Here is a 133,087-nt window from a genome sequence, read left to right as displayed (position 1 = left end):
CATTTTGTGTAGTAGTTAAAAAAAGGAAAGAACCTCATTTTTTGCATATAATAGAAAGATCCATGTCATTCTATTGTGACTGACTAATGAAGGTGGTAAAACATCTATAACTTAAAAACGACACAACTTGAGCAAATCTCTATGTATTTGGATGAATTGACAAAATGTGAATAAAATTTTGATTATAAATCAACGGATAAGAAATTTTAGTTTGTTTAATGCACAAGCATAACAAACCAATGATTCTGAATTTTAATGTTTAAATATAATAAAATATAACTTTTTTAAAAAACAAAAAGTATACAATACTTGGAGTCATTGCACTCTTATGACTGCTCTTACTGAACAAAAGAATAAGATAATGGAGGGAAGGTAAAGGATCTTTACGAAGAACCTAGAATTGAATAAAGAGATATCTCATATTTAAGCTAACAAGAAGAACATAAACTCATTCTTTTCTATCAGTTTCTAGAACCTTGAGCCATTATTAGAACAAGCTACTCAGAAGTCCTGGTAATAATCTAATTTTTGTCATAAACTTCTTAATTCCATGAAGTATAATCTCTCCTTGGTATGTAGCATGCACCTCATCCCATAATGCTTGAATATGTGCATTATTATTAACTTGAAAATTAGTATAAGATGCCTAAATCTTATGGGTAGTAAAATTATAGTAAACAAAAGAGTAGAGGAAGTCTACTTAAATTGAACTCAAGAAGAAAATGAATGGAAAGTCCTAGGAGAGAATGTCATTAGTCTATCGGATGAGAATTTGAGTTGCATCCTAGATTGGTAATACAATAGAGTCTTTAGTTCAAAGAAGAAAATCAGAGTCAATTAACAACCACCTCAGGATGTAGCTCCTTTACAATGTTGGATTAGAGATTATGGATGGAGAGATTGAATGAAGAATTTCTGTATATATTGCTATACCGATTTACATAAATTATACAAGATTTTCATAACGGAAAACTATATGAGATAAAAAAGTAATAAGCTGTTCTTAGAAGTTAGGAACTATATGTTCCTTGGATATATATCAAATATGAAATAAAATCTGGAATATTCTTGGCAATCAAAAACCTTCCAAATTCAGCTTGATGTTCAAGATATCAATTGGAATGTATAGAATTACAAAACAGAAAACACAAGTAAAGGTTATGGCAGAAACAAAATGAGTAAAAAAAGCTTTATAATATTAACAAAACTCTCCTCATCTTTAGAAAACTCCTCTAATTTAAAGTTCGTATATGACCACATTTGTCTATAAATAACATAGATCAGGACCTCGGGTCCATTAAAAGTCCACTTATTTCTCTCATTTTACGTCGTTGAAATTTGTTCAAAAAGTTGATATAGCATAAAACAATCAAAAGGTAGAAAACAAGAGAAACATGCAATCCACAATCATGGAAGTATTTCACTCAAAAATCACAATGTTGGCGCGTACTTAGGTGAGGAAAATATTTTGGAAGATGAAGTAAGTTGATCGTGTATTTAATATATATATATGTATAGATATATCAGTATGCATGTACGTATTGAAGATTAAAAACCTTTTTATGTTTTTAATCTCTAAAAATGTTAAATGATTCATTCTACATCTATTAAACAAATTAATATATATATATATATGTAGAGGTTGGCGTCATATAGATATGAGTTTGAATTAATGGGGTAACTGTTTTGGGTTGACTCGGTCAAAAACTGAGAACCAATAAATTAGGTTGACCTAAGCTGGTTTGGTCAACTCATTTCAGAAAAAAGAAAAAAAGTAGTTTGGTGAACTTCAATTATTAAAGGTAAATTAATAAATAAATTTTCAAAAATTATTTTTTAATTTAAGTTAATATATAAAATAATATTTTTTACTTCAAATACACAATTTTTTTAATCTTGTTTTTACCGGAAAAAACATAAAATAATTAAACTATATTTAAAGTAGTCATAATCACATCTCATGAAATAATTTGTTTGATACACAACCACTGCATAAGTGAGATACAAACTAAGTGAAAAATATTAATTTGAGGAGAAAATTGCATGTGTTTCTCATTCAGATTATTTTATATATATATATATACACACATATATATACACACAAGAATCACAGGGTCTATTACAATCAACTCTTCTAATTGAGGATATTTTTAATTGGGTACAATTAGATCTCCTTGATTCAAGCCATTAAGACCTCCTTGAATATGTGCAATGATATTTTCCTAATTTTATAGAATCATATCTCCTTAATTTGGCCATAATACTCTTCCTCAAATTGGTGCGTAGAGATTATGAATGCTCAACTTGCGTAAAAAATGTTCAAACTGATGTCTACTAAGTTGTTTTTGTCAACATATCTACCAACTGCTCGTAAGTATACACATGAGATGTAGCAATATTCCCTTGTTGCATCTCATCCCAAACAAAATGACAGTTGATCTTAATGTACTTTATTCTTTCATGGTAAACTAGATTACCAGTAATATGTATGTTGTTTGGTTATCACAATATAGACATACAAGACTCTTGTTTGTCACTCCCAAAAATACTAAAAGTCAATTTAACCACTTCAAGTCAGCTTATGCAGATGAACAAGAAACCATAAGTTGCTTCTTGGTCTTCCAAGAGATAAGGGACTGTCCCAACATTGCTACATAACTAGTCAATGAACGTCGGGTTAAGGGGCAGCTTGCCCAATCTAAATCACAATAAGCAAACAATCGTAAATCACTATTAGATCATAGAAAAATTTCTTATCCTAGATTTTCCTTCAAGTAGTGCACTATACGCAATGTTGTTTCCTAGTGGTCTCATTGTGGGTTCTGCATAAATTGAGATAGGACATGAACATAGTAGCAAAGTTCAGGTCTACTAATAGTCAAATATATTAACCCCCCCACCAATCGTCGATATTGTTTTGGGTTGTCCATGAGTTTCCTGTCTATTAGAGCATACTGATGATTCCGTTCAATCGAGATTGATGCTAGTTTTGCTCCCAATAACTCGGTTTCTGTAACAATATCTAATTCATACTTCCGCTGAAATAACAAAAATTTCTTTAGGTCCAAGTACTACCTAAATACCAAGGAAATATTTAAGTATCTTAAGATCCTTCATATGAAACACACATAGTAAGATATTCTCTTACCTTTGCAATAGTAATAAAGTCATTTCCATTAATAATTAAATCATCAACATATACTAACACATTCAGTCGAATTGAATTTTTGCAATAAGTGAATAAAGAATAGTTAGAATATGCTTGAATGAAACCATAATTTTTTAATGTTGCCACCAGCTTAGAGAACCAACACTGTGGAGCCTCTCTATACTCATATAGAGATTTTTTCAACTTGGATACCTTTGTTTAATATGTTGAAGAAAACCCCGAAGGTAGCTTCATGTAGACTTCCTCATCCAAATCAGCATGCAGGAGTGCATTATTCACGTCCATCTGACGGAGCTCCCAGTTTTTCACTACAACTACAACCAATATTGTTCTTATTTCACCATCTTTGCCACTAGAGAAAGTTTTGTTATAATCGATTCCTTCAACTTGATTATTTCTTAGTATTTCTAATTGTGCTTTGTGTCTTTCTATTCCCACATGATTTGTACTTTATATAATATACTCACTTATGTCCAATTGCCTTCTTTCCTGCAGGTAAAGATTTTAGAGTTCATGTCTCATTGTTTTCTAAGGCATGAATTTCTTTTCTAATGGCCTCTTACCATTTCTCATCTCTCTTTGCCCCACAAAAGCATTTAGGCTCAATGTCGATGTTGATTGCAGTTATAAAACATCAATGTCTAGCAGAAAAATTATCAGATATCACATAATTTGATATGGGATAAGGAGTCATACCTGAGGGCCCTTACTTGGAGTTAGGTTCAGAACGAGTGGGGTCTTTCAAGCATCGAGTACTGTAGGTTACAACGTCCTTAAGCTAAATAGATGGTTTGTGCTACCTTTATCCCCTTCCCATGTTCTTTCTTCATCGTCCCTTATTTCATCCACACTCTCATTACCACTATTTGTACCACAATTCATCTTCTCTATTGCCTTTTTGTTATCCTCACTCCCCCTTTCTTCTTTAATTTTGATCATCTGTTTCAGGTTTTAGTCATAACAATCTAATGTATTTTCCAATGTATCCAGCTCGTCATTAATCACCACATCTATTACTAGTTTAGGAATATTCTCTAAAGCATTCTTCTTATCCTTGGCATATGGAAACACATTTGCATGAAAGATTACATCATATGAAATAAAACATTCCCCACTTTTAAGATCATATAGATATCATCCCTCTTCCCATATAGATATCCCACAAAAATGCATTTTCTACTTCTTTCACCAAAATTTATTCTTATCACGTATTGTTCGAAGTGCATAATAAAGACACCTAATGACGTTCAAATACTCATACTAGGGAACTTTTTCAAACAATATCTCATATGGAGTTTTTCCATCAAGAAGTGAAGATAAAGTTCTATTTGTCAAAAATCCTGCAGTCAGCACACACTCGCCCCAAAACTGAATGGTTAATTAAGCCTTAAACCTTAACACCCTCGCCATATTCAGTATATGTCTATACCTTCTCTCTACCCACCCATTTTGTTAAAGTGTTCCAACACAAGAAATTTGATGCAAAATTACTTGTTCCTCAAATAGAATTTCGGGCATGTAAATTTAGTTCCATTATCACTGTGTACAACTCTAATTTGTTTCTTAAATTGTCGCTCAATCATAATATAAAAAATTATAATTATCTGCCCTATTTGTTTCTTTTCAAGCAATAGATAAATTTAAATAACACGTGAGAAATCATCTATAATCGTCAGAAAATAAACTATACAACAAGATACAGGTTCTTTATAAGGACCCCACAAATCACAACGAATCAAAGAAAATAATTATCAGCTTTATTATCACTTCAAAAAAAAATCTCTCCAGTTTGTTTAGCCCAATAACAAATATCATAAAATTCATGTTTACTTCTACTACTAGTAATTTTACCTCAAATTTTATGAAATGAAAATAATATCTGCTTAGAAGGATATCCTAACAGGTAATGCCACAATTCATTTTTATTTGTTCAACTAACTTTATTTGCCTATGTTGGTGTTATTGATATAAAATGATAAACCCCACCACATTGCTCACCCACTCCAATCAAAGTCCTTGAACTTTCATCCTGTATCACACATAATTTTTTAAGAAAAGTGATAATACAACATAATTCTTGCAACAATTTTGCTACATATACAAAAGTGTAATTTATATTTGGAACAAACATAACATTATTCACATATATATCATTTCCAAACACAATTTTCCTTCTTTTAAAGCCATTTATATTTTTTCTATTGGGAAGTCTCACCGGGCATGGTGCAATCTCCCAAACATTCGACAATAAGTTCATATCTCCTATTATATGATGTGAGGCTTCTGAGTCAATAATCCATTCATTTAAATTAGTCTTACTAAAAATTCGTTCAACTTCGCTTATGTTACTTACATTCAACATATTAAGTAACTTTGCCCATTGATCTCCGCTCAATCCTGAAAAACAGTTACGATTAGCTTCACTTGCACTACTCACTTGTCCACTGGTTTTATTTGCTGCAACTCGAGCAACATTGGCCTTTGTACTACCTCCTCATCCGTAACTCATAAAAGTTACACCAATTCTTTCACGACCACGACCAATTTCTTTTTATGGTTTTTGAGGTCTATCTCCCCACCATTTTGGATACCCAATAATTTGAAAACATTCCTTAATATTATGTTCGACTCGTCCACAATGAGCACAAGTCTCATTTTTTTCTTTTATACGCACAAGAACAATTTAACACCAAATCCTGTTTGTGCTGTAAAACCCACTACATCACCTTGTTCTTCCTTGCTTCGTGCAATGTTTTGACGTCTCTATTCTTGAATTGCCATAAGATACAATATATTCAAGGTTGGCAATGGCTCCATACTCAATATGTTAGAATGTAGAGTCCCACAAATCACATCATTGAGACCCATCAAAAATTGATATAACCCTCTCATCTTTTGTTTTCTTTCACACTCAGCATTGACAAATGGGTTGTGGCTAATAATTTACTAATTCATCCCACATCATCTTCAAAAGTTCGTAATATTCTACCACTGCTTGTGCTTGTTGCTTACATGCAACAGTATCAACTTTTAATTGATGGACACGAGGCCCATTCCTAATGGAGAATCATTGTTAAAGATCCTCCCAACAAGTCCTTTAGGTTCTCCATGTAAGTTATGGTAGAACGTAAAAAAGCTTCACTTGTATAAAAAATTCATGATACTAAAATCGAATTCACCATCCACCAATCTTCTATTTCAAATGAATCATCAACCAGTCTGGCCAAGCTCCCATTAATAAATCCAAGGTTCTTCTTTGCTCGAAGAGCGTTGCACATCAATCTCGCCCATTCTTTGTAATCTTCCCATCTTCTTAACTGGGTACAATTATATCTCCTCGATTCATTTGAATAAAGTTTACCTGAAATTCATTCGAAACTGAATTTTCATATTTTGGATAAATGAAATTCAAATTGAATTATCATTATTGGAAGTTTCTATTTTTACATAAATACTGTTTAATTTTTTTTTACAAAATTCATTATTCTTTATTGATCTTAATCACACGTAAGTACAGGTAGCTTACCAACCAAACTATTTGTCAACAGTTTGAATTTTATAAGGCAAAAACATCTTCAAATTGAGCAAATCTTGCCTTAAAAAAAAGCTTGTTTAATAAACAAGTTCATTTACAATCTATAGTCAATCAATTCCATTTTTTTGTAAAAATTATATTGCTTTATTTTATATTTAATTATTTTTTAGATAAAATATTTACGAATCACCGACATCAAAACATAATTATTGTGTTGAAACAGAGTACTCAAGAAAACATGGGTGAATTCCATTACAATCCTAACAAACAGTTATAAACTTGTCTATCTCTCTTTACTCATTGAAGCATCACAATTAAGTCTAAAGAAGATAGTTGGTGGGGGTGACCAGAATCAAGATGCCTAGTTAGTGATTCTCCTTGTCCAAAAACTAATCCTCCCATACTTGATATCCTTGTACCTTTTGATTAAGTCCATGAAGATTCAACTTTTGGTTTTAATGAATTGTTTATGTCTTTTTTTTTTTTTTTTTTTTTAAAAAAAATAAGTTTAGTTTTAGAAAAAGATAGAAGCTATTGCGGGTGGGCTCTTAATTATTTAACATAATTAATACTCGCAGTTTAATTTTAAATGAAAAATGATGGTACACATTAATGGTCTCGTTTCATCTTCTGTTGCCATAATTGGTGGAAGGACACAAGAGTACTTGAAAAATTATTAAAAGCAAGTAGTTGGTTGGTTCTATTACATTTAATTTTCTTTTAATAATGTTGTTGGAGAATGGACGGCCAAGATTTCTCTACCACTACCATGTTGTCATTCATATTGCAAAATGTGCCAAGGAAATGATTCTTTTAAAGTGTATTTAAGAATATATCAATTTACTGGAAATGTATAATTCTATAATTAGTATTTTTGGTATTAATGATTTAAGAATATAATCAAGGAAAAATTACAGTTTAATTTACTGCATGGAGTTTTGTCCTTTTGAAAATCTAAATCCTGTTATTTTTCTTGATAATTCAATTTTTTTTTTGTTTTTACTTTTATTTGACATAAAATAAAAGTTATTGTTTGATAATATTGTGTGTATATATATATATTTATACACTTTTTCTTCTACATATCTAACAAGCTAATTTAGTAAGAATGTATTTATTAGACTCCAAATGAAAAAAAAAAAAATTGGACTCCAAAACAATAAGCACTACTTTATTGATTACTCAAAACAATCTAGGGGCTACAAGTTTTATTATCTCATAACAAAAATAACTTTTAAAGCGAGAACTACAATATTTTTTAAGAATGTTAAGTATGGTAGAGAAATAAGGTTAAAGATATTGTCTTTAAGGAGAAATTGGTTTTGATCCCTATTATTGCTTCTAATAGTATACAACTTCCAATACTCGTCAATGCTCAAGAAGCAGATATAGAACTAATGCAAGTTAATATTGAACAACTCCCTACTCAAGTTGAAGTGATTGTTCCTAGAGAACAAACTCAACAACCTCAAAAGCCAATGCCAGTAAGAAGATCTACAAGAGAGAGAGGAGAAATATTATTCCGGATGATCATGAGGGATAATTAAAACAAAGAGAGATTCAAAAAGTAATGTGGAAAGATATATGATTTGTCTTGTAGCTAAAAGCTTTACTCAAAAGGAAGGTATTGACTATAAAGAAACTTTCTTTCTAGTCTTATCAAAAGACTCTTTTAAGACAATCATAGCTCTTATTGCACATTTTAATCTTGAGTTACATCAGGTAAATGTTAAAATATTATTTCTCAATAGTGACATTAATGAAACAATCTAAATGATATAACCAGAAAATTTTGTGCCTAGTGACGCAAAGAAAATGGTTAGCAAATTAAGAAAATTCATCTATGAACTCAAATAGACTTTTCGCCACTGATATTATAAATTTCATTAAGTAGTTATTTCATTTGGTTTTGAAATAAATATTATTGAAACTTGTGTGTATCACAAGTTCATTTGGAGCAGGTATATATTCATGATTTTTTATATTGACGACATACTTATTGCTACCAATGATAAGGAAATACTACATGAGACCAAGAAATTTCTATCAAAAAATTTTAAGATGAAAGATCTTAATGATGCTTCTTTTGTTTTAGGAATTTAGATACATTAGGCTTGCTTTTGGGGTATTTTTAGATTATCTCAAACGAGCTATATAGAAAAAATACTTAAAAGATATGGTATGTAAGATTGTAAACTAGGAGATACTCTTGTCATTAAGGGAGATAAATTCCATCTCAATCAGTACCCTAAAAATGACCTTTAAATTAAAGAAATGCAAAAGATTCCCTATTCTTTAGCAATTAGGAGTCTAATATATATTCAGGTTCGCACATGGATATAGCATTCATTATTGGAATGCTAAACAAATATTTAAATAACCTTAGGATAGATTACTAGAAAGTAGTCAAAAGGGTTATGAGATACTTACAGAGAACTAAAAGTTACATGCTCATATACAAGAGGTCAGATTATTTGGAGATCGTTGGGCATTCAGATTCTGACTATACTGGATGTTAAGATAGTAGGAGATCCACTTTAGGTTCATTTATATGTTGGTTGGAGGAGCTATTTCCTAGAAAAGTGCTAAACAAATACTTATACCTTCTTCTACTATGGTAGCTGAATTTGTAGCATGTTATGTGAGGCATTCAACCATGGATTATGTTTCCAAAATTTTATCACTAGGTTGCATATCTTAAGTGCTATTGAAAAACTACTAAAGTTATATTGTGACAATAACTCAGTAATTCTATATTTCAATAACAATAAGAGCTCGACTCAGTCAAAATATATTAATATAAAGTTTTTAGTTGTTAAAGAAAGGGTATAGAGTGGATATATTTCTATAGAGTACATTAAAACAAACTTTATGATTGTGGATCCGCTTATTAAAGGATTAACACTGAGAGTCTTTTATGAGCACACTATTCATATGGATGTTGTATCATTTGAGGATATTATGGTCTAGTGGGAGTTTGTTTGTATGTGTTTTATTGCTCTATTCTATATTATTGATATATTTTAGGTATTTGGATATTTTCTGCAGAAATAAAGTATTTAGTTTGTTTATTCTCTATTTTATTGTGTTAATATTTGATCTCGATAAAGTTTAAAATAGAGCCAATTGGAAATAGCATGCTTGGATAATGTTACATGTAATTTCCATACTACACATCTATGATTGATCTATGTCATTTGATAATATTGATATGTGTGATTACCGGTGAAGTTAGTTATGTTAAATGTGATGAAATTTTTTTTAATCTTATATCAATATGGTCAATGGATGAGATTGTTCGTAATATCTTATATGATAGCAAAATTTTGAGCTCATAAGGTTGTATACATTTGTAAGGCAACATATGTGGCCGAAGTGGAAGATTGTTCGAAAAAATTTCAATATGTGGGCACACTTATGTGATTTAATGTATATTACTATCTTAAAGTATAATTAATTTAATTGGTAGTTTAATAAAGTTGATAATTAATTTTAAGGTATCAAATTATCATGGATTTAATGTGTAAAGACCAAATTATTATTTTTAATTTAATGAAGGGACAAATTAAAAATAACGAAAGCATGTATCTTTTCATGTGTTTTTTTAAGGAGTTATAGTCCCAAATTTAAACAATCAAGAGGTTTTTCTTTCTCCCTTTAACAGAAAAACTTATAGATTCTAAGATTGTTTTAAATTAGAAGAAACAAACCCTAACCATCAAGAACAGTCAATTCCACAATGGATCAAGATATATTTCAGCTAATTTTTTTTTTCTTTTGTTCTTATTGAATTGATATGGAGGGTGATTTGATGTTCTAAGAATTTATTTAAATCCAATAGTTAGTGTTTCCAACAAGCACTACCTGTATTCATGTAGGAGAGGAAAAATAAAGAGGAGAGTGACTAAAGGTAAAGTGATTGAGAGAAAAATAAGTTAAATCTATCTATTGTTTTAAAGTGGAGCTCTGAAAGAAACTCTGTTTGTAGTTTCTTTTTTATGTTATATATATTTTTAAATTTAATAAATTATTAATATATAATACATAATATATATTAATTAAAAGACATTAACAACTATTAAGTTGGGTTCAGTTCTCATAGAAACTGGGATCAAACCAGTTTAGGGAATCAATCTTTTAATTTTTAACTAGTGACCAGGTTAACTAAAAAATTAGTTAAATGAATCACTTTTTCTAACCAATTAAATTTTTAACTAGCTTTTTTTTTGGGATTACTTTGCTCACCCCTAATATTATCACAAACAAAATCGTAGTTGAGGAAGAACATATACATACAACATAAAATATCCAACCTATCTTGGTTCTCCTATCCATGGCCTAGTTTGTTATTTTCACATATTTCCAAAATCTAAGTCATCATGGTCCAATCCTTAAAAGATTTGAGAAGATGAAGATATGTGAATGTGTAGGCTCAGAGCTCGTAGGAAAGAACAACTCTGGTAAGTTCCAACATCAATGGTAGAGGCATAAGACTCGCAACACCATATATATATATGGGATCATACTTGGGAAAGTGTACTTGGTATGTTGTTGAAGATCTGGTGGAAGGGTACTTATAAGTGGCTGGTCCTCCTTAATATGAAAAGACTAATATTAGATCTGTACATCACTCATCTTGTCTCTACACATGCCACCATCCAGTTCCCATCTTCACCAAATTAGTGCCAGGATCTATTGAAAATGGGTCAGCGAAAAATCAAAAGATGAAAATTACGTAAAGATTGTGATTGATTTAAATTAGGGCTAATAATGTATGTTGAAATTAGAAGTTGAAAAAAGACACTATCAAAAGGTGATGATAAGATTTTGGTGAAGAGGAGAGAGTGTGTGCGCCATGAGAGAAGTTGAGGGTAATTAACTAATTAAAGTGTTTAATTAATTATTCTGGATTTGATATTAAATAATTAAGGTAATTATCTTATAATGGGATGAATGATTAGAGTGATCTTAAGTGTATCAAGGGATTATAATTAAAGCCCAAATACTAATTAAAAATGTACTTTAATTAGGGGAAAAAATGATCTAGACTGGACCTAAGTTATAGAGTATAGTTGATTTAGTATTTTGATTAATTTAATCACTATAATTAATAAATATAATGGAAATTAGATTCAAATCATTATAGAATAAATTAAAGGCAGGATTGAAGAAGTGAATTTGAGGTCCTCCTAATTCCAGTCAAAAGTCCAGGTCCCAATTCTATTAAAATAGTTGAGGCCCTCCTAATTAAGATTGCTTTATGTACATAAGATTATATAGATAAACAATGATTATATTTTAATAAGAACGTATTAGTAAAAATATAAATACTATGTCAAATATATACATATATATATATATAGCTATCGTAAAAAAAAATCTTATTGAGATTATAGAAATAGAAATAGAAACATCACACAATTCAAAAGATAATTATGTTTTTTTTTTTAAAAATAAGTTTCGTTATTAAAGCAAAGCCTGTGATTTTGGAACTAATATTAAATTTAAAAGTAAAAATGTAGAAGGCAGTATGGTAGTATATAAATGGCCTTGTACGTGCTCTTTTTCCCCATCATCTCTCTTCTCATCTTCTAACCAAACTTCTTTCAGTTTGCGCCCAATCTTTCCAAGTTCATCACTCTCTTCATAACTACATATATATATATATAATATTGGTGAAGAGTAATGTGGAGGTTGAAGATTGCAGAGGGTGAAAATGAGCCCTACTTGTACAGCACCAACAACTTCGTGGGAAGGCAGACATGGGAGTTTGATCCTAATGCAGGCACCCCTGAAGAGCGACAAGAGGTCGACCAGGCTCGTCAAAATTTTTACAACAATCGATTTTACCGCAAGACCAGTGCTGATCTCCTTTGGTGCACGCAGGTCTACATATATATATAATATTTATTTAAAATCTTAAAAAATTTAATAAATGAATTCATATTCCATTAAAATAAAATAATAAGATAAACCTGCAGGCTTTGAGAGAGAAAAATTTCAAACAAAGAATTCCTCAGGTGAAAGTTGAGAATGGAGAAGAAATCACAGAGGAAACAGTGACAACAACTTTGAGGAGGGCGGTTCATTTTTTCTCAGCCTTGCAAGCAAGCGATGGTCATTGGCCCGCCGAGTGTGCTGGCGGATTGTTTTTTCTCCCACCTTTGGTCACACCTTTTTTTTTAAATTTCTTAATTTGAATAATTAATTACAAAATTATTCTATTTAGTTAAATAATGCATCCAATCAAATTAAACTATAGGAATTAATGGAGAACTTTTTTATTGATATTTTTAAAAAAATTACAGGTAATATGTTTATACATTACTGGGCATCTTGATGTTGTATTTTCTTTTGAACATCGTAAAGAGATTCTTCGTTATATATACAATCATCAGGTATATATATATATATATATTATATCAATATCTTTTAGTATAAATATTATTCTAAATATATATGTACAACAGAACGATGATGGTGGATGGGGATTACACATAGAAGGGCATAGCATCATGTTCAGCACAGTTCTCAACTACGTATGCATGCGTATTCTTGGAGAAGGAAGAAATGGTGGAGAAGACAATGCATGTAGCAAAGCTCGTACTTGGATTCTTGATCATGGCACTGCAACTCATATACCATCTTGGGGAAAGATTTGGCTTTCGGTAGTAAAATTAATTATAAATAAATTTGTATATATATATATATATATATATATCCATTTTTAATAATTATTATTTATTTGTTGTAGATACTTGGTGTATTTGATTGGAGTGGGTGCAACCCAATGCCACCAGAGTTTTGGCTCTTTCCATCTTTTCTTCCTTTTCATCCAGGTTATATATATATATATATATATTTATTTCTTAAATATACATACTTAGTCTATCAAATATAAATGTAATATGTAAATAATAATTTCCAGCCAAGATGTGGTGTTGTTGTCGTTTAGTATATATGCCCATGTCGTATCTATACGGAAGAAGATTCGTTGGTCTCATAACACCTCTCACTCTAGAGTTGAGACAGGAGCTCTACTTACAGCCTTACCATCAAATTAATTGGAAGAAAGTACGTCATTCATGTGCCAAGGTAAAACTTCTATTAGTATTTTAGATCAATTTTTGTAGATTGAGACTATTTTTTTTTTTCCTATTCGGTAAAAGACAAGCAAGATATGTTATAAATAGAAAACTTATTTATTATGTTTTATTTAGTAACCACATTATTTTTAGGTCAGTTTTTGTATTTTGAGACTAAATTACTGTTTAATTTGATGAAAGTAAATTAAATTAAACATTATTTTTTATTTGGTTTAGTGAAAGCAAAGTATTTTCTGGTCAATTTTTGTATTCTCTTATTAAGTTTCACCTTAATTTAGTTAAGAGTAAGATCGTACTCTTATTAGATATTATTATTCGTATAATTACGAATGCAGGAAGATGTATATTATTCTCGTCCTTTATTACAAAACTTGATTTGGGACACACTATACCTTTTTGGCGAGCCTTTTCTTACTAGTTGGCCTCTAAACAAGCTAGTGAGAGAGAAAGCTCTTCAAGTCACCATGAAACATATTCACTATGAAGACGAAAATAGTCGATACATCACTATCGCCTGCGTTGAAAAGGTTTTATGCATGCTTGCTTGTTGGATTGAAGATCCACTTGGAGATTATTTTAAGAAGCATCTTGCAAGAATCCCTGATTATTTATGGGTAGCTGAGGATGGAATGAAGTTGCAGGTATGTATATATTAAATTTTTAATTTGTGCTACACGGATGATATAATTTAAAAAGTATAAATTTTATTTTATATAAATAAAAATTTTATAAAAATAAATTTTTAATAAAAATATAAATTAAATATAAGAACATTATTTAAAAGAAATTTAAATAGATAACTATTACAAATAATATCACTTTAATTTTATTTTATCTATTATGTATATTATCTGTTTAACTATAAACACATATTAGTACTAGTAATTAGTTAAAATATAATAAAAATATTTCGTTAAATTAGGATTAAATTATATAATAAGTTAAAGATTTGTTATAATCAACTAAAAATAGAATTTTTTTAAAAAAATATATATATTATCACATCAATTTTATTTTAAAAAATATTTCAAAAAAATAAAGAAATACTATGAGAGTCTTTTATATATATATAATAGATAATAAATATGCATGTACTTTCAATAATATTTTTGTTAAATATTCATTCACCTTAACAACATAAATATGTATATATGTATGCAGGGCAGTGGGAGCCAAACATGGGATGCTGCTTTCGCTATTCAAGCCTTGCTTGCAAGTAATTTGGCACATGAAATTCCGGATGTAATCAAGAGAGGATATGATTTTATAAAATACTCTCAGGTCTAACATTGACTCAAACAACTATATATATATATATTTATATTTGTAGTGAATGTTTCAGGTTGTTATCAAAATACTTACTTAGAATTAAAATTTTGAAGGTGAAAGAAAATCCTTCGAGCGATTTTAAAAGTATGCATCGTCATATTTCTAAAGGATCCTGGACATTTTCTGATCAAGATCATGGTTGGCAAGTTTCTGATTGCACTTCAGAGGCTTTAACGGTGAGCTACTAATTTCTCATCATCACCATTTCAGCACTTCAAATATTTTAATATCCAGTAAAATAATTGAATATTGAATAGGAATAACATACAAAATCTTGACTTTAGATATACAAATTTTGAACTCATTGGATCCGGGATAATTCATTAAATTTACTTAATTTTTGGCTCGATTGAGTTTCTAGTAAAAACAATCCAAATTATACATGTATACTATACATATATACATCAAAATGTGTATTATATATACTTAAAAGCAAACTTAACAATATATTATCTTGTACACATACATTTAAGTTGAAATATGTATATTCTATATATAACTGAATTTGTTTTGGACGAGTTTTTTATTCTTAATTCAAAACCGACGTTATTCAAATTTAGTTTAAAATTAACTCAATCAGACTTATTTTTAGAAAAAAAAAAAAAAAAAATTATTTAACCAAGTTATTAAGTAACTAAAATTTCAAAAGTTATGTAAAATTAAGGTAGCCATTTATTCCAAGTGTTGAACATAATAATTTGTTTCTTGATTGGATTAAAAAGAGTCTCTAAATACAACCACTTTAACTTTTAGCTTTATATATCATACAAAATAATTATAATGTACAGAATTTACACAGAGCTTTGCTATCAAACATAAACAATATGTATCTCACCTAATCACTTATAATATATAGTGTTGCCTACATCTATCGATGTTGCCACCAGAACTCGTTGGTGAGAAAATAGAAGCTGAGAAATTATATGATTCTGTCAACATTATACTTTCCTTTCAGGTAATATTAATTAATTTTAAATATTAATTTAATCGTTCATGGGTAAAATTTAATCCAAGTATCATCTACCCCCTTAACTACCTTTGTTTTTCTAGAGTAAAAATGGCGGTGTACCTGCATGGGAGCCGGCTGGGGCACAAAAATGGTTGGAAGTAAGAAATCATACATCGCAGAGACCTCTATAAGTTTGAATTAGCTATTTATATATCATCTAAAATAAAGTATAATTTGAGATTGAATGAAAGATAAGGTTCCAATTCCAGTTGTCTGAGTCTAAAATAAAATAAAAAAGTTATGCAATTTGAATAAAATATTCTTATCAAAATATAGTTTGTATTCACAACATATGATGAGTATTTTAATTTACTTTTGTTTCCAGCTACTGAATCCTACCGAAGTTTTTGCCGACATTATAATTGAGCACGAATATGTTGAGTGCACTTCATCAGCAATTAATGCGCTTGTTTTGTTTAAGAAATTATATTCCATACATAGAAAGAAAGAGATCGACGATTTCATCAAGAATGCTGCAAAATACATTCAAGATATACAGATGACTGATGGTTCATGGTATAATTTTATATTTTTAAACTTAATGTAAAATATTCCTATACATTTTTGAGTATTTTTAAATAATTTATTAATTGTTAATTAGTAGATAACTATAGTTATAAGAAAATTTTGAAACAGGTACGGAAATTGGGGAGTGTGTTTCACTTATGGGTCATGGTTTGCACTTGGAGGATTAGCAGCCGCAGGCAAGACTTACGACAATTGTGCTGCTGTGCGCAAGGGAGTTGAATTTCTTCTTAGAATACAAAGACCGAATGGTGGGTGGGGAGAAAGTTATCGTTCTTGCCCTGATAAGGTATGTATATATATATATATATATATACACACATATACATATACATATACATATTAATAGCTGATTAATTAATAATATATACATATGGTGGATGGTGTAGAAATACGTACCTCTTGAAGGAGGCAAATCAAACCTAGTGCAGACCAGTTGGGCTCTAATGGGTCTAATTCATTCTGGCCAGGTTAGTTTGCTTAAGCTTATGTTTTGTTTATTTATTTATAATCTTTGTTATTATTTACAAATTTCAATATATCTAAACTTTTAATTTTACTGGGGAGTTAAATTAAATGTGCATCTGAACATGATAATTAATATATATTTTTTGAGTTTTTCTAGATAATTTATATATTAAACTTAATTATAATTCATGTACTTAGAATTTTAAAAGCTCTGTTAGTGCCTATATATATCTATGTACTTAAAGATTTATAATATAAAAATCATAATTAAGAAATTATCTTTCTATTGATCTCTCATTTTCTTCCTCCAATTCCCAATGAAGTATTATCTTAAACTTATCTTTTAAAAATATTCCCACCAAAGTGATATCAGAACTTGATTCATCGGTTCCTTGATTCTTTAAAATTTTGGAGAGATTACTAATAATCTGTAATGACTCCAGAAATCCAAAAGGAAATATATAATAATTTAAGTGCGGAAACGAAATAAAATGTTAAGTTTTATAATCCTCCTTACACCATAATTTAAAAGTAATGAACAACATTACGGAATTAATTCTTTGAAAGAAACATGAGAAATAAGGAAACAAATAAAAAATAAAAAATATCTAGCATCTACTCACAATCTTTTTGCGGATCGGGCTCTGGAACCTGGTACTCTTGATCTGAAATGGTTAAATAAAAGATGAGCTACACTAATCCAGTAAAGATATCACACTATATCACCGGTACAGAAATAAAGGTTGGTATAAAATCGAAAACCACTAATGAGCATTAAATTTAGTAAATTCATTTATCAATTATAAAATCATTTCTCGTTCACTTACCATAGTGGAATTTATGAAAACAACTTATAAAAATAATAATACCATATAGATCATAACTTCATGAACAATCAGTAACATAGAACATATTATAAATCCATATCCATTAACAATAAACCAAACCATAACTGTTTCTCTTTTCACCAGTCTACTGGTATCCATGGGAGTTCATAAGGATGTTCCTGCTATACGTGAACCCTTTTCTTTAACAATCTCAATTACAGGGTCGTTCCCATAACCCGTCCGGTATGAGCACCAAATCATTAAACCTCAATACCCTGTCCGGTATGAGGGTGAAGCGGGCCGTCTCCATACCCCGTCCGGTATGAGACAACGTTCACGATAGGGTTCCTATGTACCCAGTCCGTCCACCATCTCTTAGGATATCTGGTAAAACTGTCGTTCCATCTGTTTATTTAATCACACCACTTTTCCATTTTTCTTTAATCTCCATTTTCAAATCAAACATAATCACATAAGCAAATAAACATGCATAAGATAATGCAATCATGTCTCAAATACCAAATCAAAACAGTAGTCATGTAAGGCAGCAATTCATGCATTCAAACCATAAAATAAATTGATAAGACACTATCATGCTTTTAGACTGTAAAATACATCAATAGAGATTAATAGAGAATAATTTTCGGTTCAGCCTCCATTAGCAATCAGTAATTAATTATGCATGTTTACTAAAATCGCACATACCATATTATTATTTATTTAGACTTCAATTCTATGATAGGGAATAGGGTGAGAGATCCTTATTCGATTTGACGTCGAAAAACTAAACGGTTCACTGCAACTACGTGCGGTCCCTGGGTTTCCTGAATTTTTCTTCAGGAACTGAAACGCGCTTATAATATCTACAAATGTTTCAAATAAACCCAAAATCAGTCCTAGGACCCACTCGGCCAATTTTGAAAATCTGGTACGACAACTCTGTCGTGTTCCAGCGGTGGCATCGCCGTGGGCGGCGATGGTCTGCCTCAAATTGGCTATTTTCGGGGAAAATCAGCCAATTTTGCATCAATCCCTATGAGAAAACACACTTAGGGGCATCGGTTGGCAAAAAAAAATATAAAAACCCGAAACTCACCGGCGGTGGGGTGCTCCGGTACGGTGGCTCCTTTGGCTCACGTTGCGGTCGGGTGTTTTGCTCCAGTCAACCTGTAGAGAAAAGAACGAGATCACAACGGTGGAAAAATTATGTCGAACAAGAATCGGGAAGGACCTCATCGGAGGCGTTTTGTGAAATTTTCCGCGACCGTGCCGTCGGGCTTCGCCGGTGTTTTTCAGCCAATTGGCCGGTCTTTCCACTCCGATTTGGCCATGGGTGAGCTTAAAATTGAATTTCATGCAAAAAGAAAAGTTTTTACCTTTTTTGCAGTCGGAAAGGATTCCGGTGCGGTGGCGAGTGACAGTGGTCGGCTCCCCGGCAGCTGGGTTGTCTTCTCCGATGAGGAGTTCTGGCAGCTAGGGTTAGAGTTTGGTGTGGATAGTAATTATTTATATCCATCCGCTTTTGATTTGGGCCGTCCATCGCGTTTGATCTGGACTGTCCGATCGCGATTAAATAGGAAGTGAATCTAGACTGTTCATCGCGATCCAATATGGACTGTCTATCGCGATTCACTCTAGACCGTCCGATTACATTTAAATCTGACCGTTCGATCGCGTTGGGGAGGGAGCACATCTAGGCCGTCCGTGCGCGCGGGAACGGACCTTAACCATTTGATCGCAGGCACGCGGATTGCCCATGTGGCCCCCCCGCGTGGCCCCCCGCGTCAGCGTCCCTGCCACTTGGCGCATCCTGGTTGGTCCGGGCTGCTGACTGACGTCTGACATGGTAAAACTTTCGAAAATTATGTTTTGGCCCCTGTTTTTTAATTTTCCTTTCAAAAATATTCTCAGAACCCAAATTTTCACATTTTTTTCCCAAAATTATTTTCAATTTAATTTTCCATCAATTTTACTCCATTTTTTCATTAAATTAAAAAAAAACTACAATATCTACAATTTAATTCTAATTATATTGAAATAAATTTGGGTGTTACATAATCATCCTTCAAATTCAAATTTCCTCGTCTTATAAAAGAAAACTATGATAGTTGATGTCTTCACATGCAAATCGTACTTGGCTCACAAAGTGGATGGAATATTATAGATAGAGACTTTATTCCACTAAAAAATAAAGCACAATTAACTCAAAATGAGAATGATTCTCAAGCAAAAACAAGGAAGAAGGATCAACAAGCTCTTTCACTCATTCATCAAGACTTAGGTGAATCTACGTTCTTGAATATAGCCGATACTACTAATGCAAGGTAAGCTTGGGAGATTTTGAAGAATTCCTTCCAAAGAGTTGGCGAGTGATGTGAAATTCAGGATCAACCAACATGATCAAAAATCTACATATATAATTTAGTACGCAAAACTTAATCACTAAATAAACATTTTCTACTTAACCCATAATTAATCTGCGATTGCTGACTAACACAATTAAAAAAAAGATAGAATTGATAAAATACCACAAGAGTTATCTTGATAATTATAATCGATTCCTCACTCAACAAGAATTTTAAAGAACCTCTCAAAGAGCACTTGTAATAGTCGAAAGTTAAACTAAAAGGAAATTTGTATTTTATTAATTTGAATGGATTTGAATTGATGTGTTTACAACCTAAGTAATGAAACTTTTATATAGCCATAAGCCTTACTAATGTTTGTAAAAATAGAAAACTAAATCCTAAAAAAACTTTAAATACAATCTTATCTAGAATTTCAATTAAAAATTAAATTAAAGACTATTATGCATAAAGGAAATAAACTCTTCTCTCTTGAATGGTGCCTTGATTGTGACTAAATGAATCCTTGACTTTATTGTGGATTTTAGGTATGATTTTAGACTCTATTAATTATGAATATTTGATGTAGAATTTGTATTGAAGATGAAATAAATTCTAGTTATTTTTTATTAGGAAACAAGTCATTTTTCTAGTACGAATTGACTAGGAAGGGGAATCTTACTTTGAGCTTTCATACTTCAAACGTGTTTTCAACTCTTTTAAAATATTAATTTGTGAAGAGAAAACTGATTAAGATTCATAGAAAGATAAATTCAGACTCCTTGAGAGAAACTTAAGACAAATCCTACTTGAAGTAAGACTCGCCTGTCGAATTAAAGATTAGAAGAGTGGAGAACAAAAATTCTAGTAGGCAAGAATTTCCCTCTCAATTGGGACCCTCATCCATGTATGTTTCTCAGCCATGTATCTTAAATTGTAGAAAGATATATGACTGAGTTTCCTCTTGGTTGAATAGACTAAAAGTTTTTTCTTTATGGGCTTCTTTCTTGGGCTTGCACTTGTTTTCTTCATGAATCCACTCTTGGACAAATAATTAGAATGTTTGTTAGAGTTTCTTGCCTCTAAATCTTGTGATTGACCCACTAGGCATCATTATACTTTTCTCAATTCATCATTCAACATGTCCATGCCTTGTTTATTTTAGTTGACTTCATGTGAGTGCAGTTTAGGGTCCAAACCTTCTTGATCATGTGTTGGATTAGTCTTTTCCAATATTTAGACTAACAGAGTGGTCCCTTGAATGTTTCATGTCATCCAGGATCACATTATCCCCTCTTCTTCAAAACGATTCGTCCTCGAATTGAAAACTTTCTTATGTAATGACTTTATCAACTCTACTTTATTTGGAAAATATCCCTAAAGTCCTGCAAAGCAACACAACTAGATAAAGAAGGATTAAAATTAGTTAATAAACATTTTTTCTCCTTATCATCTATCACATTCTCTTCTCTTGACTTTATCTCACTTGAATTATTTACCTTATTTTGATATTTGAATACCTCCTTAAGTGAGAGTGGTGTGAGAATAAAATTTTAATTATTCATGCTAAAGGAATAACGATTCTTATAGCCATCATAAACTAAACATTTATCATATTGCTGAGGTCTTTCAGTAGGATGTGACTAACATGCATGGGCACAACGTCACAACAAATTTCATCAGTGCATCATATAATAGAAAAAAAATACCAACACCTACTTAGTCACCTTCATTTTCCCATAGTTATTGAACTAATGTAATTTGGAGGGATTAAGATGTTTCGTGCATGTCAGCTTAAGTTTATCAACTAGTGTAAGTATCTCCATCTATGATTAAACTGCACACTTTCTCATTCAGAAGGAAAATGGTGTAAAATATATTCTCTATTTAGTTATTATCTTCTTGCTTGACTAAAACATTCAATATTCTCTTACTAACCAAAACTTTCCTCTGAACTTAGTATTCTATGCCCTCTTCAACATCCTTTAACAACACCATACTATTATTACTATTACCTTCTCTTGCACTATTAATGTCACCACTATCTTTAAGTAATATGATTTTCTAATTAGAAGATTGTGATGCAATGTGTCTAATGCTCAAACACCTAAAGCATTTGATATGACTAATACTTTTGAATGTGTATAAATGGTTTTGGATTACCTCTAATGTCGACTTACCTAAATTCTATCCCCTTACTGTTGGAATATGAAAATTCTTTTGTTGCCTTTTTATGTTTTAGTTGTTTTTCAATCTTTGCAGTCATAAGCACCATGTCTTTTAACTCAATATAATGTTGTAACTCACTACGTTGACAATATAAAAATTCAGGTCCTCTTTTATATTAGCTCAAATGATTGTTATCTTTATCTCATTATGATAATCTTTCAGGGCATGGACCCCTACGTCAAATGATTATAACTTTTGGTGTATTTTACGGCAGTAGTAAAAATGAGCAAACCTCTTTCTCATTATGGTTTTCATGTATCTCCAGGTTGAGATAGGTTATTCCCCATTATGTCTTCTACTGAGTAACAGTTGATCCCATCAAACCAGTGCATAATCGATAAATTCAATTGCAACAAGCTTGACTTTCTTTTTTTCATTGTAATTATAGCAATCAAATACAAGTTCTACCTCTCACTCCACTCCAAGTAGGCTTCAGCATCATTCCTTCCCATAAGAGGTGGAATCTTCATCTTTATTAAACTTAAGCTGTTATTTTTTCGCTCTTTTCTTTTACTACCTTGGACCTCCTCCATGTTAACATCATTATAGAACTCGATCTCCTCCTCCTCTTACATTCGGTTTTTAGGCATTAGTGCATCTAGAGTTTCGTGTCTTACTTCGTCCATCTCAATTCTCATATCTCCCACTGTTTTACTAAGCTTAGAGTCTTTATGCATGGCCTCCAAGAAGAACCACATATCGGTTAGAATGTTGTTTTCACTACTCTAAAACATTATAGGAAAATAACATGTTGGAAAATGTTAGCAAGACAATAACACTTCTTCACATATTCTTTTGTGTTTCACTCACCTCTCAATCTTCTTCCCTCAAGTTCAGCATCTGAATTGACTCTTCTTGAATCAAGGTACTCGAATTTATCTTAAGATACTTTCAAAGAACCTTAGGGAAAGAGATTCGTAATACAATTTTAGAAGCACGAGTTTAACCACATGGATAAAGGTGGTGTGTGTTGATGTATGAGGCTAAGTAACTGTAATGCAATTGGTTACTTAGTGATATAATGGAACAAGTGCGTAATGAAAAAAAAAAAAGAAAACTTAGAGTGTAATTAGAGACATTATGAATATGATATATATATTGTTTTTATTTTTCTTTGTATGATAGGCAGAAATGAAGGCAAAGATATGAAAAGAATAACCAATGAGACAAATATGCAAAGGTAGATTATACAAGGTAGTAAGATTTATCTAGTGTCTAATCTTTATACCAAATGATGGAGAACTTGAGATCGGCACATGTAATTCAAAACCCTAAAGATTATGTACTAGTGTGTTCAAGTAAAAAAAAAAAATTACAAATTAAGAAGGAACGTTGAAAATAATAATACACAAATTTCAATATATCTAGACTCTTCAGTTTATTAGGGAGATAAGTTAAATATATATTATGATTTTGATAATTAATATGTCTTTTTGAGTTTTCTTAAAGGTTCATATGTTAAATTTAATTATGGTTCATGAATTACATTTAATTATGATTTATGTATTGGAATCTTAATAGTTCTACTTATTTACTTGAAAATTTATAGTGAAAAACTACAAATTAAAAATTTGAATCTTTTTATTAGTATCTCATTCTTCTTCATCCCATTTCCAATTATGTATTACATAAAGTTAGCATATCTCTTAAAATTTTTCCTAACATCTCATTCATAATTAAACAGGACATATATATATATATATATATATATACCCATATAAAATTAAATTCTCGTATTACATACAGGCCAATAGAGATCCAACACCTCTTCATTGTGCAGCAAAATTGATAATTAATTCTCAACTAGAAAATGGTGACTTCCCCCAAGAGGTAGGATTCTGTGTCAATCAGATACTTAGAGTTAAATATATCTACTTACATTATATATATAATTATTTTTTATAGTGAATCACTTAATTAGTGATCTCTCATGTTAAGGAAATAACTGCGGTGTTCCTGAGGAACTGCATGTACCACTATGCAACATACAGAAACATCTTTCCGTTGTGGGCTCTTGCAGAGTATCGCAAACATGTTCCTTTGCCGACCAAAGGTCTCTAAATTCAAGCTGTTATTTCAAATAGCTCCGGTTATATATATATATATTCATAGAGAGAGAGAGAGAGAGAGGAAGGAAATAAATCGAAAAGATATCTTAGTTCGCTATTCCCCAAGGTCCCAGATAGGAAAATATTCCTCTGAGCAGCATATATTATCATACAGTTTTTGTTGAAGACTCTCATTATCTCCAGTGAAATGTGTGCACAAATAAGGATAAATATGAATGACCATGTTACGTTAACTCTGTTATGAAAAATATATAACCTCAATTTCCTGTCCTACATGTAATGTTTCCTAAATAAATGATTTACTGCAGCATAGTCTAACATGAAACAGATACAAGAGGCTTATTGTAGGAGTAATCTACTGAATGAAATTACCCTTTTTCCTAACCATTTGCCTGAGGTCCTTAGGAGATTTTTTGAACAACTAAAGATGCTAATAGATAATCTGATTAGCAAGACAGAAATCAAACTAACTAGATAAAAATTTTGATTTGATTCCATGGTTCAAAGAAGACAATATATTCTCCATGAAAAAAGTAGAACAAGGCTGACCAGACTTACCTCTTGAGGAAAATCTCCATTCTCTAATTGAGAATTTATTTGAATCTTTGCTGCTCAGTGACCAGTGGCCTTGGATCTCCACTAGCCTTTTCAAAGAGGAAAACATTGAAAGTGAAGTTGCTGAAAGTTAGTACATGCACTGAATAGATGTAAGATAACACAAGTTTATGCACAAACCTGTTTCTCATGCCTAACGACTAGGTGCAGTGAAAAAAATCCATTGACATTAAACTGCATTAGATTAGCAAACTTAAAATATAAGATAAAATTGCTACCAGTATAAGAGATTTAAGGATGTATAAAATAATAATGCAGATCAGCTTTGATATTAGATGATAGAATCAGGAAATGAGTTTAGGCTTTCTTCCTAATCTCTTTTGTTGCATATATGAATGGAAAGAAGGTGATAAACATGATTCTCCATGAGAAACTGAAGAACATACAACTTTTAAGAAAATATAATTTCACTTCAAGAGAAGAGGAATGAAGTAAATTCAACTTGTTAATAACATCAGCAAAATCAAATATTTCCAGTTTTTCAATTGCATGAAGTGTTCAAAACATAACTGACCACAAATGTATCTACTTAGATTCAAAAAGGGCTACCATTGCTGGGAAAATGAAGGACCTGGAGTACGAATGACAAAGTAGTGGATCATGTTTATCTACTTTATATAAATATCCTTTCAAAATTTCATTTAATCTTTTTTCCTGTCTACTATTTGCCTGTCTATTCCCAAGTTGAGGTTTACTTCAGCTTATTTTCTATAATTTACTTTGAAATAGCTTTAAGTTTTTACAGGTCCTTATTCTGTCCTAATGTACTTTTGTGGACTTAATTTAATTAATTACTAATTATGAGGTTCATGTCATTTACATTTTCTGGTCTAATTGCAACAGTTACAATTTACTAGTCGATTCAGGTTTGATATTTACACAATTAAGTGTTTTCTATTTCTTACGCTTCTCGTTGAGTTGGTATTAATTAAATTTTATGTCATTCTGCTGGTTCGGTACTTAATACACCCTTAATTTAAATTTCTTAACTCTCACAAAGTCCTCATTTACTTATATATATATACATATAAAAGTAACATATATATAAACCTAAATAAGACCATCAAATAAAATTTGAGATTCATGTCTCATAAAGTAACGAATACAAAATTATATTTATTCATGTTTCTATATTTTTTAGCCTTAGAAATAGTTAATTAAAAATTAAAAATTAAGGTATAACATGAAAAATAAATAAGATAAATAATTTAAGACCTTTGTGAAATAAAATTCCAAAGTTATGCCAATTTTATAATTAAAATGGACCTAATTGAATTAATTTTAAGTGACCAGAGGTCACTCTGCTATTTTAAAAAAATAGGTCACGTAGATTGCGGACTTAGTAGTGCAACCAACTAGATTGCACCGCATGACAACTGTGTTAGGCAAATCTAGCACGAATTCAAACAAGTGGGAGACGTGTGTGTATGATGATTCGACGGCCTATGTTTAAGATGTCGATCCAACGGTGGAAGTGTAAATGTCGTTCCAATAGCTCCAAGGCCCAGAAGGGGAAATTATGGTGATCGTGCGACTGGCAGGTGAGATGCCGATCGAACAGCTAATGGGCGTGATGTTGGTCACACGGTCTGTATGCAATCCAAGGATCAACGACCATGATCTATTAGAAAATAATCCAACAGTCAGGGTAACCAACGATACAAATGAATAGAAAATTTGAAATCAACGGTGGATATTCACTCAACGGGAAAAGAGACTGCATTGCCCATGATGAAGGGCAATCAGACAGTTCTCATCGTGCCATCCAGATCAGGATCAGACAGTTGAGATTCGCTCATCTAGTAAAAAGACTGCATTGCCCTTGATAAAGGGCAATCAAACAATTCTCATCGCCCCATCGAGATCAAGATCGAATGCTTGAGATTCTTTTAAAAGTGAGTATTTAAGGGTAATCTTCTGTCGACCCAAACCCTAAACGAAAGAAGAGAAAAGAGAGTGTGAGAGTGAGACACCAGAAAGGAAGGGAAGTATGGGGGAGCCACCATTCTAGAAGGAGAAAACCGACACAGTTAAGCTATTTTCTTCCCTTTGATCTATTTTGGGCAAGGATACTCTTAACCTCAATTTGAAATTGTTTAGTTGAAGCTCTAACATTAAAAAACTAACTTGTAAGCTGACTTTTCTTTTGAAATAACCCCATACAAGTGTCGATGGAGCTATATAATCTGTTTCCCCTTAATTTTTAATTGTATATTTATTCTACATTATTTTACTTGTATTATGTTACTTTTTTAGTTTAAACTTGTCTTATTTAGTCTCCTAACCCCATATATGTGATTTAGTATATTTAAATCTATTTTAAAATTACTTGTTCAGTATTTAAATTAGAAATTTGTAGATTCGTTAATTGTGAACATGAATATGGTATGTAAATTTATACATCTACGTAGATATGTAATGCCAAATATGGTCTAGGCTTATGTGTGAAAGATGATCGACAAACAAACTAGGGTTAGGAAATCATTTGGAGTTGGGGGTTTAATTCTTTAAATGGGCAAAAAATAAAAATTTTCATGGGCTTTATGAGAGTATTAAGAGACCCAAGAGAGAAATAGGGGAAAATGTTATAAACACTAATAATTCAATTAAAAGTACTTTATAAATATGAAGAATTTAATTAAAAAGTATTCTATAAATTTAATAAATTAAAGTACATGATAAATAATGCAAAAACTATTTGATTAATATGTGGGTAAAATTTTAATGGAATGGAAATGCAGGCAAAGGATTTTGCTATAGTAAAAAATTACAAAGTGAAATATGGTAATGGAAATAAAATAAATAGAAAATGAGTAAATATAAGAGGAAAATTTAAAAGTCACAAGTCAGTGTCAAGCCTTTAAACTGGTTTATTTTATATCAAGGAAGGACTTGTGCGTGTGTGACAAAAATTCGGTTAAAGTGGTAGTGAACTTTATCACGTGGACTAACAATCATATCATATCATATCGTCATTATGTTCATGTGATACACATTGTGTTGGATCCGCATTGATAATGGAGATCTCTATTGCTCTCATTAATAGAGATTAAAACAGTATCATACAATGAAATATCAAAGTCTAATGTATTAATCGTATTGTAAGTTGTGATTGTGATAATTCAGTTGTATCGTACAGTACCCTACTGTAAATATGATTGTATTATAATTGTGATTGCAATAAGTGAACTGTATCATATTGTACCATGTCGTAAATAATGATTATTTAACTTTTTGATTTCATAATGATCTTTAAAAAATATTTCTGATAAATTTTGCTCCGTATTGATCCTTTGTTTTAATTTTTTTCTTAGCCTCAGTGAAAAATGATTTTTGCAGATTTCATTTTTCTCCTTAGCCAGTGAAAAACATGATCATTTATAATTTTAACCATCTATTAGGAATCACATGGTCACTTAAGGAAATAGTCAGTAGAATATTTCTAGAAGGAAGACAGATCATCATTATGGTACAGAATGCAAAGAATATACACAGTCAATGATTAGCAAACTGTTGTAACAAATTTTATTATGTATTAGCTGTATTTGTATATACATGTAATATACCTATTGATCATTATTGTTTATATAATAAAATAACTCTTACCTCACAAATTATGAGTTGAGATTTGTCCAGTACAAATTCGTTAAAATATTAAAAATCTTGTTTTCGTATCAAAGCCAAGTATCAATGGCTGGAGGTAGCAGTAATTCAACAACCTCTAGCAGCAAAACAAATGAAGGAAAGACTCAAGCAAACAACACAACAACAACGATCAAAACTTTGAATTCGACAAGAAATCAAATAGGTTCATACTCAATGGTTAAGCCGAACCATGAGAACTATTTATTATGGAAGAGTATGGTATTACCCATTGTTAGGGGAAATAAATTAGAAGGATTCATAACTGGAGCAAAGATCTAGCCACTAGAGTTCACTGAAGAAATAGTGAATGAGCAAGTTCAAATCCTGTTAAACCCAGAGTTCGAAGAATGGTTTGCCCAAGATTAGATGTTACTATGATGGATCTACAATACTATTGAACCAGTTGTGGTCTCTGAATTAAGGGGGAATGAAACATCAACAAACATTTGAAATGCAAACGAAGAGTTATTTGACTTGAAAACTAGATCAATATAGTTTTTTTATAAAAAAGAGCTTGCTGAGATTCAGAAAAGAGGAATGAAGATAAAGGAGTACCTTAAAGCAATGAAAGCTCTAGTTGATAATTTACCACTAACAGGTCACATTATTTCCCTAGAAGACATGGTCACTCAAATTTTAGCAGGCCTAAATTCACAAGACTACAATCTATTGGTGTGTTAAATAGTTGAGAACGAAACAATCAGCAGGGTTGAGCTTCAGTCCAATATGAAAGAAGGCTAAAATAACTAAACACTACGATGGCAACCATCAAACCCCGCAAATAGGAATCAAAATTATCATTATAATGGTGCCAGATCTGGAAATTTCAATAGAGGAGGAATAAGCTATCGAGGACATGGCAGAACTGGAAGAAATAGACAATTGTGTTAAGTGTGTGGAAAGATTGGGCATACTGCAACAGTATCCTATTATAGGTTTGATAAGAGTTATATGGGCTCTTTACCAGATTCAAATAAGAACCAACAATTACACTCAGTATACTTGGCTACAACAGACAATTTTGCTGACAATGCTTTGTACTTTGATAATGGTGCAAGCAGTCATATCACCAATGATGATGGAAATCTGAGCAGAAAAATGAGTACAGTAGTAAAGAAACTTTGATTGTGGGAAATGGTAAGAAATTAAATATATCTCATGTTGGTTCACTTAAGTTGCCTACTAATGATAATAGATACTTGTTGAAAAATGCTTTACATGTTCCCGCAATTTGAAAGAATTTGATCAGTATTTCTAAACTAACAGTTATAAATAATGTTGATGTTGTTTTTTTATTCTTTTAGCTATTTTGTGAAGGACAAAGCTCTGGGGAAAGTGTTATTGCAAGGGAAGCACAAGGAAAGACTTTATCAAGTTGAGTCAGTTTACAAAACTAAACTAAACACCAACCAATCTCTACACTAAGCTTTTGTTTCTCGTTTAAGTACTGATTCTGTGAACTCTGAAAAGTTAGAATTGTGGCACAAACATGTAGGCCACCCAACTCCTAAAATTGTTGCTAAAGTTCTTGAAACATATAATGAAAAAAAAAATTCTAATGAAAAATATCAATTTTCTCAATTTCTTTTATGTGAAGTCTATCAATTAGGAAAGTCCCATATGTTAGCTTTCACTCCATCAACTATTATTGCATTAAGCCTTTTAGAACTAACACACTCTGACCAGTGGGGACCTGCACCTGTCACTTCTATGGCTAGATATAAGTATTATGCATTATTTCTTGATGATTACAGTCAATTCACTTAGATTTTCCCTCTAAAAGATATATCTGAATTAATTCACACCTTCATACAATTTAAAAACTTAATTAAAAACTAGTTTGATAGAAAAATCAAATGTATCCAATTTGATATGGGGGGAGAATACATACGACTCACTGATTATTTACAACAACATATCATTAAAATTTAGTATTCTTGCCCTTATACCTCTGCTCAAAATGGCAAATGAGAGGAAATATAAACACCTTACTAAAATGGGTCTTATCTTATTAGCTTAGTTAAAAGTCCCATTGAAATTATGGTAAAAGCCTTTCAAACAACTGTTTTTTAATAAACATTCAACCTACACCGGTTCTAAACAAGCTTTGTCCCTATGAAAAATTTTACTATGAGATACCAAATTATAAACCTCTCAAAGTTTTTGGATGTGTCTATTATCCATGTCTAAGGTCCTATCAAAATAAAAAATTTTAATTCCATTTTGTAAAGTGCGTGTTTCATAGCTATAGAAGTTCACACAAATGCTATAAATGGCTAAGCTCGAGTGGAAGGGTGTACATATCTTGACATATAGTCTTTAACGAGAGGGAATTTCCATTTCACACTACTTTTCTGAATACTAGAGCCCCATAAGCACAAATAATTGTCAATGTACCTAATTGGTTTAATGTTTCTTTGTCAAACACTAGCCAAACCAAAACTTTTAGCTCAACTGATAAAAACCAACCAAGTGTTTCTAGTGCAGTAGCACATTTGTGCATATCTGAGTTTAAAGTTACACAACTAGAAGACGATGAAGAGAGACTCTCTGTTAAAGAGGGATTTAATTCTCAACTTCTAATTTTTAGAGGCAATAACTATGGAGGTTTTGATACTATTGAAACACAAGTAAAGCAAGAACAACATTCACAAGGTCGTAAAGATAATGAAATCGAATATGATGTTGGAGAAAATGAAGTTGAGCATATAGAAACATAGAGGAATTATGAGAATGCTGAAACTCTTGATTTTCATTTATATTTTACAGAATGTAGTCAAGTTTTTGAAACAATTTCAGTAGATACAGCCTTGAAATATGAAATATAGAGGAAAGAAATGAGAGAGGAGCTTGATGCTTTAAAAAGGAACAACACTTGGACCTTAGTGCCCAAAACAACAACAATGAACATAGTTGGCAACAAGTTGGTCTTTAAGGTGAAAAAAATATTGATGGAAGTTTTTAAAGATGCAAAGCTAGGTTGGTAGCTAAGGATTTCCATCAGAATGCTAGTATAGGCTATGGTGAGACCTTAAGTCCAGTAGTTAAAGCCTCAATAGTGAGAGTGAGTCTTATAATTGCAATAACAAAGAATTGGTGCATTCAAAAATTGGATGTAAAGAATGCATTCTTAAATGGCGATTTGCAAGAAGCAGATTTTATCCAACAACTTGATGGATTTAAAGAGAGGAGCAAAGAAAGTTATGTTAACAAGCTAAACAAGCCGTTATATGGGTTAAAATAGGCTCCCAGGACCTGGTTTGAAAAATTAAGAAGCACTATGGTAAAATGGGGTTTTATAAACTCAAAGTGTGATTCTTCTCTTTTCATTTTTTAGAATAAAGATGAGATAATGTTTGTTCTACTCTATACAGGTGATATGATTGTTACAAATAACAATTCGACATCCCTCATAAGATTCCTACAGGAACTTGATAAGCTTTTTACTCTAAAGGATTTAGGTCTTCTACATTTATTCTTAGGAATTGAGGTCGTGAAAATAAAATAGGTATCTTTATGACTCAAATAAAATATGTTGAAGAACTACTCAAGAGGACAAACATGGAGAATTGTAAAACTTGTTCCACACTAGCAACTCTTGACGCACTGTCAATCAATGAAGGTGAACCTCTCAAGAATGCAACGTTATATAGGAATATCATAGACACTCTTCAATATATTACCTATACAAGACCATATCTTGCTTTTATCATAAATAGGCTGAGTTAATTCTTGCAACAACCTACCACAAAACATATTTAAGTAGAAAAAAGGGTACTGAGGTATGATAACGGAACAAAGAATTTTGGCCTTCATTTAAACTATGTGATTAGTACACACTCATAGGTTATTCTAATGCTGATTGGGTCTGTAGTAGAGATTATAAAAGGTTAATTATAGGACATTGTGTCTATTATGGCTCAACATTGGTTTCTTGGAGCTCGAAGAAATAATTGGCGGTTGTAAGGCCAAGGGCTGAATCTGAGTATCATTCACTAGTTCATGTTTCATGTGAAATTTCTTGGTTCGAATTGCCGCTGAAGGAGCTTTCGTTTCCTATCTCTTAAATTCATATCACATGCTGCGATAATATGAGTACTAGTCAATTAGTTAGCAATCCTGTATATCATGCCAGAACAAAGCGCATTGAGATTGATGTTCACTTCATAAGGGATAAAATTCTTGAGAAAAAATTGGAGGTTTGATATGTCCCTTCACAGGATTAGGTTACAGATGGATTAACAAAGGCACTAGCAGGAATCACATGGTCACTCAAGAGAATAGTCATCAAAATATTTCTAGAAGGAAGACATCTCATTATTATGGTACAGAATGCAAGGAATATACACAACTAATGATTAGCAAACTATTGTAACAAATTTTGTTATGTATTAGTTCTATTTATTGTTAGAATATTATATAATATCCCCTATACAAAATAATATGATTATCTTTCTAAATATGTAGGTGTAATTAGGAAAAAAATAATTAGGATAATTTATGTTGGTTACCATATATGAATTCGTCTACTTGTATATATATCACAACTTCCATTTCAATAAACATCTAAGAATTATTCAGTATTTTTTACTTCCTAACCTTTTACATGGTATCAGAGCTAAGGTTAAGGTTAGTATTTTAGGAGTCAGATTACTTCAGACTAAATTAAGGGTTGAACAACCTACTTTTAGTGCCGGAGGAAGTCAACCAGCAATGTCCGGCCAACTCAAAGTGTGGCTAGCACGATGGTGTACACGGGAGAAGCCGAGATGGCGATTTACGCGGCAGATTGAGATTACGTGCGTCGATTTTACGGAGGAGGGTATTTCAGTGCATTTTGCTTTCTTGTTCGAGGACAGAAGCTATGAAGGAGTTTGACCGGCCGGTTCTGTGCATGAAACTAGAAGTCTGGAGAATAGAAAACCATCGCGAAGTAAATCGCGCAACAATAAGTTTTTTTTTTTTAGTTTTCCGATGCGATTTGAGGTGTTCTCGCGAGCCCTTTCTGCACTTCGGTTTTTCAGTGGGGTCTATGGTGATTTTCGACTAAAAAGAGGCATTTTAATGATTTTTGGTGGTGGCGTATGGCATTCAGGCAATGACGCGTGAACTCCAACAGTGGTGCATCCGATGGCGCATGAGCTCCAGAGGTTGGCAGTGAGGGTTTGGTAGGATTGTTGACAGTCGTGCGTAAAGAGGTACTCTATTTTTTTATATTTTTTTGGTATATTTGCAGTGTTTTTCGGGAATCTCTGACTAGTGAAGTTTAGGTATTCTAAGTGACATATTTTTTAGTTCCTAAATTAAAATTGATGATAATATAGTTTATTATTACTGTCGTGAACAAAGGTATATAAAACGATATTGTAAAAATTGCAGAACCTTAATCGAAGGACACAGATCACTAATATTGTTGCTGCTACTGCTAACTCATCCTCTAAGAGAACTGTTATGATTTCAACTGATGAGTATGCTAAATTCATTAAGTATTGGGAATCTTTAAATAAATTTTTTACTTTTGCTGAATCAGAGAAAAATGTCTTCTCTCATCATCAAATAGATGGATAATTGATTCTGGTGCTATAGATCACATGACAGGTAATTCTAATATTTTTTCTAGTTTTCGACAACACAAAGTGCCTTTTCTTGTAACTATTGTTGACAAGTCAACATATAATATTATGGGTTCGGAGACCACAAAACCAACATCATCTATCACTCTGTCATCTGTATTAAGTCTATCTAGACTCGCCTTCAATTTGATCTCTGTAAGTAAGCTTACTAAAGATTTAAATTGTTGTATTATATTTTTTTCTTGATCACTATGTTCTTCAAGATCTTATGACGAAGCAGATTATTAGTAAAGAAAATATATCAGAAGATCTTTATATTCTTGATACTTGGGTACCTCGATCAGTTGTCTGCTCTAGTATTATCTCTTTATTTGAAGCACATTGTTAATTAGGACATCCATCTCTACTTGTGTTGAAGAAATTATGTCCTCAGTTTCATGATATACCCTTTTTGGATTGTGAGTCTTGTCGGTTTGTAAAGCACCATCGTAGTCCATCAAGTTCAATGGTCAATAGACAAGTAGAGTCTGCCTTTGAGTTAATTCATTATGATGTTTAGGGCCTCTGTCCTGTTTCGTCTAAAACTGGGTTCAAGTATTTCGTTACTTTTGTGAATATTTTTTCTTGAATGACTTTGATATATTTTATGAAGAATCATTCGAAAGTATTTTCTCACTTTTTTATTTTATGTACTGAAGTTAAGACACAATTCAATATTTTGGTAATGTATTGAGGAGTGATAATGTCAAGGAATATATGTGAGATTCATTTTAGAACTATATGACACAAAACAGGATCCTTCACTAATCCTCGTGTATTTATACACCATCTCAAAATGGGATCGTTGAGAGAAAAAACAGACATTTACTTGAGACATCTCGAGCTCTCTTGTTCAAAACACAAGTGCCTAAACAATTCTGGGTTGATGTCATTTTTACAGTTTGTTTCTTGATTAATCATATGACATATACAGTGTTTGATGGGGATGTTCTTTATAGCTTTCTTTTTTCAAATAAGTGTTTATTTTTTATGCAACATAAGATATTTAGTAGCACTTGTTATGTTCGAGATGTGCGACCTATTATGACAAAATTAGATCCAAAGGCCTTGAAGTGCATATTTTTTAGATATTCTCGCGTTCAAAAAGGATATATGTGTTATTCTCCATATCTTAATAAGTATTTAGTATCAACTGATGTACCATTCTTCTCTTCATCATTCAATTCTACAAGTCAGGAGGTGGACGACAAATAGCTCATCTATAGTTTCACACCTGGTGGCTTTAGTGAAGATAAAAGTGTTCCTCCATATGATATGCCTCCAGTTCCACTTGAACAAGTTGATGATAGTGTTTGTGTACCTTTGACCCAAGTAGCATCACTCATTGTCCATGTTTATTTCAGAAGACAGTAAACTAATTATACATCTCCTACACCAAATCTATCATCATCAAATTCTGCCTCATAGGACCTTGATCTTCATTTTAGTCTTTGTAAAGATAAACGTCAGTGCACCATCCCTACCCCAACTAATCCCATTACTAATTTTATATCATATGACCATTTGTCTCTATTGTCCAGTGCTTTAATTACTTCTATAAATTCAATCTCTATACTCAATACAGTTAAGGAGGCTTTGAATCACCCTGGTTGGCGTAATGCTATACTTGAGGAGATAAATACTCTTGATGATAATTATACCTGGAATCTTGTAGATTTACCCAAATGGAAAAAAGTTATAAGGTGCAAATGGGTATTTGCAATCAAAGTGAATCCAGATGGTTCTATGGTAAGACTTAAATCTCGACTAGTAGCGAAAGGTTATGCTTAGACTTATAGGGTAGACTATTATGATATATTCTCTTCAGTGGCCAAGCTTACCTCTATCCGTTTATTCATATCTATTGCAACCTCCCGAGATTAGTCTTTACACCAGTTGGATATTAAAAAAGCATTTCTTCATGGTGATCTCTTAGAAAAAGTGTATATGGAGCAAAACCTGGGTTTGTTGCTTAGGGAGAGTACGGAAAAGTTTGTCATTTAAAGAAATCTTTGTATGGTCTGAAGTAGAGTCCCCGTACATGGTTTAACAAGTTTAGTAAGGTAGTAGGTGAGTTCAAATTGAAGAAGAGAACATGTGATCATTCAGTCTTTTATAGACAATCAAAAGCTGGTATTATGCTTATTGTTGTTTATGTTGATGATATTGTGATTATAGAATATCATGCAGGAATATCCTCTCTCAAGTTATTCTTGCATACAAGTTCAATACCAAAATTTTGGGACAATTAAAATACTTTTTGGAAGTTGAAGTAACAAAAGTAAGGAATATATTTTGTTATCTCAGAGAAGTATGTACTTGATCTACTTGCAGAAATAAGAAAACTGGGAGCTAAGTCATGCCATACACCAATGGTACCAAATGTACATCTTACAAAAGATGATGGTGATCTCCTTGATGACCCAAAGCAAATGTGATCATTCAGTCTTTTATAAACAATCAACAGCTGATATTATACTTCTTGTTGTTTATGTTGATGATATTGTGATTACAGGTGATGACCATGCAGTAATATCCTCTCTCAAGTCATTCTTACATACAAGTTCAATATCAAAAATTTGGGACAATTAAAATACTTTTTGGAAATTGAAGTAACAAAAGTAAGGAAGAGATTCTATTATCTTATAGAAAGTATGTACTTGATCTCCTTGCAGAAACAGGAAAGCTAGGAGCTAAGTCATGTAAGACACTAATAGTACCAAATATACATCTTATAAAAGATGATGGTGATCTCCTAGATGACCCAAAGAAATACAGGTGACTAATTGAAAAATTAAATTACCTCACTATGACTCGTCCAGATATAACATACCCTATTAATGTTATTACCTAGTTTATGTCAACACCTACAGCTAAACATCGAGAGGCTTTGGAACAAATTTTGTATTACTTAAAATGTGCCTCGGGACTCGACATAGTGTTTAAAAATTATGGGCATACTCACATTGAATGTTTTATAGATGATGATTGGGCTGGATCTAAGATTGATAGGAGGTCTAGTATGGGCTATTGTGTTTTTATTGGTGGGAATCTCATATCATGGAAAAGTAAGAAGCAAACAGTTGTATTTTGCTCAAGCGCAGAGTCTGAATATAGAGGTATGTTACAGTCCACATGAGAAATCTTGTGGATACATCATCAGTTAGATGAAGTGGGCTTGAAGCCCACATCTCCTGCAAAACTCTGGTGCAATAATTAGGATGTTCTTCATATTGTCTCAAATCTTGTGTATCATGAGAGAAACAAAAATATCGAGGTTGATTGTAACTTCATCCGAGAGAAGATTTAGGAAAACTTTATATCTACTAGTTATGTAAAGACAGGAGAACAACTTGATAATATATTCACAAAACTTCTAAATGGAACATGGATTGAATACCTTCGGAATAAGTTGGGTATGATTAATATCTATGCTCCAATTTGAGAGAGAGTGTTAGTGTAACACCCCGTTTTTTTTTTTTCGTTTTCACGTTGGACGTAATTAACAAAGCAACCAATTGCATAATCAATCAGTCATGCACAAGAAAACACTATCACAATTCCTTATTCAATGATCAAGATAAACCTATAATCATGTACAAGTCATCACACACAATACAACCATACTCAATATCTATGCTACCATCAATTTTACACATTCCATTCGGTCAAAAGAAACTAAAATCTTTATCATGTTACTCTACACACTAGGTTCGGAAGCCAACAATTTCGATTCGGACTCCGTCTCTACATCATCTGTAAAGAGAAAAGAGTGAGTTCATTTAACCCAGTACAGTAAAACTCAAAATACAGGTGTGAAATGCAACAATATAAACCCCATGCCTCTACCAACAGTTCACTACTGAACCCCAGTTTCCCCCCCTGTACCTACAATCCCACCTACCCAAGGTTTCCGTTCCCCGACGGCACCTCAGGCGTGCCAGTGATACCACCCACCGCTAATGTCGGCGGCCATTAACCACCTATCGACCCCTATTGGGCCACGCATGCACATTATTTTTTATTTATTTTCCCTACTCACACCGTCTTTCCCCTGCTGCCTCGAACTCTACTCATGTGGCCCATACTTTCTCTCTCTTTTTCCCCCCCGATCCTGCTCTCTCCCAAAGCTCCAGCTACCCCACTCCACTTCCTTAAGCACCTCACTCACCCCGCGGATCCTTCCCTTCCCCAACATTCACTCACTACCTCTCCCTATCTCTCTCTCGGACCACGTCCTCCCGCCACAACATCTTTCTATCTCCTCCCGCATTACTCACTCCACCCGTTCCCTCTCCCACAGCTCACTAACCTCACACCTCTTCCTCTCTCCTCCCACGTTGCTCACATAACCCGCTCACTCTCACACAGTTCACACATATCTTTCTCTCCTCCCCTGCGTTGCTCACACAACTCGTTCCCTCTCACACCACTCATTAATCTCACACATATTCCTCTCTCCTCCCGTGTTGCTCACACAACCCGCTCACTCTCACACAGTTCACACACATCTTCCTCTCCTCCCCCGCGTTGCACACACAACTCGTTCCCTCTCACACCGCTCATTAACCTCACACATCTTCCTCTCTCCTCCCGCGTTGTTCACACAACCTGCTCCCTCTCACACAGTTCACACACATTTTCCTCTCTTCCGATCTCCACTCACTCCACACTCCTATCTCTCTCTCGGCCTTCGCCTGTACCATCACCTTCTCCCTCTCTCCTCCCGCGATTCTCACGCGGCTAACTTCCTTCCACCCGCCTTATTGCACACACTCACCCTACATGGCCTCCTCCGTACACCACTACTTCTGTAAGCCGTCACCACGCATGCCACACATCCAAACATTTCAAACTCAAATCAACACACGTATTTGAAGTTTGTTACTGTACCTCCCATTTTCATCTTCCTTCTTTCAGCCGATCGCGCTATCACCGTCCGCGGTATCCTCTTCTCTCCGCTTCGCTTCCTTTCTCTCCTTCTGGAACCTTCCGTCCTCTCATCTTTCTCTTTCCCGCTCCCTTTCTTCCTCTGCTCTCTTTTTTCCTTTTTTTTTTCTTTTTTTTCTTTCTCTTTCCTTCCGTCCCCTGCCCCCTATTTATATCACCCCTGTTTTTCCTCAAAACGGCGTCGTTTTCCCCCTTGCAGAACGACGTCATTTTTTCCTTTTCAAAATGACGTTGTTTTCTCCCCTCTACAAAACGACGTCATTTTCCGTTCTTTAAAACGACATCGTTTCCCTCCCTTCTCTCTTTTTTTTTTTTACTTTCCTTTTTCCTTAGTTATTACATATACTTCCCCTAAAAAAAATTTGGTCCCTCAAATTTTGTTATCTTACCTTCAAACAATCTTAGATAATTTCGTCTCATCTCGTCCTCCCGTTCCCAGGTTACCTCCTCCGCTGCATGATTCATCGATTGTACCTTCACCTTAGGTATCACTCTGCTTCTCAACCTTCTTTCTTGTCGTTCAAGCACCTGAATTGGCTCCTCTTCATAAGACCAGTCACTTTCCAACTGTAATGATTCCCACCTTAAAATATGATTCGGGTTCTGGTGATATTTCCGTAGTAGGGATATGTGAAACACATTGTGAACCCCACTATACTGAGGAGGGAGCACTACCCTGTACGCAACCACCCCCACCTTCTCCAAGATCTCAAACGGCCCTATGAAGCGGGGACTTAACTTCTATTTCTTCTCAAATCTCAATAAACCCTTCATGGGAGATACCTTCAGGAACACATGATCCTCTACTTCAAAGCTCAAATCTCTCCTGCGATTGTCGGCGTACCCCTTCTGGCTACTCTGAGTCACATGTAAATTCTGCCGTATCACCAGAACCTTAGCCGTAGTTTCCTCTACCATTTTCGGTCCTAACAACTGTATCTCCCCCACTTCACTCCAACACGTTGGTGACCTACAGGGTCGACCATACAGAGCTTCATAAGGAGTCATTCCGATACTGGCATGATAACTATTATTGTATGTAAACTCTATTAAGGGTAACATGTCCTCCCAATCTCCCCTCACATCAATAACACAGGCCTCAACATATCTTCCAATACTTGTATCGCTCTCTCTGTTTGCCCATCCGTTTGTGGGTGAAAAGTTGTACTAAAATTCAATTTGGTACCCAAATCCTGTTGCAACTCTCTCCAAAATCTGGAGGTAAATCGGGGATCCCGATCGAAAACAATTGATACGGGAACGCCGTGTAACCTCATCACCTCCTTGACATACAATCTGGCCAACTGTTCCACTGAATCCGTCACCTTCATCGCTAAGAAATGAGAAGATTTAGTTAGACGATCAACCACCACCCAAATACTATCATGTTTCTTATGATTACCTGGTAATCCGGTCACAAAATCCATAGATACATGCTCCCACTTCCACTCGGGTATGGGCAATGGCTGTAACAAACCCCCAGGCCTCTGATGCTCTGCCTTCACTTGTTGGTATATCAAGCACTTAGACACATACTCAGCCACATCCCTCTTCATACCTCTCCACCAGAAACTTTTCTGTAGGTTTCTATACATCTTAGTACTTCCCGGGTGTATGGCAAACTTAGTATCATGTGCTTCACTGAGTACTTCTTCCCGTATTGCCCAATCCCTGGGCACGCACATTCTAATTTGAAACCTGAGTATTCCATCATCTCTCACACCAAAATTTCCTATTGTCCCCTGTTCTATCCCCTTCCGAATCCTCTGTATCTCGGTGTCCACCAATTGTCCTTCCCTTATTTTCTGCACCAAGGTCGGTTGTGCCCTCAAACTAGCCACATACCTTCCATTGTTCCCATCTTGAATACACAGGTGTTGCATGCCCCACTCAGACACCATCAAATGGGCTAGTACCCCTGTACTCTTACAACTGAGAGCATCTACCACCACATTTCTCCGTCCAGGGTGATACCGAATCCTACAGTCGAAATCTTTCAACAGATCCATCCATCTCCTCTGTCTCATATTCAATTCCCGCTGTGTGAACAAATACTGTAGACTTTTATGATCTGTATAAATTTCAAAAGTTTCTCCATATAAATAGTGTCTCCATAACTTTAGCGCATAGACTACCGCAGCCAACTCTAAATCATGTGTTGGATAATTCCGTTCGTGTGTCCTTAACTGTCGGGACCCATATGCTATAACCTTCCCCCGTTGCATTAATACACACCCCAACCCCACATGAGATGCGTCACTATACACTGCAAAATACCTTCCCCCAACGGAATGGCCAATATTGGGGTAGTAGTCAATCTGCGTTTCAACTTTTAAAAATTGCTCTCACACTTCTCATCCCACTCAAACTTCATATTCTTTTTTGTTAACTTGGTAAGAGGTGCCGCAATACTCAAGAATCCTCGCACAAACCGACACTAGTATCCCGCCAACCCCAAGAAACTTCTGATCTCTGTCACAGTCTTAGGCCTTTCCCACTTCACCACTGCTTCTATCTTTGCTGGGTCCACCGATATCCCATCTCTCGACACAATGTGGCCCAAAAATGTTATCTGGTCCAACCAGAACTCACATTTACTGAACTTGGCATATAATTTGGCTTTCTGGAGCATCCCTAGCACAGTTGTTAGATGTTCTACATGTTCCCCCGAATCCTTCGAATAAATCAACATGTCATCTATAAAGACAATGACATAGCGATCCAGTAGGGGTCGGAACACCCGGTTCATCAGATCCATAAACACCGCAGGCGCATTCGTTAGCCCAAAAGGCATCACCAGGAATTCATAATGTCCATACCTAATATGAAACGTCGTCTTAGCAATGTCTTCGGCTCTTACCCGTAGCTGATGATACCCCGAACGCAGATCTATTTTTGAAAATAATTGTGCCCCTTGTAACTGATCAAATAAATCGTCGATCCTGGGTAATGGATACTTATTCTTTATTGTCACTTGGTTCAGTTCTCTATAATCAATGCACATTCTCATAGTCCCTTCTTTTTTCTTAACAAACAATACCGTGGCCCCCCACGGTGACACACTAGGCCGAATAAATTTCTTATCCAGCAACTCTTGTAACTGTGTACTTAACTCTAATAGTTGTGACTTCGCCATCCTGTAGGGAACCTTGGAAATGGGCTGGATGCCGGGCTGAAGTTCTATTGTGAACTTGACCTCTCTATTGGGTGGCAGTCCCGAAAGGTCGTCCGAAAATACGTATGGAAAATCCCTGACCACTAGTATCTCCTGGGGTGCAAGTCTCCTACCCTCGTTCCCTGTCAAGGACATAGATAAACGGTAATTCGTGCATATATTCATACTAACATATTTTTCAACGTAACACTCATTTATTCATTGATTTTTCCCATACAGAAACAGATTCTTCGTTTGGCAATTTAAATACTACCCTCTTGCGAAAACAGTCTACATGGGCGTGGTGGGCAGCAAGCTAATCCATTCCCAGTATTACATCGAAATCTTATATGTCGACCAAAATTAAGTATACCTGTAACTTCCTCCCCTCTATCTCTACCCTACAAGAGTCAAACATTACATCAGTACATAAAGCGCCATTAGTTGGCGTAGATATTACCAATACCCGGTCCAACCCCGAGGTTTTATCCCTAGTCTAGATGCGAACCTAGGCGATACAAATGAATGTGTGGCACCAGTGTCAATTAGTACTCTAGTAGGAATATTCGAAATATAAAGTATACCTTGTATGACTCTTGAAGTAGCAACCGCCTCCGGAACAATCATGGCAAACACCCGCCCTTGAACCAACGGCCGACCAGACTCTCTCGGTAGGGGGCAATCTCGTACGAAGTGTTGTGTACTCCCACACTGATAGCAGCTTCGACCGCCACTCATACATGGCCGATCTCCATGGTTTTTACCACACCGTGGGCACATCACGCTGCATGGGGCCATCTGATGACCCGGGATTGCCTCTTGAACCACTCTCTGCCTCTTCTCTTTTGACCAAAAGATGGTGGCGGTCGTCTATAACTGAAGGGTCCTTTATTATTGTCAGTCTGTTCCTTATACAGTGCCTCTATCAACTGTGCCTTCTCCAATACCATCTGATATATAGGCAATGCAAACATAGCCACTTGGTGATACAATTCTGACCGTAACCCCTTCTCAAACCTTCTGGCCTTCTTGGTTTCATTCATCATGACCACGGGCGCAAACCGACCCAAATCTATATATTTTTCGGCGTATTCCACCACAGACAACCTCTCTTGTCTAAGTTCAGTAAACTCCACTTCCTTTCGCTGTCTCAAAAAATCTGAGAAATACTCTGCATTGAAAGCTTCTAGGAACACTTCCTAGGTGATTGGTGGGACCAAAGCTCCTCTTTTCAATTTCAATCAGCGTTCAGCAGACCCTCTTAACATAAATGTAGCCAGCTGTACCCTCTGTTCTGTAGTCACAGTCATCACTTCGAATAATTTTTCTGTCTCCTTTATCCAATCATCCGCCACTAGTGGATCAAAACCCCCATTGAAGATGGGAGGGTTCAGCCTTCGGTATTTCTCAATATTGCTCGTATCCACTACCCCTATGGGAATCCCTAGTTGTGGCACCGATATTGCCTCTGACCGCAACCCTCTATCTCTAATCATGGTAGCTAAGCTCTCAACCACTCTGCACAGCCAGTTAAAGTCCTCCTACTGCACGCCGGACTGCTCTGCCTGGGTTGCCGATGGACCAACAGCATGTCTCGGCTGTACGGGAGGGAGCACAGTGTGACACGGGGGTGTGTAAAATACCTATTGATCATTGTTGTCTATATAATAAAATAGTCTCACCTCACAAATTATGAGCTAAGATTTGTTTAGTTCAAATTCGTTAAAATATTAAAAATCTTTTCTCCATCAAGATTTAAAAACAAAATTCAAAACAGAAAATTGCTTAATAATTTTTTTAAAGTTTTTTCTTTAGTGGAATAATTGTAGGTGAGTAAAATATTTTGGAAGATAAAGCAAGTTGAACGTGCATTTAATATATATAGATATATATAGATATATCAGTATGCATGTACGTATTGAAGATTAAAAACATTTTTATCTTTTTAATCTCTAAAAATGTTAAATGATTTATTCTATATTTATTAAGCAAATTAATATATATATAGAGGTTGGCGTCATATAGATATGAGTTTGAATTAATGGGGTAACTGTTTTGGGTTGACTCGGTCAAAAACTGAGAACTAATAAATTAGGTTGACCTAAGCTAGTTTTTGTAACAATATCTAATTCATACTTCCGCGGACATAACAAAACATACTTGCTTGAATTCAATAAGGGCTACCATTGCTCATCCAGTGTTTACAATGTGTGGTCTGTTGGCCTTGAGATTTATATAGTCTTGCCCAATAGAATGAATATGTGTAAAAGAGGAAGTAATCCCGTGTGTGAAAGAGAAAATAAATAAGGTTAAATGATGTAATTGTTAAAGAAGTAAATGAGACTAAAAAGTATAAAGATAAATTACACTATTTATAATTAATTCTAATTAATTGTTTACTTCTTTTTTTGTTCTTAAAAATCCATATAAATAGAACTATAATATTCAAAAAAATACATGTCAAATAACTCTTACATGGTATAGAGTTATGGTTTGAAAAAAACCTACACTCTTTGACATCCTAATTTATTTCTTCTTTAACAATATGGATGATATATCATCGCTAATCAATAAAAAATTAAGAACAATAGTTGTAATTTATTCTCACAGAAGTGGCAAACAGATTACCATAGTAAAAACAGAAATTTAACACTCAAAATAATATATCACGTAAGCATTTTCTTATTAATAACATAATATTTTTGTAATCTCCTTTAGTGAATATTTTTTAGTTAAAGCCTCACAAATTTTCAACAGGCTATTTTGAGAGGCATTATGTTGATGACATAAGCAACAGATAGTACTGCATCTTCCATTTAGGTTTTTAGAATATTAATGGAAATTATGAGGGCACATATCAATTTTAGTATGTCATAAAAAAATATAATTCTTCATTTAACAACATCATTTTAATCATTAATATCATATAACTAGTCTGATGCACTATCCATGTGAGTCAAGGTACCCATGAAATGCACCATCTATGTCTATAGGTTCGAAGAATTTGGAGCTTATCATCAAAGTTAGAACTAATCATTTTGCGTAGTAGTTAAAAAAAGGAAAGAACCTCATTTTTTGCATATAATAGAAAGATCCATGTCATTCTATTGTGACTGACTAATGAAGGTGGTAAAACATCTATAACTTAAAAATGACACAACTTGAGCAAATCTCTATGTATTTGGATGAATTGACAAAATGTGAATAAAATTTTGATTATAAATCAACGGATAAGAAATTTTAGTTTGTTTAATGCACAAGCATAACAAACCAATGATTCTGAATTTTAATGTTTCAATATAAAAAAATATTAACTTTTTTAAAAAACAAAAATTATACAATACTTGGAGTCATTGCACTCTTATGACTGCTCTTACTGAACAAAAGAATAAGATAATGGAGGGAAGGTAAAGGATCTTTACGAAGAACCTAGAATTGAATAAAGAGATATCTCATATTTAAGTTAACAAGAAGAACATAAACTCATTCTTTTCTATCAGTTTCTAGAACCTTGAGCCATTATTAGAACAAGCTACTCAGAAGTCTAGGTAATAATCTAATTTTTGTCATAAACCTCTTAATTCCATGAAGTATAATCTCTCCTTGGTATGTAGCATGCACCTCACCCCATAATGCTTGAATATGTGCATTATTATTAACTTGAAAATTAGTATAAGATGCCTAAATCTTATGGGTAGTAAAATTATAGTAAACAAAAGAGTAGAGGAAGTCTACTTTAATTGAACTCAAGAAGACAGTGAATAGAAAGTCCTAGTAGAGAATGTCGTTACTCTACCGGATGAGAATTTGAGTTTGCATCCTAGATTAGTAATACACTAGAGTCTTTAGTTCAAAGAGGAAAATCAGAGTCAATTAACAACCACCTTAGGATGTAGCTCCTTTACAATGTTGGATTAGAGATTATGTATGGAGAGATTGAATGAAGAATTTCTGTATATATTGCTATACCGATTTACATAAATTATACAATATTTTCATAACGGAAAATTATATGAGATAAAAACGTAATAAGATGTTCTTAGAAGTTAGGAACTATATGTTCCTTGGATATATATCAAATATGAAATAAAATCTGGAATATTCTTGGCAATCAAAAACCTTCCAAATTCAGCTTGATGTTCAAGATATCAATTGGAATATATAGAATTACAAAACAGAAAACACAAGTAAAGGTTATGGCAGAAACAAAATGAGTAAAAGAAGCTTTATAATATTAACAAAACTCTCCTCATCTTTAGAAAACTCCTTTAATTTAAAGTTCGTATATGACTACATTTGTCTATAAATAACATAGATCAGGACCTCGGCTCCATTAAAAGTCCACTTATTTCTCTCATTTTACGTCGTTGAAATTTGTTCAAAAAGTTGATATAGCATAAAACAATCAAAAGGTAGAAAACAAGAGAAACATGCAATCCACAATCATGGAAGTATTTCACTCAAAAATCACAATGTTGGCGCGTACTTAGGGGAGGAAAATATTTTGGAAGACGAAGCAAGTTGAACGTGTATTTAATATATATATATATATATATGTATAGATATATCAGTATGCATGTACGTATTGAAGATTAAAAACCTTTTTATGTTTTTAATCTCTAAAAATGTTAAATGATTCATTCTACATCTATTAAACAAATTAATATATATATATATATATAGAGGTTGGCGTCATATAGATATGAGTTTGAATTAATGGGGTAACTGTTTTGGGTTGACTCGGTCAAAAACTGAGAACCAATAAATTAGGTTGACCTAAGCTGGTTTGATCAACTCATTTCAGAAAAAAGAAAAAAAGTAGTTTGGTGAACTTCAATTATTAAAGGTAAATTAATAAATAAATTTTCAAAAATTATTTTTTAATTTAAGTTAATATATAAAATAATATTTTTTACTTCAAATACACAATTTTTTTAATCTTGTTTTTACCGGAAAAAACATAAAATAATTAAACTATATTTAAAGTAGTCATAATCACATCTCATGAAATAATTTGTTTGATACACAACCACTGCATAAGTGAGATACAAACTAAGTGAAAAATATTAATTTGAGGAGAAAATTGCATGTGTTTCTCATTCAGATTATTTTATATATATATATATACACATATATATACACATATATATACACACAAGAATCACAGGGTCTATTACAATCAACTCTCCTAATTGAGGATATTTTTAATTGGGTACAATTAGATCTCCTTGATTCAAGCCATTAAGACCTCCTTGAATATGTGCAATGATATTTTCCTAATTTTATAGAATCATATCTCCTTAATTTGGCCATAATACTCCTCCTCAAATTCGTGCGTAGAGATTATGAATGCCCAACTTGCGTAAAAAATGTTCAAACTGATGTCTATTAAGTTTTTTTGTCAACATATCTGCCAACTGCTCGTAAGTATACTCATGAGATGTAGCAATATTTCCTTGTTGCATTTCATCCCAAACAAAATGACAGTTGATCTTAATGTACTTTTTTCTTTCATGAAAAACTAGATTAGTAGTAATATGTATGTCGTTTAGTTATCACAATATAGACATACAAGACTCTTGTTTGTCACTCTCAAAAACACTAAAAGTCAATTTAACCACTTCGATTCAGCTTACAAAGATGAACAAGATACCATAAGTTGCTTCTTGGTCTTCCAAGAGATAAGGGACTGTCCCAACATTGCGACATATCCAGTCAATGAACGTCGGGTTAAGGGGCATCTTGCCCAATCTAAATCACAATAAGCAAACAATCATAAATCACTATTAGATCATAGAAAAATTTCTTGTCTTGGATTTTCCTTCAATCACTATTGCACCATATGCAATGTTGTTTCCTGGTGGTCTCGTTGTGGGTTGACTCCGTCAAATCTATGTTGGAGCAAATCCATATATATTGAGTTTGATATCTTAACTGAACTAATAAATTAGGTTGACCTATTATTGGTCAACGCCTTCTCACGAGGTAAATTTGGTAGTTTGGTTAATTAATAAATAAATTTTCAAAAATCTATTAATATTTTTTATTAAAGTTTAGTTAATTAAAAAACATTTTTACTTCAAACACACAATTTTATGTCTTTTTTTAGTTGAAAAAAAACTTAAAATAGCATAAAATAGTTATGTCATATTTATATATTTTTTAAAAAATAAGTCAAAATTTAACTAATTAATTAAATTAATAAATTAATAGTAACAAAAAATAAATGTTAAATATTAAAGATTAATTTAATAATTTATTCAAAAATTAAGAATAAATATAAGAGATTTAGAAATATAAAAATTTTAAGACTCTTTAGTTATAATTAGTTTACTTTAAATATTTATCTAAAACAAATTATCAAACCCTAGCCGAAGCCCCCTGCCGCCATGTCGGAGCCACCTCTAACTGCCAAAAAAGGTAAAAAATTTCTATCTGCTTGGAATTTGATTTCGAACACCCCCATGGCCAAATCGGAGCAAAATGAACGGTGGATGAGCCAAAAACTGCGAGTAAAGCCCAACATCGCTACCGCGGGCAAAACTCAAAATCACCTCCGATTAGCCCATTTCCGTTTTCCATTTTGTGTTATTTTTCCACCATTATGTTCACCATTCTATTTTCTACAGGTTAACTGAAGAAAAATGTCCAGCCGCGAAGGTGAACCGGCGGTGCCGCCATATTGAAAAATTCTGCTGCTGGTAAATTTTTATTTTTTGACTTTTTTCGGTCAACTAAGACCTTCTAATGTGTTTTCTCGCAAGGATGGGTATAAAAACGGTCGAAACTGGCCAAAACGGGTCGAAAACGGGCAGTCTGAGAAAAATTGCCGTCGTGGGCAGCGGTGCCGCCGTGCTGGAATTTTGAAATTGGCTGAAAAAAGTTTTTAACACCAATTTTAGATTTTTTGGGATATTTTTAGGTACGTAAAGTGTGTTTTAACCTTCGTAGAAAAATTCAAAAAACTCCGGGACCGTTAGTAGGCGCAGATGAAAGCTTAGTATTTCAAACACCAATTCGAGTAAGAATCCCTCATCTTATTCTCTGTTATAGAATTGACGTTTAATTATCAATAATATGTTATTTTGTGTAATTTAAAAAGCTTTGAGAATTAATTACAGGTTACTGATGGAGCATGAACTGGTAATTTATTATTGTTGTTCTGTTAAACCAATTGTTTGATTTTACAACTTTAAATGCATGATAATATACTGGAATTGGTAAAATGATTCAATTGTGTTTCTTTAATACATATATTGTTTATCTTGCGTTGATTTACGATTAAATTGTGAAACTGAAAATTAAATGTAAACAAAAAATTGATTGCTTAAGTGAATGAATGAATGATAGCCTTACTAGATATTCTGAAACATGGTGGACGGACCGAATACATAGGGAACCCTACCGTGAACATCGCATCATATTGGATGGGGTATCAAGAATTAATATTTTTGGCGCTCATACAGGACAGGGTATAGAGACAGCCTGTTTTACCCTCAAACCGGATAGGGTGTAAAGACGACCGATTAGTTGACGAGGTTGGATGTTGGTTAACACGTAGTGGGACATCCCTATGGACCCCCATGGATACTAGTAGTCAAATAAAAAGGGAAAGTTGTTATTTTTGCTTGTTTGAATATTAGATTATGATGTTGTTGAGTTATTGTAACTATAGGTCAGTTTTAGAAATCTCACAATAGTAAGTATGCAATAAATGATTTTATTTATGATAAATAAATTTACTTAAAATAAGAGCTATATTGGTTGTTTTTATGAATTTTACCAACCTTCATTTTCTGTATCAGTGAGTAATGTGATATTCTTACTGGGCTAGTGTATCTCACCCCTTCATTAACTATTTCAGATCAAGAGGATCAAGACCCAGATCCCGATCAACAAGAGGGTTGTGAATAATTCACCACCCGAGCTCCTTCAAAAGCTAATGAAGGTCATCCTAAGATGTTCAGTTGTTTACTTTTCATTTATTTCTTTAATTTTCGTTTGTTCTTTTAGAAGGGACATTCTCGTAACTCTATTAAGTATTTTAAACTATTTTATAAGGAATGTAAATCCTAACTTTATTATTCTGCTTCCGCATTCAATTCATGTCGTTATCTCCTTTTAGGTTTCGGGTTGTTACAGTTGGTATTAGAGCTGCGTTTCTCAGAACCATTCCTTATAAAAAAATCTTATGAAATACCAAAAATAATGAATTATCACTCAACCATTTATTGTGAAATATAGATACAAATAGATGAGGAGAGGAAGACACCATAAACCGAGCAGTCCAAGATGGTTCACTTCGAGAGGATGTTGACCAACTATTTAAAATACTGGAGAGACTCATCTCTGCCCAGTAGGCCCGGAAGGAAATGAGGGAGCTACCTGACCCTCCCCCGCTACCATAGTTTGAGCCACCCCTGCAGCGGGAGGATCTTGAGCTACCCCAGTACGTCTTGCTCCTCTACAGTACCATTCGACACCACCACAATATGGTTTGGTGCCCCAACTGCATCACCAACACCACCACAGTATACCCTGGTGCCCCAACTGCATCACTCGGTACCACCACAGTACAATTCGATGCCTCCACTGTATCATCCAGTACCATCACAGGGCCATCTGGTCCATCTCTAGCACAATCTAGTCCCTCTTCCACAGGACCCAATTCCTCCCATGATGGACCCATACTACATTGAGAGGTATAAAAGACTAAATTTATCTACTTTTGTAAGGGCATCCTCTTTTGAAGAGGCCGAGTACTGGTTACCTGAGACAGAGAAGGCCTTTACGACTCTTGGGGTGATTCTCGAACAAAGAGTCATACTTGCCACCTACATGCTGGTGGAAGAGGCAGGCCACTAGTAGCAACTCAAGCAGGCCATCCTGCCTGTTCCAGTCATTTGGGAACAGTTATTGATGGCCTTCAATGAAGAGTACCTCTCAGAGCATCTCTGACATCTAAAGAAAATAAAGTTTGCACACCTGGTCTAGGGTGATACGACTATATCAGAATATGTCCGAACGATCCTAGAGTTGGACTGGTATTCTCCTGAGAGCATGATGGATGAAGGCAGAAAGACAAAAAAGTTCGAGTGGGGTCTTTGTCCTGAGATTAGACAACAGCTTTATGTGTTCGAGCTCAGTACTTACTCAGTCGTTCTGACCAAGACACAGTTAGTGGAGAGAAACCTTTGCATTTCGAACTAGGTACGGACACTATAAATTTCTGGTCATGCCATTTGGAATAATCAATGCATCAGCCATCTTCATGAATTTGATAAATAGGATTTTCAGAAAATTTTTGAATATGTTCATCATTGTATTTAAGATGATATCATGCTCTATTAAAAAAAAAGAGGAACACGCTTACTATCTGATTCAGGTTTTGCAGGTTCTCAGAGAAAATAAGTTGTATGCAAAGTTGAGTAAGTGTGGGTTCTGTCTCGAGCAGACTACCTTCCTAGGGCACATCATATCAAGGGATGGAGTGTTAGTGAACCCTGAAAAAGTTGAGGCAGTGCTCGCTTGGAAAAAATTAACCTCGGTCGAGGAGATTCGTAGCTTTTTAAGGATGACAAGTTATTACTACAGGTTTGTGGAAGAAGTTTCTAGCCTACCTACTCATTTGACTCGGCTCACAAAGAATAACGTCAAGTTTAAGTAGAATGAGAACTGTGAAAAGAGTTTTTTAGAAATAAAAAAACAGTTGATTATTGTACCTGGTTGGCCTTGTTGAGCGAGACAGGTAGATATACAGTTTATAGTGATGCATCCTACCTAGGGTTGAGTTGTGTTCTGATGCAACATGGGAAGGTCATAGCCTATGAGTCTAAGCAGTTGAAGAGTCATGAGAAAAACTACCCCACCCATGACTTATAACTTACCGCGATTATCCACGCCTTGAAAACTTGGTGTCATTACTTGTATGAGGAGATTTTTCAGATCTATACCGACCATAAGAGTTTGAAACACATATTCACTCAAAAGGATCTCAATATGCATCAGAGAATATGGATAGAACTCCTCAAGGACTACGATTGCAATATCTTGTATCACCGGGGCAAGGGGCAATGTGATAGCTGATGCACTCAGTAGAAAAAATATAGGTATATTAGCTCAACTAATGGTTTTAGAATGCAGGATAATAGGGGTTGCACAACATGTATGACTTCAGGACTTGAAAAGAGTTACATGCTTGGTCCACCTGACTATTCAACCTGAGTTGATCCAGATAATAAAAGAAGCCTAATCTACCGATTACACCCTAACAACCCTAAAAAAAGATGCAGAACAGGGAGTAAATTCAAAATTTTGAGTCTCTGCTGATAGGTTGCTTAGATTTCAGAGCAAAATGTGTGTTCCATGTGATAGTGAGCTGAAAAGGGACATCATGACAAAGGCTCATAGCTCAAAGTTTGTCATGTATCCTGAAAGCACTAAAATGTATCAAAGTATGCGATCCCAATTTTGGTGGAACAGGGTGAAAAGAGAGGTGGCCGATTTTGTTTCCAAGTATTTGGTATGTTAGTAAGTCAAGACAGAACATTAATGCCCAGGCGGGCTACTTCAATCATTACCATTCCAGAGTGTAAGTGAGAACACATTACAATGGATTTCGTAATAGGATTGCCTAGAGAACGCTCGAAACATTATGCTATTTGGATAATTATTGACCGGCTCACCAAGTCTTTCCACTTCTTGGCCATCAAGATGACTAACCCCTTGGACAAGCTAACAAGAATATATATCCGGGAGATAGTCATGTTACATGGAGTGCTAATGACAGTAGTATCCGATAAGGACCCCAGGTTCACTTCTCGGTTCTGGTCTAGTTTTCAACAAGTCATGAGAACAAAACTATCCCTTAGTACCGCATTTAACCATCGGACCGATGGACAATCAGAAAAGAAGATCCGCACATTTGAGAATATGCTCGAGCTTATGTTTTTTACTTCGGGGGCCATTGGGATGATCATTTTCCTTAATAGAGTTCGCCTATAATAACAGCTACCAAGTAAGTATCGACATTGCTGCATACGAGACGTTATATAGCCACCCATGTAGATCACCGATTTGTTGGGAAGGAATGTGATAAAAAATTGTTCGGTCCAGATCTTGTGGAGGAGACTACAGCCAAAATAGTTAAGATTAAGAAAAACATCCAAATGGCTCAGAGCAGGCAGAAGAGTTATGCGGATACCTAGAGGAGGGATTTAGAATTTGAGAAAGGTAATCGAGTGTTCCTTAAGGTCACTTCTTTCAAGGGAATCAGTAGGTTTGACAAGAGAGAGAAACTAAATCCCCTTATTTATTGGACCATTTGAAATCTTAAACAAAATTAGAACCGTCGGTTACAGATTGACACTACCTCCAGAACTATTCAGAGTTCATAATGTATTTCATGTGTCCATGCTACGGAAGTACAACCTGAACCCCTCTCACATCTTGGCCTATAAGTCCCTTTTACACTAGGAGGATTTGTCCTATGAGGAGGTACCGGTGGGTATTATGGACCAAAAGAGCAGAGTACTCCGCAATAAGAAAATCTCATTCGTTAAGATCCTATGGTAGAATAACATACAAAGAGAGGCTACATGTGAGCTAAAATTAGACTTCAGAGCCCAGTATCCTCAACTGTTTGATTGAGTGAGAGAGAGACAATTTGAGGGACCAAATTTCTTTTAAAGGGGGGAGAGTTGTGATATCAGGGCTTGAAATTTGGCTTGACATTAATTTTAAAATTAAAAAAAATAATAATAAATAAAAATATAATTTTTAAATTTATAAATTTTTAGTTAATGTAAAATTAGAAAAAAAATAGGTGGATGATGAAATTGAAAATCATTTTGGAAAAAATGAATGAAAATTTGGGTTCGGGAAGGTATTTTTGAAAAAAAAATAAGAAATTGGGGGTCAAAATGTAATTAAAAAAAATTACTATGTAGGACTGCCCAGTCAGCATCCCTAACAAACTGGAGCGCGCCGTGTGGTAAGGCACGCTGACTCGGTGCCACGCAAGAGGCCACGCTGGCAATTTGTGTGCTCGTGATCAGACGGCTTAGATGGATTCCTGCATGCGTGTACGGTCTAGATCCATTCCCTCCTCAGGCACGATCAGACGATCACGATTAAACGCAATGAACAGTCCAGATTTAAGAGAGACGGGTATAAATATCTCACATCACACTGAACCCAAACCCTAGTCGTCAGCCCTCAGCAGGAGAAGAAGAACCAGTCACTAGAGAAAGGAAGCCGACCGCCATCCGCCGTCGCGCTGGAGCCACCTCTGACCGCCAAAAAAGGTAAAAATTCTTCCATCCACTCGAAATTTAATTTTGTACACCCCTATGGCCAAATCAGAGTAAAATGAATGATGGGTGAGTCAGAAACTGCAGGTAAAACCCGACACTGCCGCCACGGGCAAAACCCAAAATTACATTTGATGAGCTCTTTCACATATCCCGTTTCGTGCAATTTTTCTACTATTCTGTTTTCTACATGTTGATCGAAGAAAAACGTCCAGCCACGAATATGAACCGGCGAGCCGTCACACCAAAAAATTTAGCCACCAGTAAGTTTTTATTTTTTGACTTTTTTGGTCAACCGATGCCCCCTAACGTGTTTTTTTTTAGAGATGAGTATAAAACCGACCGAAACCGGCCAAAACTGACCAAAAATGGCCAGTCCGAGGCAAACCGCCGTTGGGGGCAACAGTTCCATTACTGGAGCACGGCGGTGCTGCTGTGCTAGAATTTCGAAATTGGTCGAAAAAGATTTTTAACACCGATTTTGGATTTTTTAGATTTTTTTAAGGTACGTGAAGCATGTTTTAACATCCGTAGAAAAATTCAGGAAACTTGGGGACTGCCAGTAAGCACAGCTGAAAACTCGGTGTTTCAGATACCGATTCAAGTAAGAATCCCTCACATTATTCCCTGTTATGAAATTGAAGTCTAATTATCAATAATACGGTATTTTGCATAATTTAGAAAGCTTCGAGAATTAATTATAGGTTATTAATGGAGGTAGAACTAGTTATTTATTATTATTGTCCTATTTAACCGATTGTCTGATTTTATAGTTTTAAATATATAATAATATACTGAAAGTGGCAAAATAATTCAGTTGGGTTTCCTTGATACATGTATTGTTTGTCTTGCATTGATTCACGGTTAAATTGTGAAAATAAAAATTAAATGTAAATAGAAAATTTGATTGGTTAAGTGAATGAATGAATGGTAGCCTTATTGGATATTCTGGAAGATGGTATACGGACTGGGTACATAGAGAAGCCTACCGTGAACGTCACCTCATACTGGAAGCGGTATCGAGGATTGGTATTTTTGGCACTCATACTAGACGAGGTATAAGGACGGTCTGTTTTACCCTTATACAGGACGGGGTATTGAGGGATAGTATTTTTGACGCTCATATCGGACGGGGTATGAGGACCGCCGGTTAGTTGATAAGGTTGGATGTTGCTTCACGCGTAGTGGGATATCCCTATATACCCCCATGGATACCAGTAGACAAATAAAAAGGAAAAGTTGTTATTCTTACTTACTTGAATATGAGATTATGATGTTGTTGAGCTATTGTCTTTATAGGTCGATTTTAAAAATCTCGTAACGGTAAGTATGCAATAAATAGTTTTACTTATGATAAATGAATTTACTTAAATTAAGAACTCCATTAGTTGTTTTTATGATTTTTACCAACTTTCATTTTTGTATCAGTGAGTAGTGTGATATTCTTAATAGGTTAATGTAGCTCATCCCTTCATTAACTATTTCATATCAAGAAGACTAAGACTCAGATCTTGATCAACAAGAGAGTTATAAATAGTTCACCACCTGAACTCCTTCAAAAGTTAGTGAAGGTCGTCCCAAGATACTCAGTTGTTTACTTTTCGTTTATTTTTTTTATTTTCATTTGTTCTTTTAGAAGTGACATTCTTGTAGCCCTATTGGTTATTTTAAACTATTATGTAAAGAATATAAACCCTAACTCTATTATTCCACTTCCGCATTCAATTTATGTTTTTATCTCATTTTAAGTTACGGGTCGTTACAGTCACATACACAATTATATATTTCTTATTAATCATCACAAATAATTTTTAATTATGAAAAAAAATTTGTTATCGTTTTTACCAGATAAGGATCTCCTCTACACGTGGATACTCAAACCATTTAGTACAGATAAGGATCTCCTCTACACGTGAATACTCAAACCATATTAAATCATTAAACAATCAGATAAGATAACATTCAAACCAATGGACATCTCCATGTCTTTATTTGGTACGAGTACCACTTGACATCCTCATACCCTGTCCAGTATGGATACCGTTAAACAATTTTTCATCTCCACATGCTACCATCCAATTCCCATCTCCACCAAACTAGTGTCACGATCTATTAAGAATGGACGAATAATTTAGAAAATGAAGATTGTTTAAAGATTGTGATTGATTTAAATTAGGGCTAATAATGTATGTTGAAATTAGAAGTTGAAAAAAGACACTATCAAAAGGTGATGATAAGATTTTGGTGAAGAGGAGAGAGTGTGTGTGCCATGAGAGAAGTTGAGGGTAATTAACTAATTAAAGTGTTTAATTAATTATTCTGGATTTGATATTAAATAATTAAGGTAATTATCTTATAATGGGATGAATGATTAGAGTGATCTTAAGTGTATCAAGGGATTATAATTAAAGCCCAAATACTAATTAAAAATGTACTTTAATTAGGGGAAAAAATGATCTAGACTGGACCTAATTTATAGAGTATAGTTGATTTAGTATTTTGATTAATTTAATCACTATAATTAATAAATATAATGGAAATTAGATTCAAATCATTATAGAATAAATTAAAGGCAGGATTGAAGAAGTGAATTTGAGGTCCTCCTAATTCCAGTCAAAGGTTGAGGTCCCCCTAATTAAGATTGCTTTACGTATATAGAAATAGATGCACTAGTTTTTTGACACATGTTACATGTGCTTTTCTTTATTTAATGAAATATATAATTAGTGCAATCATATTAAATATATCTGTTTTATTTGTTTTTAAATTTTTAGAATAAATTGTACAAAAGAAATCTCAAGTGAAAATCGTAAAAAATTATGCATGTTAAATATGAATAGTGTAATTTAATTACTAATATCTATGTTGTTGTAATCTATTCATATTTTTTTGATTCTGTATAAAATTAAGATAGTACTAATTATAATATTATATAATAGAAAATAACCATACGTAATACATGATTAATAATTATAAATGTAAATATAAAAAATAAAAATATGATGTAAATAAAAATTTATTGATTAAAATATTTAATTCTAATAATAATTAAATATGTGATAATTAAAGAATAATATAAAATGTATATATTAATGATTTTAAACTTGGTACATACAAATAATTAAAATAATTATATATCATGAATATATTTATATTTATTGAATTATATTAATTATATACATAATTGAAATATAAAAACTAAAAAATAATTAGTTTAATTTTATGTTATAGGAAGTTAGAGACATTACAACAAAATAATTGAGTTCTAGTTTCATGATATTCATTAGTTTAATTGTTTACTTTTTTTAGAATTTAAGTCATGGTATCATGTCAATATTATGATTTAGTTATTTTTTTAAAGAAAATATGTAAATATATATTAAATAATAATTTTCTTTGAAAAGGTTTCCTTATTAATGAAATAAAGAAATATGTAAAATTAAAATAAAATTGGAATTAGAAACCAAATAGGTAAGTGTTATGCAGGGCACAAAGTTTATTGGGCACAATATTAAATATTATTTTTGGATTGATGGTATATATTTCAAGAATATATATATATATAAGTTGACATACACTCTAAGTTCACTTTAAATTTATATTAAATCACTTTATAATTACTTTTTGTATAAGTTAGGTGTTGAATATGAATAAAATATACCACATAGTTTTAATATATTAAATGTGATTTTGGAACTAATTATTAATTGAATTATATATTAAATTTAAAAGTAAAAATGTAGAATTAGGTAATAGACGGCAGTATGGTAGTATATATATGGCATTGTACGTGCTCTTTTTCCCTATCATCCCTCTTCTTATCTTCTAACCAAACTTCTCTCTGTTTGTGCCCAAACTTTCCAAGTTCATCACTCTTTTCATAACTATATATATAATTATAACCAAGTACCAGCTATATACATATAATATATATCTACATATCTTTTCTTGTATCCTACAAATTAATTGTTGGTCTTCAAATTAGTACAGAAAATATATAGTCTAAACGAATCTCCTTTTTGGACGTTATATATATATATATATATATATACATATTTATATATCTACACATAGCTGCAAACCCAGATATATATACATACATTTAATATTGGTGAGGAGTGATGTGGAGGTTGAAGATTGCAGAGGGTGAAAATGAACCCTACTTGTACAGCACCAACAACTTCGTAGGGAGACAGACATGGGAGTTTGATCCAAACGCTGGCACCCCTCAAGAGCGACAAGAGGTCGACCAGGCTCGTCAAAATTTTTACAACAATCGATTTTACTGCAAGCCCAGTGATGATCTTCTTTGGCGCATGCAGGTAATCGTGTATATATATATATGTATTATATATATATATGACAATATTCTGGGCACATATTATAACACTCCTAGTAGATATTTATTACAGTTGTAATCTGGGATGCTAGTTGTACAATTACTTTTTAACTATAACATAATATGCGTGTTCTGAACTATATACGTTATATAAAAAGTATATGCATAGGTGTATGGACACACATGCTTTTATCATGAAAGCTGCATGCTTTCAAATTATGTGTTTTTTGTGTGTTGAAATTGAGAAAATTGTATAATATTATATGTTGTTGAATTTGATGAAGGGTTGACTTCATTAGTTGGCTAATAATTAATGCAAGACTTTATGTGGAAAGTAACCAAATTACCTAAAAAGATATATTCAAGTTACCGTGTAATTAATCACAAATTAATATATTTATGTATATTATTATAATTGGTATACGTGTGTTATTTTAATTGATAAATATGTTCGTTTTTTATATAAAATGAAACTGCAGTTCTTGAGGGAGAAAAATTTCGAGCAAAGAATTCCTCAGGTGAAAGTTGAGAATGGAGAAGAAATTACAGAGGAAACAGTGACAACAACTTTGAGGAGGGCTGTTCATTTCTTCTCAGCCTTGCAAGCAAGCGATGGCCATTGGCCTGCGGAAAATGCTGGCCCATTGTTTTTTCTCCCACCTCTGGTCACACTTCCTCTAAAATTTCTTGTTTTATACAATTAATTATTCTATTTAATTAATTTATAAGAATTAATAAAAGACTGTTTTGATTGATATTTGTATTTAAAAATTACAGGTTATATGTTTATACATTACTGGACACCTTGATGTTATCTTTTCTTCTCAACATCGTAAAGAGATTCTTCGTTATACATACAATCATCAGGTATATATATATATATATATTATATAAATATCTTTTAGCATAAATATTATTCTTAATATATATATATATACAACAGAACGAAGATGGTGGATGGGGATTACATATAGAAGGAAATAGCATCATGTTTAGCACAGTGCTAAACTACGTATGCATGCGGATTCTTGGAGAAGGAAGAGATGGTGGAGAAGACAATGCTTGTAGAAGAGCTCGTAGTTGGATTCTTGATCATGGTAGTGCAACTCATATACCATCTTGGGGAAAGACTTGGCTTTCGGTAATAACATTAATTATAAATAAATTTGTATGTATATATATATATATCCATTTTTAATAACTATTATTAGTTTGTTGTAGATACTTGGTGTATTTGATTGGAGTGGGTGCAATCCAATGCCGCCCGAATTTTGGCTCCTTCCATCTTTTCTTCCTTTCCATCCAGGTTATATAGACACATATACATACATATATATGTATATATGTTTTTAAAATAAAATACATGTATATATACTTGGTGAATCAAATATTAACTTAATATCTAATTTATAATTTTCAGCTAAAATGTGGTGCTACTGTCGGATGGTATATATGCCCATGTCGTATCTATATGGAAAAAAGTTTGTCGGTCCTACAACACCTCTCATTTTAGAGTTGAGAAAGGAGCTCTATTCCCAGCCTTACCATCAAATTAATTGGAGGAGAGCGCGTCATTCCTGTGCTAAGGTAAAACTTCTATTATTATTTTTGAGAATTTGAGACTAAATTCTTCTTTGATTAAGTGAAAAACAAGCCACATATGTTATGAATGAAGAACTTTTTTATGTTTTGTTTGGCACATATGTTACTAGTAGTTATAGTATTTTAGGTCAACTTTTTAATTATAAAAACCAAAGAACTACTTGATTTTGTTAAAGATAGACTAATTATGCTATAACAGAAAGATTTATAAAAAAAATCATTGCAGTCTTACTATAGAATTAAAATCAAACCATAAATTTTAGTTTCTAAGTCAATACTTAAATTTAATGGAGAACTAACCTGTTAGAATAATATTTTATAAAATTTACTTTATTATTTATTACTTCTTATATATATTAATTAAATAATATAATGTGTATAATTATGAATATAGGAAGATATATATTATCCTCATCCTTTACTACAAGACTTGATCTGGGACACCCTCTACCTCTTTGGTGAGCCTTTTCTTACTCGTTGGCCTCTAAACAAACTAGTAAGAGAGAAAGCTCTTCAAGTCACCATGAAACACATTCACTATGAAGACGAAAACAGTCGATATATCACCATCGGCTGTGTTGAAAAGGTTTTATGCATGCTTGCTTGTTGGGTTGAAAATCCACTTGGAGATTATTTTAAGAAGCATCTTGCAAGAATTCCAGATTATTTATGGGTAGCTGAAGATGGAATGAAAATGCAGGTATGAATTTATATTAAATTTTTGGTCCTTCTTGTATATATATATAGTAGATAATAAATATACATGTATTGTCAATAATAGTATTCTCAAATATTAATTCACCTTAACTCTCTATGTGTATAAATATTATATTTCCTATATGTATATATGTATGCAGAGCTTTGGGAGCCAAGCATGGGATACAGCTTTTGCTATTCAAGCCTTGCTTGCAAGTAATTTGGCACATGAAATTCCGAATGTAATCAAGAGAGGACATGATTTTTTGAAAAAATCTCAGGTCTAATATCGATTTAAAGAAGTATATATATCTCTCTTTATAATATATATATATATATATATTATTAGTAGTGAGTATTTCATGTTATTATTAAAATATTTATCTAGAATTAAAATTTTTAAGGTGAAAGAAAATCCTTCGGACGATTTTAAGAGTATGTATCGTCACATTTCTAAAGGATCATGGACATTTTCTGATCAAGATCATGGTTGGCAAGTTTCTGACTGCACTGCAGAGGGCTTAAAGGTGAGCTACTAACTTCCTATCATCACCATTTCATTCAAATATTTTAAATAAAATTTATATATAACATAGTTTTAAATATGTAAAATCTGAATTCACACTGGATATGGGATAAATTCACCACATTAATTTAGTTTTTGACCCGAATTTCTTATGAAACCAATCCAAATTATATATGCATGTTATACGTATATATATCAAAACATATATTACATATACTTTAAGCAAAGTTGACAATATATATCTTATATATATATATAAAGTTGAAATATGTATAATCTATATATAACTTAGTCTTGTTCGAATAAGTTCTTTACTCTTAATCCAAAATCAACATGATTTAGATTTAATTTTAAGTTAACTCGATCTGACTGAATTTTTTTTTCAATTTAAATAAAAAAATATTACTTCTGATATTGAATAACTAAATTTTGAAAAGTTACGTAAAATCATTAATTTGCAAGTATAGATGAAGTAGCCATTTATTTGGAAGTGTTGAAATTAATAGTTTGTTTTTTAATCGGATTGGAAAGGGTCTGTAAAATACAACCTCTTTACCTTTTAGTTCTAAATATCATATAAAATAATTATAAGGTACAAAATTTAAATTGAGCGTTACTATTTATGTTCAAACATAAAGAATCTCACCAAGTGTCTTTATAATGTACAGTGTTGTCTACATTTGTCAATAATGCCACCAGAACTTATTGGTAAAAAAATAGAAGTTGAGAGATTATACGATTCTGTCAACATTTTACTTTCTTTACAGGTAAAATTAATTAATTTTGAATATTAATTTAGTTATTCAGATAAAGTTTAACCTAATTATAATCTGCCCCTAATTATTTTTCTATTTCTAGAGTAAAAATGGTGGTTTAGCTGCATGGGAACCGGCTGGTGCACAAGAATGGTTGGAAGTAAGGAATCATATACTAACAGCACAAAGACTTTCATAAGTTTGAATTAGCTATATATATATATATATATATACTCTAAACTGAAAGTACAATTTGAGATAGAATGGAAGATAACATTCCAACTTTAAAATAAAATAAAATAGTTAATGCAATCTAAATTAGATAGTCTTATCAAAATATAGTTTATATTTTTAATATACGATGAGTATTTCGTTTTACTTATGTTTTCAGCTTCTGAATCCTACCGAATTTTTTGCCGACATTGTGATTGAGCATGAATACGTTGAGTGCACTGCATCAGCAATTAACGCTCTCGTTTTGTTCAAAAAATTATATCCTGGACATAGGAAAAAAGAGATCAACAATTTCATCAAAAATATCATAAAATATCTTGAAGATATACAGATGAGCGATGGATCATGGTATAATTTTATAATTTTTTTTACTTATTTTCTTATTATTAGATAATTGATAATTAGTATCTAATTATAATCACAAGAAAATTTTGAAACAGGTACGGAAATTGGGGAGTGTGTTTCACTTATGGGTCATGGTTTGCACTTGGAGGATTAGCAGCCGCAGGCAAGACTTACAACAATTGTGCTGCTGTGCGCAAGGGAGTTGAATTTCTTCTTAGAATACAAAGACCGAATGGTGGGTGGGGAGAAAGTTATCGTTCTTGCCCTGATAAGGTATGTATATATATATATATTCACACACAAATATATAAATACATACATATTAACAGTTGATTAACTAGTAAATATGGTGGACGGTGCAGAAATATGTACCTCTGGAAGGAGGCAGATCAAACTTGGTGCATACCAGTTGGGCTTTGATGGGTTTAATTCATTCTGGCCAGGTTAGTTTGCTTAAGCTTATGTATATATATATATATAGATACACATATAAAACTACATTCCCGTATTATACAGGCCAATAGAGATCCAACACCTCTTCATCGTGCAGCAAAATTGATAATTAATTCTCAACTGGAAAATGGTGACTTCCCCCAAGAAGTAGGATCCCCCTTCAATCAGATACCTATAGTTAGATATATCTATGTATATTACATATATATAATTATTTTTTACAATGAATCACCTAACTAATGATCTCTTATGTCAGGAAATAACTGGTGTGTTCATGAAGAACTGCATGTTACACTATGCAGCATATAGAAACATCTTCCCATTATGGGCTCTTGCAGAGTACCGCAAACATGTTCCTTTGCCAACCAAAGGTCCCTAAATTCAAGATGTTATTTCTGTATAACTCCAATTATATATATATATATAGCTAGCTGCAAACACAGAGAAAGAGAGAGAAAGAGATATATATAATGGATTTAATTGTGATTAAAAATAGAAGACATATTCTAGCAAATTTTGTTGCTTACATATGAATTTGTTGTAATTGTTATTAGAGAGTCGAGAATTGTGGGCCTCTAGTTTTGTGGTCAGTGCTCATATAGAAAGCAATTGTAATTGTTATCATAGCATAATGAAGGACTCAAGAATTTCAATCCATAGTTTCATGTGTCTATCCTTCTTCTCTTCCTTTAATCTTCTGTTTCTTAAATAATTGACTAAAACAACACAAGCGCTCTATTCTAAATTAACAAAAATGATATGTTTTAACCAACTGGCACTGTGTTAAGATATGTCTTTCATCATGAAAGATTAAAATACCATTAAACTTCGTCATATATCTGTATTTTGCTCTCAAAACTATATTATTAAGAACTTGGGGAGATCTGAGTGAACTGGAGACTTGAGTCTGTCCTAAACTAAATTCAAGATTCGTACCTCCTGTCTTAGTAAGCATAATTGACCAAATCACATATATTTTTATAACACTTTTAGTCATTAAATGTTCAATTAATTTACCTATTTACATAACACACTGAGTTCATTTTGAAGGGCCATGAGAAGAAGGAACATTTACCATAAAATACCACATGTTTTCTCACTGAGTTTATTGGTTTTCTAACTTCAAATAATTAAAGCGTAATTGTCTAAAATAGCCTTCGAGTGTTACGGAATCGATGATTATTTTTAGAGGTTGTTAGGAATTCTTTTAATAGCATATTCAATCATTAGTTTTGCTGCAAATAGTTACGTTTAGTTCTAATTCTCGCAAGTACATTTAAAGTTCCCAAGAATTATGTGACTACTCTTAAGTATGATCTTAAGATACGAGTCACCTTTTTGTCATAGCATCAATTTACTCTTTTTGGTTTAAAGAGAAAAAATCATCATGGTGTGGTGATTGTGATTCATCACGCTTCCACTGTGCTACTTTGATGAGTAAAATATTGAGAATTTGTTAATAGTTGGGTGTGAGAACAACTCCTACGGCCATACCTTTCACCTACGGAAATTTTTTCCTGAGAGTACTATAACTTATAGATAGGAGGATTCTAGTTAGGTGTTGTTTGATTTTAATTCCTTTAATGACAGTTTTATTTCCTAAGGATTTGATTATTTGTTTCCCTAAGATTCGGAACCACTACTGGAGTCTCTAAATGAAGTTGAAAAAAGAATTTCATAACAGTGAGAGTATTTGTTTTTCTAGAAAGAAGCAAGGTGAATTCTTAAAAATTAAATCATCATTTGGTTCCTATCAGCCTAGGGTTTGTTATATGGAGTGTATTTATTTGGAGTTCCTCTCATTTTGGGAATTTCTTCATATTGGAAAATTTTTCTACTCGAGTAATTTCTCTTATTTAAGGAATGTTGCTCTCATTTAGGAAATCTCTCTACTAGGATTTTTTTTAACTAAGGAATCTTCTTGCTGCGTAGGAAAATTTCTCACACTAGGGAATTTCCTTCCTTCTAAGGAATTCTTATTGTTTGGGAAACTCCCATTTAAGGGATTTTTGGTGCCACTTTGGAGACTTCCACTTAGATGGCATTTTTTCTCCCAGTCATGGCATTGGCTCCCAATGGGAAAATGTTTCTCGCTCCTAAGAAATTTTCTTTCAATTGGGAGATTTCTCCCCCCCTTAGGAACTACTTTCTTATCTTAAAAAAAATTAGATGTTTTTTTTTTTTTCTAAGAGCTTTGTTGCAGTCATTTAACTCTACGAGTTCAATAGGTCAATAAAAGGTTAAGACTCTGATGGTTTTCTTAATACTTATGAAGTTCAACAATGGTGGTTGGTCATTATCGCCGTCTGTTAACTTCACGGTGACTCCCTAATTGGTGGAATCCTAAGTTTGCAATAAAGTAACCTATGCGGTTCCTATCGTTAGATTTGTTGAATATCATTCTCTTATTTTCCATGTTGACTAATGTTTCAGAAAATGTCCAAAACATCTCTTAAAGGTCATTCTCCTAAATTCTGTAGGTTTTAAACCTCCTAAAGTTCCTATGCCTCGTGTTACAAGGGATGGTTCCAAGGAACATATACTCTAATATCACCTATAAAAGCTCGAACTCTAATATCAGTGGATACGGACGTTATCATAATATTTCTAACTAATAGAATAAATAAATATTAAATATGCAACAGAACTATACTTTAATACACATTCTTTGTAACTGTATAATTATTTGTTTATAAATAATTAAGGCATCTAAATTAATTTACAAATATAAAATAGAAACAAATAAGTTTTCCTTCTCCATCTTCTATTGATTTTGGACTTTTTCTGACCTTGATGGGGGGTGAATTGGGGTGAGCTTCACGAGCTCAGTAAGAAAAATAATTTTATAATAAAGACTTATGTATATACATTTACGCAATATATAAAATATAATAATATTTATTATTAAGAAGATATCAAACAAAGTATCACAATCAAAATACACAACAAACATTAACGAAAACTTATCTTAATCTTTTTTCATTATGTTCTATTCTTATTTCTATATATTATTTTTGAAATCTTATACTTAATTCAAATCATTCTTTCCTTATTATTCATATTCTTCTTTGTAATATTTCTCTACTCGAATATCACACATTTACTCGGATATCACATCTATACTTGAAATATCATAATACACTTGGGATATCACATCTAAGGTTTCATCACGCGATATATTTATATCGTCATTAAAGAGAGGCAAAAAGGACCCCCCTATCGTATGGATAGGACACATAATCTCACATTGGCCACAACAGTTACGTTTGCTAGATAATCTACTCACAAATACATATCCACGTTTGGACTAGGTTTCATATCCATGTGCAAGTTCACTATTCCCACTGAACTTCAGCCACACACGCACCATCCCCTTCTCGATTCAGACGAAATAAGTAGGTATCTAGGGTCTTTACACTCCACATTCTTTCCAAATCTCTCTTTTTCCTAATTCACTTATTCCATACCTAAGAGCTCAATTTCTACACATAATAAAATACAAACACACACATAAAATACAAGATATCATTACGCACATTAAAGCCATACATTTTAAACCATTTCCTGAATCATCCTATACCAGATTATACGGCAAGCATAAGATACTTAGATTTCTCGCTCAACTGTACTAGATCACACAGTAAGCACTGTGCGTCGTACATCTACACCAGATCACACAGTAAGTGTAGTGTACCCAAATTCCACACGTACACACACTAGTTATACATCTCACACGTATAACATATGTACACATATATTAATACACACACATATATTATAATACAGGCATGTAACGTCATTACATGTCTCAAACCGAATATATATTTATATTCACACACATACACAATCTCTATCGATATGTACACACACGTTCATACTTAAACATGTATATATAATCACACACAACATACCATATACATATTTATTCACGCATTTGCTCTTATCAGTTCTGTTTTTATCAATTCTGTTCTTATCAAGTAATATCTCATTTATCATATAATTTTATATATATACACACACATGCTTAACAACGTATATATATACACTACATGAGCACAAACAAATACAAATTAGACGTACTAATTATATTTATATTACATTATGTATATTTTTAAACGTTCACACATAATACACTATATATATATACATTTACTTAAATATATAATTTATGTCTCTGTACGGAATACACATAATTCATACCTACGGTATGATCGAAAAAGCTTTAAAAATCCTTTCTGACTCGATTTATAATCCTCTAGAAAATTCGGATATCGTTTGGATAATTTTTTTTGTTTATAACAGAAAATATACATTAATTTACAAATAATTTCAGAAATTATACAACGCAAAATGAAGAACGGATTTTATCTTGGGACACACGATCCTGCTCGCCAACGTCACCATGCACCATCACACGCGTGTCACTGAAAATGCCACGCACTGATGATCGAATAACCACGCATTGTCACATGCGGCGCACCAACATCATATTTGATCGTCATGCTTCAATTTTTTCTTCATTCTTTTTTTTTTCCCTTTTTTTCCTTTTTTTTTCTTTTTTTTTCTTTCGTTTTTTTCTTTTATTCCTTTTTTTTCTCTCTTTTCTTTCTCTTCTTTTTTTTCTTCCTTTCTCGCAGATTCTCTTTTTTTTTTTTTTTCTTTCTTTTTTTTCTTCATTTTTCCTTTTTCCTTCTTATTCCTCGTCTCTCGCAGCTTCTCTTCTCTTTTTTCTTCTTTTTTTTCTTCTTTCTTTTTCCTTTCTTCTTCTCCTTGTTCTTCTTCTTCTTCTTCTTTCTTCTATCTTTGTCTCTCTACCTAACCATGAATTTTCTCTCTCTTTTCTCCTTTTACTTTTAGTTATACTTCCAGTCATGCGTCACTGTGTCGAACAACCCATACGACCCTCTTCTTTTTTCTTTCTCTTTTGGATACAGTGTCGCGCAACACCACACGACCCTTGTTTCTCGATCGTCGATGTTGCTCGACCCTCTCTCCTCTCATAGTCACATCTCTCTCTCCTTGATTTCTCATCTCTTTCTTTTTCTTTTTCTTTTCCTTCTTTCTTTTTTTGTTATTTAATTACATATATATATATACATATATATATTTGCCGCTTGGATTTTTTCTTGCTCTCTGCATTTTTTTTAAATTTTTAATTATATATATTCACACACACATATATATATATATATATGCATATATATATATATATATATGCCACATGGTTTCGTTATGCTCCTAGAGGTGTACACGCCTCTAGGTCTTTTTCTTTTTTTTTGTCTTCTTTTTTATTTCTTTTGTACCCAGCTCTTTTTTTACATCCATAGCTTCCCATAGAACTAAAGCTTCCAAGGACGTCTCCATGTGTACTGCCTAAATTTGATAGTTTTCTCCATCGCACACTAGCAAAGTAATTGATAAGAGACTAGTTTCAGCTTTTATGATGTGTCAAAACTCACACATAGGTCCCTTAAGAAGAGGGCTCTGATAACAACTGAAGGTTTTAGAGTTGAAGAAAATAGAAGAATCTAAATTTCATAGAATGATGTTACTGGAGTACAACAGTACAGGAAAAAACTTACATTAAATAGACTTAAAATTTAACTATCCACTAAGTTCATGATTCTTAATTAACTAACCACTAAGTCATGATTATAAATATAAAATTCAGAAAATATTAAACTCCTAAAAACTAGAAAACACTACATCATGTGCAATATTAAAGCAATATTTAACATATATGTTACTCCTCTTGTAAAAAGTTCAAACCAATTTAATGCAGACTTGTAAAAAAAAACTCCAAGACATTTTCAAATAACTTAGAATTACTCAGGAGACCTTCATACCTTTGTACGATATTCTCCAAGGGCCATATAGGAAAAATATTCCCGTAAACAGTATAGCTTATCATATAGTTTTTGTTGAAGACTCCCATTATCTCCTGTGATAATGTGTACACAAATCAGGATAAATATGGATGACCATGTTAATTAACTCTATTTTATTCTCTGTTATGTGAACTATATATAAACCTCAAGTTTCTGCTCCTATGTGTAATGTTTCCTATAATAGCTAGATAAGATATTTTGTTTGATTCTATGGTTAAAAAAAGAAAATATATTCTCCATGAAAAAAGAAATAGGACAAGGTTGACTAGATTTACCTATTGAGGAAAATCTCCATTCTCTAGTTGAGAATTTATTAGTATCTTTGCTGCTCGGTGCAGTGGCCTTGGATCTTTATCAATCTTTTCAAAGAGGAAAATAAATAAGAACATGGAAAGTGAACTTGCAGGAAGTTATTACAAGCACTGAACCTATACAAGGTAGCATAAGTTTACCCACAAGACTCCGTCTCATGCCTAATGACTTTGTGCAGTGAAAAAAATCCATCAGTAATTTTTTAGTCGTATTGATGTGAGGTGCTAAGGGAGCACCGTCCATGCACAAAATTTACATTAGATTAGCATTGAACTGCATTAAATTAGCAAACTTGAAATATAAGATAATATTGCTACCAAATATAAGAGATTTAAGGATGTATCAAATAATAACGCAAATCAGCCTTCATATTATAAGATAGAATTAAGAAATGTGCGTAGGCTTTCTTCCTAATCTCTCCTTTTTGGCAAATCTGAACATGAAGAAGGTGATCAGCATGATTCTTTTGCATATAAGAAATTGAAGAACATATAATTTCACTTTAAGGGAAAGGGGAAAGAAGTAAATTCGACTTGTTCACCACATCAGCAAAATCAAATATTCCTAGTTTTTCAATCACATGAAATGTTCAAGACATAATTAACTACAAATTTACCTGCCCAGATTTAGTAAGGGCTAACATTGTCCATCTGGTGTTTAAGATGTGTGGTTTCTTGTCCTTCAGGTTTGTATAGTCCTAGACAATAGATATTAACTTGTGTCAAAGAAAAAGTAAATCTGGGTGTCGGAAAGGAAGTAAATTATTATATTTTTAAATATATTAGAATAAAACTAATATGATAACATAGATAATTACTATGCCAGTTTAACATTACAATATATAAAAGTTATATGTTTAAATATTTAAATATAAAAAATAATGTAAATCTGACAATATCACACTGTGTAATTAATTTTAAATTTATATCTAATATGATAATATGTGTAACAATGATCTACTTATATAATATTAAAATAATTTTAATATATCGAAATATAAAAAATGCAACAATATTCTTTTGTAAGGTATAAGAATTTACTTGCATTTTCATTACAAATTTTTTTATTCTTACATAAATTGTTCTTCACCTGATTAAAAAATGGAAGCAAGAGGAAAAGAAGGGGCTGAAGAAATTAAAGCCCAAAAAGAATGGGGCCTGTGAACTTAAATTCTTAGAATTCTAAACCCCAATAATTTAAAACCCAATTTCAAAAATTGTAGTATTTTTCGATCCCAAAACAACGTCGTTCCGATGAAATATAAAATATTTCTTTAGAGTTTGGAATCAAAAGGACCTCAAACAAAAATTTGAACTTTCCGTTGAATTCCTCATGAGAATATATCTCATTTTACACTTTCATTTTCTTTGTCATCCAAAGAAAAAAAAGATCAAGAAAGTAGGAGACTATGCTGTCAATAAGGTCAGAATTGGATCCAAATTTTACATCATTACTTGAAAGGAATGGAGTTAGAGATTCAAAGCCAAATGCACACACTTTACTCTTTATTCACCCATAACTTGACAAGTGCATCTACTAACATATTTCCTTTCTTTGTTAGTATTCACAAAAGTCACATTTGCTTACTATTTTTTAAAATTTTTTATTTCACTTTCAATCTCATTCAACTTCTAAAAAAAATTTTTTCTTAATACGTGCAATAACTACCAAAGAATCTCCACCAAGTTAAAATTCATACTTTTCATTATACAATTTACAAATAGATGAATAGCCTTTCTAATTGCTACTAGTTCTGCTTCATTACAGTCCAACGCACTAAAATTAAAGCAATGTATGTTGTCTTGTCAATCTCTCAACACACCACCTATACTGACGGGACTCGGCTTTCCTAAAAAGTAATCATCCACGTTAAATTTTCAAGTTGATGATACTATACATTACATCTAAATTTTAAATTCTATTTTTGTGTTTACTATCAAATACGAAATGAACATAAAAATATTGTTTAATACAGTTACTCCGACGTAAGAATAAATAACTTAATTCACTATACCGACCTAATCCTAATTAAGCCAACAAACTCTCCAAATTCTTTTTCTTTCTCTTAAAGATTCTCTCATTTCTCTCCAGCCACACGTACCATATAACTACAAAAAATAAAAATTCTCCAATTCTCTCTTTCGCTTTATCTACCAAAGATACCCAACCACCAAAATGATCCTCAATTTTTCTAGGTGTTACCCCCATTCTATACTCTACCATCCTAAACATGACATCCACAATTTCAAACTCCACTTGTAAGGCATAAAACATAATCTATTGAATACGGATTACTTTAACATAAAGCACAATCATTGAGAATTTTTAACAGAACTCCACCATTCTAATCGGATTTTCACTAAAAGTGAATTTAACCTTAATTAGATCTACAAAATTCTCAAATCTTTACTCTTTTCCTTAAAGGTTATCTCATTTCTCTTTATACACACACTTCATACAACTACAAGAAATAAAAACTCTTTAACTCTCTCTTTTGCTTCATTTACCCACAAAGAAATTCAATTGCCAAAAATGATCCCTAATTATTCTATGTGCTACCCATTCTATACTCTGCCATCCTAAACATGACATCCACATTATCCAAAACCATTTATGAGGCAAAAACATAATCTATTCAATCTGACCTACTTCTACATAAAGCATAAATATTGCAAATATGACATTTATGGAAATACTCTAAAACTGGAACTTGATTTCAAATCAACTGTTATGTAAAAATCTTCACTTTATGAGGCACTTTTGACCTCTAAGTTCCAAATCTTCCCACCCTTTGGTAACTCCTTTATATGCCAAGCGTTAACTGTAAAAATCTCATCCATGCTATATTTTCCATTAACCAATCATTTGAATATTTTCCACTAGTAATTGTTAATTATAACATTTTTTAGCAAAACTATATCACCTATATTTTTTTTTTCTTTTATTATCGACTAGATCAAAAATCATTTGACTATTTAGTGTGTTGATTGATTATGTTTTAGTGCTAATTAACTCTCTATAAACTAATAATATATACTTGTTTTATCAATTGCTTCTTTGTGATAGTAGATTAATTTTTCACTTCTATAATCGACGTGCAATTGCAATTCTAGAAATCGAAAAGAGAAAATGTCAAATTGGTGCCAATAATACATTAATTATCATTTATTTTGACATTTTACTTTTATAATTATATCTAAAAATAATTTCTTATAAATTCCGCTTCATATTGATTCTCTCTTTGACAAACGTGACTATTATCAAGATTTAAGAACAAAATTCAAAACAGAAAATGGCTTAATAATTTTTTATAGGTTTTTTTTCTTTAGTGGAATAATTATAGGTGAGAAAAATAATCTAGAAGATGAAGCTAGTTCAACACTTATTAATATATATATATATATATATATCATTAATATGTATGTATGTGCTTGAGGATTAAAAACGTGTTTTTAATCTCTAAAATGTTAGTTAGTTCATTCTCACGGTCTAAGGTCGTTTGGTCAACTCATTTCACCAAAAATGAAATGGTAGTTTGGTGAACTTCAATCATTAAAGGTAAATTAGTAAATTAATTTTAGAATATTGAAGACTAAATTATAAAAAATATATATATTAGAAATCAAATTATAATAAACATTGAATTTTAAAGATTAAGTTAATAATTCATCTAATTATTAATATCTAAACATGTATAACTATAAATTATAATTATTTCACCAAAATATATAAAGTAGTCATGAAATAATTTGTTTGATACATCTAACTAAGTCAAAATTAAACTTGTAGATCTTATTGTATAATATTTTACCTTAAGATTATGTAATATTTTGACCATAAAGACATATCATGATTAATTCGACTTAATTTAGAACTAATCAATAAAGAAATGAAATGAATTCCGCCTAAAATTCATTTGAGTTTGGATAATGGAATTCAAACTGAATTGTGATTATGTACAAAAATAATAATTTGAAATTGAGTTTCTATTTTTACATAAGCAGCCTTTGTGCTATAATTTTGTATATGTTTATAAAAGTTGTTTTATTAATTACATAAAAAATGCTTTGCATATAACAGATGCTCTATATATGTATATATATATATATATTATGCATAATAGTAGTTATATACGTACTATCTATTATAAATATACTTCCCCACACAGTATATGAGTGTAAATCAATTATATTTATTAAGGTTTAGAAGGAATTTTATATGGATGTATATTAGAAAACAGAGAATGATTTCGTAGAATGAATAATCTGCTGATTTTCTCCTTGACGAATGATGTAATGAAAAATATAAATAGCTGTACAAAATAGTAAAAAGACAAAAATGATTATAACAGAATGTAAAACCAAAGATATCACTAATTCTAATTCTGATCTTAATACTCCCCCTCAAGATGGAGAGTGCATATTGATTGTACCCATCTTGCTCAGAAGATTATGAAACTGTGTAGAAGGAAAAGCCTTTGTCATTAAATCCGCCAACTGATTATGTGAGAAATGTGCATGGTCCTCAGTGTTCCATCTTGAATTTTCTCCTTGACAAAGTGACAGTCAAGTTTAATATGTTTTTTTAGCTCTTGATATACTGAATTGGCAGCTATGTACAGTGCAGCTTGATTATCACAATATAACAGTGCTGATCCTTGGTGTCTCACTTTCAGATCTCGTAACAGATTTAAGATCCATACTAATTCACATGAAGTATTGGCCATTGACCGATATTCTGCCTCTGCGGATGATCTAGACACAATCTGTTGTTTCTTTGATTTCCACGAAATGAGGGATGATCCATGAAAAATGCAGTAACCAGTCAAAGATCTCCTTGTATCAGGACAAGTACCCCAATCAGCATCCGAGAAGGCTTTAACTTGAATGACAGATGATGAAGGAAAGTGAAGACCTTGTCCAGGTGTTTTCTTGACATACTGTAAGATGCGTAGCGCAGCTTGAAGATGATTTGTCCAAGGAGTAGCCAAAAATTGACTTAACCTATTGACAGAGTAGCAAATATCAGGACGAGTGATAATCAAATACAGTAATTTACCAATTAATCTCCTGTAACTTGTGACATCTTCAAGAATTTCTCCATCATCTTTTGACATTTTAAGATTGGGTTCCATAGGAATCGAAGAAGGTCTGCATCCCAAATATCCAGTGTTAAAAAATCGAGAGCATATTTTTTTTAACAGAGTGTGATACCATCATTGTTTCTTGCAACTTCTAGTCCAAGGAAATATCTGAGAGGCCCTAGATCTTTTATTTTTAATTTTTATCTCAAGATGGATTTCAAATTATTGATGGCTCCATTATTGCTATTTATCACAATGTCGTCAACATATACCAGAAGAGTCAGAAAAGTACCTTCTTAATTTTTAATGAATAGTGAATGATCACATTGTGACTGATGAAATCCTTCTTGACTCAGAACGGTGGAGAACTTGTGGAACCATTATCGTGAAGCTTGTCTTAAACCGTAGATGGATTTATGCAATCGACAAACAACATGCTATTATGTTCTGTATCTGCGATGGGCTAAGTGCGGCAACAGAAGTAGCAAAGCTGAAGTCCGAGGTCAGAGACGCAGCAAAAACAGGGGCGGTCATGGACGTGACCGAGGAAGAAGACACCGAGCTGTGCCCTTTCACATGGGCCTGAGAAGATTTGGGAATAGGCTGTGGTTGCTGCTGCTGCTTATGGGTTTCAGTAGTGGGCTGAGAGAAATAATGGACTGCAGGTCCCCCAGGCCCATTTCCATATTGAGTTGAACGATTGTGAAAGGATGTGGCACGGGCCTCAGATTAACCTTGGACTTCAATAAATGGGCTCCTGGATTTGGGCTTATAATTGATGGGGTAGCTGTGGAGCTTATAACAACGGTCCACAAGATGGCCCATGAGCCCACAATGAGAGCACAAGGGCCTTCGTCTTCCCCCTTGTGCTAGGGCAACAGTGTCTGCGCCTGCAGCTGCTTCTGAACCAAAAGGCACCCCTTCGATTCCTATGGAGCGATGCTGCTCCTCCTATACTACCAAGCTGAAGGCCTTCGCAATCGAAGGAGAAGATTCCAACATTAGAATCTGGCTACGTATTCCGGTGTATGATTTGTTGAGTCCCATTAGAAAGAGCATCATCAACTCTTATTCCTGGTAATCGTTCCAAGCCCTCGTACCACCACAATGGCATACGAGTGCGGGCTGATAGGTTTTTAGTTCATCCCACATAGTCGTCATTCTGGTGTAGTATGCATTCACGGTGAGGGAGCCTTGCATGAAAGCATTCATGAATTTCTTTAACTGGAATATTCTTAATGCATTGCTTTGTTAAAATCTATGCTGTAAATTAGACTAAATAGCTTGAGAATTTTCAAGGTAAAGCAAACTATTTGCGATGTCCTTCGCGACTGCATTGAGAAGCCATGAAATCACCATGGAGTTGCAGCGAGACCATGCTCCTGCCATGGAGTCTGTACTGTCAGGTTGCGGCACCGAACCGTCTATAAAGCCCAGCTTGTTCTTCGCGTTCAACGCAATCTGCATCACACGCCCCCAAGTGTTGTAGTTGTTTCCATTCAAGACGTGGGTGACCAGGATTAATCCCAAATGATCACCACTGTGGAGAAAGAAGGGGTTATGAATGTCGTCGCTTATTGCAGCTTGACCAGCTTGCGGATTGTGAGCGGTGGAAGAATCTGATTGGGGGTTGCTCGAATCACCACCTCTGGCCATTTGGAGAGATAAATCACGGTGCGATTTGATAGCGGATCAAAAGCAATATTGCTCTGATACCATATTAGAAAACAGAGAATGATTTCAGAGAATGAATAATCTGCTGATTTTCTTCTTGATGAATGATGTAATGAAAAATATAAATAGCTGTACAAAAGAGCAAAAAAATAAAAACGGTTATAACAGAATGTACAACCAAAGATATCACTAATTCTAATTCTAATCTTAATAATGTATAAGAATTTTTAAATATTATATATTTATATAAAAATTACATATATTGACCTATGTATATATATATATATATATATATATATATATACAAGTTCTATATACATAAAGCTATTATTTATACAAATCTATTATATGTACCTAATATATATGCTTCCATGTATGAGCTGTTATACAAATCTATTATATGACAGTATGAACAGTTCTAGAACTAAATAGTTAACACTAATAAAATATCTTAGGACATTACAGAAAAATATATTAGCACGTTATAACAAAAATAATTGTAGCAACAACTATTTCTAGTAATTGATATGGTCTCTTCAATACAACTATACATACACATATATGGTAACGATTTATAATGACCAATATCCATGTTCCTATCCTCTGCTTTTATTGATAAATTTGTTGTGTCTTTGTTGATAAAAAAATTTGTCGTATAATTTATAGGTTCACAAAGAATTCATCCATACAAAGGAGTAAGCCTATTAGGATTTCGAAGGTATAAATTTAAGCCCACGAGAATTTTTATATTTTCAATATACAATACATTTTCATGTGAATTTAATAAGTACTCGACTTATTTTTATATTTAATTACTGGTATTTCCATGAATTGAATTGCCCTATATTATTAGTTAGATTATCATATAAATGTTCTAAAAGGCATGTATTAAATATTAGGTCCATTAAGTAACATGCCTAATAGTTTATGTGTGTACATATATACTAAACAATTTGATGTTTGATTGTATTGTCTTGTATCATGCATTGCTATTTCATTGAGTATCTATAACGAGTCGCATGTAGTATAGTATCAATCTATTCCGATTTTTTCATCAAAGTTGTATTATTTTATTTTATTTTATTTTATTTTTGAGATAAAGTTGTTATCAATTAATCACCTCATAAGATAGTCATCTTATCTAAAGCAAAGTACTCAAGAAAACAAAAGGCTCTGAAGAAATATGAGTTTTGTGAACACTTTGCACTTTCCTAACTAAAACACATTCCATAAATTACAAATTTTAGGAATTCAAATGAAAGAAAGAGAATTAAAATAAACTTTAAATAACATAATATCCTTTAAAACATTTGTAACTTTGATAAGACTGATGTTTAAACCTTGATTGTGAGTTAGCATTAGAAAAAGATATACGTGATTACAGATGGACTCTTAATTACTTTGTTGTATTGTATAATTATTTCATCATAAAAATTTGTGTATATGTATGTATATATAGTGAAACGTCTCTATATTTGAATTTCATAAATGTAGGAAATGGCAAGAATATTGAGAGAGCAAGCACATCAAGTTCTGGAAGACCAGATTGAGTAGAGTCTAAATAGACTCATGCATATAGTCGAAGGCTTAGCTATAATGGTAAGTCAACACATAGTCCATAACCAAAGTGCTACTAACGGTAATAATGCTGGTACCAGTTACACTCAACCAATGGAGAAAAATAATGAAAAACTCATTAAAAGATTTAAGAGGATGAACCCACCATCATTTGCTGGAGAAACCAACTCGATATTAGTTGAATAGTGGATCATGGAGTTGGAGAAGATATTCAATGTTTTCAGCCCCACTTCAGAACAAAATATACAATTAGCCACATTCATGTTCAAGAGAGCTGCAAAATACTGGTGGTGCTTGAAGAAGGGATCCCCAAGGACACTGATCCTTTGGGAAGCATTTGGAGTGGCATTTTATGAAAAGTATTACTTTAACTTTGTTCGAGAATAAAAGAAAATAGAGTTTCTAGAGTTGAAGTAAGGAAATATGAGAGTTGTAGAATATGCAAAAAAGTTCATAGAGTTAGCTTGAATTACGCCCAACTTAGTGGCAGATGGAAGTCTAAAAGCCAAGAAGTTTCATAGAGGCCTGTGTAAGGAGATCTAAGATAAAATCTCAATTCTGAAGATTAATGACAACCAAAAAGAATTAGAATGGGCCCAAATTGTAAAAGAGGCTATAAGCCCAGTCCCACAACAGATCCATCGAGCTCGACTATTCATACCAAACAATAAGAGGAAGGCCCAAGAGTCACATCCAACCTGATAAGAGGCAGAAGACGTGTTTCATAATTTGTCTGAGAGCCCTAGGACAAGAGCCAAAGAAAATCTACCCCCATTGTGGAAAAGTCATGGTGGTAGACTCTGCTACAAGCTGACAAATAGATGTTTTAAATGTGGTAGTACTCAGCATCGAATCAAATAGTGTCCTATCAACAAAAACCAGACCAGGCCAAGAACTTAAGGAAGAATATATGCCATTATAGAGTAAGATGCTCAAGCCTCTTAGGATGTAATCCAAGGTATGCTCACTATCTCTAGCACGTTAGCTAAAGTTTTAATAGACCTAAGATTTACACACTTTTTTGCATCACATGAGTTTACTCAGTATCTGAACATTAAATAGTCACCTTTAGATTATGTATTAGTAGTCTTTACTCCAACCGATAAGAACTTGACCGCTAGTACAGTCTGTCGAGCACGTATTATAGAGATTGCCAACAGAGAGTTACCAGTAGATCTCATACTCTTGAACATGCATGATTTTGACATTATATTAGGAATGGATTGGTTGGCAGCATACCATGCTAATATAGATTATCATGGGAAGATGGTGACCTTTAATGTTCAAGCTTTTAAATTCAAAGGGATTAGAGAGCCCAAACATCCATGTGTCATATCTTGTATTCAAGCTCAACGATGACTTAAGAAGGAATGTGTAGGGTATTTGGCTTGCGTAGTGGAGAATAAAAGTAAAGAAGTCAATCTACAATAAATTCCCACAATGAAGGAATTTTCTGACGTTTTCCCAGAAGATCTTTCAAGTCTACCTTCGAATCGGGAGATCAGTTCTTTATTGAGTTAATTCCTGGTACGAGCTTTATCTCTAAGGCTTTGTATCGAATGGTGAAAGCTAAATTAGAGGAACTCAAAAAATAATTACTGGAATTGTTGGATAAGGATTTTACAAGACTAAGTGTATCACTATGGGGAGCTCTAGTACTATTTGTGAAAAAGAATGATGGTACCATGCGACTTTATATTGATTAAGTTTAGAGTCAAACAAAAAAATAATGGATAAGGATGAAGGAGCTAGAATAAGCATGAAGAGGCTTAAAAAATGTGAGAACCTTTTAAATGAAGTGGTATAATCAAAAGTGATAACTTTTAGATAAAATGACATAATAGAAAGTGATAATTTTTAGTTGAAATGACTTCACATAAAATAACAATTTTTAGATAAAGTGTCAAGTGACAACTTTTATATGAAATGACTTCATATAAAATGACAATTTTTAGATGAAGTGTCATGTAAAAAGTATTAACCTTTGAGATAAAGTGACGTGTGAAAAGTGGTAACTTTTTAAATAAAACGGCATGTGACAAGTAGTAACATTTTAGATGAAGTGACATGATGAAAGGTAGCAATTTTTGGATGAAGTGGCATGATGGAATGGTAGTAACCTTTTTCTTGTGGCTCCCCACTCTTATAAATAAGGGATGAGAGAAGGGAGAAAGAGACATTCTAAATGAGAGAAAGTAAGAAGCATAGAGATGAAGGAAGAATAGGAAGTACAAAGTGTGTGATTTTTTAGAATATTTTGAGGTTTTAAATAAAAATCTTGAAGAAACTCTACTAAATTTGTGATTGCAGAGGAAGAGGAAGAGAATAGGAAGAATGCTCACGATCAAAAAGAGGTTATAAACCGTTAGAAAGGTAAGTCTTTTAAGTTTTAAAGTTCAGTTTTTCTTTTATTTTTGGAATTAATTTTTGAGTATTGTGTTGGATATTTCTGAATCAAGAAAGTGACTAAAAATTATTCCGAAACTATGCTGGATTTGCGAGAGAAAAATGTCATAAATAAAAGCAAAACTCTGCCAGAATTAAGATGTCAACTACTAAGAACCTAAGGTAAGTAGATATTATGGATTCATTAGCTTATGTAGTTTTGAAGTATTTTACGTATTTTTAGTATAAAAATGTGCAAGTGTTTAATTTGTCTCTCGTATTTGTTAAGTAAATATTTGTTAAAGTTTTATGTGGATATAAATGTTATTTTGTTTTATGTTTTCTAAATGTGATTTTGATATGTGTGCATCACTCATTATGGAAATGAGTTGTTCTGGAAGCACTTGCATTATGCTAGCCTTCAATATAGCCATACATACCGTTTCGTGTTCGGGTGTATTGGCGAAGTGATAAGTGTGTACTCATACATAACCATTATGTGTTCAGATGTATGGAAAAATAATCTGATCTACGTCCCTAATTGTTCTATGTTTGGAATAGCAGTGTTTCAAGGTACTCATGTATGTCGTTCTGTGTTTGGGTACATGGAGAACCAGTCATAAGTGTCGATGCCTATGCATAATATATGATAACTGATTGATTGTCCATAATAGTGATGAAGTATACAATGAAGCAATTGTGAATCTGTTTTCTTATTTGTGCATTCATTTTCTGATTCCTATGTGTTTTAAAAAGATTATATCATATATATTTTGTTGTGTGTAAAGAAACTATATATTGCATATACTATGTTGTGATTTCATGATATTTATTGTGATAGTTTATCTCAACTCCTATCATCCTTCAAATACTGAAGATGTATCACTGCAGAGTAAGCGATGATACAGATGAAATTTTTAAAGGTAGACTTTGAGATTAAGGTTACTGTTTCATACTTTTGTTTAGTCATGTAAGTAAGAAAATTTAGAGGCTTGTACACGTATTTATATTTTACATTTAAGGGATGTAACACTTCTGCAACTTTGTTATGATTAATAAAGTTAAGTTATTTTACTTAACTCGAGTTTATGTTATTTAAGTAAATATATTTCAGTTATTACCCTATAAGACAGAGGATGATCCGTGACAACATAAGAGTGTATTTCTTAGAATAGTTTTTCAAAGATGTTCTAGTGAGTACTACTTCATTAATAAAAAAAATTTATTGAGTTTTATCACATTCTTAGACAACTTCAATGTAAATATTTGTTAAACTTAATAAAATTATAATAATAAGATTTCTTTATATTTTACGAATTTTATTGTCAAATGATGATATAATTTAAACATTATTATTCCAAATAAACTGGCATATGGTATATCATCCACAAAATTAATATAGTAGATATCATATTATAGTTCAAACAAATCGTCAATTTACTCCGCAGACTATGATTAATGTTACATTTTAGTATTAAATAATTTTTTATTTTAATTTAGTAAATATAATTTTAATTTTATTTTAAAACTCTAGTAACTTTTAGATTTAGACAGAAAACTAAAATTAATTTAAAATTAATTTTGAAATTAGAGAATGATAAATACACAATTTAGTCTCCAAATTCTGAAAAAAATTTATAATTTTGGTGCTAAATCTTTTGGTTATAATTTAGTCAGTCAAGTTTTAATTTTGTTTCAAAATACTAACTCTATCAATAATTAAACGGAAAAAAAATTGAATTTGCTCAAGCCTTATTTGGTAAAAAAGACATATCTCAGCCATTCGCCAACATTATTGGCATCTATTTAGCCTCCTTTCACTTGCTCTCGCATGTCTTTATATTCTCCTTATTTTTTCTCTCTTTTTTTTTTCTTTTTCATCTATCTTCTTCTTACTTTCTAGCTTTTGTTCATGAGCTCCATGAAGCAATTCCCACTAGATCCACGTAGTTCTTGTATACCCATGTTCATTAGTTGTGTTTATGCAAATCCATGTAATTCTTGTACATGAAGCCATTCGCCCTAAATCACTCTAAGTCTGTCTTCTACCTTGTGTATACACAAGAATATACATACTTATTCTTCATCTTTTCTAAAGTCTACCTTCTGACCTTCAATATATAAATGTATATATAAAGAGAGGAAAAAATATTTAATAGAAAGTGAAAAAAGAGAGAGAGAAAAAAAAGTTAAGTGAAGAGAGAGAGATTAAAAGATATTAAGAGAGAAAAGGGAAAAAAAAAGAGACAGAAAGAAAGAGAAAGAGTAAAAAGTTAACAGAAGAAAGAAAGGTCAAAAGATATTGAGAAAGAAAATGAAAAGAGAGAGCAAGAAAAGAGAAAGAGTAGAAAGTTAAGGGACATGAAGGAGATCAACAAAGGTCCAAACATGAATAGATCAAGTTATCCATTTTTAAAATTATTTAGTTATTTATTTTCCTTATATATTTTGTTTTCATTTAGATAAAGATCCAAAAATGAACATATAAGAGAGGAAACTGGAGAGAGAAGTAGTGTTTGTTACCAAAAACGTAGAGAAAAAGAATGATGAGGGTAGGAAAATAATTTTACCCAAAACATGCCCTGACCTAATTGCATTTTTCATTCTACTTTTTATGGATTTATTTCTTTGAAATAAATTGAAAAGTTCAAGGGAAAAATTGTTATATAAAATATTTGATACTAAATATAATATTGGTAAATTGAGTATTTACTCTAAGAAAAAGTTCTCTAAGCTCATCTCACTTAGCTTCTCTCATCACTTGCTCACTTATTGACTCTCTCTCTCTCCTCTCCCCCCCCCCCTCCCTCCCATCTTTATCTTTTCATAAAAACTGCATTACCACTTGATCCATAATAACTAAGGATGAATAAGTAGTCGATTCAGTTAGTTTGATTAGAAAATTTTGAAAATTAAAAAAATAATTGAATAAGGGTAAGCGAACTGAATTGATTGAAATAATTAAGAAAATAAAAATAAAAAAAGTATACATGCATTTTAGATTTTTACTTCCTTTTCAATATCCATCTTTAATGACTCTTTTATGCAATTTTTAATGCATTTTGATGTTGATTACACACTTGTATGGTTTTAGATGCAAAAAGTAGCAAGAGGAAAAGAGAAGGTTGCCTTAGTACGTGCCTATACATTTCAACCTCTTTAAAAATTTATACTTGTTCCTAGTTAATTAACAAAAATTATGCTTACTTCCCAAAAAAGTAAATCTCCTTGATCCCTTTAATAATCATCCTCTTTACAACATCCTCAATCTTCTTTAACATAGAAAAAACTATGGTAATATAATACATAATATATATTAGCTAAAAAGATCAACAAGATTGGTTCAGTTCCCAAATATGAAAACCAAGATCAAACCGGTCTAAGGAATCGATTTTTCAATCTAGTGACCAAGTTAATCGAAAAATTAGTTAAATAAATCATTTTCTCTAATCAGTTCAAATTTATCTAATTTTTATTTTGTTTGGATTAATTTTGCTCACCATTAATATCAACACAAACAAAATTATAGTTGAGGAAGAACATAACCTCACAATTTAAAATATCCAACCTATCTTGGTTCTCCAATCCATGGGCTAGTTTCTCAATCTCAACATATTCACAAATCCAAAATCATCACAGTCCAATCCCCAAAAGATTCAAGAAGATAAAGATATGCGAATGCGTAGGCTCGGAGTTTACAAGAAAGACCAACTCTGTTAAATCCCAGCGTCAATGGTCAAAGGTGTGATGCTCGTAACACCATATATGAATGTTATGACATTGGTGAAAGGGTACTTGTGTTTGTTGTTGAAGATTTGGTGGAAAGTTACTTACAAGTAGCTAGCCTCATTAGTATTAGGAGACTAATACTAAAAATTTATTTGACGTTTCAATTGTTTTCAATAGGTAAAAATAAAATAATTTTAAAGTTATTTTCATGATATAATCAAAATATAGAGTTAGTCATACGATATAATTGGAGATATAGTAGTTGTAGCTCTTGAATTATATAGAAAGAAACAAACTAAATTATGTCAATCTGCACTTAATTTGGAAATGCAATTGTATATATTCATGTCCATGCACAAGTCCACGTATGGACACATGGTAACGTAGATACATATTTTTACTGTAAGTTATTATATTACTCTTTGATGTCCACCTAATTCCATTCAAACATTGAGGTCCTCCTAATTAAGATTGCTTTATGTATATAGATATAGTCACAATAGTTTTCTGAAACATGTTACATGTATTTTTTTATTTTATTAAAATATATAATTAATGCAATCATATCAGATATAGATAAGTATGCGATTATTAATTATTTTATAATTAAAGTATATTTCATTGCTTCTTTGAAATAATCTGACAATTGAGGTGTCATACAGGAAAGAGAAAGGCTCATTAATACCAACTGAGCTAATTAATTTCAAATAATTAATGTTGTTTTGAATTATAACATTCCATTGAACAGAGATTATACTTTTGTCTTTAAACTTCGACATTTAAGAGTATATTTTGATTTGAAAATAAGCACAAATATAAAGCAGTAAATTTAGTTTGGTCTATCACAAGTTGTCTGGTTGCAAAAGTCAAACTTAGTTGCAGGAAAACTGTTGCATAAATCTTTGCTGACACTTGAAAGTTTATATTAAATATATATATAAATAAAAATTAGAGGAGAAACCCAGAAATTATAATATGAAATGTACTTATAAACTAATGGTTTTATATAAAATAATAAATACCAGAAATTATAATTGAATTATATATTATATTTAAAATGTAGAATTAGGTGATTAGACGGCAATATGATAGTATATAAATGGCCTTGTACGTGCTCTTTTTCCCCATCATCTCTCTTCTCATCTTGTAACCAAACTTTCCAAGTTCATCACCCTCTTCATAACACGATATATATATAGTTATATATATATATATATAATATTGGTGAAGAGTGATGTGGAGGTTGAAGATTGCAGAGGGTGAAAATGAGCCCTACTGTATAGCACCAACAACTTCGTGGAAAGGCAGACATGGGAGTTCGATCCTAACTCTGGCACCCTTCAAGAGCGACAAGAGGTCGACTAGTGCTGATCTTCTTTTGTGCATGCAGGTATATATATATATATATATATATATATATATATATGCATTTCTATATATATATATATATGCATTTATATATATATATATATAAGAATATTTATTTAAAATATTAAAGATTATTCAGACAACATAAGACATTAACCTTTAGTATAATTGAAGTCTATTACGTGAATTTTTTAAAAGTTTACTGACAATATTTTTAGTGAGAAGTTTCTTTTTTATTGAAAAAAATTGTAAAAAAATATTGTTATTTTAAAAAAGTAAAAACTTTATATTGATTAAAAATAATTTTTAAAATTTCATGTGTAAATTTTTATTAAATGTTAAAATTATTTTTAAAAAATTATAAATTGTAAATATTTTATTTAAACATATCAAAATCAAATTTTGACTCTAATTTTTCTCAATAATATTTTTTATTTTATCAATTTAATTAGTAAAATATTTTTAAAACATAAAAAACAAAACCAAAAGATATAGAAAACCAGGTCTTATGGTAAAATTGAAAATAAAAATCAGAACTTAAAATATTAGAAGTTGCTCCAAATATATATATTTTTTTCTTTTCATATAAAAATTAAGTTCGTAAATATTTATATTATATTTTATACATATGTGTGTTTTCAACTATACGTATTATATAAGAAATGTATGCATATATGTATGGATACTTAGGGTTTATCATGAAAAGGAGGGTTACAAGCTGCATGCTCTCAAACTATTTGTGTTTTTTATGTTGTTGAAATTTTGATGGAGTGTTGACTTCATTAGTTGGCTAATAACCAATGCAAGACTCTATTTTAAATACTATTGACTAATTTTCATGTGTCTCAACTCATTCAAAAGTCAAGTAAAATTAGACTCGCGTATCACTAGTTTACAATCAGATCAATGGGCTACGTAGTCAAATCTAGTTTCAATTACTATTACATATTGTTTATTTTATAAGAGATCGTTAATTTAAATTGAACTTTACTTTTATATGTATTCATTTCCTGCAGTTCTCGAAGGAGAAAAATTTCGAGCAAAAAATCCCTCGGGCGAACGTTGAGGATGGAGAAGAAATCCCAAGGGAAACAATCACAACAACATTGACGAGGATCATTCATTTCTTCTTAGCCTTACAAGCAAGTGATGGTCATTGGCCTGCCGAAAATGCTAGCCCACTGTTTTTTCTCCTACCTGTTGTCAAACTCCCTCTAAAATTTCTTAATTTATACAATTAATTACAATATTATTTTATTTAATTAATTCATAGGAATTAGTAGAGAATTTTTTAAAATGATATTTTCTTGAAAATTACAGGTAATATGTCTATATATGAAGCGCCCGGGAAATTAAAAAAAAAAAAAAAAAAAAAATAACGGGCGCGCCACGTCAGCAGCCACGTCAGCAGACCCAGTCAGCAGTCCTGGCCAACCAGGACCTGCCACGTGGCAAAACCACGTCGACCGGGGACGGGCCACGTTGGCGATCCGCGTGCGCGCGATCGGACGGTTCAGATTAAATCAAAATGGACGGCTGAGATCAAAAGGGAAAAGGGTATAAATAAGACCCCCACACCAGACCCCAAACCCTAGCCGCCTGCCCTCGCCGGAGAAGACGAACCAGAAGCCGCCCGCCGCCGCACCGGAGGGATTTCCGACCGCCGATCGAGGTAAATTTCATACCCCCGACTCGTTTTTCCACGCTGATTTCCCCAGTGGCCAAATCGGAGCCAAAATCCCGGCCAAACGGCCTGAAAACACGGCCAAAAGCCAGCGGCGCCGCCGCGCCCCTCCTCGATTTTTGCCTCCGATGAGGCCCTTCCCGGCCTCCGTTTAATGCAATTTTTATATCACCGTGATCACCATTCTTTTCTCTACAGGTTGATCGGAGCCGAATCACCAAAACACGAACTTCACCGGAGAGCCACCGCACCCAAGAGCACCGCTGCCGGTGCTTCGATTTTCCGTAAATTTTCGGCCCCCTGAGGGCCGTAGGGTTGTTTAATCGCAAGAACCAATGCGAGTGTGGCCGAATTCGGCCAGAAACGGCCTAAAACGGCCAACCCGAGGCGAACCGCCGCCGCTTGCGGCGGCGTTGTCGCCGGAGCACGGCGGAGCCGCCGTGACGGAGTTGCGATATTGGCCGAAAGGGGCCCTGGGCCTAATTTGAGATTTTTTGGAACACGTGCAGGTACCAGTAGTGCGTTTCAGTTCCCCGAAAAAAATTCAGGGAAAATTGAGGACAGCCTGTAGGCGCACTGTGAAGCCGTGTTCGGACCCCGAAACGTGTAAGGACCCCTCACCCTATTTCCTATCACGGTCTTAAAGTTCAATAAATGATAAAACGGTATTTCATGAATCAACGAATGTGTGAAATTGCTTAAGGTCGTTAATGGAGCCCGAGTCTAGTGTGTTTGTCGGTTAACTGTTATTTGGCCTATTTTACAGTTTTAAATGCAGAATGAGGTTTGATGTTTTTATTTTATAGTTTCGTGTGCATATTTTACTGTTTTACTGATTATGGATTGAATGACTGGGATATTAATACTGTATGTTGTCTGTTTGGCATAAATTATCGTTTTGCTTGTTTGTATGTGTATCGATAATGCTGACTGAGGGAAAAAGAGAATGAAAGATTATGTAAATGGGTAATTGTATAATGTGGTCAGCCTGACTAGATATCCTGGGAGATGGTGGACGGACCGGATCCGTAGGGAACCCTACCGGGATTGTGGTCTCCCATACCGGACGGGGTATGGAGATCTTATGTGTTTTGGCGCCCATACCGGACGGGGTATGGGGATGGCCTGTTTTACCCTCATACCGGACGGGGTAATGAGGTTTATAGTTTTGACGCCCATACCGGACGGGGTATGGTGACGGCCCTAGAATATGATTTCAAGTGTTAAGGGTTAACGGGTAGCGGGACCCCTATGGATCCCCATGGATACTAGTGGGCTGGTAAATGAGGAAAATATATTGTGTAACGATTGAATTACGAAAGGCTTGATAAGTATTACGTTATACAGTTTATATATGATTTCATGATGATGATGATGTTATTATTTTCGTATATTGACTTATGAATTTCACCGAGGTAAGTGAATGGTAAAGGTTTTATTATTGATAAAAGGTTTTGTTGTAAATTATGCTCCATTGGTCTTTTTGTATTTTCTACCCACCTTTACCTCCGTGACGGTGAGATATCGTGATGTCTTTACTGGGCTAGTGTAGCTCATTCCTTATTTAATCATTTCAGATCAGGAAGACATTGTTCCCGAGCCGGTTCCGCAGGAGGACGACGAAGGGGACGCCTAAAGACTCCATAGTCATATTCGTAGCTTTTACTTTCAAGTTTCTCCTTTAGGTAGTTTGATTTTTTATATTTTGTGAGCATGTTTTTAGTTTTGGTGTAAGAGATGTTAATCGAATTTTTGACTTCGCTTCCGCATTTGATATTTTTAATATATATTCCATTATGAATTTCTGGGGCTGTTACAATATATTACTGGACATCTTAATATTCTCTTCTCTTCTCAACATCGTAAAGAGATTCTTCGTCATATATACAATCATCAAGTATATATATATATTATATCAATATTTTTCAGCATAAATATTATTTCAAAATATAAAATTTTAAAATTGTAACAACAAAACGAAGATGGCAGATGAAAATTACACATAGATGGACATAGTATCATGTTCAGTACAGTCTTGAACTACGTATGCATGTGTATTCTTAGAGAAGAAAGAGATGGTAGAGAAGACAATGCGTGTAGCAGAGCTCGTACTTGGATTCTTGATCATGGTAGTGCAGTTCATATACTATCTTAGGAAAAGACTTGGCTTTCAGTAATAGAATTAATTACGTAATAAATTTGTATATACATAAATATACATTTAAATTTTAATAGTTATTAAACTGTTGTAGATACTTGGTGTATTTGATTGGAGTCAGTGCAATCCAATGTCGCTCTGAGTTTTGGATCCTTCCATATTTTCTTTCTTTCCATCCAGGTTACATATACACATATACATATGTTTGTTTTTAAATAAATATATACTTAGTCAGTCAAATATAATTTATTATATAAATAATAATTTTCAACCAAAATGTAGTACTACTATCGGATGGTATATATGCTCATGTCATATCCATATGGAAGAAAGTTTGTTGGTCCTATGACAACCCTTATTCTAGAGTTAACAGAGGAGTTCTACTCCCAACCTTACCATCAAATTAATTGGAGTAGAGCATGTCATTCGTGTGCTAAGGTAAAACTTCTATTATTATTTTTGGATAAATTTTTTGCGAATTTGAGACTGAATACTTTTATGATATAGCAAAAGATAAACTATATATATTACGAATGGAGGATTTATTATTATGGTTTGTTTAGATATAAGATGAGGTTTGAGTTAATTTTTACATATTAAGATCAGATGACTATTTAGTTTGATAGAAGTAGATTGAATTAAACGTTATTTTTTATTTAACATCTATGATATTTTTAGATCTATTTTATTATTAAAACTAAATTTCTACTTGGTTCAACCGAAGGCAAACACATATGCCATAACTAGAGGACTCACTATTATTTTTTACTTAGCAATCAAAGTATTTTAAAGTCATTTTTTATATAGTGAGATTAAGTTATTATTTGGTTTAGTGGAGACAAATATAATACATTCATTAAGGAATTCATTATTATTATTTTGATTTGGTAGTTAAAGTATTTGCTTGTCAATTTTTGCACACTGAGACTAAGTTTATCTCTATTTTAGTTAAAAGTAAGATCATACATATTATAATAAGAGAATTCATTATAAATTTTTTTTAGTAATTACACTATTTTAGACAAACTTTTTTTCATCAATAATAAATAATTCACTAAATATATTAAAGATGGATCATATATGTTATGATTAAGAGTTCATAAAAAGATAATTATAGTCTTGATTGAGAATTAGAATGAAACCGTAGATTTAACTTATAAGTTGACACTTACGTTTCCTAGTGATCTAACTCTTTTGGATAAAATTTTAGTTAATTACTTCTTATATATATTAATTAAATATTATGATGTGTATATTTATAAATACAAGAAGATGTATATTATCCTCATCCTTTCTTACAATACTTGATTTGGGACACCCTCCACTTCTTTACCGAACCTTTTCTTACTCATTGGCCTCTAAACAAGTTAGTGAAAGAGAAAACTCTTCAAGTCACCATGAAACACATTCACCGCGAAGACGAAAACAGTCAATACATCACCATCAGCTATGTTGAAAAGGTTTTATGCATGTTTGTTGGGTTGAAGATCCATTTAGAGATTATTTTAAGAAACATCTCGCAAGAATTCTATATTATTTATGGGTAGCTGAAGATGGAATGAAAATACAGGTATGAATCTATATTAAATATTTGGACCTTCTTGTATGTATATATATTAAATAATAAATATGCATGTATTTTCAATAATGTATATATATTATATTTCCTATATGTATATATATATGTAGAGATATGGAAGCCAAAGATGGGATATAGCTTTTGCTATTCAAGCGTTGCTTGCAAGTAATTTGGCACATGAAATTCCAGATGTAATCAAGAGAAAACATGATTTTCTGAAAAAATCTCAGGTCTACTATCAATTTAAAGAAGTATATATATCTCTCTTCGTAATATATATATATATATATATATATTAGTAGTGAGTATTTTATGTTATTATTAAAATATTTATCTAGAATTAAAATTTTGAAGGTGAACGAAAATCATTTGGACGATTTTAAGACTATGTATCTGTTAAGGACTCCTATTCGTCATCAACCACTCTTCCTATGTTTATCACATCACAAGCTGTAGCTCATCTCTATCTTTTCTCTTCTATCTCCTCCCTGTTGTTATCCACATCACAAGCCGCACCACATCTCTATCTCTTCTATCTTTTCTCTTTTATCTCCTCTCTGTAGTTATCCATATCACCAGCCACACTATATATGCTACATATCATAATAAGGTAAAATATAGATTACTTTTCACTTAGCTGGTGTAAACCTAACATGGTATCAAAGCCCTGAAAGAAAAAAAAAAGAATACAAAATGTCCACTGCAAATGACAAACAACTCTCCACCATCTCCACCTCGCCCATTAACCTCACTACAACTCATCACTCATTCACCATAAAACTAAACACCATAAATTATCTGGCATGGAAAGCACAGTTCATCCCCATTCTCAACTACCAAAATCTCATGGGTCTTGTTAATGGTAGTGAACTAGCTCCACTAGAAACTGTAATCAACAGTGATCCACCACCACCACTCCCAACCATGCATATCTTTCTTGGTTGAGAAAGGACCATATGTTTTTTTCCTGGTTCCTGTCTTCTCTCCCCAAGGAGATCTTTCCTTATATAATTGGACTCTCATCTTTCTTCTCGGTCTGAGTGCATTAGAAAATGCATTTGGCTCTGTATCTCAGAACAGACAACTTCAACTACACATCGAACTCTAAGATTTGAAATGCAATGACTTATCTGTCTCTCAGTTTCTCTATAAAGCCAAAGCTCTAGCTGATGAACTTACCTCACCCGGTCGCCAAGTTTCCCCTGCAAAGTTCAATGCGATTATCCATCGCAATGTTGGACACAAATTTCATGGAATCATCACTGCACTCAATATGAAGCCTTAATCGGTTCCATTTCATGAGCTCCATGGTCAGCTCCTTGACCATGAAATTCTGATAAAAAGTATTCAGGATTCCCCCATCGCCAATATTATTCAAAGGACCACTTCTTCCACTAGTGACATTAAACAACCTCAGTCATCCTCCAATTACAATAAATTCTCTCAATCCAAACACAAAGGACCATGCCAAATATACGGTTATAGAAACCATACGACTGATCGTTTTTGCAAAGGATACACTCCAATAAGGGTTTACATTCCTTACACAGTAAATTAGAATGTCCAATAGGGGTTCGAGAATGTCCCTACTACAGTTACTCGTAAAAAAAAGTAAATAAATGATTTAAAATAAATAGATAAATATCATAGAGTTAAGCTCCACTAGCTCTTGAAGGAGTCCAGAAGGTAAACTACTCACAGCCTTCTTATTGATCGGGGTCTGGATCCTGATCCTCTTGATCTGAAATGGTTAATGAAAGGATGAGCTACACTAGTCCAATAAAAATATCACACTACTCACTGATACGAAAAATTGAAAGTTATTAAAAATAAAAAATAAAAAAACTAATGGAGCCATTGTTTTAATTAAATACTTTTAACTTTAAAATGTTTGTTTGATACTTACCGTTACGAGTTTCTCAAAAACTGAATTATAAAGACAATAATCTGAATATCATTTTTGTTACACATTTACATGAACAATGAACAGTAGACTTACCTCCTTACTTGTTTACTAGTACCTCTAGGGTCCATAGGGATTCCTGGACGCCAAACATACCATCGCCTCGATATCCCGTTCGATATTAGCGTAAACTATATCTCCCAACCCCTTCTGCTATGTGATTTCTTAGCCCTGTTCGACTGAGGTATTGTCCACGGTAGGGTTTTTATCTTTTGTACCGGGTCCGTCCATCTTTTCTCAAGGTACCTGATTAGTCTTTCATACATGGGTTCGCATCATCAACCAATTACCAATCGCATACCAATATCTCATATTATATTTATAGATCAATTAGACGAGATTTATACAAACGATATAGTTTGTCATAACAATGGATTGAGTAATCAGATAACTGAATAAACCCGATAAATTAATAAGATAATAGAAACTATAAAATAAGAACATGCACAATATAATAACAAGCAAGTAGAGCAATACAGGAAAATAAACAGGAAATCAGGACAATCGTGAACTAACCTATAATTATTTTTAGGATTTTTAAATTTTTTACAAAAACAAAAAATTATGTATCGTTAAATCTCAATTTACCATAACGGAAAATACGCTAAGGGATCCTACCTGAATCGGTATTTCGAGATATTGTGCTGTCTACTACGCCTCATAATAAGGTCCCAGGTTTCTTGAATTTTTCTTGTGCAGTCCAAAACACTCGTCACGTACCTAGAATACTCCAAAAATCTAAAATCGGTGTCTAAAACTCTCTCCGGCCAATTTTGGGGTTCCAGCATGGCGGCGCCACCATGCTTCGGCGCTGGCTCCACCGTCCATAGCGGCGGTTCACCTCGGTTTGGCCAGTTTTCTTCGATTTTGACCGATTTTGGCTGGTTTTGACCGATTTTGATTAGTTTTACACGTATCCCTATGAAAAAATACATTAAGGGGTTTCAGTTGGCCAAAAAATCAAACTTACCAGTGCGGTGTCTTTAGGTGTAGTGGCTCCGCCAGTTCTCCTACGCAGTTGGGGTTCCTTTTTCGGCTAACCTGAACAAAAAAGGACAATGAAGACAATGATCAAAAAATTGTATAGAACAGGAAGCAGGAAGAGGCTCATCAGAGGGATTTTTGGGTTTTGGCTGCGGTAGCTTTGCCGAGCTTTGTTCGTAGTTTTTGGCTCACCTGCCATCTCTCTTACTCCAATATGGCCACAGGGAGGCTCAGAATTGAATTCCGAGTAGGTAAGAGAAAATTTTACTTTTTTGGCAATCGACGGTGGCTCTAGTGCGGCGGCGGTCGGCACTCGGTCTTTTCTCCGACATTTAGTTCTTCTTCTCCGGCGAGGGGCTGGTGGCTAGGGTTTGGGTTCCCTCGTGATGCAAGTATTTATGATCATCTCACGTTGATCTGGACTGTTCATTCGCATCGACAAGGAGCAAGGAGTGTTGTCTGATCTTTGCCTATTTAGGCCGATTGCATGGGCGAATCTGGATCGTTCATCGTAATTGATCTCGTCCGTCCGATCTTGCCTAAAGAGGGAATGAATCTGAGCCTTTCACGAGCGCGGGATCGAACATAAGATGTCGGATCGCTGGGCACGCAGATCGCCCGTGTTGCTTCCAGCATGGCGCCGATGTTGACGTGCTCCTATTCATCGAGGCTGCTGACTAGGCCATCCCACGTGACCAAATTTTTTCTTTTTGTACTTTGACCCCCCCTATATCTAATTTTTCTTTCAAAAATACTCGCCGAACACAAATTTTCACCTTTTTTTTCTAAAATAATTTTCAATCTCGTTTCTAATTCATTTTTTTTCTAAAAAATGAAATAAAAATATATTAAATTAAATAATCATTTTATATAATTTTTAGATGATTAATTCAATAGAAAAATTATTCTGAACTAATTTTCAGGCCAGGGTATTACAATGCTGCATGTATTTTTTTTAGTTTATTAAAATATATAATTAAAGTAATCATATCAAACATATTTTTTTAATTGTTTTAAAATTTGTAGGATAGATTAAACAAAAAATCTCAAGTGAAAATCACAAAAGTTATGTATGTTAAATATGAATAATTTAATTTAATTTCTAATATATTGCGTTGTTGTAATCTATTCATATTGTTTTTATTCTATATAAAATTAAGACAGTGTTAACTATAATATTATACAATAAAAAATATCGTATATAATGTATGACTCAATCTGACTCATATTTTCTTTTAAACAAGAAAGAAAGAATGGATTATGATGGATTTATTTGTAACAGCCCAGAAAATTTAAATAAAGATGTATGTATTAAAAATTTTAAATGCGGAAGCGAAATAAAAATTCTGATTAACATGTAACACTCAAGTGATTCTAATTTTTTTCTTATTATTTTTATTTTTCTTTTTTTGTATTTGAATTTTTTGGATTTTTATTTAATTTAATTTAATTTAATCTAATTTAATTTAATGAAAATAAAAATAATAATAATGATAAAATTGGGTAAAAATATTATTTGGATTTAATTGAAATTGATTTTGGGAAAAATTGGTGAAAATTTGGATTATATGAGTGTTTTTGAAAAGAAAATCGGAAACCGGGGGTCAAAACACAATTTAGAAAAGTTGTGCCACGTCAGCACCCACGTCAGCAGCCACGTCAGTGGCCCGATCAGCAGCCCCGGCCAACCAGGACATGACGCGTGGCAAGAAAGCGCTGACACGGGACGGACCACGTGGACGATCCGCGTGCGCGCGATCGGACGGCCCAGATCCGTTCTCGCCTGCACAGACGGCCCAGATTAAACATGCGCATTGACAGCCCAGATTCACGCGTACGGACGGTCCAGATTCAATCAGGCACGGACGACTCAGATTGCATCGTGATGGACGGTCCAGATTTAATCCCAATTAAATCGCGATCGAATGGTCCAGATTTAATCTTGATGGATGTTTGAGATTAAAAGACAAAAGGTATAAATAACCCCACCCACACCTGACCATAAAACCCTAGCCGCCAGTGCCTCGCCGGAGAAGAAGAACCAAACGCCGGAGGAGCCGGTCGTCGCCACCCGCCGCTGCACCGGGGAAGTTTCTGACCGCCAATCGAGGTAAATTTTCTCCCCCTGGCTCATTTTTCGATGCTAAGTCCGCCTATGGCCAAACCGGAGCCAAACCACCGGCCAAACGTCTGAAAAACCCAGCCGAAGCCCAGCAGCGCCGCTGTGCCCCCCCTCTATTTTTGCCTCCGATGAGGCCCTTCCCTACCTCCGTTCGATGCAAATTTTATACCACTGTGATCACCGTTCTTTTCTCTACAGGTTGATCAGAGCCAAACATCAAAACGCCACTCATGCCGGAAAAGTCGCCACACCCGAGAGCACCACCGCCGGTAAGTTTCGGTTTTCGTGATTTTTTGGCCCACCAAGGGTCCTAGAGTTGTTTTATCGTAGGGACCGATGCAAGTGTGGCTAAATTCGGCCGAAAACGGCCAACCCGAGGTGAATCGACGCCGCAAGCGGTGGTGCCGTCGCTGGAGCACGACAGAGCCACCGTGCCGGAATTTCGATATTGGCCGAAAGGGGCCCTATGTCTGATTTAGGATTTTTTGGGACACGTGCAAGTACCTGTAGTGCGTTTCAGTCTTCTGGAAAAAAAATTCAAAAAAATTAGGGACAGCCTGTAGGCACACTTTAAGTCGAATTCAGACCCCGAAATAGGTAAGGACCCCTCACCATGTTTCCTACCACAGTATTAAAGCTAAATAAATAATTAAATTGTACCTTGTGACTTTATAGATGTATAATTGATTTAGGTTGCCAATGGAGCCCGAGTCTGATACAGTGTTGGTTTGTTATTGTTTGATCTAATTTCCAGTATTAAATGCAGATGATGTTTGATGTAATTATGTTATGGTCTCGTACGCATGAACTATGGTTTCTTTTATTATAGTTTGTATTATGGTAAACCCGGTACTGTATTGTCTTATTTGGTGTTAATTACTGGTTTACATGTTTTGTATGATTGGATGATTGAGATTAAGGAAAAAGGTAAAAAGGTTATGTGAATTGATGAGTGGATAATGTGGACAGCCTGACTAGATATCCTGGGAGATGGTGGACGGACCGGGTCCGTAGGGAACCCTACCGGGAACGTGGTCTCTCATACCGGACGGGATATGGAGACCTCATGTATTTTTGCGCCCATACCGGACGGGGTATGGGGACATCCCGTTTCACCCTCATACCGGACGGGGTATTGAGGTTCATGGTTTTGGCGTCCATACTGGACGGGGTATGGGGACGGCCCTGGAATCAGGTTGTAAATGTTAATGGTTCACGTGTAGCGGGGACCCCCTATGGATCCCCAAGGATACTAGTAGGCTGGTAAAAGATGAAATCTGTCTTCTGATGATTGAAATGTAAAGGTATGATATGTGTTATGTTATAAAGTGTGTATGATTTCATGATATTATAAGGTTATTGTTTTCATATGTCGTTTTCATGGATCTCACCGAGGTAAGTGGACAGTAAAGGTTTTTATGTTAATAAACGAGTTTGTTATAAATTATGCTCCATTGGTCATTTTTGTTTTCTACCCACCTTTACTTCCGTGGCGGTGAGATAATGTGATGTCTTTACTGGGCTGGTGTAGCTCATCCCTTATTTAACCATTTCAGATCAGGAAGACGTTGTTCCCGAGCCCGTTCCGCAGGAAGATGGCGAATGGGACGCCTAAAGACTTTATAGTTATATTTATAGTTTTTATTTCGAGTATCTATTTTAGTTAGTTTGTTCCTTCATGTTTTAAGTACGTTTTGGTTATTGTGTAAGGGATGTTAATCAAAAATTTTATTACTCTTCCGCATTTGAGATTTTTAATACATATATTTCATTTAAATTTCTCTCGTCCAATCGCGATTAAAATGGGAATAAATCTGGACCGTCCATCGCGATGCGATCTAGGCCGTTCGTGCGCGTGAGATATGGGCAGTTCGCACGCGTGAGATCTAGACCGTTCGATTGCGTGCACATAGATCACCCACGTGGCTCCGTCCCGCGTGGCCTCCCACGTCAGCTTCCTTGCCACGCGGCGTGTTCTGGTTGGCCGGAGCTACTGACATGGCTGCTGACGTGGCAGAACTTTCTTAAATTGTGTTTTGACCCCCGATTTCTGATTTTCTTTTCAAAAACACCCCCAGAATCCAAATTTTCACCCATTTTTTCCAAAATCAATTTCAATTAAATCCCAAAAATAATTTTACCTTATTTTATCATTATTATTATTTTTATTTTTATTAAATTAAATTAAATTAAATTAAAACTTTACAAATTAAATATTAAAAAATTAAACTAAAATTCTAATATAAATTAAAATAAATTAAAAAATAAAAATAATAAAATTTGGGTGTTACACTATTTGGTTCTACCAAATTATTATACATGTATACATCAGGACATATATTATACATAAAGTTAACAATATATATATCTTATATACACATATTAGGTTGAAATTTATAATTTCTATTTATAACTGAATCTGATTGGATCGATTTTTTATTTTTAATTTATAATTGACTCGATCTGACTCATATTTTCTTTTAAACTAGAAAGAAAGAATGAATTATGATGGGTCTATTTGGTTCTACCAAATTATTGAATAACTAAAGTTTCTAAAGTTATATAAAATTATTAATTTGCAAGTAACGATGAAATATTCATTTATTTCTAAGTGTTGAAATTAATAATTTATTTTTTAATTAGATTGGAAAGAGTATCTGAATATAATCTTTTTATTTTTAACTTTCATATAGCATATAAAATAGTTATTATATATGAGAAATTACAACAAAAATTTAAATATAACATTGTTATTTATATCCAAATATAAATAATATATTTCTTACTGAGTCTCTTATAATGTATAGTGTTGTCTATATTTGTCGAAAATGCCACTAGAATTTATCGGTGACAAAATAGAAACTGAGAGTTATATGATTCTGTCAATATTCTACTTTCTTTACAGGTAAAATTAATTAATTTTAAATATTAATTTAATTTTCATGGGTAAAATTAACCTAATTATCATATGTCCCTAATTATCTTTTTTTTTTCTCTAGAGTAAAAATGGCGGTTTAGTTGCATGGGAGCCGGCTGGTGCACCAAAATGGTTGGAAGTAAGCAATCATATCCTAACAGCACAAAGACTTTCAAAAGTTTGAATTAATTATATATATATATTCTCTAAACCAAAAGTATAATCTGAGATGGAATGGAAGATAACATTCGAACTTTAGTTGTCCATTTTATAATAAAATAAAAGAGTTGTGTAATCTAAATTAAATATTTTTATTAAAAATATAGTTTATATTTCTAATATTTTGATGAGCATTTCATTTTGCTTTTTCCAACTATTGAATCCTACAGAATTTTTACCTGACATTGTGATTAAACACAGAGGATCAATAATTAAAGATCTTATTTTACTTAAGAAATTATATCCTACGTATAAAAATAAAGAGATTAATAATTTCATAAACAAATGCTACAAAATACCTTCAAGACATTTAAAACATACAAATGAGCGATGGTTCATAATATAATTTGAAGTTAATGTAAAATATTCCTACACATTTTTTGAGTATTTTTTAATTATCTATTAGTTATTAAATAATTGATAATTAGTAGCTAATTATAATCACAAGAAAATTTTGAAATAGGTACGGAAATTGGAGAGTTTGTTTCACTTACGGGGCATGGTTTGCACTTGGGGATTAGCAGCCGCAGGCAGGACCTACAACAATTGTGTTGTTGTGTGTAAAGGAGTTGCATTTCTTCTTAGAATACAAAGACCGAATGGTGGGAGAAAGATATCGTTCTTGCCCTGATAAGGTATGTATATGTATATATATACACACACATATTAACAATTGATTAACTAGTAATATGTATGTACATATGGTGAAATATGTACCTTTGGAAAAAGGTAGATCAAACTTGGTGCACACTAGTTGGGCTCTGATGGGTCTTATTTATTCTGGTCAGGTCATTTTGCTTAAACTTATGTTTTGTTTATTTATTTATCAGCTTTGTTTCTCTTTTGTTTCTCCTTCATAATTAAATTGGATATATACATGCATATATATATATACAAACATATAAAATAACATTCCCGTATTATATACAGGCCAATAGAGATCTAACACCTCTTCATCGTGCAACAAAATTGATAATTAATTCTCAACTAGAAAAGGGTGACTTCTCCCAAGTGGTAGGATCCCCCTTCATACCTATATTTAGATACATCTATGTATATATTATATGTATAATTATTTTTTACGATGAATCATTTCATTAGTGATCTCTTATGTCAGGAAATAACTGCATGTTACACTATGAAGCATATAGAAACATCTGCCCATTGTGGGCTCTTGTGGAGTACCGCAAAGATGTTCCTTTGCCAACCAAAGGTCTCTAAATTCAAGCTGCTATTTCTGAATATCTATCTCCACTTGTCATAGATATGTATATATATATATTTGCAAACATAGAGAGAGGGAGAGAGAGATCTATGAAGACATCCAATTCCTCCAATCTTCTTTTTCTTAAACAATTAACTAAAACAACATAAGTGCATCATTCTAAATTTAATAAATAGGGATGTTTCAACTAACTGATACTGTTGTCTTTCCTTTTAAAAGATTAAAATATCCTTAACTTTGCCATATATTCTTATATAACTTATCTTTTTATTATTAAATGTTCAATGAATTTACCTATTAGGATACCGGACCAAGCATTTTTACCATAACATATCATATGTTTTCTCACTAATTAATGTCCAAATACTTTTCAAATTCAAAAGTCAAGTGCATATATATAAAATATAAATTCTTTCTCTTGTAAAAAGATCAAATCAATTTAATGCAATCTATTTCTGTATATCATTATAGGTAGAAAAGAAAATTTTATTTAAATAGAAATGAAATTTCTCTATGGACTACTACTTCACCTAATATTGTATGAAATCAAAACTGCAATATGATAAATAAGAGATTTGGCTTAGTTGTTACCTGCTCCCTACCATTCAGCTCGGTGAGCCTTTGTTCCTGGTTTCAGTACTGGCTTTGGCTTATTTCAAGTGTGATTGGGATTTGATTTCACACTAATTTTTGCTGTTTCAATTAAAAATGGCTTGGGGATACAACTCTTGTTTCTTAATCATTCAACGAAGGTTTGTTTTCAACTTAGGTTCTCAATTTGTTTGCCTAATTTTCTTTAAACAATAAACAATTAATAGGAAAAAAAAAAATGTCTAAGAAATTTGTGCCACACATGCAATTAATTTCTGCAGGTAGAGTGCGATACCAGAAACCAAACTTTTTTCTCTAAATAAATATCAGAAACCAGACTTGTAATAAACAAATCGAATAGGTTTTTATTTCATCTGAAAAAAGAACTCCAAGACATTTTCAAGTAACTTAGAATTACTCAGGAGACCTGCAATACCTTAGTACGATATTCCCCAAGGGCCCAGATAGGAAAAATATTCCTATAAGCAGCATAGCTTATCATACAGTTTTTGTTGAAGACTCCCATTATCTCCTGTGATAATGTGTGCAGAAATCAGGATAAATACGGATGACCATGTCAAATTAACTCTGTTTTATTCCTGTTCTATGAAATATATATAAACCTCGAATTCCTAACCTACTTGTAGTGTTTCCTAAAATAAATGATTTATTGCAACATAGTATAACATGAAAACAGATACAAGAGGCTTTTGTAGCAGTAATCTATTGAGTGAAATAACCCTTTTCCCTAACCATTTGCCTTAAGGTCCTTTAGGGCTTTTCTTGAACAAATAAAGATGCTAATAGATAATCTGATTAGCAGGACAGAAATCAAACTAGCTAGATAAGAAATTTGATTTGATTCCATGGTTCATAGAAGATAATATATTTTCCATGAAAAAAGAAATAGGACAAGGTTGACCAGATTTACCTGTTGAGGAAAATCTCCATTCTCTAGTTGAGAATTTATTAGTATCTTTGCTGCTCGGTGCAGTGGCCTTGGATCTCTATTAGCCTTTTCAAAGAGGAACATAAATAAGAACATTGAAAGTGAACTTGCTGGAAGTTATTACAAGCACTGAACAGATGTAAGATAACACAAGTTTAGGCACAAGCCCCAGTCTCATGCCTAATGTCTAGGTGCAGTGAAAAAAATCCATTAACATTAAACTGCATTAGATTAGCAAACTTGAAATATAAGATAAAACTGCTTCCAATATAAGAGATTTAAGGATGCAATAATAACGCAGATCAGCCTAAATATTACAAGATAGAATCAGGAAATGAGTATAAGCTTTCTTCCTAATCTCTCCTTTTTTGCATATCTGAATGTAAAGAAGGTGATAAGCATGATTTTTTTGCATATAAGAAACCGAAGAACATACACCTTTTAAGAACATATAATTTCAGTTCAAGAAAAGGGGAAAAAAAGTAAATTCGACTTGTTCACCGCATCAGCAAAATCAAAGATTTCTAGTTTTTCAATCACATGAAATGTTTAAGACATAATTGACCACAAATTTACCTGGCCAGATTCAATAAGGGCTAACATTGCCCACCCAGTGTTTACAATGTGTGGTCTGTTATCCTTGAGGTTTGTATAGTCCTGGACAATAGACATAACATTTGTTAAAGAAGAAGTAAATCAGGTTAAAGGTGAAATTGTTAAGGAAGAAATAAATTAGGGTGTTAAAGAGTAAGTCGGTCAAGTTAAAAAATGTAAGGATAAATTACACTTTTGTAATTAACTATAATTAATAGTTTATCTTCTTTTTCTCTCATGAAAAACCTATATGTATAGATCTGTAATATTCAATAAAATACGTTCCAAACAATTCTTGGCATGGTATCAAAACTTTAGATTTAAAAAAAAAACCAAACTCTTTAACACCCTAATTTACATCTTTAACAACATGGATTACATATCACCCCTAAAGAATAAAACCATTGAGAACAACAATTTCAATTTATTCTCACATTAGAGGTGAACAGATTACTCAAGTAAAGCCAGAATAGTAGTACTCTAAATAATATATCATGCAAGCATTTTCTGATTAATAACATAATATTTTGCAATCTTCTTTAGTAACACATTGATGCACAGCATGAACAAGCTAAGATAGAATATTTTTATGATTAAGCTTTACAATATTTAATATTATCATTTTCATATGTTTTTATCATTAAGCTAAGAAGGAATCTTCTTTTTCCTCTACTAATCTTATGTTCTTCTAATTACTATATTTCACTCTTATTATTGCTTTTTGCTGAATTAGTATTATCAACATCATACTAGTTTCAGTGAGTGAAATGATAGAAACCATTCCTCCAGTTTCAGTAATCTGTAACTGTTTCAACCTAGTGAGATCCTTACAGTCCATTGATCGAAAAAGCATAAAACTTCACATATTTGTCAGCCACTGTACACTTGGTTGACATTTTTCTTTTGAGATTAAAAGTAGTACACTGGGTTGACATTAATCTCATGGAGCTTGACTATCATCATCAACAGCAAGTTGGCTTGTAAAAGATTAATGACAAGACTTGGTCAGAACATGATGGATGAACTGGAGAATAGATCTATCTAACTTCAAGACAGTTCAGTTTAGTGTCCATTAAAGCCTTGTGTTTCTTGTCTTGCCTGGTAGAAAGCCCCTAAATTAATTGAAAACTAGCACAATGCAATAGTTAGCATTCGAGATCTTTTCTTAGTGTCCTTGTGCATGCATTTTTGGGACTGACTTGCATATCAGAGTCACTGGAAAGTATAAGCTCAGAAAATTCAAAAGAGAAAAGGAATGTAGGACAAATACGAGACACTTCATTTTGTATTTTCTTCTGCAACACTATTATGCAGCACAGTTAGGAAATAATAACAATGATCTTCAAGTTAAAAGTTAGCTGATTCAAACAGAAACTTATTATCAAAGGCAATTATGTGGATCAGAGAAAGCTGGAAACCTTAAAAGTAAAAGGAATTGTAGAGTGCCTGAATTACCGAACCTTGTCCTGACAGGATAGATAACTTTCTCCCCACCCGCCAGAAGGAAGCTCTTTGGACAAGAGAAAATCACAGGCTTTGCGAACACTGGAGCAACTTTTGTATGTTCTACCAGCAGCTACCAACCCTTTTATTCCAAACCACCCAGCATAAGTAAAGCACACTCCCCAAGATCCATACCTATGGAAGAGAACACCGTAGATATTTAACAATTGCTAGGAAAATAGTTGAAGCATACATGTATTTCTTAACCCATGCTTTATGGCCTCAATCAAACTAAAATGAGAAGGGAAAAGAAGCTCATGCCGCCAGCAAATTGATACAAGGAGACACGTATCGAATCCCACTTCCTGATTGGGAAGACAATAGCACAACCATGAAAAGAGACTTGGACATTAATGTATACAAACCACGATCCATCTGCTGTTTGCATCTCTTCAATGAAGTGCACAGCTTTAGCAATACAATCTTCTATTTCTTCTGTCCGATGCTCAGGATGTAATTGCTTGAAGGACGCAAGTGCTTGAATTGCTGCTGAGGTACACTCAACATATCTATATTGACACTCAGGTAAACTTCAAATTAGAATTAGTCATAGAATAACAGAAATTTTGTTTAAGCATGAAATAAATTTTTTGTTTTAAATATGTCTGAATCTTACGGGTAATCAATGACAATGTCACCAAAAGTTTCTGCAGGGTTGATTGACTGAAATTACAGGAAAAACATGAGATAGTAATGTTAAATAAGATACTTAATAAAAAATTAATGTAGAACATAGAACCAGTTAGTGTAAATTTGTAGAAAATAATGTTGCTGTTACACTAGGATAATTTAAGTAGTTACCATAAATGTAATGGAATTGGAAACAAGGAATAAAATGATATGCTGAAAGGTTCTACAGAGTCTAGAAGGGCCTCAGCAGCCAGGAGAAGAAGAGATACACTTCTGATAAGGTGCAAAATTCAAATACAACATTACAGATCATTCAACAAAGTGCACCCACACGTGTATGTACTCTAATATCATTTTCCAGTCCCAATAAGAAACATTAGGATACTTATGACTGATAAGATATAAAGGTGCACTACAATGTACCAAACTACAATGGAATCACTGTCACAAATTCCGAGAAGCTCCTTTGTTTTTCCCGTCTTTAATTTTGTTTTTTTCTGACAAGCAAGATTTTAAGCTTCTGTAATACAGCTAATATGAAGTCTTTTTGAAATTTACAAGTATACCTTATGATAAGATGGTTGCATTCACATACTATTGCCAACAGCTAGGCTATTAGGCATATATGTAATACACTCATCCAGAAAAAATCTGAGTTGAATCTCATCTATGTGTGAAAGTAAGAAGCATTAATGACATACTCATTGGTTTTTATATCAGTTCTCTTGTTTTATGTAAACTTTAATATAATAAATCCAAGCATCATTCAACAGTTAAGAGTATAATAGCTGTTAATAGGCATCAAGAAGATGATTTTTTAATATATACAAGAAAAGAAAAATCAATAACACAAAAAAAAAAGAAATTATTAGGTAGAGATGTTAGCCATCAAGCAGATGATTACCACAAAGTTAAGCACCAAGTTTGTAGAATATATATTATTGCACATCAAAAAGGATAATCAATACACAAAATATGTATGAATAGAATAGAAACTAAAAATTTTGTTAAAAAATTTTAAGGGGATTACCTCCAACCATCTGTAGGATCTTGTTAACTCATATGTTGCAAAGCCACCATCAACATTCTGCAACGATTGTAAAGATAAGGAAAGTATAAAAGAATCAGTAGAATATTACTGAACTGGAAACTGGAAACTGGATTAAACTTACACAGGCAAGATCATCAAATCATCAATCAGGAGTAAAAGGAACTAACATGACAATAAGGCTACACGTACATATATAATAAATATATGTATGAATGTCTAGAAGTTCTCGCACCCTGATAGTTATATCCTCCAAAGCTTTTGCACAACAATCAGTAATCTTAAGCAAAAGAAGTTTATATGCCAAAACCACTGTTTGGCTACCAATGAATTAGGCTCTTTTGAAGTTAAAAGATAAAGGACAGCAGGACAGAAATAAATATCTTAACAAAGAAAGACTACCAGGCCCATCAGTATAGATCCTTAAACTTTATGAAGTTGCAACTAGTGCAAAAGGAAGTATTCAGCTTGCTTTGATAAGGATGGTAAAACAGCTAAAAAAAAAATGGATCCATGTCTTTAAAAGGTTATGTTCTGTCATATATAAATACCTCTAATTTAACTCAAATAGTTAACTTATTTTTGAAAATTGGTCACTTCATATCATTTGTCATGTCAAGTGGATTTAGGTTGTGTCATAAACAGATTTCTTTCAATAAGTTCACATTTGACTCAAGTTGTGTATACGAGTCATGTCAAAAGTTTCAGCCTAATAACATCAATTTAAGACTAATTCTTGCACCAGATTCTTGTATCTTATTGTAATACTCACCAAAATCCACTCAAGGTTGCTGTTGCTTTTCTTACTAACTCTTATGAATTAATCTAAGTAAAACATATAAAATAAATCTAAAATTTACAGTATAAAACACACTAAGTGCTATAGTACCTGAAGTATACACCAGAAAGGGTATCATGTTTAGAAAGAATAACAAGTTGCTCCTGTAAATCTACAGTGATACAGATTATGTTGGATAAATAGTAGATAGAAGATCCACTACAAGTTATTGTACATTTCTTAGAGAAAATTTGATCATATATGGAAGCAAAAGAAGAATGTGGTAGCAAGATCCAGTACAGAATCAAAATTCCAAGTGATAGCTCAAGGAGTCTGTGAGTCATTATGGTTGAAAGTGATTGTTGAAGACCTAAGAAGCAAGTGGAATGGTCCAATGAGACTCTATTGTAACAACAAGTCATCAATCAACATTTTTCATAGTCCAATACAGCATAATATGGCAAAACATATTGAAGTCGACAGACATTTCATCAAAAAGAAGTCAGACAGTGGTTTGATTAGTATACTCTACAAGTTAGCAACTTCCAACTTGTAGACGTGCTTATTGAGGGCTTGAACAATCCAACATTTCAAACAATCATTATCAAAGGAATGGAAAATGTCGATTCACCAGCTAGAGGGGAAGTGTTGAAAAGTGTATATATAATTTAATGAATAAGCATATTATAGTAAAATACTCTTTATGCAATTAATTTTAAAGTTTCCTTTTCTATACTCGAACCAATGTATATACAGGACCCAACTATTCAATAATAAATCATAACATTTCATTCTTCCACACAAACGAATTTGGAAATTAATCACATTTCTAGTTTTCTATTTCTAAAATATTATTTTTCTATCATAACTACTAAACACTTTTCCTTAGACTATAAAAGCATGATCAAAGAATTTATCCCTACTAACAAAATTGCTATGTTGCTTTTCTCGTGAACCAAACTCTTTACTGCACAAGGTAATAAATGGTATCCATGGTAGGGAAAGGAATGCTTGGGATGTCCTTGTTGGAAGATCCATTACTCACCAGAACCCTTGAAAAGCCATTTTCCCAAATCCACCCTTTGTTTAAACATCACTCACCTGATTACAAGTGGCAAATGGTACTAGAAGACTTTTTTGGGAAAATAGATGGTTGGGAGACGAACAATTGGCTACAAATTCTTGAAATTATACCAACTGTGTACCAAACACACCATCCATGCTTCTATCTTTGCTATTAATATTGGGGATAGCTCTTCTTGGAACTTTCACCTTAACTTATAACCTATCTAATAGGGAGACTCCTGATTTGTCAACACTACTAAACATGCTAGATCTCATACATATGACTTCTCAACTAGATAATTGGCTATGGATCCTTGAAGCTTCTAGCCTGTTCACATGTAAGTCTTTATACTCTTACCTTATAAATAACCCCAGTGTCACACAATGTCATTTTGCCAATGCATTTCGAAATGCTAGAGTTCTTTCAAAGGTTAAGATATTTTCAGGGACGGCTATCAACCAAAGGCTCAATATCAATGACTTACTTCAAATCTGTCGCTCCCACCGTGCCTTGTCTCCTGATGTTTGTGTTATGTGCTTCAGAGATTTTGAGACTCACTCCCACTTCTTCTTGCACTCCACCATGTCTTGGAAAACGTGGACTGATATAATAAGTTTTAGCCTCTACTGGGTGGCACCCCCAACTGGGGTTAGTTTCTAGAATTCCCTTTTTCTCTGGGGGTTCGGATGAGAAAAGAGGCTTAGCTGCTTTGGCAAGGTGCTAATTTTGCCTGTCTCTGGTGTTTATGGCTAGCAAGAAATTGTTAAATTTTCCATTAGCAGTCAATGTCTTCATGTGAGCTTATTGAGAGGGTCACTTCATGGCTTCCTATTGAGCAAAATCACATGGATATTTCCCAAAAACAGCATTTTGGAGCTCCAAAGAATTGGGATGTTTTCATATACAGAGAATAGGGCTGTCTTTGTTCTAGTCTTGTTTTAACCTTTTTTACTCTAGATTCTTGGAGAATCTCTATTCTTCATTTTTGTAGCTTTTTCTTTCTTCTCCTATTTAACAAAGTTTCTTTTTTACTCCAAAAAAAAAAGAATATAAAAGCATGAAAAAAAAGATACATAAGCAAGAAAAGAAAAACTTAAAACAGTGACAGAACCTAAACTTTCTTAAACCATCGGTAGTTGCTGCTAGGGTGAACAACCTGGAACAAGTCAGTAAGACCCAAATATTTACCTGTAAGGAGAGAATGACATTGACAGCATCATATACCCACTTCACTTCTAAAGGTTCCCCAACTGTGCTTGATGGAAGTTTTGATAGTAGTAAAACAGCCTATGCAACAAAAATTGAGTTATTGAAGAGAAGTGAAACTAGTCCCTTTACAGTTTATTAATAATCTCACCTTCAATCCTTCTGCGGTACAATCAGAGATTGGCCATCCATGATCGGCAGTTGAAAAGGGCCAAGCACCTTTTGAAATGTGTCGGTACCAGAGATTTAGATCTCCGGGACAATCTTCTAACACCTTTAAAGCATCTTATGAAGTCAAGGACAAAGACAATTATCAAAAAAAAAATTTCTTTTTGGATAAAGGAAGAAACTTCACTGAGTAGGAGAAGAAGAAAAAGTTACAAAAGTGGAGACAAAAACATCCTCCTAGGAATAAGCATAACAAAAAGTAAAAACAAGTGTAGACACCAGCATAGTCCTAATCTCTATAGATGATAGCGCCCCAATCTCAATAGACAATTGTCCAACTATTAAAACATAATTTTAGAAAGTTAACCTGTGAATCCTTTATGAACTCATGTGCCTTCCTTAAAGTTGGACCATAATCTTCAGCCAGGTCTGTTGAAATGATTGCTTGGACAGCAAAAGCAGTATCCCATAATTGACTTCCATTATAACCCTGCCATAGAATTACTACAAGCATAAAGGTGAGTACCAAAAGGGTCTATTATTTTAATGTGTTAGCATGATTAATTTTCTTAAACATGGTACATTAACTAAATACTACAGGACAATATAATATGTTAAATGGTATAAAATAAGATGAGAAGGAAGGAAATGCAAGAAAGAAGATTCCTAGAAGTCAGATAGACATCTAGGCCCATTACCTAACCTGCATTTTCATTCCGTCTTCAGCAATCCACAAATAATCAAAAATTCTTGGAAGATGAAGCATAAAAGCATCTGAATGTGGATCTTCCACCCAACAGCAAAGCATATTTAACACCTGCAATGTAACAAATCATCAAGCCCGCAAAGGCAATGAACTAAAAAGATACCAAGACATGAGAGCATTTGGGAAGAGTATTACAACTAAGAATGCTAGTGGATTTTACTTCAAACCATATCCAGATTTTTCTTATCAATCTGCTGCCGATCTACAGTCTAAACAATGAGATCTTTAAAAAAAAAAAAAAAAACAAAGGAGCATCATCAATAGCTTCTCTATGCATACCTTGTTGACAGGCCCTATGCATATATATCGAGTATTCTCATCTTCATAGTGAATATGCTGCATTACAGTATTCAATGTCTTCTCCCTCAATCTTTTAGCTGGCCAATATGAAAAAACAGGATCGTATAGGAAGTGAAGAGATGCCCAAAGGATATCTTGAACCAGAGGATGTGGGTAGTATAGATCTTCCTAGCAATATTGGAGTTACAATACTACCTCAATAACAGAAGATACCATGAAAAATGAAACATTTAGCAACTGAAGAATAAAAGGACTTCTCTTGGAGCAAGCAAAACCACAAACTTGCACCTATAAATGCAAACATGCAATACCAACATAAAATGAATCCATATCCATGCACCATATAGGCATCTAATTTTTACTATTGAGGTTCAAGAATAATTTCTTCATTAATATGAACTAAACAAAATCACAGAGAAAAAAGGAAATGTGATCAACTTAAAGAGCATAAATTTTGCAAAAAGCAAAGACAACAGATCTCTTCCTAACCTTTGCACATGTATTCCGAGCCTTATTCCAATCAACTTCATGGTAAGGAATTGCATAAAGCTCCTTCCTTAATGATAGAATTGTGGGTGTAATTGGCCCAACGAACCTCTTTCCATATAAATACGACATTGGCAAGTACACCATCCGACAGTGACACCACATCCTTCCTATAGATAGGAAATTCAAAAGACTACAATCAAGATGTGAAGACTTATTATACTTGATTTTTCTTTTTGGATAGAAAAATAAGTTATATTAGAAAGAAGAGAACAAAAGATTACAATAGAGCAAAAAGAATCCTCTTAAAAAAAGAAACCAAAAAGGAAAGTATAATTAGAAAAAAATTATAAAAAAAAAACTTCCCAGTCTTGCTCAAAAATAACCAAATACACATCTCTTGAAAACCAAGAAGCCTTAGCCCACAGGAAAAAAAAAGATTAACTACCCCAGAGGAAAGATTGGGGTAAACAACAATCCCTGATAAGTCTAGTGTTACACAACACCAAGGCACCTACAACAAACGAATATATAGCACCTCAAAGAAGCACCTCTAGGTAGTACATGATAATTTAAGTCAAAAGCACATGAAAAGAGAAAGCATTTTCTAATTTCTTGAGTGACATTCATACGGAACCATTTTAATTAAATCTTTGATAAATTGGATATCAAATAGAATCCACCTTTATAAAAATTATGTGAAGAAAACATAGGATGCTAAAGAAGAAATAAGTGACCAGCCCGTCAAATTATTCATAATCCTTACCACTTCATCATCTGCGCAATATACCAAGGCCTAGAAAGAGTTCAGAAAAACAATACTAGAAAACGAATATGAATAATTGGTCTCTAACTCTATGTTCAAACATTAGATCAAAGAATCTTATTTCATTGATAAGTTAGTTTTACAACATTAAATAGACTAATCAATTCATATCTGCCTACTGAAATAATACCTTCACAAAAGTATTTCTAGCTTGTTGTTTTCTCATTCTACACCATAGTGATGGATTTTTTTTTCTCTGTGGCATGATTGTAGAAGATTTAGTTGCATGATTGCAAAGGACATCCCATTTTTTTCTATTAACAGTTGCTTGGTGCTATCTCCACTATTGAGAATTAGAAAATTCACTGATTATGTTTTGGCTCATCAATTCAATGCAATTATAAATTTCTCGTGGATACTTCATACTGCACAAAGAATTTGGAATGTTGCATCGCATAGACATACTCCCAAGTGAACAATGATGCACAAACATATGAATTGCAAAACAAGGTGAGAGGAGTATTGCTCAATACTTTAATGAACTAAATGGCTTTTGCCAAGAATAAGACTATTATCAAAACTCTTAGGCAGTCTATTAAGTAGATGAAGCCAAACTTCATAAATTAATTGAAAATGAGAGGGTTTATGACTCTCTTGCTGGCCTTAATATAGAATATGATCAAATATGAGTTCGGGTCCTTACTCGACATCATTACTTTTATACGATAGACTTATTATTGTTGAATAGTATAATTTATTATTTAAATATTTTAATTATTAGTTAGTATTATATAATTAGAATTTTATTAAAATAGTAATCTTATATAATTAAGATTTTAGTAGAATAGTTATTTCTTAATTAATAGTTTAAGGATTTTATAAATACGCAGGTATTACAACCTAAAGGGTGAGAATAAAAATTATATTTTTTCTCCAAATTCTACATAGTATCAAAGCAGACTAAGGGTATTTTATGGTTTTATTTTTAGGATTTCTTTAAAACTCTAAAACAACAAAAGGAAGCTGAGGAGAATGAGAGCCAGACCAAGGGGAAGAGAGGAAAGATCAGAGGAAGGGAGAAGGCAGCCGGATCCTTCCTCCACCGCACTCTAAGCTGCGCAAAGGGCCACCCGGTTTCTTCCTCCACTGCATGCAGAGCTGCGTAGCCTAGTTCCTTCTTCCACCGCACGCAGAGACACGAAGACGCCCTCAGTTTTCATCTTCTCCAGCTGCGCACAGAGACGCGCGACCCAATTCCCTCTTCAACCGCACGCAAAGCAGCGTAGGGCACGGAGGTTTCCTTCTTCTTCAACCGCACGCAGAGCCACATGACAAACTCTTGTTTCTTCTTCCTCCGCGCGAACTGCCTCACTCCGATCGTACAAAGCCTTTGGCTACGACCTACCGACCTTCTACCGGGCACAAGTAGAAACCCTTTGCCACACGCAAAGCCGTGCCCGAGGTGTTTTTCTGGCCAGCTGCATTGAGCCGATCTGAGCTGTTGAGCCGAGCTGATTTCAGCCCGAGCCGAACTGAGTCAGACAGATCTGATTTCAGTATTTTCTGTCTTTTTGACTATTTTGGTACAAATTACTAGGTATGTTGTTATTATTAGGTATTTTTCTTCTTATCTTTAGCATTCTAAAATGATATAAGTAAAAAAAATAACGGTTTCTTATTCGGATATCCCCTTATTGCAAATCAGTCCCGTAAAACTTGATTGAACTAATTATCTTACTTGGTTAAGATTTTGTTTATTATTTATCAAAATTAGAGGATTACAGTGATACATTACAAGTGATATGAAGATACCGAAAGTAGCTGATTTGTAATATAACAGACGAAACTCTGAAAATTCTTCGATAATGTCTTGGTTAATCAATTCCATGCAACCATATATTGCACGAACATATTTGTTACTTGATACTGCAGCAAAAATATGGAACGAGTCATCTCTTACATATTCACAAATGGATAATGATACCCAAGTTTATGAACTCCACAATAAAATTTGTGGCACAAACCAAGGAGATATGAGTATTTCACAATATTTTTTTGAAATGAGTGGATTATACCAAAAATTATATTACTATCAAGACTTTCAAGCAGATTGCCCTGCAAATGCAATCAAATTTCTGAAATTGATTAAAAAAAAAAGAATTTATAATTTCTTAACTGATTTGAACAACAAATATGATCAAAAACAAATTCAGATGCTTGGTAAAGATCCTTTTTTTTCATTAGAACAAACTTATGTTTTTGTCCAGTAAGAAAAAAGTAAAAGGAATATCATGTTTTACATAACACTACTTGAGAAAACTGAATTAGTTGCTCAGTCTGAACAATCCAAGGATTTACGAATATATGACTACTGTGGCAAGCCAAAACACACAAGAGAAACTTGCTGGAAGTTGCATTAAAAGCCAACTAGAGGTAGTGAGAGAAAGAATGGTAGACCTACGAGAGCTCAAAAAAATTTAGTTGATAAAAGTGAAACACCCGACACACCGACAGTTGGAGCTTTTTCAAATAAAGAGATTCAAGACTTGAAGCGTATTTTGTTTCAATTTAACTCTTCATCAACTATATGTGCAACAAATCTAATAAAATTAGAATCTTCAAACAACAAAAAAGATTGGCATTGTAAACTATATGATGACTAAAAACCTTATCTACAAGTTGGGCATGAGAGATATCTCTGCACCAACTTGAAGGAGGGGTGTTGAGTAATATAATTTATTATTTAAGTATTTTAATTATTAATTGGTATTATATAATTAGAATTTTATTAAAATATTAATCTTATCTAATTAAGATTATAGTAGAATAGTTATTTCCTAATTAATAGTTTAAGAATTCTATAAATACGCAAGTGTTACAACCTAAAGGATGAGAATAAAAATTATATTTTTTCTCCAAATTCTACAATTATTATATTGAGCAAGAAAAGAGTCACAGAAGTGTCACAATCCACCCTACTTGGTGGTGACAAAGCAGGTTTAGTTGCTTGCATCGTCCATGACCAGAGAAAGACCAGTAACCAAGGTATGCCAAACGAAGACTACATGACTTGTAAATACTGTGGTAAATCACAACATACTAGAGAGAATGGTTGGAAGCTTAATGGCATATCAAATAGATGTCATAGTGGTAAGCAGATCAATTCTACGCAGCCATAAGCTAACCTATTTGAGAGCAATGACACATCAATAATAGAGAAGTCTCTTATGCTGGAAGCTTTTCTAAGGAAGAAGTGCAAACCTTCAGATGACTTCTTGTTTTTACACAAGTGGCATTCATCTACTGCCACCTCCTCCAACTTGCAAAACCTCATCGACCTTCGTCGTTAAAATGAAAAGAATACAAAAACCCTAAATAGGGCCAGTCTTCATAAGCAGCCACCAATGTTGCTACTACCAGTTTTCATAGCCAGCCACTAGTAAGCTCAGCAGCCTCCAGTGCTGCTCCCAGCTGCTGCACGCCTGCACAATCATGCATCTCCGTTGATTTTGGAGGAAAAAAATATAAACTTTATTTTCTCATCTTTTATGTTATTACATTTAAAATATTTATAAAATTCTTAACCTACTGATTAAAAAACTTTTATTCTAATATAATTCTAGTTATATGATATTATTATTCCAATAACTCTAATTACATCATCTCAACTAATTAAACAATAAAATATTCTACTCAACACTCCCTCTCAAATTGGTACAATGATATCACACATGTTCAACTTGCAGACTCAATTCTGAAGAGTCATCATGCGATCTACCAGAGATGGACGCACGTAAAGGAGCCAGAAAATGGACCAAAGAATACTGATCGGAGTAACTTGCGCACAGAGGAAGCGAATATGTGTCGGATCGCAACACCAAAGGCGACACGAGTGAAAGAAAAAAAAAAGACTATAAAAGCCTAGTAGAAGCGGCTCGCGTGCTAACAAAGCAGACCTGCGCTGGTATCATGAAATCTAAATGCGAATATGTGCAGAAAAAACAAAAAGAACACCAGAAAAGGCCAGTCGGAGTGGCTTGCACGCGGATGAAGTAGATTTGCGCTGGTATCACGAAACTAGAGGCGCATGCATGCGAAGGAGCCGACAAAAAAACCAGAAAAGACTGGTCAGAGCGGCTCGCTTGCGAAGGAGGCAGATATGCGCCAATATCGCGAAACCAAAGGCAATCACGCGCGGAGAAGCCGGAAAGGAGCAAAAAATGCTAGTCGGGAGCGGCTCGCGCGCGAAGGAAGCAAATTTGTACTAATATCGCAAAATCATATCTGAAGAGCCCCAGCCACGTGAAAGTAGATTTGAAGCAGGGAATCGCATAGCGGATTTGTGCAACTGAAGAGGAAGAAGTGTCGGATCTGTTGGTCTCGTGCTCGCCCAACACCAAAAGGTCGGAAGAAGAATCGTGCACAGGCAAAGAAGAAGATCGCAACGGCCGAATTGTGCGAAAGGGAGAATTCAAGTGGTTCCGGTGCAATTTTCACCAAATCCATGTCGAATGTGAACCCATCAACACTTTCTATGGTGATTGCCAATAAAATCGCGGTGAAACGTGGTGACCAACAGCTGCACATGCAGCTCACGCGTCTCTTCTGCTAGTGGCTGGGAGAGTCGGGGGAAGGCTGCCGGTCAGGTTTACAACAGTGTTTGGGGCTGGATAATTGAGTATCAACTCAGCTTATTGTGCTATTTTAGATTTTATAGGAAATCTTAAAATTAGAACTTTAAAATAATTTTATTTAGATCTAGTACCGTATTGATTTGGGAGAAAAAAATATAAATTTTATTTTCTCACCCTTTATATTGTTACATTTAGAGTATTTATAAATTTTTAATCTACTGATAATGAAATTTTTATTCTATTATAATTCTAATTATATAAGATTACTACTTTATTATCACTCTAATTATATCATCTCAACTAATTAAATAATAAAATATTGAGTATTTAAGTTACGCGCTTGCTCACTTACCGGCACTACTCCAATCGCGCCTCTACTAGCTCCAGACCCTGCTCCAGCCAACCACACCTCCATCACTCAAACTGTTATATGCGTGACAAAAACCATGACAAAAACCACCATGCACCACTAGAGTCGTGGACCCCTAAGACTAACAGCTAATGTTGTTCTCTACACCAGTAATCCCCAAGCCACTTGTAGTTGCTTATCTAACTGTAATTATTTATGCTTTTGTCTCTACTAAACTAGTGTTTATTGTCTAGACCTATAGATCATGTAGAGACAACGTCACAAGCCACTAACAAAAATTTCAATATGATAAATTCGCAAAAAGCAACGAAAGAATTCCAAGCAATTCAAGTCACCTATCACCTAAATGAAAAAAATTACCTCTAATGATCATAGTTTATCCATAAGAGAAAGGGAAACTCAGCCCCAATAGGGGCACCAGATCAAAACTGGGATAGCCATAATTTGATGCTTGGACAAAGAAATTTAATAATAATGGCATGATTTTGGAATTCAATGTTCCTAGAGATCAATGATACATTTATGTTCTTATCCAATGCAAGAGATGTTTGGGATGGCAATATGGAAACGTACTCAAAAGGTTAAAGATGCAACTTCAATCTATAATTTAACAATCAATAATTGATTTGTAAAGCAAGAAAATAGATTAGTGACATAATATTCTAATCTCCTGAAAACATTGATGGGAAGGTTGCCTATCGTCTGAATGAGAAAAATTACTTGAAGTGGTCACAATTATCCATAGAATCCTCAAAGAAAAAAGTAAATTCAACCACATTCTAGACACTGGAAAAAACTAAGAGACCTAGAATTTAATGCTTAAGATGAATGTTCAACGATAATGACATAGCTCTAAAATTCAATGCTCCTAGAAATCAGTGGTACATATATCTTCTTATCCAACGCAAGAGATGTTTAGGAAGACGTTAAGGAAACATACTCAAAGATTAAAGGCGCAACCCAAGTCTACGATTTAACAATCAAGACTTTACAAAGCAAAGAAACATATTAGTGACGGAATATTCTAGTCTCTCGAAAGGTTGGTGAAAAAGCTGCTTATTACCTAAATGGAAAAATTACATGAAATAGTCACAACTTGCCTGTAGAATCCTCAAAAGAAAAAGGGAAATTCAACCATAGCTTAGGCACCAAACTAAAACCAGGAGACTTGCAATTTGATGATTGGGATGAAGAAGATTCAATGATAATGGTATCGCTTTGAAACTCAATGTTCCCAGAGATCAATAATACGTGTATGTTCTTACCCAATGCAAGAGAAGTTCGGAAAATTGTCAAGGAAACGTACTCAAAGATTAAAGATGCAATCCAAAACTATGATTTAACAATCAAGACTTGGTCTGCAAAGGAAAGAGACAAATTAGTGATAGAATATTCTAATCTCCTAAAAGGTTGATGGCAAAAACTAGATCACGTTGTTGCCTCACAATAGATTGTGGCAGAGACATAGCCACTATAAAGAACTTCGTAGAGATTGATAAAGCCTACTAATTCATGGCGAGTTTTAGTGAAGAATATGATTAGGTGAGAGTTTAGATCCTAGAGAATGAAGAAATATCATTATTGGATAAAATAACATCTTTTGTTGTAAAAGAGAGCAAAAGAGAGGGTAATGCTAGAACCTCGCTCCACTGAAAGCTTAGCGATGATAGCCAAAGACTCCAAAGGACGCCAACAGGCAAAGGAGTCTAATCACAATGATACACCATCAACCGATGATAACAATAGAAATAATCTATTGGGTACCTAATGCAAGAAACCAAGACACGCTTAGGAGAAATGCTAAAGCTTCATGAAAAGCCTACAACCTCTGGTAAAAATTAAGGGTACAAAAATAATTTCTCGAGACCTCAAGGACACATAAATGTAGCTAACCAACAAGGGGAAGAGAAGGTTGCCGATTTCAATGACTTCAAAACAAAAATTGAACGCTCAAGGACTCAATTAAAGCGTCTGGAGAAACCTAAAGATATAGGTCTATTGGCACATTTAGGTACATTTTCTATCCCACATGGATTAAATATCTCAAGTAAACCCTTTGCACTATCTTGAATTTTAGAATGAAGAGTCATAGATCATATGATCAACTCCTCTAAATACTTCAATACCCAATAATTATAAAATAATTACGTGATGATTCACTAACCACAGTAGCAAGAGATGGAAATATAAAGATTATGTCTTTACTTTACTCTTACTGATGCGTTTCATGTTCGCTAATATATACGAATCTAATTTCAGTAATCAAACTATCACATGACCTAAATTATAAGTGATCGTTTCTTCATCTTATTGTGGATTTTAGAACTTGAATTCGAGAAAGATGATTGGACATGTTGAGGTACGGAATGGGTTGTATTTCTTGGATGCACTTGAGATATGGTTACACTACAAATGATTAGGACAATAATGGAAATTTACAATGTGAAATATATGAACTAACAAAATATAAACATGTAACTTTTCTTCTAGCAATAAAAGAAGCAATTTTCCTTTCATATTAATTCATATTGATATTTGGAAACCTTCGTATACTTCTAACATTTCTAGGGCTAGATAGCATGTTTCATCTATCGATGATTGCACACGTAACTCTTCCTACTCTAAATTCGGAGTCGGTCATGCTATTCTCCAATTTTGCAATATGATCAAAATTCAGTTTGAGATAAAAATTAAATGTTTTACTGACAATGCTCACAATTTCTTTAACCAAACACTATCCTCATTTTCTGAAAGTGGAGGATTATTCATAAGTCTTCCTATGTCCAAACTGCATAACAAAAATGTGTGACAAGACGGAAAAACAATCACTTGGTCACTACTACATGCGTTTTCTTGTTCCAAAACCATGTGCGTAAACAATACTGGGGAGAGGTTATCTTGACTACCAACTATCTTATAAACATTTTACCATCTAGTGTTGGAATTCCAAAGTCCTATGGAAGTCCTACTACCTTCTTTCTTGACGTAAGAGTCACAAATAATCTTATTCCTAGAGTCTTTAAGTTTGTTGCCTATGTTCACATACATCAACCTCAAAGGAATATAAGTGTTGTCACTCCTCTACCCAAAACTTTTATGTACCCACTGATGTCACATTTATCGAGACCGAGCCTTTCTTCAATCAATTTTTTTTTTAAATAAGTTTTTTCAGTCAATCTTATCTTCAGAGAGAAACAGTATTGATAAATAATAAAAAAAAATTTATTCCCCCACTCTCAAGCACTACACCCTCTCAAACACTCAAAATATCATAGAACCTAAGTTCATAAAATGAACCTGAACCGATACCTCTACAAGACTCAAGACTTTCTCAGGGATACTTAAGAAGGAAAAACCTGGATCCTAATCTGAAAAAAGTTCAACATCTGAGTAGAATGCCAGAAATGAGGTAAATTTCAAAAACCTTTTACCTTCTAATATAGATATACCAATTGTACTTAAAAAAGGGATGAGGTAATGCACTAAGTATCCACCCTACCATATTTCAAACTTTGTATTATTTGGAAGGGTTCTCTAGCTCACACAAACTTTCTTATGAGTCCAAATGCAGTTCTAATTCCCAATACATTTTCTGAGGTTTTGTCATGTGAAGAATGGAAAAAATGTTATAGATATTAAAATGAAAACACAGAAAAAGAACTAGACATGGGAGTGGTAGACTTACCCAATAAAACGAGACCTGTAGAATGCAAGTGGATGTTTACTATACGTACAAAGTTGATGGAATTATAGAGAGATATAAGAAAGATTAGTGGCTAAAGCATATACCGAAACTTATGAAATAGACTAACAGGAGACCTTCGCACCTATTGCAAAAATGAATGCATTGCGTGTCCTATTATCCTTGATTACGAACTTTAATTGACAATTACAACAATTTCATATAAAGAATATCTTTCTGCATGGGGATCTTGAAGAAAAAATCGATGAAGAAATTCCCTCGGGATTTATCAAAGAAATAGGAGCAGATAAAGTATGTAGACTAAACAAGCACTTATAGGCCAAGCAATCCTCTTGAGCATGGCTTGAAAGGATTGCAAGAGTAATACTAGCAATGGAGTACAAGCAAAATCAAAGAGATACATCTTTTGTATCAAGCACTGAAACTCAGGGAATTACAACTCTCCTGGTATATGTTGATTATATATATTTGATAGGCAATGATGACAATAAGAGATCAATGCTCAAAATAATGTATAGCCAAAAGGTTTGAGATTAAAAAATTAGGGAAATGAAAATATTTCTTTGGTATAGAAGTGGCTCAACCAAAAGCTGGAATATTGTCAGAAGTATATCAATAATCTTTTGAAGGAAACAAGTAAGCTAGCGTGTAAATCTACTAACACTCTTATTGATCCCAACCATAAATTGGGATTGACAAAATAAGACACCAAAATCAACAAGATACACCAAAGACTAGTGCACAAAGTAATATACTTGTCATACACAAGATCAAATATTACAAATGTAGTGATTGTGATAGTCTATTCACACACAACCCAAATATTACAGGCTGCATATTGGGTGCTAAACTACTTGAAGGAGACACCAGAAAAAGGTATCATGTTTATTATAAAGAACAACAAGTTACTTCTTGAAGCATATACTGTTACAAATTATGTAGGATATGTAGGGCACAAAAGTTCCACTACTGATTATTATACTTTCCTTAGAGGAAACTAGTCATGTGTAGAAGTAAAAAGCAAAATGTGGTAGTAAGGTCTGGTGCAGAGCCAGAATTCCAGCTAATAACTCAATGAATATGTGAACTATTATAATTAAAAATGATTCTAGAATACCTAAAAATTAAATAGGATGGTCATATGAGACTCTACTATAATAATAAATCTGCAATCGGTATTGTCTACAATCCAATACAATATAATCAGATCAAGCATATTGAACATAATAGGCATTTCCTTTAAAAAAACTGGATAAAGTTCGATATGTACACTGTATATGCCCACCACCTCACAACTTGCGAATGTGTTGACTAAAAGATTAAGTAATCCAGAATTTCAGACAAATGTTGTTAAGTTGGGGAAGGAAGAATATCTATATACCAACTTGAGGAGGAGCACTAGGAAGTTCATAAATTAGTATAAAAGGTATATTAATAAAATACCTGCATATATGTTTTCTTTTATTGTTCTCAAGAATATGAATATAAAAGGCCCTAATACTCAATAATAAAAATAACATTCATGCTTCCACAGTTTATACATCCAAAAAATCCTAGAAAAATTAGAACCCAAGTTCTCAAATGTGTTTTTCTTGGGTATTCTGCTAAGCAGAAAGATAATAAATGTCATCACCCTCCCACTAAGACATACTTTATTATTATGCATGTAACCTTCTAGGAATTCCAACCATATTTTTCTCCCTTTCGTTATCTCTTCAGGGGAAAATTAGGGAAGAATAGTAGGTAATTCTCCTTCCTCAACGAGATTCTTTCCTAATACCTACTTCCATCCCAAATGAGAAGGATGACAATCCAAAGAATATTTATTGTGGCTAACTAGATAGGAATGTTGTAACGTTTCACAAACACAATACTATTGAGCATAGTTTCCTAGCAAACGCAAATATTGAATTCAATTCGTAAAGAGACACCTAGCGAGTTCAATGCTATTCATGATCCCCTTAACCCAGATTCTACTAGTATTGATCTGGATGTTCCTAAACATCCTTTATCTAACTGTCTCATATAATTCTCTATCATCTACCTATAGAGCTTTTATATCATCTTAAGGGAAGCTGTACGAGCAATAAAACCTTTACTGATTGATGACAAAGACAGTCTGCAATACAGACTTTATCATCACCTCAACATGATTTATAATTTTCACAATTATCTGAAGAGCCTATCATATGGTCAGAAAAACTTCAAAATCTATGCTCCACATATCATTTTTATTTTTAGATTGGCAAAAAATGACATACCTGACTTGACAAAGTTTGGAGGCTGCTGGCAAAGAGTAAGATTCAAGTTGGTATGAACTGTTTCAAGAATTGTACCTCTTCATTGGAAAAACTCCTAATATGAGAGAGTTCTCTTGAGTTGGTGCTTCAATAGTCTCAAATAAGTTGGCTTGTGGTTGTATGGCATTATTTTTCTTACCTCCATTACCTCTGTTTGGCTTGTGATTTAGCTTCCAACAACCCTCTCTGGTATGTTGCCATTTGCACAATAATCACAAGTAAGGTTATCTTTATCAGACATTCCTTAGTTACTGGTCTTTGGTTGTCCACAGTTGATGCTAGCAACTACCCTTGCCCTAACTATACTAGTTGGACCGATCATGGAGCTTCTATGACTCTCCGCCTGTTGAACATAAGAGTAGGCCTATCATAGTGATGATAATGGATTTGACCAAGAACCTGAACCTGAATTGGTCATAATCTATGTTAAGGCCAGAAGAAAATCATAAACTCATTCATTCTCAACTAATTTATGAAATTTGGACACAACCACTGGGTATGCTGCTTGAAAGTCTTAATAATAGTCTAATTCTTTCCATAAACCACTTAGTTCAGCAAAATATTGATCTATACCCATCTTACTTTGTCTGGTTGCACATACTTGATTTCGCAACTCATATATTTGTGCATTGTCACCAACCTAGGAGTATGTCTGGGATTCAAAGCTCCAAATTTTGTGGGCAGTATCAAGGAGCAACTACCCACAAGAAATTTGTGGCTGCATTGGGTTAATAAGCCAAAACATCACAAGTGAGTTGTCTGATTTCACACGATCGAGCACAGGGTCAGCATCCGCTGGTTGGGTTTTATTTCCTGTAACATGTCTTTGCAATCCCTAGGCTTGGATGAATAGTCAGCAAGACTGTGACCAAGCAAGGTAATTGGTTCCATCTAGCCTTACTGGGCAGATTTGTAGTGCCAAATTTTCTCCCATTATCCCAACATTGCTAGCACCAATGGCCAACATTCCCTCGCCAGATCTGTGTTCTGCCATCTTTTTTTTCTCTCTCTGTGTCCGCACACACCTTTGTGCTCTTTAAGCTCCACTGCATTGATAACAGACCTACGATGAGTCCTACTACTTGCGCACCTAAGGGAGAAAGAAAGTCGAGCAAAGTCTTAACCGAGTTCAAGAAAAAGCCCAAGGCCCGAGGAAGCTACCAAGGAAGCAGTTGGATTTTAGAAGGGGTCTGTTATTAAGAACGGGCCAGTCATGGGTTTAGTTCTGGTACCATTATGAAATTGATAGTGAAACCAGAGGAGAAGAAGATGTTTTCTTGATGTTCATATGATTATTTGTGCATATATATACTATTTACCCATACATCGAAACAACTATATATGGTAAGAAAAATAAAGGCACATGATCAAGGAATTTACATCTTAACAAAAAGGTATACCAAAACTAGATATTTCCTAAATTTTATGGCAGTATATTCAGATCTAATGGCAGTAAATTCTGACTTTAATGGTAGATAGTCAACAAGATCGATAAGATAAAGATGAGCAACAAGTAACTAAGAACCTGGATGAACTGGAAGAATGTATGGACAAAGCCATACTTCTGGTGGCAATGGATTGTTTCCAGACCATTCATACACCCCAAGAACCTATCATAGTCAAAGATCAGTAAAATGTCAATAAGAGTTTGAGAAAGTTACCTTTTTACCCTGAGCAACAAAACAAAAGCTGATATTTATACCGAAAGCCACATTTTCCCCCATGAAGTAATTGCAGTTGCACTGCCATGATCAAAGATCCACCTTTGTGCCTTTTCCATTGTGCCTCGTCCACCATCAGCTCTTTCACCAAGCAATCTCAAGGTAACATAGTTTAGGACAGTACCAAACATGGTGCTTGGACCCTCAATATGCAGACCCCAACCCCCATCTGTATTCTGCAACCAAGTGAACAAGAGAACATAAACTTAAGCTTTTCTGATTTTGCTTCTTTATGACCAACCCAAGTAGTTAGATCATGCTTTACCCACGCCAGTGGTTCAATTTTCAGAACACAGAATGAATCTTCTTTCTGAAGAAACTAATTTTTTTCTTTGATAAAAGAAGAAGAATTATTAAGATAAGAGGAGAAAAATACAATTGAAGAAGGGTAAGATAATCTCCAAGTTATACAAACTAGAGTAAGCAAAAAGAATATAAAGAGACTAACACATAAAGAATGTGGGATTCTAATAGCCAAAAGCAATAATCTCCCAATTCTAATGGAGGTCTGATAAAGCTAAATTCAAGAATTTTCCATGCACCTTGACCCATAATGTTGCCAAAAAAGTCATAGTTCATATAATTATGATTACATTTTTATGTTTACAAAAGGAGTGGCAAAAAGAAAAGGAATCTTATGACACTAGGACATTCTCATTCCCTTGCTAGTTAACCTGCTAAAAGAAAATATTCTACTGAGAGATCATAAAAATTAGTATATAGGGAGACATCCAAATTCAAAAGACTGACAAAATAGACGCACTGAAATTAAAAGAAAAATGCTTGCCTGATGATTAAAGAGATATCTGCACATCTCACTTTGATGTTCTTTTGATAAGACAGTATCAAGAGCTCCTGTAATAGATAGAGTAATGACCTGTTGCAATTTATTAGAAGGACGAAGTCACATCAAGTCATGGCTCCAGACAAGACATACCTCTAACCATTATTTTATGAGAAAGAAGGGAACATTGATCACAGCTCCTACATCATAAGCGAAAAAGATAATGTTGATAATTTTAGCTAACAAGGCCAACATTAAATACACTCAAACACTTTATTCCTTCCATAGCTCTGACAAAAGAAGCATATAGCTTTCTCAGAAGATTTCAATTATCCACGTGGAGACATAATTGCATACTTGAGTAATATTATATTTGAAAATTAAGAGAATGTCTAAGCTTCAACCCTTACCAAGCCAGGAAGCAGAAACATTGGACCTCCATAATCCCCAGGCCAGTGACCATCGTGCGCCTGGATTGTGGCATAGAAATTGAGAGCTCTCCTTAAGGTACATGTCACTGACTCATCTGTAACATCTTCAAACTCGTTCACTTTCACTTGTGGTATATTCGACTCACATGGCTTCTCCTTTGCAAACTACATTCTCATGAAGGAAGTGACATAAAAGGTAGTAAACACAAGACTCTTCACTATGCAAACCAACAGAATGTCTAGTGCATTTGTTATCAGGAAATTAATTAATAAAAACCACCAAATTCTCCTGGATTAAGGTTATGTTTGGCCAAATGAACTTCATTTGGGAAGCTAATTTGTAAACATGGATAGAAATAAACACATGACTTTTCACTATGCAAACCAGAAGCAATAGAATCTCCATTGCATTTGTTACCAGGGGATTAGTCAATAACAATGAGCAACTTCTCCTAAATTAAGGCTATGTTTGGACACATGCACTTCATTTAGGAAGTTCACTTGAAAATATTGATAGAACATAAAAATGCATTATTTCATTTCAACTTGAAATTATCTAAGAGGTAAAATTATGTGTGTCAAGAGTTTAAGGAAGAAAATAAAGTAGGGGTTTAAAAGTAAAGTAAAAAATTATAATAGATAAAAGGGTTTTCATTATGCTTTGTTTGAGAGTTAATCGTAGTAAATAAGGTAAAGAAAGTTTTTAATTCCCTCTTGTTTGGTTGAAGAGTAAAGTAACATAAAGATTTGCATATTATGACAAAAATATTCTTACGTATTAAAAAGATGCGTTAATTATGAAAAAAAGAAGGTAATTAAGTAAATTTACCAAAAATAACGAGCCACACAAATTATGAAAACCATCCCAGCCAAAAGTAAAGGTCCAATGCACCCTTGCTTTCCTCTTATTAACTCTGTTAAAAAACTATTAAATAGGACTATTATTAAAGCTTGTGTTACTTTATCCCCCTTTACTCTAATAATTCCACACAATTTGTAAAATAACATAATGGATTTGAGCCAGATCTTCTAAATATATTAGGAAATACATTTTTAGGAATATAAAACAAACAAGGGCCAATTTCGCTTGCTTAAAGATTTGGGTATAAAAACCTAAACATCACATATAGGGTTTCTTAAACATTAGATATAAGAAATCTTAAGCATCACACTTAAGGATTTGGTTGCATCACACAACTAGAAAATTAAAAAATTCTCGAAATGTTTTATTGAATAACTAAATAATGATGTAATCTTTTTACTTTTACATTAGTTCTGTCAAGGTCACGCTCTTAGTCCTCTTTTGGGAAATTTTTAAAATATGGAAATATTAAAGAAGAGAATGAACCATCAGTTATACATGGTACACTGTAATTCTTTCTTGACTATACTTATGTGCAACCTAGTAGTTAAAGCAGAGAAAGATCGAAAGCGTTCTCCATTTCAAACCCTAGCTTGTAGCGGAAATAAAGGTAAAAAGCTTCTTAATTACGAGATTTCTTGCAATAGGCCTTCTTTCAATCTCTACAATTGAGCGGCTCAATTTTTCAATATAATCACATTCCCAACTATACAACTATCTTCTAGGGGCAGTATAAGTATTTTTCTAATTCTACATTGTTTTGTTTCTACTCTCATGGTTCCCATAATTGATTCTTTCCTATTTGGTGTATTTCATAGAATGTCAACATATATTTTTCTAGGTTGACCTTAGCTGTATGATTAATATGGTAAACATGATGAGAGTCCCAACACTTACATCTTATGTTTGGTGGAAAGAATTTTGCTTTGAATATATATGACATACAACAAAACTTCATGTAAATCAACATCTACAAGGGCCTACGGTAAATGAAAAAGATAAAGAAATTGAGCCCGTTGGAGCAAGAAATAAGAAGAATATCATGCCTTCCTAGGACCATAGATTTTTAAAATCCTGAAAATCTTTCACCTAAAGAGAGTCCTATAAAAGTTAACTGCATGTATGAACCTCACCACTAGTTAATCCTATGGACATTTAGCTTAAGGATCATGATACAACAATTGCACAATTTTTTGATTTCATTTCAACTACAAGGTTTTATGCTCCTAACCAATTATTTGTCTCCACTGTTCTTGCTTCTAGTGAGGATGACCAAGCACGAGGTTTATTAAGACTTTTTATTGATATGAGGGTTTTATTTTTTTAAGAAATTAATTGATTTTACGATATAATTTATGTTTTCGATGGTATTAATATTTGTAGCAAAATCTAATCATACTTAAAAAAATTGATTATTAAGTATTATAAATATATTTGTAATTCACTTTGATACACAGTTATTCAAGAAAAGTAATTAACAATTTTCTCAACATTTTTATTTGTGTGATGCGAACAAACCATTAATTACAATATTTAAGAATTCTTAGATGAAATGTCTAAAATCCTAATATCTAAATTTATCCCAAATTCTTAACAAATCAAGTTAATCCCTATTTGACTACATCAATCAATTTTCATCATTTTCATTTCATAATTAAAGAAATGGTGGATTTCCAACTAAAACTCCATGTATGAAGTAAATTGTTCCAAATACAATTAAGTATTTGTGTACACCATGAAGTCTGAATGTCTCCACTTCCATAGAAATGCATAAATATGCCAATTAGTAACATAAAAGGAACCACCTCCATAAAAAAGCATAGCTATATGAAACAAAAGCTCTTTGCTACTGGGAATTTTAAAAGAAAAGAAACCAACTAGTTCCAAAAACTATATGCATTTCACGTTGCCTCGTTCTCTACACAATGCTAAATTTTTGCTTCTCCTAGCAGACAAGAACATTCCAATACATAAAGTTTTGATCCAAGCTTATCCAATATGAACTTAAACCTTGAATCTACAGGAGTACCATTTTTCTCATGTATTATAACACAAATCTCAAAACAAAATGAAGTGCACTACTTAGCATCACTAATCCTAATCTAGAAAAGATGATAATAAGAACCAACGATGCATAATTACCAAAAGGTACTCAATGCCTAATTTACAAAGTCAAACAAAATATATCTATATAGCTGAATTTTTTTAAGCATTTTCCATCAAAGCAAAATCAAAATACCAACATAAAACATAATCCAATGAAGGGAGCAAGCCACAGATAATTGGAAAAGTACCTGAATCCTCATTAGAAGATCAGAGCTGTGCTTCTTCTGGAACCGATTATCATGGAAATTTTTGCGAGCGTTCTCGATTTCCAAGAGCTCTCCTGCGGTACCAAGCTCTGGACAGAACTCCCAAACTTGACGCCCTACATGGTTGTTCAGGCTTCTTAGACCTCCATTATCGCGACTGCTTACTGTCTCTGCACCTATCTTTAGCTTCCACATTTGAATTTGCGCAAAAAAGAAAATCAACAAATGCTATTCCAACACAACAGAAATTTTACTCATGGATATCACTAATGAAGTATTCCCATCAGTGTTTCTGAAATCACGGTTCTTGAGTTGTTTCACCGGCGATTTGACATAAAAATTTAAAAAGTCATTCCAGTCCCAAAATCAACTGAACCATTTCTTTCTTCCCTCCTTCCTTTCTTCTAGTTTTTCTCTGGAAATCAAATAAATGTGCAGAGACGAAATGAGGTAATCCCCAAATAAATCAAAACCAGGTTTGAAGATCAACTGAAATTTACAGAGAAGATATTTGCACAAACAAAATTAACAAAGAAGAAGCGTGATTCTTCAATGATCCAATCTACCAAACAAATCAAATTCGAGGCTTTCAATTTTTAAAACCTCCAGTTGGCAAAAGCCAGAGAATGACGTCAGAGGCTACGTATGGCCCGCGGTAGTTGTGGGACGTGCCAGCTGTGACAAATTTGGTTCATTGGTACACCTGTTAGCACGACTAAGCAAACAGTATAGAACGAGGCCGGAAATAATTAATGCCGCCCAAGCATCCTACTTTCAAAAGGACGGACAAGTAATTATGTGCCACGTGTTCAAATTTTCTTGTCATAACATATTAACTTTCCAAATTGTTACCTAAATGAAAAAAAAACAAAAAATTCCAAGCTTTTCTGTAAAAGTAGAAGGTGACTCAATGTGTGCGCGTTAGGTAACATACTAAGTCAAAAATTTGTAAGTAAAATTGGTTATTTTCTTTGTTTTTATTATATATTATATTAATTATATTAGCACCAACCTGATGATCTATTAATTAATTTTTTTATGCTCTCTTTGAAGTTAAAGAATTCAAAATTCACTAAAAATACAAAATTTGTCGGTTTGTAGGTATATTATAGGTTAAGGATAACCGACTATATTAATTTAGTAAATTTAGATTTTAACTTATTAGTATATTTGTGAGATTGTAATGAACTGAGTTTGTCTTAATAAGTCATGATGTATTTAGATAAAAAAAAATTATAATAATTAAATTCTCTTAATTATAGTGGTTACAATGGCCTAAAAACTTAACATAATCTTTTTTTTTATGTCAAATAGAAACTAATTATATTATAATATATGATAAAATTATTGTGTTCGCCAAAGACATTGTAACATGCTAAATGTTGTGTTAGTTATTATAATATATTATTCTATTTTATTACCATATCAAATTATTTTATTATTACTTAATATATTTATTTAATAGCTTGAAAATATAATTGCCACAGAAGAGGGTACACTATCATGTAATGTTGAATGGGTCTAGTATAGTCCAATTGAATGTCAAAACTTGGCGGTTTTATTCTACAGGACTTGCATTTGAAAAGAAGAAGACTCTTAACCTTATTTATTCTATAAAACAGGTATCTTCATATTAAAAATGATATCATTATATTCATAAACTCTTTTATGTTTTACAAGAAAATTTTTGGAGCCATTTGATCTACGAACCCGTTTAAAGTCTTAGACCCAAGATACTTTTGTGCATGTTTCTAAAAGAAAAACTAGGATATAGTGGATTAAAGCAATTAAAAGACTCGTCCAAGGGATTTTTAATAATGATATAAATATCATAGAATTTAATAAGAACCTTACAACCAAAAAAGAATATGTTGAAATCTTCATTGAGTTTTTACCTATAATCCTTTGCAACATGACCTACAAAATAGTGACTAAGGTCTTAGCTAACAAGCTCAAGTCATAGGCAATCTTTTCTAGCTTAATCGAGTAAACTTTATTATAGGTTGGCAAACTATTATAGACAATATAATCACTCTCTAAGAACCTATACACTTACACTCTGTTTGTTTGGCAGTAAATGGTAGTTAATTAGTTTATGGTATTCCACGGGTGTGATAAAATCTTATTTGTTTTCACTTCCAACCTGATAGGATGGTGGCAGATGGTATTCGAATGACAAATATGAAATGACTTTTAAAAACTACCGAATTTGTAATATTTGACGCATTGATAATTGTTTTTTTATTATACTCTCATAAAATATGTTTAATTTATGTTACACCCTCCTAAACAAAAACTCTATTTTCCATTATTGAATATGAATATGAGATATCTACATATGTATATATATATATATATACCGTACATTTTTGCTAAAAAAATAAATTTAGAAGTTTGAAACTAATAAAAAAATGATTGCAAACATGGAATTCCAATGATGATTAATTTTTTAAACAAAAATAATTAAAAAATTAACTCATAGTAAATGATTATTTCAAACACATTTTAATTTTTTATTTCTTAAAATAATTTTAGATTTAATATAATAATATATAATTACAACTATTTGTTTTTATTATATAAATAATTTTATTTTTATTAAAATAAAATTAATGTGATAATATAAATAGTAATTATTTATTTTATCAAATATAAAAATTTAATTTGATTATTTATAATAATTATTTATTTAAATATAAATTTATTTATATTTTTATATAATTTTTTTTCCATTACATAATTTTTATATACCATTTTACTATTATATATAATAAGACATGAGTAAATTAATAATTGGACTGAAAATAAACTATATTATTCTATCATTCAAATAAAACAATTGTCATTAACATACATTAATGCACAATCATTCAAACATGAAAAAATTTCTCATTCTCATCTTATGTTATTATCATGCAATTACTATCGTTGTCATACATTAATTACTCATCACTAAATTCATCCAAATAGGGCATTAATGGCCAAGACTAGAGAAAAAAATTATTTATAATAGTTGAACTGGACTTGGAAAAAGGCTTATTATAGATTAAGTTAGAATTTTACATAAGAAATCTTTGTGAAGGTAGGGCTCTTGAGAACTGCTAAACTTTATTATTAAGTGCATTTGTTCTCCTTTATGTGGGTTATAATTAATGAAACTACTACTAAAAACTTTAGTTTTTTATGTTGTATCCAACCAGGAGATACCATCTAACCTTTTTTATTTGTTTTGTGCACTGAGAGGTTAAGCATCTTATTTATGAAATGGTGATTAGCAACCAATAGGTAGATAAGCTAAAACAATAATACAACTATAGGTTCAAATGGCATCACAAATTTGAAGGACCATTTCCTAGCAACAACGTGGATCCTTCGAAAGAAACAAAATGAATTTGCACATGGTAAACTTCAAGGTAAGACACATCTTAAAGTAAAGATATAATTGGATATTAACATTAGAGTTCCAAGAAGCTTACCTTCAACTAAACCCTCAATAACCCCCAAGAACTCTAGCAAAAACTCATGGGTTAGATGGAAAGTTCCACTACCAGATTGCATTCTTTAAATAAAAGAAGTCAATTATTTTTATTAAGTCTATTAAGATTAATTTTAGTTATTATAATTTTAGATTCTATTATAATAAAATATCAACAAATAAAAAAAAATTGAAATTTCTAACAAATGTATAAAAATATGATGAATTAAGTTAATTTTAAAAATTTAAAAATCAAATTATAATGAAAAGAATCAGAATATAAGTATAATATTGTGAACAGATTGAGGACTAAAATAGTATTTTACCTTATCACTTATTTGTAAGATATTATGTAACAGACCCAAAACGACATCGTTTTGGAAAAACCCCAAAATGACGTTGTTTAGGGTAAGAAAAAAAAACCAGAGGCATTCCCTCTGATCAGGGAAGGGGGAGAGGCAGAGCCGTACACGGCTCTGCCACCAGTCGGGAAATACAGGAAGGAGACTTGCACGACAAGGAAAAAGAGTCGTGCAGGGCTCCTCCCGCCCCTCCTTATAAAAACGAAAGGAGGGGAGGTGATCAGTGCTGGAAGAGAGAAGAAGAGAGAGAGAGAGAGAGAAAAAAAAGAGAAAGAGAGAGATGAGAGGGAAAGAGAGAGGAAAAAGGGGGGAGAAGGTTGCGAGGACCATCAGTCAACAATTGAGAGGGAGATGAGGAAAGAGAAGAGGAAAAAGAAAGAAGAAAAAAGGGGTGTTGCGTGCGGCGGTGCGCGGGAGAAGGGGGCAGTCCGAGCAACAATTCCAGGCACGTTTGGTCATTCTGCAGCTCCCTCCAGTGCGATTCCACCAAGTTGTGCCAGATCTAAGGGCGCAAGGCATTTTGCGGTGAATTTCGGCCATTCGGCAACAGCGACATGTGATGAGCA

General features: G+C 33.2%; 3 protein-coding genes, 1 long non-coding RNA gene and 1 pseudogene across 12 annotated transcripts; 3 read left to right on the top strand and 2 right to left on the bottom strand.

Annotated features, from left to right (window-relative positions):
• Positions 1-12,277: 12,277 nt before the first annotated feature.
• On the top strand, positions 12,278-25,923 carry LOC110820899 (beta-amyrin synthase-like). 4 transcript variants are annotated; one of them, XM_088220802.1, is made up of 16 exons: positions 12,278-12,590; positions 12,686-12,871; positions 13,013-13,102; positions 13,175-13,372; positions 13,459-13,543; positions 13,633-13,799; positions 14,146-14,451; positions 14,972-15,091; positions 15,193-15,315; positions 15,996-16,094; positions 16,190-16,246; positions 16,474-16,664; positions 16,785-16,962; positions 17,063-17,143; positions 24,289-24,372; positions 24,481-24,884. In XM_088220802.1, exons 1-16 carry the CDS (start codon positions 12,390-12,392, stop codon positions 24,601-24,603), a joined length of 2,289 nt encoding a protein of 762 aa, XP_088076928.1. In that variant the 5' UTR covers positions 12,278-12,389; the 3' UTR covers positions 24,604-24,884. The 4 variants fall into 4 exon arrangements, with proteins under 4 accessions (XP_088076928.1, XP_088076931.1, XP_088076929.1 ...); XM_088220805.1 differs by lacking the exons at positions 24,289-24,372; positions 24,481-24,884 and adding an exon at positions 25,760-25,923; XM_088220803.1 differs by lacking the exons at positions 24,289-24,372; positions 24,481-24,884 and adding an exon at positions 22,931-23,011.
• Positions 25,924-58,691: 32,768 nt separating this feature from the next.
• On the top strand, positions 58,692-64,505 carry LOC110813593 (beta-amyrin synthase-like). Of its 4 annotated transcripts, XM_088220798.1 has the most exons (16): positions 58,692-59,220; positions 59,717-59,902; positions 60,015-60,104; positions 60,181-60,378; positions 60,459-60,543; positions 60,658-60,824; positions 61,234-61,539; positions 61,697-61,816; positions 61,940-62,062; positions 62,730-62,828; positions 62,920-62,976; positions 63,208-63,398; positions 63,491-63,668; positions 63,758-63,838; positions 63,912-63,995; positions 64,105-64,505. In XM_088220798.1, the coding sequence occupies exons 1-16, from the start codon at positions 59,020-59,022 to the stop codon at positions 64,225-64,227; spliced, it is 2,289 nt and encodes a 762-aa protein (XP_088076924.1). In that variant the 5' UTR covers positions 58,692-59,019; the 3' UTR covers positions 64,228-64,505. The 4 variants fall into 4 exon arrangements, with proteins under 4 accessions (XP_088076924.1, XP_088076926.1, XP_088076925.1 ...); XM_088220800.1 differs by lacking the exon at positions 62,730-62,828; XM_088220799.1 differs by lacking the exon at positions 63,912-63,995.
• A 4,710-nt stretch (positions 64,506-69,215) lies between these two features.
• Positions 69,216-70,745, bottom strand: LOC148266080 (uncharacterized). The gene is made up of 3 exons (XR_015819442.1): positions 70,665-70,745; positions 70,012-70,095; positions 69,216-69,789 (listed from the first exon to the last, which is right to left on the bottom strand). It is a non-coding gene; the product is annotated as an uncharacterized LOC148266080 (long non-coding RNA).
• Positions 70,746-90,001: 19,256 nt separating this feature from the next.
• LOC148266079 (beta-amyrin synthase-like) lies at positions 90,002-101,400 on the top strand (annotated as a pseudogene).
• A 199-nt stretch (positions 101,401-101,599) lies between these two features.
• LOC110807341 (cycloartenol synthase) lies at positions 101,600-129,271 on the bottom strand. 3 transcript variants are annotated; one of them, XM_088220795.1, is made up of 18 exons: positions 128,667-129,271; positions 125,490-125,675; positions 125,083-125,172; positions 124,277-124,471; positions 124,100-124,184; positions 110,805-110,971; positions 110,295-110,483; positions 109,953-110,066; positions 109,617-109,739; positions 109,233-109,355; positions 109,064-109,162; positions 106,014-106,070; positions 104,970-105,016; positions 104,719-104,862; positions 104,311-104,488; positions 102,833-102,913; positions 102,239-102,322; positions 101,600-101,839 (listed from the first exon to the last, which is right to left on the bottom strand). In XM_088220795.1, the coding sequence occupies exons 1-18, from the start codon at positions 128,877-128,879 to the stop codon at positions 101,726-101,728; spliced, it is 2,289 nt and encodes a 762-aa protein (XP_088076921.1). In that variant the 5' UTR covers positions 128,880-129,271; the 3' UTR covers positions 101,600-101,725. The 3 variants fall into 3 exon arrangements, with proteins under 3 accessions (XP_088076921.1, XP_088076922.1, XP_088076923.1); XM_088220796.1 differs by lacking the exon at positions 128,667-129,271 and adding an exon at positions 125,233-125,279 and having other exon boundaries at positions 125,490-125,582; XM_088220797.1 differs by lacking the exons at positions 125,490-125,675; positions 128,667-129,271 and adding an exon at positions 125,233-125,279 and having other exon boundaries at positions 125,083-125,150.
• Between the last annotated feature and the right edge of the window lie 3,816 nt (positions 129,272-133,087).

Source organism: Carica papaya, chromosome 5 (assembly GCF_054855325.1).
Source record: "Carica papaya isolate Zhongbai chromosome 5, ASM5485532v1, whole genome shotgun sequence".
NCBI classification, from domain to species: domain Eukaryota; kingdom Viridiplantae; phylum Streptophyta; class Magnoliopsida; order Brassicales; family Caricaceae; genus Carica; species Carica papaya.
The sequence above is the reverse complement of the archived record's forward strand: the minus strand, read 5'-3'. Positions and strand labels throughout refer to the sequence as shown.

Coding starts and splice junctions, on each gene's coding strand:
- LOC110820899 (XM_088220802.1), top strand. CDS start 12,390: ATGTGGAGGTTGAAGATTGCAGAGGGTGAAAATGAGCCCTACTTGTAC. Junction 13,373..13,458: donor GGGGAAAGATTTGGCTTTCG/GTAGTAAAATTA, acceptor TATTTGTTGTAG/ATACTTGGTGTATTTGATTG. Junction 13,800..14,145: donor TACGTCATTCATGTGCCAAG/GTAAAACTTCTA, acceptor TTACGAATGCAG/GAAGATGTATATTATTCTCG.
- LOC110807341 (XM_088220795.1), bottom strand. CDS start 128,879: ATGTGGAAGCTAAAGATAGGTGCAGAGACAGTAAGCAGTCGCGATAAT. Junction 109,163..109,232: donor GTACCGCAGAAGGATTGAAG/GTGAGATTATTA, acceptor TTTGTTGCATAG/GCTGTTTTACTACTATCAAA. Junction 101,840..102,238: donor ATGGAGATTTTCCTCAACAG/GTAAATCTGGTC, acceptor ACATTATCACAG/GAGATAATGGGAGTCTTCAA.
- LOC110813593 (XM_088220798.1), top strand. CDS start 59,020: ATGTGGAGGTTGAAGATTGCAGAGGGTGAAAATGAACCCTACTTGTAC. Junction 60,105..60,180: donor GTTATACATACAATCATCAG/GTATATATATAT, acceptor TATATACAACAG/AACGAAGATGGTGGATGGGG. Junction 63,669..63,757: donor ATCGTTCTTGCCCTGATAAG/GTATGTATATAT, acceptor TGGACGGTGCAG/AAATATGTACCTCTGGAAGG.